This window comes from Trachypithecus francoisi, unplaced genomic scaffold, assembly GCF_009764315.1.
Source record: "Trachypithecus francoisi isolate TF-2019V2 unplaced genomic scaffold, Tfra_2.0 Lachesis_group9, whole genome shotgun sequence".
Classification (NCBI taxonomy): Eukaryota; Metazoa; Chordata; class Mammalia; order Primates; family Cercopithecidae; genus Trachypithecus; species Trachypithecus francoisi.
In genome coordinates, this window is record NW_022681474.1 from 49053949 (window position 1) to 49198127 (window position 144179).

At 39.9% G+C, this 144179-nt stretch overlaps 2 long non-coding RNA genes across 2 annotated transcripts; both read left to right on the plus strand.

The window, feature by feature from the left end:
- Positions 1-39086: 39086 nt before the first annotated feature.
- Positions 39087-97590, plus strand: LOC117082406. The gene is made up of 3 exons (XR_004436601.1): positions 39087-39178; positions 53500-53550; positions 97492-97590. It is a non-coding gene; the product is annotated as an uncharacterized LOC117082406 (long non-coding RNA).
- Positions 97591-117460: 19870 nt separating this feature from the next.
- Positions 117461-124058, plus strand: LOC117082141. Its single transcript, XR_004436487.1, has 3 exons — positions 117461-117522; positions 121406-121588; positions 123818-124058. It is a non-coding gene; the product is annotated as an uncharacterized LOC117082141 (long non-coding RNA).
- Positions 124059-144179: the final 20121 nt, after the last annotated feature.

The window sequence follows — 144179 nt, forward strand, 5'->3', positions numbered from 1 at the left end:
AGCAGAGAGAAATTTTGATCCTTTTTCGCAACAGGGATGTATGATGGAGACTGAAACAAAAGATCCCCTTGGAAAGAAAGGATTTGGATGGGGCCAGTGTCATTTAGTCTTTCTCAGTTTAGTCTAACATTTATTGAGTATTCAGCACTGGGGCTAGTGGGCAGTAAAACTCTGCTTTACCTGTCCAGATGCTAAGAGCTTAGTAGCTAGATGTGGAAGGAACACTCTGTTGGTGTCAGGAAATAATCCAACAAGGCATAATTACCTTGCTCGGGATAAGTCTCTGGGCAGAGATCATTGAAGGGTCAAGAAGAGAAGAGAGGAGAGAGTAAATATCCTTCCCTTTTTCTTCCTTTTCTCATCTTTTCTTCTTCAGTTCTTGCACTTTTCTCTCTCTCTCTTTTTAAAAGTAAAGCTATTTTTTAAAAGTATTTTGTAAAATTTAGAAAAAGAGGAGAAATTGTATTCATAATCTTACTATACAAAGACAGCAATAATAACATTTTAGCCATTTTTTTCAGTTTTTTTCCTCTGCCTACTTTTTCCTAATTATGATGTTTTCTTTGTTTTTGTTTTGTTTTTGTGTTTTTTTTTTGAGACGGAGTCTTGCTCTGTTGCCCAGGCTAGAGTGCAGGTGCAGTAGCATGATCTTGGTTCACTGCAACCTCTGCCTCCTGGGTTCAAGCAATTCTCCTGCCACAGCCTCCCGAGTAGCTGGGACTACAGGCGTGTGCCACCACACTGGGCTAATTTTTTTATATTTTTAGTAGAGACAGGGTTTCACCATGTTAGTCAGGCTGGTCTCAATCTCCTGACCTCGTGATCTACTTACCTCGGTCTCCCAAAGTGTTGGGATTACAGGCGTGAGCCACTGTGCCAGCTCTAATTGTGAGTTTTTTAACCTGCCTTTTATTTCACATTATGTGTTATTATTAATTCTTTATGAACAACTTTAATGGCTACATAATAGTCCAGCAGATGGGAATAATATAAATTACTTAGTAATTATCTTATTGTTGAACATTTAGGGATTTTCAACATTCATGTTCATATATAAATAAGAGTAAAATAAATATCTCTGCAAATAAATACTTTGTTGTATTTAAAAATATTTCCTGAAGATGGAGTGCTAAAAGTACAATTACTATGTTTAAGTATGTAAATATACTTACTACTCTTTCTCTTCTTTCCCTTTTCTCTCCTTCCTCCCTTCCTCCTTTCCTCCCTTCCTCCTTTCCATCCTTCTGCTTTTCCTCCCTTCCTCCTTTCCCTTCCCTCCTTCCTTCTCTCTCTCTGTTTCCTTCTTTCTCTCTTTTCTCCCTTCCTTTCTCCTCCCCTTCTCCCTCCCCTCTCCCTTTCTCCCTTCCTGTCTCTTTCTTTCTTTCTTTTTCTTTTTCTTTCCTTTCTTTTCTCTTTTCTTTCTTTCCTCCTTTCTTTCTCTTCTTCTTAATAAAAATTCTATGTATTTAAGGTGTACAACATGATGTTTCATATGACATATAACATATATACATACTGAACATATATATACACACACAGAGTACATATGCATAATGAAATGATCACTATATTCAAGCTAATTAATATATCTATTTCTTCCATGGTTACCTTGTGTGTGTCTGTGTGTGTGTGCTTGTAGTGAGAGCACCTGAATCTACTCTTGTAGCAAATTTCCAGTATACAATATTGTATTATTAACTATATTCCTCGTGGTGTACATCAGATCTCTAGATTTATTAATCTTACATAATTGTAACTTTGTTGACTTTCACTGAGTATTCTTGATATAACAAAAGGAAAGTGTGTGTGTGTGTGTGTGTGTGCGTGTAACCAAGTTGTTTTCTGAAAGGGTCATATACATTTATACACACAAACCTTTTTTCTTAAATTTTGTATTTGACGTTAAATAATCACCACCACTACAATCACAACAACAAGCTTTACTAATTTTGTGAAATCTGATTTTTATGTTGGCGAATGAATAAAACATTCTTCAAGTACATTCTGACGTCAAAATACACTTGGGAACAGAATGTGTTTGTGAGTCACCAGCTTACAGAAGCAGCCTTGTCTGGCGGGGAACTGGTGCTGCAGCAGGGACCCTCGCCTGTCACCCACAGAAAGATGGGATCTGATGGTCAGAAACAGAGCTTGGTGCCCATAAGAACAGACACAAGGTGAACAGATGTCATCTACATTAACTCCCAGCCTGCCAGAGCCTTACACAGGATACCAGCTTAAAGAACACAGAAAACACAGAAATTATCCTTAGTTGCACAGTCAGATAATCACATAGATATAAAGTAAAAGCCAGAGTAGCAACATTGGATGCCTTAAGTTCTGGGACCCCAAAGAGATCAGGCCAAGGAAAGGATTAATACATAACATATTTATATTTACATCTATATTTATAATATATTAATTTTTAATTGTATTATAATTACAGATATATATGTTAGCTTTTATATCTTATATATTAATACATGTTTAATTATATTATAATTATGTATGTTATTGTGAATTTTATATATAATATGTATAATATTATATATGCATAATATGTATATATTTAGAGAGAGAAATATAGGGTGCCTTTGTTTTTCCTTTTCTTTTCCTGGCAGGCACACCTAAGGCTTCCCATTTTTTTCTAGTACATTGTTTATCAGGACTGTTTCCAATACTCAGTATCTGAGAAAGCACTGAAGAGTCTAGAAACCTCATCTGAGTCTAGCCATCACCAACAACAATAACAACAACAATAAAAGCTCATGTTTATTACTTACTATACACCATATACTGTGCTGAGTGTTTACATCCATTTTCCCACTTGATTTTCTCAGCAATTCAGTGGGATTAGTATTTTCCCTAGTTCACAGATGAGGTGACTGTGATCTGGAGAAGTTAAATGACTTACTCAAGCTCACACAGTGAGTAAACGGGGGAGCTGTGGAGGTGAAGGATATTCTTAGTGTGAGGCAATGATGGAATCATCTCATGCTTCCACTCCTAGGTCTCCAGGCTTTGGAAATTAGAAGATCTTGCCAAGATGAGCTGTGCCAATTTCACGGGGCCTGATTCCTGAGTGGCCTTGTACCTGCAATGCTTTCCTCCAATACAGTCAGTCAGTGCCCGCCTAGGGTTGGTATGGTGCACAGTTAAGGCTTGCAGAAAAAGGAAATAACTTGTTTTACAATGAACCCAGAAATGAAATATCATCATAGAGATGGCAGATCAGTGGAATCTCTCCTAAACATTTTTTTTTAAAAATAAGTAACAATAAAGTTTTAATATTCTCGCACTTTTTTTTTTTTTGAGACGGAGTCTCGCTCTGTGGCCCGGGCTGGAGTGCAGTGGCCGGATCTCAGCTCACTGCAAGCTCCGCCTCCCGGGTTCACGCCATTCTCCTGCCTCAGCCTCCCAAGTAGCCGGGACTACAGGCGCCCGCCACCTCGCCCGGCTAGCTTTTTTTGTATTTTTTAGTAGAGACGGGGTTTCACCGTGTTAGCCAGGATGGTCTCGAACTCCTAACCTCGTGATCCGCCCGTCTCGGCCTCCCAAAGTGCTGGGATTACAGGCTTGAGCCACCGCGCCCGGCCATATTCTCGCACTTTAAAAATGAAAACTTACAGTGGCAAAGTCATAAGATAAGAATGCTCTTCAGGTTTAGCAGGGTGTCTCTCTGGTGTCTCTCTGGCTCTCACAGCCAGTGGAAAACTGTGAATACTAACAGATGCACCACCGTGAGCTGAGAGATCCCTGAATGCCCGTGGTGGGGAAGGTTGTGCGTAATACAGGGGCTCTCTAGAAAGAGCGGCTGAGCCTGGTGTCTGTGCTGTCAAAGAAAGCGACTGGAGGAGGGACCCACACAAAGTATTTGCGAACCTTGTTACATAGGCTTTTCAGACTTCAAACCCAGAGGCTGTGCTTCTGAATGTTGCAGGCCCCATTTTTCTTAAACTTAATTTCAGATATTTAGATTTCATAAGACTTACATTTTATACCAGGAATCCAAATTAATCCAGTCAATCACAGTAGCAGATGGGAAATACGCAGTTAAGCTAGAAAGCAATGATAACATATCATGATGAAACCTGTGGTAGATTTCTAAGGCTATACTTTGAGGAAATTTTATAGCCTCCAACATCTACATTATTTTAAAAGTGAAGCTAACAATAAACTTATTATGCATCTAACATTCAAAGAAGAACAACAAGATAAATCAAGGTAAAATGGGAGGAGGCATTAAGGTGTTAACAGAAATGAATGAAAGAGAAAACAAATAGGAGTTGCATGAAGCACAGTTGACAAAGGAGGAACAAAGTCTGTGCTGTGTGGGGGGTGGTTTGTCCTCTGCATTCCTGGAGCACCTCGCCAGGGCCCTGCCGAAACTTTCAAGGGCATGCCCTGAGGGGCACGAAGATGGACCCACTCTAATCAGATACACGTTTCATTTCTGAATGGGGCTTCTGTCAGTGTCTAAGCCTGCTGTCCTGCTGAGCTTGAGAATAATAATAATAATAATGATGATAATGATAAATGGCACTGACAGTAATTGCTACATTTACTGAGAACTTACTAGGAACCAGTGGCCTTATTGCATCAGCTTTTTAATCCTTACAACATCCCTATGAGGTGGATGTATTTTCTACTGTTGTTAATACTAGGGAATGAGGTTTATTGTAGCTATTTCATTTATTCAACTACTTAGTGCTGAAGATACAGTGATGAACAAAACAGATTAAACTACTTGCCTTTGTGGATTTTCATTCTAGTAGCAGCTTCCCAAAGTGACCTGTAGTGGAATTTTAAGGCTGACCTATGCTTTTCATCACTCTCAGTCTGCCTTCCTTAAAATTGGAGGCAACAGAAGGAGGAGTCAATTTTCAGCACACTCATACACTGACCACATGGCCTCCTGGTTCCCATCTATGCCTGTTCCACTGGGGGTTCAATTCCTCAGTGTGGTAGTTCAGGGTGTAGCACAGTGTCTGACACCCAGAAGAGCGTAGTAAGCAACTAGTTATATTAATATTCACTTCATTACCATCTGACTCTAATCTCTTTCACCTCTCCATAATGAGCCTAAGGCCCAGCACCGCTGTAGTAAAGAATTTAACTTTACCCCAAAAGAAGCCTGGCATTTGTCATTGGTTTCTGGGAGATGAACTCTAAGCCCTTGGAATTTTATGACTGATAGGAGTTTCTTTGTTTACCTGGGGGCCTTGGGTTATGCCAGAGAGTCTAACAATATGAGTTAGGGTGGGAACTGACCATGTTAGAAAGACCAACAATGTGATGTGTGAGGGCTTTGGGTCACGCAGTATCAGTGAATCTCTGGAGGGGGACTGGAGGCTGAGATCAACTATGTAGGCGATAAATCATCAAGTCTGCATGATGGAGCCCCAGTAGAAACCCTGAACCCTGGAGCACAAGTGAGCGTCCCTGGTTGATGATACTCCATGAGTATTGCTGCACCTGATTGCTCGAAGGGTAACAGCATCCTGGCACTGTAGGTGGAGGGCAACTGGAAGTTCTGGGTTTGGAACTTTCTCTGGACTCTCTCCTATGTGCCTCATCCCTTGGGTGATATAGTCTGTGTCCTTTTTCTGTAATAAACCATAACTATGACTATAATAACTTTCAGTGAGTTCTCTAAGTTCTTCTGGTAAATTTTCAAACCTAAGAGTCGTTTTGAGAACCCCTCCAACTAGCAACTGGTATCAGAAGTGAGGGTGGCCTTGTGAACTGTTCCCTCAAATTTTCCAGTTGTGTCACTTCAAAACTTCCCAAATAAACCTTCCCAGGTCTCATTTGTGAAGACGTTAGATTGAGAAGAACTGTCCAGAATTCTTATAAAATACATACAAAATTTAAAAATAGGAGGAAAAAAGGAAATTAATTCTAAAATATTAACAAACTACTCTACCTTCATGCCAGAGTCAAAGGCTGATGAGCTGTGAAGCTCCATCAGTGGCCAAGGCAGGCTGTGCCTCTCGAATAGAAATAATGGGGTCACAGACAAGTTCTAAAACTATCACCCAAAGGCTCCAGGCTCTGCCTACAGCAAGGACAAAGGCGCTCCTGGGGGTCTGCAGCTCACACCTCCTGCAGTGAGAACGACTTCCTGTATAACCTCAGGACTTTTTTTTCTGACTTATTTGATTATTTATTTATACTCTCCATTATTCTAAAGGGATGTGAGGTGACTTAAATACCCATCTACATGCTCTAGTTAAGTAAGTGAAGCAAAAAAAGTTAAGTGAGAAAACTAGAAGTGAAAGAGAAAGAGGGTAGCGGGTAAACAGGATAAGAGAAAAGAGAAGGAGATGGGTTAAGATTAATGTCCAAAGTGCATGCCATAAAAATGTTCTGCACATATTCATTATATTGTTTAAAACCTCCATGTTCTTATTTATTTGTTTGCTTGTTTATTGACTTTCTTCTTCGTTTATTTTTGGCCTACATAATCTGTCTTTGATAATTCATAGCACTAAGAGCCTTCTACTGTAGTAATTGCTGTCAGTTTTCTCCTGCGTGCTAAATGGTTTCTGCCCTGCACTTTGATGCTATGTAATTCATTTCCAAAGGATCATGATTGTTAGGTCTTCACTATGGACTGTACTTTTTATCTATGTAAAGTAACTTTCTCTCTACTTAATGCATTTTGCCTTGGATTCTACTTTGTTACTAAAATGACTACCCCTGGATTACTTTTATTTGTGGACAGCTGCTATAACTTTGAGTAACCTTTTTATTTTAATGTTTTGGTGTCATTTGGTGTTGGCTGTGTCTTATAAAAGCAGCATATATCTATATTTGGTTTGCAGCTTAATCTGAGAGATTCTGATTTCGAGAGAGGAGCTTGAAACGGTTGCATTTTCTCCACAGTTGATGTTTGGTGTTGTCTCATATCCACATAAAATAGAATTTGGATTTCCTCCACCTATCTCTCCAAATCTTACCACCTCCCTGAAACTAATATTCCCTCGTCTTCCTTACCTCCTTAATTTGTATTACCACACAGGCCAGTTGTTACTATTTATAAGAAAAGGTGGATCTGTTTTTCCGACAAGCATCTTTTTTGTTGGTTTTTTTTTTTGAGAAGGAGTCTCGCTCTGTCACCCAGGCTGGAGTGCAGTGGCCGGATCTCAGCTCACTGCAAGCTCTGCCTCCCGGGTTCACGCCATTCTCCTGCCTCAGCCTCCCTAGTAGCTGGGACTACAGGCGCCGCCACCTCGCCCGGCTAGTTTTTTGTATTTTTAGTAGAGACGGGGTTTCACCGTGTTAGCCAGGATGGTCTCGATCTCCTGACCTCGTGATCCGCCCGTCTCGGCCTCCCAAAGTGCTGGGATTACAGGCTTGAGCCACCGTGCCCGGCCGGTTTGTTTGTTTTTTAAATGGAAGCACCGATCACAACTTCTGGACAAGCAGGAGAGGCCGTTGCATAGGCTGGCTACCTTGTTGGGTCTGTGGGAGTAGAGCAGGCTGGCAGGCTGGACACACCCCCTTAACTGCCAAAATAGTAAAATGGGCTTTGCTTGGGAGGTGAACTCCTTCAGTGTAGCTGTTCTGAGGCTTTTCCTTTTTTTCTCTCTCTTCTCAAAGTCTCCTGAAGAGCACTGGGGTGGGTTCCCTCTGCTCACCTTCTTTTTCTCATATACCACCCTTGTATTAGGAGATGTCTCCAGCACATAAACTACCTTTTTTTTTTTTTTTTTTCTGAGACAGAGTCTTGCTCTGTCTCTAGGCTGGAGTGCAGTGGTGCGATCGCTAAACTACACTTTTAAAGATAGTTCTTTGGTTTTGGCCTGAGATCAAAGGCCTCTGCTTCCAGAGGCTCTGTTGTTTTAAGGGTTTATTGGGAGAGAATGGTCTCTGCAGCTGGGCAAGATCCATGTTTTAAAACAGTTATCTCGATGGCACCTTGGCCTACTCTGGCTATATGTATGTGTGTGTGTGTGTGTATGTGTGTTTTTGTTTAATCTTGAGCTTTGAGCTTCCCCTGGGTCATCTTAGAACAAATTTTGTTCATCTCTGTTGTTTTGAACTATTTTTACTGCTTTGATTTATCTGTCAATCCAATTTTTATCTAGTGTCTATATTCTTGAAATTTTAAAAATAATTTTTGGGGCATTAAGAAATTGCCTTCAATGACCCAAAAATTATTCTTCCTGTTTCATTATACTAACAAATCTCTTGTGAAAAAGGTAGATTCTCATGCTTCTCTTTATGGAAACTTGTGATCATTTCTTAAAAACCATGTATTTGGGGTCCTATTGGGAACATACACCAGATAATGTAAATGCTTTTCCTTCTCACAGAGTATTATTTCTAGAGAGTTGCTTTTTCTTGAATTCTTTTATGATTTACAAAGTCTGCCTAGGCCTTTATGCCCCCTTCCCCACTTCACCTCCCTCCTTGCCTTTTTCTCTCTATTTACTTATTCTTCACGGCAAAGCCATTTATCCAGTCCCAGCATTTTGCCAAGAAAACATTCAGTTCACTTTTGTCCAGGTACAGTTCATAAAAAGAACACCCTTTGGCAAGAAAGGTTACAATGAATTTCCTGAATCTGTCATTTTCATTGGAGTTTAATTCATCCTAGATTGCAAGACACCCCCAAGTGCCCCTTTTAAAGCCTTCAGCAAGGGATAGTCTTCAAATGGTGGTGCTTGAGTCTAAAAGAAACATGAATATAACTACTGAGTCATTTTTTCTTCATTGTTAGCAAATGAATGCATGATTTAGGTAGTGAACAAATATAACTTTTGTCCGTAGTGTCTTTCTCATGATGTTTATGGGATGAAGTGGGTGACAGTAAATGTTACGAGGTCATAAGGTATTAGTTAAGAAAAAGATATTACTAGAGAATATCTTTTAAGAAGAAGATATTACTAGAGAAGGTTATAAGATAAAGATCAGCAATATAAGGTTCTTTGTCCCTAATCTCTACCTCCTGCAGCCAGACCCACTGCCCACAGCATTCAGGTTACACCTTGGCTGCAGGGGAGGCTTCAACAGAGTCACCACCTTCTTGTTGCTAACACTTATAATGAGCTTTGATAGTAGCCTTGTTACCACAGGAACAAGATGTTTGGATACTAGTGTCACAAAATCTGGGATTAGATACCATTTGTTTAGGAGAGTGTTGGGATATAAATCTGGAGACACTGGGAGCCTGTGGAAAACTGTAGGTCTTAGTACTGAGAAGAGACGGACAATTGGATTCAGACCAAGCACCTACCACTTGTGTGCTGGAGGGGATCTTGGTCTCAGTCAGCTCAATGTCAAGCATTTTTCAAAATGATCTCCAGGTATCATTTGCAGACAAACTTATCTAGTATGTCACAGATTATAACTCATAAAGGCCTCTAAAATTTGATCAATAAGAGTAATGTCTTTAAGTTCTCTTTCAACTTTGAGAATCTATGGATCTGTGATTTTAATGCAATGTGTGTCTATTATAGGTTAACATATAGCTATTAATTTCTTATTTTTAACATGTATTTCAAAATAATTTTAGATTTATAGAAAAGTTGCAAAGATGATATAGAGAGTTCTTGTGTACCTGTGGACACGGCATTGGAAACTAGAGTAAAGATCATCATTGTTATCGAGTTGCAAAGAACCTGGAGTTGTGTCCATCTCCTAGGACTTTATGAAAGGCAAAATTTAAGATAAATAATCTAGCATATCATTCAGAAGAAATATCTAAGTAGCAAAGCCTTCAAAGTTCTACATGATGTCTTCTGGCTGTTAATAGTAAAATGAGGGAAGGGAAAAATTATTTAAAGATAGAATGTATAATTAAAATGGAAGCAGAATGAAAAGATTTGGAAAACCCTTAGTCTGGTCATGTAAAGAATTAAAAAGCATGCAACTTTAGCCTGGGAATGCTGCAGGCGTGCGACTTCATCCTGTGACTTCAACCTGTGAGCAAAGACATTGGGGTGAAGCCTGAAACCTTGAGAGTCTGGTCCTGCCCCAGTGTATCCAGAAAGTGGGACATAGAGTCAAAGGATATTATCCTTCAGCTTTAGGACTTAATGTTGTTTTCTTTGTTGGGTTTTGGACTCACTTAGGACCAGTTACCCCTTTCTTCTTGCCTATTTCTCGCTTTTGGAATGAGAATGTCTGTCCTATTCCAGTCCCACCATTGGATTTTGGAAGCACATAACTTGTTAATTTTACAAGCTCACATCTGGAGAGGAATTTGTCTCAGGATGAATCTCACCTGAGTTTCATCCATATCTGATTTAGATGAGACTCTGGACTTCAGAGTTTTGAGTTGGTGCTGAAATGAATTAAGACTTTGCAGTTACTGGGATGGAATAAATGTATCTTGATAAATTTTGGGAGCCAGGGATGTAATACAATGGTTTGAATGTGTCCCCCAAAGTTCATATGTTGGAAGTTTAATCCCAAATGCAACCATGTTGAGAGGTGGGACCTTTATGAGGTGATTAGGTCATGAGGGCTCTACCCTCATGAATGGATTAATGCTGTTACTGTGGGAGTGGGTTCCTGATAAAAGCATGACTCTGACCCCCTTCCTCTCTCTCTTTCCTGCTGCTGCTCTCTTACCCTTCTGCCTTTCACTATGGGATGATGTAGCAAGAAGGCCCTCAACCTTGGATATGGGCTCCTCAACCTTGGATTTCCCAGCCTCCAGAACTCTAAGAAAGCAATCTGTTCTCCATAAGTTACCCAGCCTCAGGGATATTATTATACCAGCACAAGGTGGTCTAAGACACCTGCCAACATCTTAATTTTAGCCCAGTGGTATTTCCTGATCTCCAGAACTGTAAGATGCATTTTTATTGTTTAAGCAATTTGTGTTAATTTGTTATAGCACTAATAGGGAACTAATATAATACCCTTCACTTAGCTTTCCCTAATGTTAAAATCTTACAAAAACGTGGCACAATTATGAAAATTAAGAAGTTTACATTGGTGCAATATTGTTAACTAAACTTAAACTTTTTTCAGATTCCCCAGTTTTCCCACTAAACATTCTTTCTCTGCTCTATGATCCATCCAGGATACTGCATTGTATTCAATTGTTATGTCTCCTTAGTCTATGCAATTCCTAGGAACTTCTCAGTCTTTTGCTTTTATGACCTTGATTCTTTTGAAGAATACTTGTCAGGTGTTTTGTAGAATATATATCAGTTTAGGTTTGTCTGATGCTTTCTCGTGATTAGAGTGAAGTGTGGATCTGGAGGAAGAAAACCACAGAGGCGACCTGTCCTACTCATCACATCACATCAGAGGATATTACATGATGTCAACATGTCCTATTTTGGATAGGATAGTGTCTGCAAGTTTTTCCACTGTAAATTTCTTATATTTCCCTTTCTAAACTCTATTCTTTAGAATTGCTGCAATTTTTACTTCACAAACTTCATTACTGAGGGTATGCAAGAACTTTGAGTCAACAAAATTAATTTTGAATGCCAAGTGTGCCACTTTTTAGTTTTAAAAAGTGGGAAAAATTATTTTCTTTTCATTTGTCTCATGTCCTAATATGTAAAATAGGGTGAATTACAACTCTTATGGCTGTTCTGATGATTAAATGAGCTAGCACATCTATTTACATGACAAATATTTATACACAATTTGCTAAGAGTCTTATTAAGTGAAAGAGATACAGGTGGTAGGTATCAGAGATGAGTAAGTGCTGATATAGACTTTCCCATGCAGAACTCACAGTATGACAGGAAAGATAAATTATTGAACCAGGAGCCACAGTGGAGTATGCATGTTACAGCTGGGGAAGTACAGAGTGCTGTAAGACTGCATAATATGAGGACCTATTGTAGATATCGGGAAGGTCACTTAGCACAATGTCTGGTAATATATAGGAGACCCTTCAGGATGGATTGATGTCAATTCTCTTCCCTTTCTCATGCTTGGATCTCTCCCTATTCTTCCAATTTAACAGGATAAGATAATAGGATGTTTTCCTTTTTTCCCTTGTGGGATTCAACAGAGACTTTAAAGTGCTAATGTACATGCTGACTTGCTGAGCAGGGACCCCATGTGTGTAGCTGTTTCTTAAGTGTACATGACACTGGGACCGTATCTTGCTTGGAGCTTGTCATTAGCCTGAGGTTGTGCAGAAGAGCTTTAGGGAGATGCCACTTTATCACATTGGTTTCTTCATCACAGACTGATTGCGTGGTCTGAAATCCACCTTAAAACCATCTGAGTTTTCAGATGCGCAAATATTCACAAGCATTTCACAAAGTATTTTGTCCATGCGCATTTCAGATCATTTCACCTCTAAAAGTGAGATTAACCTTTCCAAGAATTGTTGATGTATACACATGTAGTAGTTGAAGGAAGATTTTAAAATTTAAATTTAAAAAGAAATTAAAGAATTCAAAAAGAACCCCTCCCTATCCATCACCAAGATTTGCCCACATTTTCTTAATTTATCTCCTTTTTTCTGTGGCTGAATATTTTAAAGTAAATTCCATATATCATATCACTTCACCCCTATTTTCTTTGGTATGTATCTCTAAAATATACACAGTTTTTTTTTTTTACATAATGACAAATCATGTCAAGTCTCATAAAAAAAAATAAACAGTAATTTTAGTTTGTTGGTATCATCTACTGAGAATGAAGTGCTCGGGAAGGCCCACAATCTGCTTTAGAACTAGGTATAATGTTGGTCTCTGGTGGGACATAAGATGTGGCTTTTTCACTCATCTTTCTGCCCATGTAAAACTACTCTTCAAATACTCACAGTGGGCTGGGCACGGTAGCTCATGCCTGTAATCCCAGCACTTTGGGAGGCTGAGGTGGGCAGATCACTTGAGGTCAGAAGTTCAAGACCAACCTGGCCAACATGGCGAAACTCAGTCTCTACTAAAAATATGAAAAATTAGCTGGGCATAGTGGCACACGCCTGTAATCACTACTACTTGGGAGGCTGACATGGGAGAATCGTTTGAACCCAGGAGGTGGAGGTTGCAATGAGAGGAGATCATGCCACTGCACTCTAGCCTGGGCGACAGAGCGAGACTCCATCTCCAAAAAAAAAAAAAAAATCCTAACAGTGCCTTAGTATATCTTACATATTTATATCTATGGCAGATTTGGAAAAGAGGAGTTATTCAGCAATTGTGGGCCAAACTGAAGAAGGGTGAGTTCACAAGAAATATAGAGGTTCCAGAAATCAAGAGAGAGTTTTGTAAGTTGGATGGAGAGGAGGCTCTGAGAGAGATAGAGGGGCTGTTCTTATTCTCACAGGGTTCAGGGACAGACACAAAATGTAATTTATCTAAACAGGTACAATGCAAATCAGTAATACAAGATTAAGCTGATTGCATTGTGACTGAACATAAACCAGCTAATTATTAGGTTGGTGCACAAGTAATTGAGGTAATGGCAAAAACCTCAGTTACTTGTGCACCAACCTAATACACTGCTTTCTGAGACACTGTTTATGTTTGAAATATGAGGCCAGTGAAATAAACTGGCCAACAAAATATTTGATGGACTGTGTAGTATCACTAGTTTTTGACCTCTGTGTAGATTTGGGAAAAGCTTGAATCAACTTGCCTCTTTTCACACAAACTATTGGATGAAATGCTGTTTTTAAACTGGTTGCCCTGTGGAGTCTACTCAGTGACAAAGCGGAGAAGACCTATAGATTGATGTGGCGCCCACACCTCACTCTGTGCAGTCTGTCTCTTTACATTTTGTTCTTTAATTTATGACTTCATGACACTCCATGATTCTATGGCTCAAAAGAGGTTGGAAAACCACTGGTCCAGCTAAGAGAGAGCTCTCCCACCCTGGCAGTTCTGCAATTGTTTCCCTTCACAGAAGAGCTGAGAGCTGAGGGAACATGTCTCTTTCCTTTTCTATGGAGTCTGGGCTGTTCCAACACAGGGTAGAGCTGTGACAGTCGGACCAGTCTCCTACTGCATGACCTCAACCAGGAGAAGCACGTGGCTGGCTTCCCAACTTGAAATGCATGCACTGAGGAAGCCCAGGCCCTCATTGCTCAGCAGGAGTGGAGGGTGCGATTGAATGCTGCCCAGCTGTGGGCTTCTCATTGGAGCAGGACCCCCTGATCAATCATCCCATTTATCTGTCAGCTGAATAAGGCTGTTAAACAATGCCCAAAGCACTTACTGTCTGGGGCAAGCAGGAAAATTATGGCTTTCATATTTCTACACTGATAGTTTCTTCTGTTATTTACCTTAACAAAGCAACTCAACACAATTAGTGCAAACTACTAAAGGCTCCTGGTTATATTTAGCTAACAGATTCCATTTAAAGAGCAAGTAGCTAATGATCTGAAGCACAGACTGCTATCACAGCAGCCCTAATAAGCTGGAAATCACAAGGAGAATAAGCACTGAACATTCGCCTGGTGGGGGAGTGATTGAACCTGGAACTGCACCAACAGGTTCCACTCAGTGTATTTAACTGTTTTACATGCAGATGCCCTGGAATCGGGAGGACACCTGAGGACTTTACCCCTTTTATGTTTTAATCCATCCTTTTTTTTTTTTTTTTTTTAATTGTCAGCTCGCAGCTATGGGCGTCCCTCCCTGGGTCGAGGCCAAAGGTAGAGCCCTGACAGAACTCAGAAAAGAAGAATGACCGAGATCAACTTCGAGGAAGGGACGGGCTCACTGTATCATTGTCACAACAACAATGAAAAACAAAAAAAATGAATAATGACAGCGGGGTTTTGTAGAAGTGGGAGCTGAAGGAGTGGTCTGGCACACAGGCCCTGCCAAGTCATGGGTAGAACGTGAACAAGGTGAAGGTAGGGACAGTCCAACCACAGAAAGGCATGGGCTTGGCCAGAAGCCCAGGACTGGAAGGCTTTGGGCATAGGAGAAGGCACAGGGCTTGGGGGCAGGTTGACCGCAGCATGACTCAAACGGATTCATTTGGGTGATCTTTAAATGTGATAAGCCTCTGTTTAGTGGTTCTCTTTTTATCTGTCAAAGGAGGAACCATAATGCCCACCCCATATGACTTGTGTGCCACAGCAATGTAATAATGTTAAAAATGTGTCTGTGTGCTTGGCAGACATAGGCAGTCTGAGCACAGGCTGACTACTTGGATCTTTGTCGTTGTCATGGTGCCGGTTCTGGTGGCTTCACCAGACATTAGCTAACAATGGAACATCTTCTCGGCGCACTGTCTTCTTGCTCTTCAAAGGATAAGATATTTGGCTTCTCACTTGACTTTGGGTGTTTTCTTGAGCCACTAGTTGGATATTTTGATTTCTGAGCCAGACATGTTGCAAATATTTTGGTAATTATTTGGTCCTACGCTGGGGATATGAATCCACATTTTCAAATTCAGTGTCTTTGTGACGGGGACATATTTAGAATGTGGCAAACAGTCTTATCTACACATTTAGACAGGTATCTTTGTGAACTGACGTTTAGGGGGGGATTATGTGCCAGCCTCTGTGATGTGCATACATTTTTAAAATTTATTCTCACATCACCTAAAAGAAATTATGATTCCACACTTCTTTTTATGGGAGAGGAACTGAGGCAACTTGCCCACAGCCACAAACATTGACGTTGGTTATTCATGATGCTCTAAATCTTTTGTACTCCCTTCACTCTTTGACAATTACCTGTTTTGTAAATCCTGCATTTCCAACACAAGAGTCTTAAGCCACCACCGCTGACGCCACCACCACCAAACCCCTGCCGTCCCAGCCTTCCTTGCTGCCGGAGTGCAAGTGTATGACTTAGATTCTACCAGTTAGATGCTGGCCTTCTGGGAGGGCAGGCAGGCTCTGGGGCACCCACTTTGTGGTGGGATTGTGGTCAGAGGCAACGTGGTTGTGGATTCCTGAAGCAGCAACTTATGTACCAGAACCACTGTGGTTTGGAGTGATAATCCTGAAAGTTTCACCTAATGCCTGTTGTCCCTGCCTTTCCAGAGTAGATAATTTTTAAATAAATCCCAGAAAAAGCTTCCCTGAAAATCTGATTTGGGGTCTTTATTTCTCTACATTTTGTTAGAACTGAGAAAAATGATTGCCTGCTACTCATGTCTCCTGCTGCTCCTCTGTACAGACTCTGGGATTGGCAGAGTCCCGCATCCTCGCCAGCATCCAGCTCTCCACCTGGTAACTGTCAGACCTTCATGCCGAAAACCCAGGCAGCTCCCACTGTCCCTTTCTTGGCAGTTAGGTTCCTATATTGAAGAAAACCCCAAAGAGACCTTAGGGTTCCAAGGCTGAGCAGCACAGAGCAGATTGCAAACCACTGTGATTTATTTTCTTGCTTTTTGTTTACGTTTACTTTTATGTTATTATTCTGTGTTATTTTTCCCTTTTTCCCAAGATTTTTTTTTTTTTTTTTTTTGAGACGGAGTCTGGCTCTGTCCACCAGGCTGGAGTGCGGTGGTGCTATCTCGGCTCACTGCAAGCTCCGCCTCCCGGGTTCCCGCCATTCTCCTGCCTCAGCCTCCCGAGTAGCTGGGACTACAGGCGCCCGCCACGGCGCCCGGCTAACATTTTTTTGTATTTTTAGTAGAGACGGGGTTTCACCGTGGTCTCGATCTCCTGACCTTGTGATCCGCCCGCCTCGGCCTCCCAAAGTGCTGGGATTACAGGCATGAGCCACCGCGCCCGGCCTCCCAAGATTTTTTAAGTGGAATGCTTAGAATCATCATTTTTGATTTTTTAAAAATTGTATGGAATCATCTAATGCTCTCATTTCACAAATAAGGTTTGCTGTACCAGGATCCCATAAGTTTTGCTATTTAAAAAATTATTTTAATTCAGTTACTGTATTTTTTTTCTGCCCTATACTATGCAGTATAGGAGGAAATTTAAAAGTATGGCTTTATCATAAGACCGGCTGGGTTAGAGTCCCAATTTCTATACTAACCAACATGTGACCTTGCTTGAAAGTTTACAGTGAGGACTGGGTAGATGATCCATGGGAAGTGTTTCGTTAAACCAGTCTATATGTGCTCATAGTAAAGTTCCTTTGGGCACACTGAAGGATCTTGGGTATTTGGAGTGGTGGAGGTGCCACCTATAAGTGGGCAGGAGTCTCTACAGAGGTATTGCATTTCGTGCTGGGCTCCACCATCCACTGCTGCTGTCTTTGTTCTTTTCTTTTCTTTTTTTTTTTTTTGAGGCGGAGTCTCGCTCTGTCGCCCGGACTGGAGTGCAGTGGCCGGATCTCAGCTCACTGCAAGCTCCGCCTCCCGGGTTTATGCCATTCTCCTGCCTCAGCCTCCCGAGTAGCTGGGACTACAGGCGCCCGCCACCTCGCCCGGCTAGTTTTTGTATTTTTAGTAGAGACGGGGTTTCACCGTGTTAGCCAGGATGGTCTCGATCTCCTGACCTCGTGATCCGCCCGTCTCGGCCTCCCAAAGTGCTGGGATTACAGGCTTGAGCCACCGCGCCCGGCCTATTCTTTTCTTTGTATTGTGCATTTGTTCGGATGTCTTCTTTACGGAGCACAACCTCCCCCTACCTAGACAGCTCCTTCTTTCTACACATCGTATAAATTATTCATTCCATAAGCCATCTCACATTTATTTAACTTTTTTTCTTTCTTCTAGTCTATCTCCTGTTTTGTGGCACTTTTTAAAGAATTCATAGTAAAGGTTGGAATATCATATTCTTGTTTTTAACAAGTAAAGTGATTATTTCATATTAATGAATATTCTTATATCATCACCCAGGTGTGATTAAAACACAATAATTTTATACTCCCCTTTATTGAATATGAGAAATATGAGAAGTTCTTGCTTTTTAGCTTATTTCTGTAATTCCTGTTTCTTTCCCATTCTTTGCTCATTTAACTTGACTTAAATTGCTGAATTTTTTTTTCTTGCATTTTTTTTTTTTTTTTTTTGAGACAGAGTCTCACTCTGTCACCCAGGCTGGAGTGCAGTGGTGCCATCTCAGCTCACTGCAAGCTCCGCCTCCCCGGTTCACACCATTCTCCTGCCTCAGCCTCCCAAGTAGCTGGGACTATAGGCACCCACCACCACGCCCTGCTCATTTTTTGTATTTTTAGTAGAGATGGAGTTTCACCGTGTTAGCCAGGGTGGTCTTGATCTCCTGACCTCGTTATCCGGCCGCTTCAGCCTCCCAAAGTGCTGGGATTACAGGCATGAGCCACCACACCTGGCCTCTTGCATGATATTTTTGTTTTAAAATTAGTATAGTTATACCTCTTGGCAAAAACCATTGTCTTCTGTTTATGCTCATCTTGATTTTGTTCTGTGCTGGACAGTTTCTTTACCTGTTTATAAAAATAGTCTCCAAGGCAAAATTGCTTTAATTCAGCCCTTAGCCTTCTGGATAATTGGTTGACATATTTCTGAGGTTAATGTGAACACTTTCTTCTCTGCAAGCTTTACTTACCAATGCTAGTTTGATTCCACAGTGTAGCCGTTAAGTCAAAATTTTTCCCCTTTAGGTTTTCTAGAAATTAAACTAGGTCAGTTATAAACTTTTGTGGCCCCTCTGTGATGGTTTATTTTATGATTTATGTGTCAATTTGAATGGGCCAATGGGTACCCAGATATCTGGTTAAACATTATTTCTAGGGGTGTGTGAGGGTGTTTCTGGAAGAGATCAGCATTTGAATTGGTGGACAGAGAAGAGCAAATGGCCCCCATTGACAAATAGGCATGATCCAATCCATTGAGGGTCTGATTAGGACAAAAAGGTAGAGGAAGTTTTGATGCTTGAGCTGGAACAACCATCTTCTGCTCTCAGTGCTCCTGGTTCTTAGGCCTTAAGCTTCACAATGAAATTTCTACGATCAGACCATCAACTTTCCAGCTCTCAGTCCTTCACACTACACCATGGGCTTTCCTGTGTCTCCAGCTAGCAGAAAGCAGATTATGGGACTTAACCTCCATAATCATGTGAGCCAATTCCTAATAACAAACCTCTTTTTACACACACACACGTGCGCACACGCCCTCGGAGTCATCCTTGGTATCTACGCAGGATTGGTTCCAGGATTCCCCTCTGATGACAAGATCTGTGATGCTCAAGTCCCTTATATAAAATGGTGTGACCGGGAGCAGTGGCTCACACCTGTAATCCCAGCACTTTGGGAGACTGAGGCAGGTGGATCATGAGGTCAGCAGATCAAGACCATCCTGGCTAACATGGTGAAACCCCGTCTCTACTAAAAATACAAAAACTTAACTGGGCATGGTGGCACATGCCTATAGTCCCAGCTACTTGGGAGGCTGAGGCAGGAGAATCGCTTGAACCTGGGAGGCGGAGGTTGCAGTGAGCCAAGATGGGGCCACTGCACTCCAGCCTGGGTGACAGAGCAAGACTGTCTCAAAAACAAAAAAAATGTGTAGTGTTTTCATATAACCTACACGCATCTTCTTGTATGCTTTAAATAATCTTCAATTACCTATAATACTTAATATAATGTAAATGCTATATAAATAGTTGTTATACTCCATTGTTTTCTATATGTATTGTTTTATTGTTATTTTTATTGTTTTTTTTTTTTTCCTGAATAGTTTTGGTTTACAGTTTGTTGAATCTTTGTGTATCTGCAGGCTTACCACATCTTATTGGTTCTGTTTCTCTAGAGAACCCTGACTAATACAAGCCCACCTTTGTCAATTAAAAAAACAAGGTGTATTCCTATTACTGGAAACGTATCAGGAAAATGTATTTATGCAGCCTGAGACCCATGGCACCAGCAGGTAGGAGTGTTACTTTTTCATAGGAATGGGTAGGATGCGTGGGCTGTTGCCCACATTCTAGTTCTTTGAAGTTGCTCTAATTGTAGGATGTGAGGAAATCTTGTATAATCTGCTATAAGCCTGTCTGCTTAGGAATCATGATGGCTTAAGTTTTACTTTTCTATCAAAGAATAAGGAGAAATTTTCACTTCATGCCCCCAAAATAGTTTTATGATTGGAGGGCATGTGTGGTCCATCTAATTTCATTTCATTTCATTTAACTTTTTGCCCCAAGAAATTGTTAAAAAGCTTTGGAACATATGCTTTCCCATCCCTTCCCTGAGTGTAATCCCTGGGTCCCTGGGTTATGTCAACAGAGACTCTGCTGCCAAGCCTTGGCAACTCATTTCTCATCTGCTCCTTTTACCAAGGAGATCACCAGTTTGGCTCTGCATCTTGTAAATAATTAATGATCCACCTTCAGGTAGAGGGCAGAAATGCTGCATGTAATATCTGGGCATTAATGCACACCAATTTTGAATGGGAGCAAAAGGAGAATGGCACCCTTGGATTGGTCTTTCCCAGATAGGGGAGTCCATTGGGTCCTGCTGCACTTTGCAGCACTCTCAGAGTCAGCCGTTCTCTAACTCTGGTTGGTGTCAGCATCACCAGGAAAACTCAGTAAATATACAAAGCCCAGGACCTATTCTATGTTAATGCACATGGGCCTCTCTGTTTTGTATTAAGTTCCCCAGGTGGTTGTGACATCAGACATCCCAAGTCTGAGAACCACGGCTAAATCATAAGGATGTTCCATTCTCTCTTATCAGCTCTCTGATAAATTTCACCTTTCTTAAACACCACCATGATCTACCTTGTAAGCTCTCGTGAGAACTCTCAAACTCTCAAATTATTTTGATTTTTCTTGCCCCAAACATCCTAAGAAGTTTGTTTGAAACTGATTCATCAGCATCAAAGAATCTTCTTGTTTTTTTTTTTCTTTGTCTTTCCAGATGTGAATGGCTGAGTCTTGTGCTTGTGTCTTCTCTGTCTAGGTCTGCTGTCAGCTTTCTCTTTCCATACTTGTGTGCCACTGGCAGGGGCTCCCCAGTGACACCTGGCATACTGTGGTGACTTTGCTGCCCTTATTGAAACTTTATTCTCTTTTTGCAATTTTTGTTTCCTTTAAGCTCTGTGGCAATGATGTCATTATTCTTAACCTTCCACCCCTACTTTCCACCCATGTAGTCTAGTCTCAAACCAACAGCTAGAACAATCCTTTGAAAATATATCTCCTCAAACTCTCCAATGACTACACATGATATGCCCAGCTCTATTCCCGGTTTTGAAATAATCTGGTAACCAATGTATTTCTTTCCTTCCCTGTCAACATGTCCCCCCTTGGTATAGTGGATGCTGTGATATGTGGCCCAAATCCCACTTCAGGGCTGAAATTATTACTTCCTGTGGCTGTCAGGCCCCTGTGGAAATTGCCTACAGATGGAGAAAGCTGCTTCTTCCAAGGCTGTGCCCATTTCCAGGGGCAGATATATCCCACAACAGGTGAATGAAAGGGCATGGAGCCCAGCCTCCTTGCCGAAAATCAGGACAACCCTGAAGAACCATCCTAATTTGCAAGCTCCTTGAGCAGCTGAGTCCTCTGTTGAAATTATATCATGGCCCAACTTCTTTTGTTCAGTCCTGTTTCTTCCCCTTTCTATGTATTAGCCTGAGAATACTCTCTAAATAAATTGCTGGCACCATAATCTCATTCTCAATGTCTGCCTCGTAGGGATCCCAGTCAACATAGTCAATCACTCCCCTTAGCCCTTGGCCCCCTTGCTTGACTCAAATGATGCCAGGCATGAGAGCACCTCAGGGTCTTTGCATGAGCTCTGTCTTCTGCAGTTTCACTCTCGCTTGCATAGCATGACGGCCAGCTTCCTCACTTTAAGCCTCTGGTCAAATACCACCTCATCAAGCAGGACTTTGAGGCCTCCCTATGTAAAAGGAAAACCTTTTGCTCATTACCTTGTTTTATTTCCCATGAACCCATATGAGGATCTGACACAAAGATTTTCTGCTTTACTATGTCTTTCCCTACCAGTATGTATGTCCCATGGAAATATTTAGTTTATTACTCTTTTGCCAGTGTCTGGCACAGAGTAAAAACCAAATAAATATTTGTTGAAAGAATGAATAATGAGAGAATTCTATTTGCTTTCCTGCTTTAAGTCTACAAGTACTTTTTTGTTTCATACTTTCCTCTGTTTGGCTGTAGTTTGATGTCTGGGATTTCCAACTGGAGACAGCACACCCTGTAGTATGTTCTTGACTAGCTGATTTAGTTGCCTGGGAGAAGTGGGGGAGATAGAATTTTTGGAAGAATGCCTGGACAAAGCCCATGTTCCCAGGAGAGAGGGGGAAATAATCTTCTGGCTTGTTCATTTCAAAAAATTTTTTAGGAAAAATTTTCCTCTGCTATATTTGAGCTGTCATATCAAAGCACTCGACACTGACCTCTGTGTCTACAGCCCTTTTGCCTTTAACCTCATCACTGTCTGTTATGTGTGAATTACAAAGAGAGGGGCTGAACTGTCACTCACAGTGATTAGCAGCCTTTGACCATAGGATTACACATCCGGCCGGGCGCGGTGGCTCAAGCCTGTAATTCCAGCACTTTGGGAGGCCGAGACGGGCGGATCACGAGGTCAGGAGATCCAGACCATCCTGGCTAACATGGTGAAACCCCGTCTCTACTAAAAAATACAAAAAAAAAAAAACTAGCCGGGCGAGGTGGCGGGCGCCTGTAGTCCCAGCTACTCGGGAGGCTGAGGCAGGAGAATGGCGTAAATCCGGGAGGCGGAGCTTGCAGTGAGCTGAGATCCGGCCACTGCGCTCCAGCCTGGGCGACAGAGCGAGACTCCGTCTCAACAAAAAAAAAAAAAAAAAAAAAAAAAAAGGGATTACACATCCTCATTTTGGAGGACCAGTTACTTACTGGTGAATGTCCCCAATTCACTGAGTCACTGAATTCACACTTACATATTTCTCTAATGTTTAAAAATCCTCCTTCACTAAAATAATGAATACAAAGCCCTTGTAAGAAAAATTTTCAATTAACAGAATGAAACTGAGCAAATCCTAAACTTGCACTTGCCGTATGCTTGACAAATATTTGTTTATTTGTTTGTTTTCCCACATAGGAATATGAGACCTGAACTTTCCGTTCCCACTGTGGTTGGGCAAGTGAGAGGGAAGCCTTCCAGTACTCCCTGTGATTTCGGGAAGATCTTGATTGTGAACAGCTGTTTGTAGACCCCATCAGAGGTGCCCAGGTAAATGAGCAGTGGCCAATTCAATTAACTGATAAGAATCCATTAGCATATCCAAGCCATCTTGTTTGAACACAGAGCATTGTGTACAAATAATCACCAGGGTGGCTGTCACTTCTTACTGGAGAAATCTGAAGCTCCTGTGTGTGCTACAGCCCAGAAGGTGGCGCCATACACATATAAGGGATAATTGACTTTTAAATGCCAATGAGCCCTATGCAGGTAGCAATCTGTGAGAAAAAAATCTTCTAATTGGATGGCTTTAAGAGCAGAGCCCACTTTTTCTGTGTCCGGCAGGCCTTCCGCTTTGAGAAGGTCAGGGCATTCACAGTCTGCATATTGTTCTCTATTGCCCAGTGCGATGGGGAGAACTCAGTGTGGGAGTCTGCCTGCTTCATTTGAAATCCTGACTTTGCCATTTACAAGCTGTGTGGCCCTGAGTGTAGCACTTAACCTTGGTTTTGCTCAATATAATTTAGGATTAATAAGAACTCTGTCATCAGGCTCTGAGGACTAAATGAAATAAAGTTTGCTGAGTGTGTTACATACTGTCAGGTCTGCACACTTCCCCTCTGCATTAGAAAAGGGCACAGTTCTTGGCTGACACAGCCCCTCAGACTGGCATGTGAGTGGAGAGTGGGCTGGAATGCCAACCCTATCAGCCCAGGGACCAGGCACTCAGGTGGAAGTCCTGCCTTACCTGGGGACTGGTGAGCCTGGAGTTTGTTATGACTGAGATTACCAGGCATGGCAAGTGTTACTTTCCAGGGGGACAGATTCTGGTGCAATGTTACTTCTTTGGAAGAAGACGAAAGATAACAACGAAGTTTAAGTCCTACAGCCTTAAAGTGTACAATAAGTATGCTACAGAGCCAGACTGACAGAAAGAAATGCATAAATCAATATATCAAATTGATCTTTGTTCAATCATAAATTGAATAAAGATTTCTTAGAAATTCGAAGTGGAAGCTTAGTCCCCAAAATGGGAAATTTTACCTGCTTGGAAAATTGAATTTGTTATGACCCTTTGGGATAGTGAAATTCCTGGATAACTTAAAGGAGTGTCTAAAATGTGGGTCCCTGTAAATGATGACTGTGAGCAGTAGAGCTCTAGCAGTGGGGACATGTTGCCATGGAAACCCCGAAGCTGGAAGCTCCTCAGGGCCTCAGAAATGCTGTCAATTAGATCCATACTCTTGGGGAGTTTAATGAAAACAGACACTTGTCATTTTTTTAGCTGCCATCTAACATTATATACATTTAAAATATTTCCATGGAAAGAAAAGCCTGCGGTTAAGTTTAGCTGTTTATTTTAAGAGAATTCCCTTGTGTGGCTTTGACAGGGCAGATTTTTTTCCCCCTCTTTCTCCACATTAAAGGAGAAAAGTGAGGTCCTCCAGTGTTTAGCAGAAACACAATTAGGAGAGTCACTGATGGTGGTTCATTCAGGCAGTTCAAGAGGCGCTTCAGTTCTCCGGCCCTTATTTACATCACAGTGGGGGTGGGTGGTCCTACTGGCCCCTTCATGTTGTTACCTCTCAAACTAGCTCCCAGAGAGTTCTTTGGAATTGTGCAGCTACACTGACTGGCTGTTAGGCACTTTTCTTTTATTGGGGCAGCTTAGGAAAGAAACCTTCATTAGATATCACTCTCTTCAAATGTCACATGCTGAAGAATAAGGAATCATAATTTTTTTTTCCTTAGACTGACTTGCCATCTGAGGCCAGCTGCTGTGATCTGACTCTTCCCAAGAACACAACTCAATAGTCAACACAGAAACCACACTCCAAAGAGAAACTGGTTCCAAGAGTGGCTATTACTATTTGCTTTCAATTGAATATATGTATGTAGATATGTATGCGTTTATGTATTTGTCTATTTTTACCTAAATATGCCCTTTTTGAGTTGTATTTTGCAGAACAGACATATATATCTTGCATCATGGATATGACTGACCATGAGATGGGAACACTTTTTCAAACTAGACTGGGAACAGAGGCCCTGGTGGTCATGAACAATGTCAGGCGCGTACAAAGAGCTGAAAGCCCATTCAAATCAAGTCTGTCTTTGCCCAACCCATTAGGCAGTCAAATGACAACTGAAAATCCAGTTCCCCACATTGAGAATCAAAGACTGGTATCTCCTTGACTTCTGAGCTCAGGGCATTCTACTCTTTTTACTTTCCTTTTAAATGTCAAATCATAAGTAGGTCAGCAGAAAACAGAGTGTTGTTACTTCTCCAGTTAAGTTTGGCTCATAAGAATGTAGCAAACTACTACATTTGGTTTTCAGCAATATTTGAAAATTGCATTTTATGGTTTGAATCTGATTGCATCTGCTAATTATCACATCTCTACTTGTGGCAAAGAAACTAACAATATTAATATGGAAAGACACAGACATTGCTCGGCCTCACTGATTGAATGGGGGGGGGGGCAGTAATTACAGATTCCCAAAGTATGTATATTTTGTGGCCCTGGATAAAGATTATTCTAAGAAACCCCTTCTGGGTACAGTTACAGTAATTGTGGTAATTAGCACAGTAAAAACAAGAAACATCAAGTCCTAGTCAGATATCTGTCCCCACACAGCTCTTTCCTCTGTTATCACACACTGCAAATGGTGGTTGGCAGAATGATTATACACATCATATGTATTAAAGTGGGAAGTTTTGAACAATGGTCAGAATGTAAGACTTAACATGGGGCCCAGCCACTAATTAACTGTCTGATCTTGGGAAAGTCATTTGTACTGCCTGGCTTTCAGTTTTACCACCTATAATATAAGACAGCTGAACTAATTGATCACATGTCTTCTTTTTTATTTTCCAGGTGCAAAGCCTCCCATTTTGCCTTCAGGACCATAGCAAATACCTGCTTTCTGGATGGACTAGGGAGACCCTTGTTAGCAAGAATTGTGCTACAGTCTCCCAGCCTAACCACAAGGACACACGAGGACTAGAACATTTGCTCTGCTTCTACTCATCATTGGCAAGAATTTGAACACCTCTTTCTCAAACCAGCAGCAAGAGTTGCCCAGGCAGTGCACTCACTAACATGCTCCCCTAAATATTCTTGAGTGAAAAGAAGAGATATGTTGCCATGAATGGGTCTTTCAGTTGGTATTTGTAGGACTGCAAAGTTGCAAAGCTGGCAACATGGTTATAGCTTGCACTGTTAAATTTTGTGATTTACTACTTGATATGGTAGCACAAAATTAGAACTAGAAAAAGAATAAAGGCTTGGTCAGCTTACCTATAAGATCTATTAATGACAATAATTTTATAGAGAAAATTGCTCCTCTTTAGGCAATGCCTCATCTGACTTGATGCTCTCTGCTGCAGAAGGTGAAATTACAATAATTACAAACTTGATCTTGGCTGTGACCCCTGAATTGACCCTTTGAAGGAACCTGGATTATGTCTGAATCTGTTATCTCTGCAAGGAGACCAGCTGTCTTCAGAATTGCTTTTGGGACCCCACCATGTCATCGTGAAATTGCAGTTAGTAATCTTGCCAACAATTTCCAGATTTGGTGCAGATAAGCTTAAACACATTTGACTCCTTGGTTTCCAATGTTATTTAGAGAATTGGATGACTTAAAGCATTTATTTTTTTCAACTCAATTCTTATCATAATCCATCAACATCACAGTGTTTTTATTCTCTATTTCATTTTTATGTGATCCTATTAGTGGAGAGAAACACAAGTGACATTTTTCTTTACTATGGCCTTGTCTCCTTTTTGCCTTTGCTAAAACTCAGGGATCATATACATTTTACTAAATTAGAATTCAGCCATATCCTCTGACCAACAATTTTCCTAACCCTGATCTTCTTCACTGAGTTTTGTTAGGGATGAAACGAAGGGAATTCTTTCTGCTGCATGCAGATGACATTTACAAACTGTTCCTAAATCACAGACCAGAAATACTTCTCTTAGATGACTGAGGCTGATACTTTTGAAATGTGCTGCACTCCAGGTAACTTTGTGCTGTCTCTAGAAAAATGAAAGTAAGTTTTTGGATTGAGAGTGAGTCAACCTTCCAAGCTGTTAAGGAACATGGCTTTGATGTGGCTCCATCATGGCTACGTGGTGACTCAGCAGAAGTGTCATTCAGGATGTGTGAAGGGCATCAATCTCAGAGACGTGGCTGCCTCCCTTTAGGTTTCCAGATGAAACTGATACTCTTTGTTGTCAAGGAGCCAGTGGTGCTGAATGACCTTACACCAAAGTGGGATGCTGGCCTGCTTTGGGGGCATTTCTGCTTCTCCTCAATTTCTTGCCTCTATGTAAGAAAGTTCACTGAGCACGGGCCAGTATAGAAATGCAGAATTTACTTTATCCATGAGGGATCATATAAATTCCGGATTCCTCCTGTACAATTTATTTTTCCGTTTGTCATAGCGGTAGAGAGAAAAACGATAATCAAAGTACCAGTCATTCATTCCAATTTGATGAAACACTCATTAAGACTCTGGGATTGGTGAGAGGATTAAGAGATAAGACAACCTCTGTGCATTTGGTACCATAACTTGAGGGGATTTGATATGAGACATGTCGGGACTTAGTGGTATGTGGGGAAAGGGAGGGAGTCACAGTGGGGAAAGGGAGGGAGTCAAGGCTGAAATTACAGATGTGAACTTTCTGTGGGATATCTCTGTCTAAACTGGTGCCCAGCATTGGATTCTATTGCACGGAAGGTGTTCCAATACCTTGTACTTAGTATTCAAACGAATGTAACTCTAGGCCAGGCTGATCTTTGATGTTCTACAAATGGGAATATCTTGAACTACATGATTTGTTATTGCAGACATGGCCCCTGCTACTGATTAGGTCTAGTGAGTCAGGACTCTGTTTCCTGAAACAAGGACCAATATGGGTTATATATATTGTTAGCATCCTGTTCAAAGAAGAAGGGGTTGGGGCATGGTTTCATTGCAGTGATCACTCTATCCTCTTTCATATATTTACTTCACTTGGTTTCTGGGACACCAAATGCCTTGAGTTTTTTTGTTTTTTTTTTTTTTTCTTACCTCAATAGTTACTCTCCCCATTCTCTTTTACTGGTTCTTCATTCTCTCCTGACCTTTTAATGCTGGAATGCCCCTGAGCTCAGTACTTGATTCTGTCCTCCCTGTTGACACTCACCCCTTTATTCAGTCTCTTGGCATTAAAGGGCATCTATATCCTCACAACACTCAAATGTCCATTTCTAGCTGAGGCCTCTGTCCCGAACTGCAGACTCACTGAGCCTGCAGCCTACTCAGCATCCCACAGTGGCATCTCAAACTCAACAGGCTCACATGGAACTCCTTTTCACCTGCTCCTTCTGCAACCTTCCACGTCGCAGTTGATAGCAAATCTGATCTTCCAGTTGCTCGGGGAAAGAAGCCATGAAGCCATGTTGATTCCTCTTTTTCTCTCACACAGCACATCCAATCTGTCGGGAAATGCTGTAGGCTCTACATTTGGAATATATTCAAAGATGGACACTTTTCACCACCTCTTCTGATATCACCCTTGGTGAGTAATCAACATCTCTGGCATGGATTATGCCAATAACTTCCTAATTGCCTCTTGCTCTGTCCCTCCTACAGAATTTCAATCCTACAGCCAAAATTATTCATATAATACTGAAACTGTCCCCATAAACTTTATAAAATTAATCAGGGAAGAAGAGAGTGGAAGAGATGAAACTAAACTCAACTTGTAGCACACTCAGCATTAATCACTAGGTCAACCTGTGCCCTGACCTGCTTCCTCATGGTTGCTTGGTGCCTCCTGTCCTGGAATCACATAGATCCTAGGTTATAGTTCCCTCTTAAATGTTCTATGGGTAATAATTTGAATGTTATAAAACATTATCTTTGAGTTATTCCTTCAGGTCCTGCATACTGATGAAACTACTGACTCAGCTGGTCTCCAGGACCTCATGAGGAGCTGACTCACCTAAGAAAGCAGTTTCCATGTCCTGATAATTTCAACCCCCTTGCTGTGATGAATTAATAACCCCAATTTCCCAGCCTGTCACCTTCCATCATCTCCTTAAAACCCAGCCCAGAACTTCTTGGGGAGATGGATTTGAGGGTCTCCTCCTGTCTCCTTGCTCAGTACCCTGCAATCATTAAACCCTCTGTCTGCTGTAAATCCTGCTGTCTCAGTGTAATTGATCTGTTACTGCATAGCAGGCATACAAACCTGTTGGTCCTATAATAATACCTAAGCCAGTCATGCCACCCTTTAAAAACCTTGCAATGACACTATTTCATTCTTATTTAAAACCAGTGTCCTTATGAGGGACTAGATGGTCCAGTCTTAGTGACCTCTCAGACCTGAAGCCTTCAGGCTCAGTGGTTCCACTCCATGTCCCTGGCCCCTGAAGCCCTCAGAGAGGCTTCTACTTGTCTTTGCATTGGTCATATCCTCTGTTCCCCTTCTGTTATATGCATATTTACCTCCCTTACCTCCTTCTTATCTTTACTCAGAGGTCACCTTCTTAATGTGCCCTGCTCAGATCACCCTATTTTAAATTGCAACCTGCATCTACCCTCCTCACCACCCTTCTTTGGCAGACATACTTGATTGCTGGTACCTTGTTTGATTTTTATTGTTTTTTTTTTTTAAACCATAGAAATTGTCACTTTCTAACTTACTATTTCTTCACTTATTTACCGTGCTTATTGTTTGTCTCCTTTTGATCCCCCTCTCCCCTTCTCACAGGAGAATGCAAAGTCCACGTGGGTAGGGATTTTTATTAGTTTCATTCACTGTTGTGTCATAAGTGCATTGAGAAGGATTTAGAAAATGGTGGGCCCTCAGCACATTTGTTGAATCCAGAACGTCTGTGCCTTCATGATAAGTGCATTCATAATATGTGCCTTCATGATAAGTGTATTATTTTCAAATACTGGAAAATTCAGAGTTCCAGTTTAGAAGGAATTGGTCAATGGAATCCTAACCCACTTGTTTTCGCTCAGCCCTGGAATATATTCTGTCATATTCTACTGCAGAAAATTTCCATGTAATTTACAAAGATAACATCACTCATTTTCTTCCCCTACCCTAGGAAAAAAGGCATTCAAATATTTGAGGGATAATTAGACCCTTAGTGAATGACTTACACCACATTTTGGTTATCTTAGGAATTCCTGGAAATTTCATTCTCCACATTTAACTAACATAAGCTATTTCAGCCGTGAGATGCTTGGTTCAGACAATTTGAGATAACTGACTATCACTGAGATGTGCCAGTTAAGTGAGCCACCTGAAGTCCTAGCACTCCTCTTCTCTGGCGTTATCAGTGTCATGAAAAAGCCACTTTTCACATCCTTAATTTCAAAGACTTGTGTGAGCATCTTTCTCCCTGGAAAAGAGAATCTTGTATCTGCCCATTCCTTCATGTAGAACACCAAAAGGACATGCACCCCAGTGCTTGGAAGCATCGGATTCATAATTTCTTTAAAACGAATCAAGATCAGGAAACAACATTAACCCCAACTCTTCTCTTCTCTAAGAATAAAACAAAGTGAGACTGTACTGGTATTTAAGAGCAAATTCTCACATGACTTTGCACACTTCCGGGGTGCTCCATTGGGAATTTCAAACACTAAGCAATATTTTTGTAATATACTTAGGTTTTAATACTGTCAGGAATGCCCTTAATTGTTTTTGACTTTCTGGCAACAGGAAGATTATTGATTCTGATGGGCATTCTCTGAACTAGAATCTGCTCTAGCTCTTTGTATCTTTTTGGAGTAAAGGAAGACAGAAAAATACTTGGTGATGGTTTTGCAATACAAATGAAAGGAGAGATAAGTAGAACAGGCCCTTCCTGAACTCACCCTCTGCTTTTCCTCTGAAGACGTTTTTGTGATTCCTAACAATTCTCTCAAGACTGAAAGATAAAGATTGCATTGTAGATGTAACTGTATTAATTAGTAAAATTGACAAGAAAATACTTATCTCTTTATATTGAATGACAGGAAAACACAACTTAGGGAATTTGTCACTTATGATTGAACAGAATCACATTTTAGTTTTACATATTTGTCTCAACCTGATTAGTTCATGGGCAGGTTTTTGTTTAGCTTCCTGGATCATGAATATTCTGAATTCTTAGCTTTTCTTATCAGCAAAGAAAAGCAATTTATAACATAGGGCTTGAACAAACAAAGTACTTCAGACTCTTTACAATTTTCCTATTACAGACACTGTTTCTCTCCTGAGAAGGGAAATTCAATATATTTAAAAATACTTTTCTTGATCAAAGAGAGGTGATTTTATTATGTTATTTTCTAATTTTCTTAAGGAATGGAAGATTTGTACTTTCAAATTTCACAGCGCTATGCCAAAGATATTTTTTCTATCTATATTTTGTTTCATAAAAGGAATCATTTAATAAAACAACTATCTCTTCTGAAAGAACACAAATATTTATCAAGCATTTTTCCATTATAAGTATTACACACACATACCTAGAACCCATTCATCTTTTGAAAGTTGTCAGTTTCATCCAATAGTGTGAGGCATTTCCTCTTTCATGCACACATGATAGTGATTGATATTGTGTGATTTTATTTGTTACAGAAAATTTACCCAAAGCCTGTTCTGATTTTCTCTGAGCATATGAGTCATTAATCCTGTGTTAATTTCAAGAGTCTTATCAATAAATTGTATCGTTTGTATCTTTTTTCTTTATATAATATACAGTCTTGAAAAATGTCTCTTTACTTGTGATCTCCTAAGAGTTTTACTTGACTAATTTTGGGACATTAAGCATTATTATGATTTTTTCAAATAAGACATTGTACCTTCCTCGAAAACGAACCTAAAACATTGATGACTTTGTGCCGCTAGTAGACGAAGTTTCCTCACAGCCATAGGATGGTATTTCTGGGTCCCTGGGGAGCTGGAGAACAGAAAGTGCTAGGGACTGCTGCTGCTAACTCTTCTTTCTACCCTTGATAAAGAGGTTGTGCCTTTGCAATTGCAATTCTTGCTTAACAGGGTTCACGAAGCAGGAAATCATCAAATTTATAAATATTTTTTTCAAGATCCCACAATGGCAGGCTGTGCCTGTTTCTGACCTGGGGCCACCACTATGCTTCTGTTAAGATTTATATCCTTTGCCATGAAAGTTAGGGATTTATATAGGCATATGAGTTTATGTATGTGTGTTCTCTGTCCACAAATTCAAAATCTGTTTCCAGAGGTGGAATAACACACCAAGCTCTAGGAATTAATAGTGCTTGGTTCAATAAATCCAAATTTCAGACGTTTGTCTTTGTATTTTCTAGTCATATTTTACTCATAAGCCACTTTGACTAAATCACTGTAGGTGCGGATTGCCTTTTCCCAGCAGATAGTTATATCGTGACTTAAATCCCCTCTATTATTTACATTTACAATATCTTCATGAGTGGTATTTCATTTTCAAACTTTTTAACAGCTTTATTGAAGTATACTTGATTTATAATAAACTACACATATAAAAAGTATACAATTTGGTAAGTGCATGTAAGTATATATCTATGAAACCATCCAGAAACCATTTTGCAATCAGGATAATGAACATATCCATCAAACCTAAAGGTTGCCTTCTGCCTGTTTGTCATTTCATCCTCTGCCTTTCCAACTCCTTATCCCCAGGCAAGTACTGAACTACTTCCTGCTACTGTAAATTACTCTGCATTTTCTGGGATTTCATATAAATGGAATGATATAGTATGCACTGTTTTTTATCTGGGTTCTTTCACTAACCATAATTATTTTGAGATGCATCTGTGTCATTGTGTAGTATATTAGTAGTTTTTTCACCCATTTTTATTGTTGAGTAGAATTCCATCATATGGACATACAGCAATTCTTTTATGCTGCAGATGGATATTTGTGTTGTTTCCAATTGTTGACTACCACAAACAAAAAGCTACTATTGACATTAATATATAAGTCTTTCTATGTACATATGCTTTAATTTCTCTTGGGAAATTATTATACCTCGAAGCAGAATGGTAGATATATGTTTAATTTTTTAATGAAACTGCTGTTTTACAAAGTGTTTCACATTTTACATTCAGAAGTGAATGAGAGTTCCAGTTGTTCCACATCCTTGATAACAGTTGTTATGGTCAGTTTTTTAATCTCAGACTTTCTAATAGATGTGTAGTGAAATCTTGTTTGTATGTCTTATATTTTAACGGTTTAAAGAAATCTTTCCTTTTCACTGCATTAGAGTTTGTATATTTTGGTTACATGTTCTTTATCAGGTGTCTACCTGCAGAATTTGTCAATTCAATATTATGCAGGTGGTTCTTTATGTGATTGCAATTTTTTTTCTCCCAGTCTGTGTAATTTGTCCTTTTATTATGTTAACAGTATCCTCTGAAGATGAGAAATTCTTAATTTTGATTAAATCCAATTTAATGTGTTTTTCTATTTTGGATTGTGCTTTTCTGTTGAATCTAAGAAATCATATATATATTATATATATATATATAGGCTCACTATTATATTTTGTTAGTCTACTTGTCTAACTCTTTCCTACAGTTTTTTGGGGGGTTGCTATTCTATGTCCTTTGCATTTTCATATACATTTTAGCAACAGGTTTTCAATTTATACTTTTAAATGGTTTGCTGAGATTTTGGTTTGGAACACAGCAAATCTATAGATTTGTTTCACACTAATTGAAATCTTAAAAATATTGATGAGGCAGGTGAATCACTTGAGCTCAGGAGTTTGAGACCACCTTGGGCATTGTGGCGAAATCCTGTCTCTATGAAAACATTAAAAAATTTAGCTGAGTCTGGTGGTGCCCACCTATAGTCCCAGCTACTCAGGAGGCTGAGGTGGATGAATTGCTTGAGCCAGGAGGTCAAGACAGCAGTGAGCAGTTACTGTGCCACTGCACTCCAGGCTGGGTGACAGAGTGAGACCCTGTTTCAAAAAATAAATAAATAAAAGATACTGAATATTCCATTCCAAGGCACGATATGTATCTCCACTATTTACATTTTTACATTTTTCCAACCAAATTTTGTAGGCTTTCAGTGCACAAAGTTTACATGTATTTTGTCAAATTTATCCATAAGAATTTTATATTTTTGATGTAATTGTAAGTGATGCCATATTTTGTTTCAATTTCCAAATATTTGTTGCTGGTATACAGAAATATCATTGATTTTTGCAATGTAATTTTTTAATCTGCAATATTTTGTATCTCCTTTATTAGTTCCAGAAGCTTTTGTGTAGACTCCACAGAATTTTCTACATAAATCATAATGTCACTTGCAAATAAGACATTTTTACTTATTTTGTAATCAAGACGCATTTAATTTCTTTTTCTTTTTTTCTTTTTCTTTTTTTTTTTTTTTTTTTTTGAGACGGAGTCTCACTCTGTCGCCCAGGCTGGAGTGCAGTGGCTGGATCTCAGCTCACTGCAAGCTCCGCCTCCTGGGTTCACGCCATTCTCCTGCCTCAGCCTCCCGAGTAGCTGGGACTACAGGCACCCGCCACCACGCCCGGCTAGTTTTTTGTATTTTTTTAGTAGAGACGGGGTTTCACTGTGTTAGCCAGGATGGTCTCGATCTCCTGACCCGTGATCTGCCCGTCTCGGTCTCACAAAGTGCTGGGATTACAGGCTTGAGCCACCGCGCCCGGCCAATTTCTTTTTCTTGACCTATTGCACTAGCTAGAGCCTCCTGAATAATGTCAAATAGATGAGATTTGCAGAGAGACATAATTTTAATTTTCCTTTCTAATTTGGGTGCCTTTTATTTCCTTTTCGTGTCTTATTGTACTGGCTGGAAATTTCAGCACTATTTTGAAAAGCAGTGGTCAGAGTGAACATCTTTACCTTGCTTTTAATTTTAGACAAGTTTTCAGTCTTTCAGCATTAAGTATGATATTACCTGTAGGTTTTTAATACACTTCATTGTCCTATTGAAAACATTTCTATCCTACTAGGCACAGGGTTTTTATCAGGGATGAATGCTGATTCTTGTCAAATGCCCTTTCTGCATCTGTTGAGATAATTTTTATAAGTCTGTTATTATAGTGAATTACATTAATTGATATTAAATATGAGTAGACCTTGCATTCCTCTGATAAGCCTCACTTGGTCATAACACATTTTCCTGTTTGTGCATTATTGTATTTGCTTTACTCAAATTTTTGTTGTTTTATATATAAATTTATTGAAGATATTGGTGTCCAACTTTTGTTTTTCTTATAATGTCTCTATCTGGTATGGGTATCACAGTGTCACTGACCTCATAGAATGTGCTAGGAAGTCTTCTCTTTTCTTCAATTTTCTGGAAGGGTTTGTGCAAAATTTTCATGATTTCATCCTTGAAGATTTGATAAAATTCATGAAATTAGTGCTTGGGGTTTTTTTTGGTGTGTGTGTGAATGTTTAAAAAAGTTCCTACAAATTGAATTTTTAAAAAAATATAGGAATTTTAAAATGATCTATTTCTTCTTGAGTGAGTTTTGGCAGCTAGTGTCTTTCTAGGAATTTCTCTCTTGTATCTAAGTCATTGGATTCATTGGCAATAACTTGTCAAAATATTTATTACCCCTTTAAAACATATAGTGATGTTATCTTCCTCTTTTCTAAAATTGGTAATTTATATCTTCTTCCTTTTTCCTCTTCGGGCCAGTCTAGCTAAAAGATTATTAATTTTACTGACTTTTTCAAAGAAGCTTTTAGTCTTTTTTTTTCTTCTACTTGCCTTGAGTTTAGTGTGCTCTTATTTTTGTCATTTGCTAAGGTGAAAGCTTGAGTTATTATTTGTTCTTTAATTTTTTAAATTTCAGCTTTTATCTTAGATGCAGGAAATACATGCGTAGGGTTGCTACATGGGAATACTGGACCCAGGTAGTGAACATAGTGCCCAACGTACACCATGAAATACTATGCAGTCATAAAAAAGAATGAAATCATGTCCTTTGCAGCAACAAGGATAGAGCTGAGGGACATAATCCTAAGTGAACTAATACCAGAACACAAAGCCAAATACTGCATGTTCTCACTTATAACTGGGAGCTAAACATTCAGCACACATAGACCTAAAGATGGGAATGACAGACCCTGGGGATTGTCAGACAGGAGAGAGGAAGAGGAGTGTGACTTGAAAGACTGTCTATTGGGTACTATGCTCACTAGTTTTTTTCTCTGTTGTTCTTCAGTTATTTCACTTATTTAACTCTAGTTTTTATGATTTCCTTACTTTGATTATTTTGTTTTTAATTTGTTCTTTTTTAAAAAAAGATAGAAGCTGTGATCATTGAATTGAGAACTTTCTTATTTTAAAATATCAGTGTTTCATGACAAATTGCCTTTAAATATAAATTTTACTCTGTATATTCAAGATATACCACATGACATTATGGTATACATATAGATAGTAGATTGGTTCCTGTTGAAACAAATTAACACATCTATCATCTACATAATTCCCATTATTTTTTGTTTTTGTGTCAAGAACAGTTAAATCCACTCATTTAGCATGAATCTCAAATACAGTATAATTTTATTACCCATAGTCCTCATGCTGTACATTAGACCTGGAGACTTGTTCATCCTACATATCTGTTACTTTGTATCTTCTGACCTCCATCTCCCCATTTCCTTCAAACCTCCTTCCCTCTCCACCCCGGTAACCACTGTTTTGTTCTTTATCTCCATATATTTGAACATTTTTTTAAAGATCCCACATATAAATGAGATCATACAATATTTTTCTTTCTGTGTGCAGCTTATTTCACTATTTCACTTAGTATAATGTCATCCACGCTTACCTATGATGTGGCAAATGGTAAGGCCTCATTCCTTATATATATGTCTATTAGAATTTCAGTTTCTTTATCCATTAATTCCTCAACAGACATTTAGGCTATTTCCACATCTTAGCTATTGTGAATAATGCTGCAATGAACACAGGAGTCCAGATATCTTTATGATATGGGAGGATTTCATTTCCTTTTGGTATAAACCCAGAAGAAGGATTGCTGGGTCATATAGTGGTTCTATTTTTGATTTCTTTAGGCACTTCCATGTTGTTTTCCATCATGGTTGTAATTTGATATGTTGTGTTTTCATCATCATTCAATTTTAAACTACCAATTGCCCATTTCGATCTTTTTTTACCCATGCATTATTTAGAAGCACAATTCAGATTGAGAATTACATGCAAATGGGAGAATAAACACCCATAGTAGAGCTTGTTCTGGAGCTCAGCTCAGTGTGGACAGTCAGGCAGAAAATCAAAAGGGAAGAGTTGAGTGCAGCAGGTCACAGTGGCAATGGACACTGATAACATTATTTCCAGAAAGAGGATTTCACCATGAGTGAGAGAATGTAAAACAGGGCAGAGTCTTCGTAAGTTGGAGCACTGATTACTAAATAATTTAAATAAACAGACTTGAAAATGTGCAGAACCAAAGACATAATCCTGGAAGACTCTGTTCTGCGGAAGAGAAGGTAGCTAGAGAGAGGCATCTCTGGGTAGGTTGGTGGTAAATGAAGAAGGAAGCAGGTAGAGGGAATTCACAATTCTATAAAAAAAAGAGAGAGAGAGAGAATTGATGAATCAGAAGACATTTTAGCTTTCTCCATTCATGATTTTATGCCCAAAGAAATTCTCTTTGTACCAAGAGCGAAGGATGCTCTTGAACTAGGAAACTTAGCAACTTCTCTAAAGGTTTTTATTCTTCCCATCTAGAAGGGGATCAATTGCTAATCTATAAAAATAGGAGACATTTTAAAAGGAAGGAAAATGGCAGAAGAAAGACAGAAAGTCACACAAGCATAAATAGAAAATAGAAAGTGAGATGCAATATCATTAAATAAATGATAAAACATTTCTCTAAAACAAAAATGAAACAGAAAAAAAAACTGTAACATATACTCTAACAAAAATTCAATACTATTAAACAATAATTTGTAGGTATTAAAGAGGCTCTTGCTTCAAAATTTAAAACTTTGAGTTAAAATTAAAATCCCAGAAGAAAAATGACTAAAAAAATGTTAAAGAAAAAGAAGCAAAATAAGAACTGATCAAATTCAGGACAGAATTTGTAAGAAAAGGACAGTCAAAGAAATGAAGGATAAATAATATGTTTCCATAGGATAATGAAGTGAAATAACAAAACAGAATAAAAAGAAATAAATACAATTAAGATAGAGGTTAAAAAGATCAGAAAAAAATACAAATGGAAGATAGGCAAAGAAGATCCAAAATACCTATTATTGGAATCTCTGAAGCAGAAAGTCAAAATATGAAATGAAACTAATATTTACAACTGTAATGTAAAAGGTTTGTAAATGAAAGAGATCTGTATCTGTATATCAATATTTTACCCTGTATGTTTGGAAAATTAACCAGTAACGTTCAACTCTGAGGTATATCCTTGTGAAACTTTCACAATTTAAAGATAAGGATAAAAAATTCCTTCTGGGCCTCCAGGCAAAAAAAGGTCATACAGTCAAGAAAGAAAAGAGAATCATGTTGGCATCAGAATGCTTTCCAGCAACCGGCAAAGCAAGAATGAAGAGGAACAATGTGTTCAAGAAACATGAGGAAAGAAAGTGATAGTCAACGCCTTTATGTCCAGATACACTGTTCTCCAAGCTATCAGAGCTTTAATATTTTTTTAAAAATATTCAAAACTCCAGGAATATCATCACAGAGCTCTTCCTGAAAACACTCTGAGAGATAAGCTTCACGTTTACCAAGAGTGATAGGGAGTACTTCAGTAAAAGGCCAGTGAGGACCATGAGAATTGAACCTGCCCCAAGGAAGGTCCAGCCTCTGCTTTGCTTGACTTTAAACCAGCTTGACTTTCAGAAATGTAGCTCAAACGGGCAGACCTAGGATCAACCAGGCAGGGATGTGAGTGTAGGCTGTGTGCAAGCTGCTCAGTTGTGAAAAACCAAACTGAAAACATGTTGCTCATATCAATAGGAAAATATGTTCTCTGTGGATTCCTTCCCCAGCTGTGGCTGCTTAAGATAACAGACAGTCCAATGACAGCAGTGAAAAGCGCAGAGGGCAGAAAGCTGCAGCCTGCCCATGAAAATTTGCAGAGGAGAATTTGTGAATTTGAGGCATACAGGCAGAAGCAGACTGTCTTGTGTAGAGAAATCAACAAAGAAGGTGAGAGATTCTAATTGTTTTCGGCATTCTTCCCTTGGGTGTTTGAATCTCTCTACTGGTTGACAAAGACAACATTCTGTACCCTTCCATATTATGTTAAATTTGTGGGAGGATGTGCTTTTTGGGTTTCATAAACATTCAAAACCCACATAGCATTTTTTTGGTGCTGGTAATAGGAAATGGGCATCCCTGAATGGTTTTAAGGATTTCCTCCCTCTGTTTAATTTCTTGTAATATAAACCCTACTATATAAAGCTTGTCCTTCTACTAGAAGAATTGGCATCATCGGGGAGCTTGTTAGAAACGTGAATCTCTCTGCATTTTTAAAATGTGTCTCAAACTTGAATATACATACAAATTATCTGGGGATCTTGTTAAAAAGCAGATTTTTGTTCAGAAGTCTAGGGTGGGGCCTGAGATTCTGTATTTCTAACAAGCTCTCAGGTGATTTCATTGCTGCAGGCCCTTGTACCACACCAGATTGCTTATGCTCAACTCCCTTCCTGAGTATTTATTAAAGAATCTTTTCTGATATCCCCTGGCAAACTAGTGTCCTGTGTTTCTCTATAAATATCTAACAAGAGTAAGAAGGTACCATAACTGGAGAGACTCTCCTGCTACTCTTGGGAGGACCCAGGCCTAAGTATTGTATGCTGTGGTTGTTCTACCCTAGATTTCCCTTTGCTGGTATTCTTAGGAGGTCGCAAAGGGTCGCAAATCACATTTGCCCATAGCTATCTTGAAGTATTTAATGATCTTGTTTATTGCATAGATTTAAGAGAGGGCTGGCTCTTAATGTATAGGAGAATTTATTTTGCAAGACATTAGTGGGAGTATAATCAAGAGTAATCTAACAAAAAACTAGGGCTTTTTATTTTTTATTTTTTTTGTCAGGTTTTACTCCCATCACCCAGGCTGGAGTGCAATGGCGTGATCTCGCCTCACTGCAACCTCCGCCTCCCAGGCTCAAGTGATTCTTCTGTCTCAGCTTCCTGAGGAGCTGGGACTACAGGCACACACCACCACGCCCAGCTAATTTTTGTATTTTTTTTGTAGAGACAGGGTTTTGCCTGGTATCAAACTCCTGAGCTCAAGTGATATGTCCACCTCAGCCTACCAAAGTACTAGGATTACAGGCATAAACCACCACACCAGACCCAAAATAGGGCTTCTTGATCTTGATTGTTCATTATAATCATATGGGGCCTTTACAAATGCAGTTTTCTAGGCCTCACCTCAGAGATAGTGAATCAGCATGGGGGTAGGTAACAGGTATTTGCATTTTAAAAACTTTATGGGGGTTGTCTGGGCATGATGGCACACACCTACATTCCAGGTACTCAGGAGTCTGAGGCAGGAACATTGCTTGAGCCCAGGAGTTCGAAGTTAGAGTGAGCTATGATTGTGTCATTGCACTCCAGCCTGGGCAACAAAGTGAGACCTTGTCTGTAAAAAGTAAATAAGTAAACAAACGAAAATAAAACTTTCATGGCTGATTTTGATGCACAGCAAGTTGAGAACAAAGCTCTGTGTAAACATTTCCCCTAGAGTTGTATAAACTGGTGGTACAAGGTCAAACAGATGACAAAGGGGCAAAGATACAAGAATACAGAAGATTCAAATAGCCCAATTAATAGCCCAAGTTCAATCTAGCCCAAGTTCAATAGCCCAAGTTCAATCTAATGGAGAAACAGAACTGTGCACTCAGTAATGGGAAACTACACACTTTTTCAAACACACATTAATAATTACCAAAATTGTCCATATAATGGGGTATTAATCAAACCTCAACAAATGTAAAAGAATGATCAGTACACAGATCATATTTCCTATCAATAATGCAATTATATTAGATTTCAACAGTAAAACTTTTTTTTTACTGAAAAAGTCCCACATGTTTAGAAATTAAAAATACACACTTCTAATACACACACTTTGACATAGGTCAAAGATAAAATCATAATAAATATTAGAAAATGTTTAGAGTGTAAAAATGAAACCACTAAATATTGAAGTTTGTAAAATGCAGAGAAGCGGTAATTCAAGAGAAGCATGGAAATTTAAATGCTTATATTAGGAAAAAAGAAAATTTGAAAATCTATAAACTAAGAATCCAACCTAAGAAATTTGAAAGTGAAATCAAACTACAAAAAAAAAAAGAAATATAATGCATAGTTTTTAAAAACTCATTTGAAAATGTTCAGAAAGATTGAATAAAGAAGAAATAAAATCAATATTAAGAATAAAAAAAGGAGGGAATGCCAAAATATATAATAGAGATTAAAAATTAATAAGGTCACGTAATGGTACTTTATAAACTTGAAAAAGGAAGCACAATTACTAGAAGGTACAATTAAAGTTGAGTCAAAAAGGAAAAAAAAATTAACAAAATTAAACCAGAGACTAAAAAATATCTGCACTAAAAATACTAAAACAAAAACAATGGCAACAACAACAAAAGACTGACAGTTTTGCATCTGAATTCTACCAAATACTCAAGTAACAGACAATTCTAAGGGTATACATATTCCACTAGAGAATATAATCTTATTTTATAAGAATAATAACAAAGCCATGTGAGGACAGTACAAGAAAACAAAATTATAGGCCAATCCCACTCATGAATGGGGAGCAAAGTCTGAAAAATTTTTCAAATAAATTCTTAGCATATAAAAAGATAATGTGTCATGTCTGATGTGAATTATCCAAGAAAGCATGGATAATTTAACATTAGACCACCTGTTACTGTATTTTACCACATTAAGGACTAAAGGAGCAAAACACATCAATAGATACAGAGAATCTATCCATACTATTCACATGTAGTCAGTAATAAAATCCCTAGCAAACTAGTAATAGAAGGAAGCTCCTGAATCTCATAAAGGATATCTATCAGTAACTGACTACATGTAAGTTATTCAGTTATAAAAATCTAGAACTGTTTCCTTTAAAATCAGAAGCAATATAAGTAGCTTTCAGTGTGCCTCAGCCACTTGGAAATAGCAAAACAGCATGTAAAGATCAACTCTATGACACTTAACTCAAGAAGGAAAATGAAAATTCACCAGGATAGTGAAGGATATATCAAACCTCATGAAGAGAAGGTGGGCAAAGCAGCCACTATATGGTGTTTTGCTGACAAAGTGAGTGAAGCCTCAGTACATGAGAGGAGTAGCCACTCTCCCTGTGTGGCTCTCACGTTTCACTAGGGATTGGTGCAACCCAGGCCAAGGGAGAACACTCTGTTTCTCCCAAGCCCAGGAATTAGCATGGAGAAGGGCTGAAAGACACAGTGAAGGAAAGATCCCAGAGAATCTGCAGGCATTTTCCCAGACATGGACTGAGAGAAGGATGCCATTTTTAATCTGGGATCATACAGTCAATGTTTGGCAATGGTGGCCACTGCAGACATTTTAGTCTTTGGCCAGAGATTAGAGTGCTTGCTCTGTAGCAGGGGAAGCACCCCCACAGTCAGAAATGAGTGAGTGGCGAGTGTGGAGAGTGCCCCAGCAGTAGGTATGGAATTAGGCTCTTTCCTGTTTCAGGACTGGAACGGGGCAGAGTTACGAGAGATAAAGCAATGATTCTCCTGGGTGGTGTGACTTGGAGTCAGGGACAGGTTTGCCACATGAAACCAGTCTGCATGTGTCATTGTTGGGCACTCCAGTCTGCTTCCTTGATCATTTGTGGGAGAGTGCTCCACCAGCTCTGGGGAGAGGGAGGGAGGCAGATCCCATTTGCCTTGAGATCCAATCCTTGTGAGGACTGCCCTTAAGGGTTGGGGGAAACACAACCCACCAAAGCCCAAGGAAACAAGAGCACAGCACCAGCTGCTAAAGGGTGCAAAACCAAAGGCCAGGAACAGACTTGGAGTGGGGGTCATCTCTTTTTTTTTTTTTTTTTTTTTTGAGGCGGAGTCTCACTCTGTCGCCCGGACTGGAGTGCAGTGGCCAGATCTCAGCTCACTGCAAGCTCCGCCTCCCGGGTTCACTCCATTCTCCTGCCTCAGCCTCCCAAGTAGCGGGGACTACAGGCGCCCGCCACCTCGCCCGGCTAGTTTTTTTTTTGTATTTTTAGTAGAGACGGGGTTTCACCGTGTTAGCCAGGATGGTCTCGATCTCCTGACCTCGTGATCCGCCCGTCTCGGCCTCCCAAAGTGCTGGGATTACAGGCTTGAGCCACCGCGCCCGGCCTGGGGGTCATCTCTTGACCCCAGCCCTCCTGGTAAGTGCACTGTTGTGGATGTGGCAGCAGCTCTTCTCATTAGAGTTCTAGGAGTGTGGGTTGAAAGAGGCACTTATTGGACTTTTCCAGTTGCTCCACCTCCGTTAAGACCAGCTGTGCTGGGGGAGGGTGATATTTGACTTCTCTCTTAGCACCCCTACTGGGAGAACCCACTCCCGATGTTTAACATGGGTTCTTTTCTATTTCCTAAGTGTCTCGGCTGGTTGGAGAAATAAAGGGAAATAGCACAAGAGAGAGAAATTTAAAGCTGGGTGTCGGGGGAGACATCACATGTCAGCAGGATCCATGATGTTACCCGAGTGTAAAACCAGCAAGTTTTTATTAGCGATTTTCAAAAGGGGAGGGAGTGCACGAATAGGGTGTGGGTCACAGAGATCACATGCTTCACAAGGTAATAAAATATCACAAAGCAAATGGAGACAGGGCAAGATCACAGGACAGAGATCACAGGACCACCGGATGGGGCAAAATTAAAATTGCTAATGAAGTTTTGGGCAGGCATTGTCATTGATAACATCTTATCAGGAAAGAGGGTTTGAGAGCAGAAAACCTGTCTGACCAAAATTTATTAGGTGGGAATTTTCCTCATCCTAATAAGCCTGGGAGCGTACAGGAGACCATGGCTTATTTCATCCCTTCGGCTTTGACCATAACAGATGGCACGCCTTGAGGGGGCCGTTCATAGGCATACCCTCAGGGCGCATTCTCTTTCTCAGGGATGTTCCTTGCTGAGAAAATGAATTCAGCGATATTTCTCCTATTTGCTTTTGAAAGAGGAGAAATATAGCTCTGTTCCGTCTGGCTCACCGGTGGCCAGTTCAAAGCCACCTCTCTTGTTCCCTGAACATCGCTGTTATCCTGTTCTTTTTAAAAAGATGCCCAGATTTCACAATGTTCAAACACACATGCTCTACAAACAATTTGGGCAGTTGACATAATCCTCACAGAGTCCTGAGGTGACATTCATCCTCCTCAGCTTATGAAGAAGATGACAGGATTAAGAGATTAAAGACTGGCATAGGAAATCACAAGGGTATTGATTGGGGAAGTGATAAGTGTCCATGAAATCTTCACAATTTATGTTCAGAGACTGCAGTAAAGACAGGCAAAGAAATTATAAAAGTATTAATTTAGGGAACTAATAAATGTCCATGAAATCTTCACAATTTATGTTTTTCTGCCATGGCTTCAGCTGGTCCCTCTGTTCGGGGTCCCTGACTTCCCGCAACACACCCCCATCTGCACTGAGGGTGAATATATGCAGAGTAACTCTCCAACTGGCTCTTATTCTTAAGTCCCATCCACTGGACTGCAGCCTGTATTACATCATCAAGCAAAAATATATTCCTACACCAAGCAATGTCTGAGAAAGCCAACAAAGTAAACTATATGAAACCAAGGAACCCATACAGAGCCATAGGCCTCTGAGAATGCTCAGAAATGAAGCCTATCAATCATATACAACATACACCACAGTCATACCCTCAAGAGAAAAAAGGATTAAAAAAATCAAAAGTCCAAATTATAGCAAATTAAAAAAAGAAATGTCAGCTCCCTCAGATAAGAAGGGACCAGTGCAAGAACTCCGAAAATACAAAAAGCCAGAGTGTTTTGTCACCTCCAAAGGAGCACAATAGCTTCCCAGCAATGGATCCTAATCAAAATGAAATGTTTGAAATGACAGATATATAACTCAGAATATGGGAGGCAAGGATACCTAATGAGATCCAAGAGAAAGCTGAAATCCAACACAAACAAAGCAGAAAAATTATCTAGGATTTGAAAGATGACATAGTTATATTAAGAAAGAATCAAGCAGAACTTCTGGAATTGAAAAATTTACTATAGGAATTTCAAAATACAACAGACTAGAGAAAGCAGAAGAAAGAATTTCAGAGCTCTGAGAACAGTCCTTTGTATCAACCCAGTCAGATATGAATAAAGATAAAAGAAACAAAAGAATTAACAAAGCCCTTGAGAAATATGGGATAATGTAAAGCGATCAAATCTACCACTTATTGTCATTCCAGAGAGAAGAAGATAAATTCAACAACTTGGAAAACATATTTGAAGATATAATTCAGGAAAATTTCCCCAGTTTTGCTAGAGAGGTTGCATGCAGACATAAGAAATCAAAAGAACTCCTGTAAGATACTATACAAGATGCATCCCCAAGGCACATAATCATCAGACTATCCAAAGTCAATGCAAAGGGAAAAATCTTTAAGGTGGCTGGAGAAAAGGGCTATATTACCTATAAAGGAAAACCCGTCAGACTAACAGCAGACTTCTCAGCAGAAACTTTACAAGTGAGAAGAGATTTGGGGCACATTTTTAGCATACTTAAATAAAATAAATGTCAACCAATTATTTCATTTCTCATCAAAATAAGCTTCATAAATGAAAGAGAAATAAAATCTTTCCTAGACAAGTGATTGCTAAAGGAATTTGTCACCACCAAACTGGCCTGAAAAAAGGTGCTTAAGGGAGTTCTAAACATGGAAGCAAAGGAATGATACCACAAAAGCACATGTAAGCACATAGTCCACATGCCTTATAAAGCAACTACACAATTAAGACCACAAAGCTACTACCTAACAACACTACAACAGGTACAAAACTTCACATGTCAGTATTAACCTTGAATGCAAAATGGCATACACACTACATTTAAAAAATATAGAGTGGCAAATTGGATTAAAAAGACTTAATCTTACTGCTGTCTTCAAGAGGCCTATCTTACATGTAATAACCCAAATAGACTCAAAGTAAATGGATGGGAAAAAAGTCTATCACACAAATGAAAAATAAAAAAGAGCAGAGGTCACTACTCTTGTGACACAAAACGGAACTTAAACCAACAACAGCAAAACACTGTTGTGGGAGAGTGCTCCCACAGAAGGGCATTATTATATAATAAAGAGTTCAATTCAGTGAAAAATTTAACTATCCTGAATATATCTGCACCCAACATAGGAGCACCTATGTTGCTCTATAAATAATAAAATAATTGCTCAATAAATAATAAAGAACAATTATTTATTGACTTAGGAAAAATATTCAGAGAGCCAAACAATAATAGTGTGGTCTTCAACACCCCAGTGACAGCATTAGACAGATCATTGAGGCAGAAAATGAACAAAAAAAATTTTGGATTTAAATTTGACACTTGACCAATTGGACCTAATAGACATCTACAGAACACTTCGCCCAACAACCACAGAATATACATTATTCTCATTTTCACACAGAACATGCTCTAAGATTGACCACATACTTAGTTATAAAGCAAGCCTCAATAGATTAAAAAGAATAAATCATATCAAGCGTATTCTCAGACCACAGCAGAGTAAAAATAGGAATCAATACCAATAGGAACCTTAACATCACACAGTTACATGGAAACTAACCAACTTGCTATTGAATTAGTTTTGGATAGACAACAAAATTAAGGCAGAAAGCAAAACATTCTTTAAAATGAGTACATCTAACCAAGGAGGTAAAAGGTCTCTATGAGAGACACATCATACCAAAACCTCTGAGAAATTGCAAAAGCAGTATTCAAAAGAGAGTTTATAGTGCTAAATATCTACATTAAGAAGATAGAAAGATGTCAAAATAACAACCTAACATCACACATAGAACTAGAAAAACAAGAAGAAATTAATATCGAAGCCCACAAAAGAATTAACTAAAATCAGAGGAGAACTAAACAAAATTGAGACAAAAAATACACAAAAGATCAATAAAACAAAGGGCTGATTCTTTGAAAGCACACACAAATCACTGATGGCTAGATTCACCAAAAAAAGAGACAAGATCCAAATGACTACAATCAAAAAGGACAAAAGTGACAACTTACAACTGATCCCACAGAGACTATTACAAACACCTCCATGCACACAAACTAGAAAATCTAGGGAAAAACGAATACATTTCTAGAAACATACTACCTCCCAAGATTAAATTAAGAAGAAATTGAAATTGTGAACAAATAATGAACTCTGCAAATGAATCAATAATAAAAACTTACCAACCAAAAAAAGCCCTGGACCAGATGGATTCATGGCTTAATTCTACCAGACATACAAAGAAGAACTGGTACCAATCCTATTGAAAACCAGTATCATCTTGCTACCAAAATCTGGCAAAGACAACAAAACCAAAACACTACAGACCAATATCCCTGATGAACATAGATGTAACAAATCCTTGCTGGGCGTGGTGGCACACACCTGTAATCCCAGCACTTTGGGAGGCTGAGGGGGGTAGATCACCTGAGGTCAAGAGATCCAGACCTTCCTGGCCAACATAGTGAAACCCCATCTTTACTAAAAATACAAAAAAATTAGCTGGGCATGGTGGTGCATGCCTGTAGTTCCAGCTACTCAGGAGGCTGGGGCAGGAGAATCTCTTCAACCTGGGAGGCAGAGGTTGCAGTGAGCTGAGATTGCGCCACTGCACTCCAGCCTGGGGACAGAACAAGACTCTGTCTCAAAAAAGAAAAAAGAAATCCTCGACAAAGCACCAGCAAATTGAATCTAGCAGCACATTAAAATGTTAATTCACCACAAGCAAGTGGGCCTTATTCCTGGGAAGTAAGGTTGGTTCAACATATTCAAATTAATAAATGTGACTTACCATAAACAGAACTGAGAGCAAAAACCATATGATGATCTCATTACACACAGAAAAAGCATTTGATGACATCCAATATCCCTTCGTGGCAAAAACCCTCAACTGAGTAGGCATTGAAGAAACATACCTCAAAATAATAACAGCCCTTATGACAAACCCACAGCCAACATCATACTGAATGGGCAAAAGCTGGAAGCATTTCCCTTAAGAAGTGGAAAAAGACAAGGATGCTCATTCTCACCACTCCTATTCCACGTAGTACTGGAAGTGCCAGCCGGAGCAATCAGATAAAAGAAAGAAATAAAAGCCATCCAAATTAGAAAAGAGGAAGTAAAATTATCTGTCTTTGATGATGATATGATTGTGTACATAGAAAACCCTAAAGATTCTGCCAAAATATTGCTAGACCTGATAAAAGTCTTCAATAAAGTCTCAGGATACAAGATCAGTTTACATAAATTGGTAGCATTTCTATATATCAATAAAATTCAAATTGAGAGCCAAATTAAGAAGGCAATCCCATTTACAATGCCCACAAAAAAAATAAAATACCTAGGAATACATCTAACCAAGGAGGTAAAAGATCTCTACAAGGACATCTACAAAACACCGCTGAAAGAAATAAGAGATAACACAAACAAATGGAAAAACCTTTCATGTTCATGAATTGGAAGAATCAATATAGTTATAATGTTCATATTGCCCAAAATAATCTACAGATTCAACACTGTTTCTATCAAACTTCCAACATCATTTTTCTCAGAATTAGAAAAAACAATTCGAAAATTTATATAAAACCAAAAATGAGCCACCTAATACCATAAAAACCCTAGAAGAAAACCTAGGTAATACCATTCAGGACATAGGCATGGGCAAGCACTTCATGTCTAAAACATCAAAAGCAAAGGCAACAAAAGCAAAAATTGACAAATGGGATCTAATTAAACTAAAGAGCTTCTGCACAGCAAAAAATAAACTACCATCAGAGTAAACAGGCAACCTACAGAATGAGAGAAAATTTTTGCAGTCTACTCATCTGACAAAGGGCTAATATCCAGAACCACAAAGAACTCAAACAAATTTACAAGAAAAAAACAAACAACCCCATCAAAAAGTGGGCAAAGGATATGAACAGACATTTCTTAAAAGAAGACATTCATACAGCCAACAGACACATGAAAAAATGCTCGTCATCACTGGCCATCAGAGAAATGCAAATCAAAACCACAATGAGATGCCATCTCACACCAGTTAGAATGGCAATCATTCAAAAGTCAGAAAACAACAGGTGGTGGAGAGGATGTGGAGAAATAGGAACACTTTTACACTGTTGGTGGGATTGTAAACTAGTTCAACCATTATGGAAAACAGTATGGCAATTCCTCAAGGATCTAGAACTAGAAGTACCATATGACCCAGCCATCCCATTACTGGGTATATACCCAAAGGATTATAAATCATGCTGCTATAAAGACACATGCACACGTATGTTTATTGCGGCACTATTCACAGTAGCAAAGACTTGGAATCAACCCAAATGTCCATCAGTGACAGACTGGATTAAGAAAACGTGGCACATATACACCATGGAATACTAAGCAGCCATAAAAAAGGATGAGTTTGCATCCTTTGTAGGGACATGGATGCAGCTGGAAACCATCATTCTTAGCAAACTATTGCAAGAACAGAAAACCAAACACCACATGTTCTCACTCATAGGTGGGAACTGAACAATGAGATCACATGGACTCGGGAAGGGGAACATCACACTCCGGGGCCTATTATGGGCAGGGGGGAGGGGAGAGGGATTGCACTGGGAGTTATACCTGATGTAAATGATGAGTTGATGGGTGCTGACAAGTTGATGGGTGCAGCACACCAACATGGCACAAGTATACATGTGTAACAAACCTGCACGTTATGCACATGTACCCTAGAACTTAAAGTATTAAAAAAAAAAAAAAAGAACAGAGCCAGAGACATCATATTACTTAACTTCAAACTATACTACAAGGCTCCAGAAACCAAAAGAGCATGGTCATGGTACAACAATACACACACAGAACAATAGAACAGAATAGAGAACCCAGACATAAAGCCTCACAGCTACAACCAATTGATCTTTGACAAAATTGACAAAAATAAACAATGAGGAAAGACCTCCCTATTCAATAAATGGTGCTGAAAAAACTGGGTAGCCATGTGCAGAAGAATGAGACTGGCCCCTCCTCTCTCACCATATGTAAAAATTAACGCAAGATGGATTAAAGACCTAAATGACCAAACTGTAAGAATCCTAGAAGTAATCCTAGAAAATATTCTTCTGGACACTGGCCTAAAGAAAGAATTTATGAATAAGTCCTCAAAAAAATGCAACAAAAACAAAAATGGACAAGTGGGACCTAATTAAACGAAAGAGCTTCTGCCCAGCAAAAGAAACTATCAATGGAATAAATGGAAAACCTATAGAATGGGAGATAATATTTGCAAATTATGCATCCAACAAGGGACTAATATCCAGAATCTAAAAGAAACTTAAACCAATCAACAATAAAAACCTCCAAATAATCCCTTAAAAAGTGGTGGAAGACATAAACAAGTACTTCTCAAAAGAAGACATACAAGCAACAAACAAACATATGAAAACATGCTCATGATCACTAATTAGCAGAGAAATGCAAATCAAAGCCACAGTGAGATACCATTTCACACGAGTCAGAATGGCTATTATAAAAAAATAAAAAAATAACAGATGCTAGTGAGGCTGTAAAGGAAAGGGAATGCTTATACACTGTTGTTGAGAATGTAAATTAGTTCAGCCTCTGTGGAAAAAAGTTTGGAGATTTCTCAAAGAACTAAAAATAGAACTACCCTGTGACTCAGCAATTTCATTACTGGATATATACCCAAAGGAAAATATATTATTCTACCAAAAAGACACAGACACATCCACTCCTATGTTCAATTCAGCTCTATTCACAACATCAAAGACATGCAGGCCGGGCGCAGTGGCTCATACCTGTAATTCCAGCACTTTGGGAGGCTGAGGCAGGTAGATCACAAGGTCAGGAGATCGAGACCACAGTGAAACCCCGTCTCTACTAAAAATACAAAAAATTAGCCGGGTGCGGTGGCGGGCGCCTGTAGTCCCAGCTACTGGGAGGCTGAGGAAGGAGAATGGGTGAACCCGGGAGGCGGAGCTTGCAGTGAGCCGAGATTGCGCCACTGCACTCCAGCCTGGGCGACAGAGCGAGACTCCGTCTCAAAAAAAGAAAAAAAAAAAGACATGCAATCAACCTAGGTGCCCATGAACGGTAAACTGGATAAAGAAAATATGTGGTACATATACACCATGGAATACCACACACCCATAAAAAAAAAAAAAAAAAATCATGTCCTTTGAAGCAATATGAATGCAGCTGGGGGCCGTGATTCTAAGCGAATAAACAAAAACCTAGAAAACCAAACATTTCATGTCCTCACTTAGAAGTGGGAACTAAACATTGGACACCCATGGTCATAAAGAAGGGAAAAAGCAGACACTTGAGACTAATAGAGGGTACACGGAGGGAAGGGGCAAAGCTAGATAGATGTCCTTTTGTGTACTATGTTCACTATTTGTGTGACAAGATCAATAGAGGCAGAAACCTCAGTATCACAAAATATACCCTGTAACAAACCTGCACATGTAACCCTGAATCGAAAATAATAAAAAAGATATCTACTTAAAACAGTTGTGTTGAGATAGTTGATTGTCTACATGGCAAATAAAATTAGATTCATTAATTATACAATTCACAATGATAAATTCTAGGGAATTAAATACTTTAATCCGACAGGAAGTATTTGAAAAACTTCTAATAAGAAATATGAGAACATTATGAATTTGAGTTCGAGAAAAAATTTTTAATCAAGACACAAAAAGCACAAGCTGTAAACTTGATTAACTTGACTGCAATAAGATTAAGAAGACCATAAAGAGGAAGAAAAGACAAGTTATAAACTAGAGGAAATTATTTTCCATAGATATAACTAACAAAATATTAGTATCAGAACATGCAAAGAACTCCCCAAACTCAATATAATTGAGACAAAGAATTCCATAGGGTGAAATAATGAACAAAAGATACAAATAGATTATAGAAAAGGAAATGCAAATAGCCAATAAAATATGAAAATATATCCAAACTCAGTAGTATCTAGGAAATATGTATTAAATACAATATAATATAATTATATCTTTCTGAATGGCAAAAGTTAATGTCAAATGATGCAAATAACTGGTAAGAATACGGACCAATGCTAATTCTTACACACTGTGGAAGGGAGTTTGATTTGGTAAAACCACTTTGGAAAAAACGTTGGCATTATTACTTGATCTTAGCCAAAAGGTTGAGAAGCAATAAAAATTTGGTATTGTCTAGTGAAACTGAAGATTAGCCTTTCCCTATGCCCTGAGCATTTCTTACAACATGGGAGCACCTTGTGCACATGCAAGAGGAGCCAGGCACGAGGATCCTTCACAGCTGTTTTATTTGTGATATCAGGAAATTGTAAATGAATATCAATTCAGAGGAAAATGAAAATATGTTATGATTATACAAAGAAATATTATAATATGACAGCAAAAGAGAAATATATTACATAGATGTATCTCCAGAAAAAAGAAGCTTCAGAAGAATCCATTTGGAAAAATATAACTTTTGTAAATTAAAAAAAAAAAAACAAATAAGAGTAAACAAAATATTAGGATATGCACATATATTAAAACTATGTAGAAAAGCAAAGGTGTGGTAAATACAAAAATTAGGAATGTGAGAATGTAGTTACCTGTAGGTGGGAGAGAGAAGGATATAATTGCAGATTTTCATATACAAAAAGTTCTATTTCTTAAATCAGGTGGTGAGTTCATGGGTATCTAATTGCTATGTTTTATCTCTTACATATGTGTAATTATTTAAATATAAAACATATTTGAAGGTAAAGTATTAAAGGACTCAGTCAGTTATGTTTCTAGGTTTTGTTTTGTTTTAAAAAGCTGTTCCAAAGCTAATGCAAAACATGTTATGCCAATTTTTAAGGCAGATAGAATGAGTCAGAGTGTAATGTTCCTGCCCTTACTTAGAAAACAAATCCACTAAATATCTATAGTAAAGGCCTTCAACAGTCCACATTTAGTTAAAGTCAATAGATTGCTTGTTTTCTCATCTTTTCTGATCTCTGAACCAAAATTCTCCTCCTAATCACATTAATTTAATTTCCTGAGACATTTTCTTTTTAAAATAAAAGTTATTGTGTGTATTTAAAGTATACAACATGATGTTATGAGATATGTGTAGATAATAAAATGGTTACTGGAGTAATGCAAATTAATATATCCAACTTATTTTTGCTTCTAAGCCACATTTACTTGTTTTTCTGTTTCTCTTTCATTTCAGGACACTTTGCTGGCTCCCTACATCAGTCATGGAACACAGGAACCACACTAGGTATTTCAGTAGAGAGTCCTTCTCCTCCCTCCACCTTTACAGTTTTCTTCTTGTGCCTTCTATTGGCAGAACCTGAAAGGAAACAGCTAGCCAAGATGACATTTTGTTTCTAGAGTTTTAGCTCCAGCATCACAAAGTGGAATATCAGAGGGTGAATTTGAAGCTGTGAGAATGTAGCTTAATGACGATCATGCATCCCTGTCTTTAGGCTTCAAGCACTGGAGAACCTCGGAACTTAGCTATGGGTCCGTTTTGCCCCCTGTCTATCCTCTTTCTTTATGGAATCTCATTCAGTCTCATGCTTTCTACATCATATAAAATGAAACAGCTCCCAAATGTGTTTCTCCAGCTTTCACTTGCACTCCAGACTAGTATACTATCTACATAACTTGACAACTCTATTTGGATGCCCAAAAAGCAATTGCAACTCAATATTTACAAAATGGAATTCTTGTAGTTTCAAACCTGTTTCCCTCTTCTCAGTTAATATCACCACCATTCACACAGTTTTTCAGGCAAAACACCTAAATGTATTTCTTGCTTTCTTCCTTTATATCACCCCATTCAACCCAATCAAAATTCCTGAGGTTTTACCTCCAGAATGCACTCAGATCCCTCATTTTCACCCAATGTGCATGACCATGGCTGTGACAGAAAATGCTTTTCACATAGACAACAAAGATAGCTTTTCAAAGGTTATCCCTTGTTTGGGGTTCTTAATTCTTCATCCCACTTCTCACATAGCAGCATAAGTGATCTTATAAAAATATTAAGTATATCAAGTTTCCCCACTTAAAATCTTCAAGGATTTCCATTAACAGAACAAAAAAGGCCTCTGGGATCCCACATGACCTAGACCCTACATCTCCATGATCATCTCATATGGTTCTCCTTCTAGCCCACTGCTTTCTGACCCCACTGGCCAGGATGCCCTGTCAGTACCATGCATGACTGGCTCTGACTATGCTACAGATCTGAGTTTATTTATTTAATTACCGTTTGTTTGAGATGGAGTTTTGCTCTTGTTGGAGTGCAATGGCACGATCTCGGCTCACTGCAACCACCACCTCCCGGGTTCAAGCGATGCTCCTGCCTCAGCCTTCCAAGTAGCTGGGATTACAGGTGTGTGCCACCATGCCTAGTTGATTTTTGGATTTTTATTAGAGACGAGGTTTCGCCATTTTGGCCAGACTGATCTTGAACTCCTGGTCCGCCTACCTTGGCCTCCCAAAGTGCTGGGATTACAGGTGTGAGCCACTGTGCCTGGCCCAGATCTGAGCTTAAACATGACTTTTCCGCAGAGGTCTTTCATTATCATCTGTGTAAAGTTGCCCCCTTGCCTTCCAGTTACACCCTATCGTTTCATACTGTTTACTGTCTATTAATACTTTTATTTGAAGTTTTTTCCCCACGTTTCATAGCTAGACTCTAACATCTGTGTGGGTAGTGACCTTTTCTGTTCTTAAACCACTGCATTTCTGGGATCTATAACAGTGTCTAGCACATAGTGATGTTCAATAAACATTCGTTGAATTAGCATGACCCACGAGAGCAGTCCAGCTTTCAATCATTTCCATGCTCATTGTTCAGGGTAAACTCAGTAAAAAGTAGACCAACATGTGAGGGGATCTCATATGTTAAAAGAAAAACAGACCAATTAAATTGAACAGAAGTTCAATTGAGCAAGCAATGATTGGTGAATTGGGCAGCCTTCAAACCAGAGTAGGTTCAGAGCAACTCAGGTGCTGCTGCACGGTCAGAGGAGATTTAGAGATAGAAAAAGGAAAGTGACATATTGAAAAAAGAATGCAAGGTACAAAAATATCTGCATTGGTTACAGCTCAGTGTTTGTTTGCCTTATGTGAACACGGTTTGAACAGTTGGCCACCTTTGGTCAAAACTCAGTGATTGGTACAAGAATAAGTTATAGTCTGTTTACACAACCAATTTGGTTACAGTTCACTATATATGGAGAAATGTTTAGGACAAATTTAAGATATGTAAGGAGGCAGCTTTAGGCTAAACCTGATTTAACTCATGACATGGCAACATGTTCAATTTCCTAAAAATGAAGGCAGCATGAAACTCTCTTATGCCTAGAAAGTAGATTAGAAAGGTTTGCTCTGTGAGTGGTGCATCCAAAAATATCACCACCAGTCTCCCAGCTACTCAACCATTTACAACTATTAACTGCTGGCCACCCTCTCCAACCAGAACTGCTGATGAAAACTAGCTGGCTGGAGCCAGGTCACTTCCCTGCATCTGGATAGAGAGTTCATGGTCTTCATTTGACTAAAAGAGGCCACACAGAACCTACTGCTAATAGCTACTTTGGACACTAACTGGTTCTGTTCTTTTCCAGTGGTGGCCTAGAACAGACTGGCACTGGAAAAGAACAGCTGACAGACCCTGGAGTCCAGTAGCTTCAGGCTTACACGCATTTTTTTCCTACTTGTTTTCCTGGCATCTCTGAGTTTGTTTCCTCATTTGTAATGTGCCAATACTAATATTTATATCGTAGGATGTTTGTGAAGATTAAAAGAAATAAAATGTGTAAAGTGTCTAAAAGTGTCTGGCACAAAATAGGAATGAAATTGCCAGGAATTATGTAAAATTAATCTCAGGATATTTAGAATTTAGAAGTAAGCTCTCAATGCTAGCCCCCTCCTTTGCTTCCCTTTGTATGGTGAAAGAAAAATATCTTGGGGCCCCCAAATCACTAAGCTAAAGGGAAAATTCAATCTGGGAACTGCTTAGGGAAACCTGCCTCCCATTCTATTCAAAGTCATCTCTCTGTTCACTGAGATAAATGAATATCTGACTGTCTCCTTTGGAAAGGCTAATCAGAAACTAAAAAGAATGCAACCCTTTGTCTCTCACCTACCTGTGACCTTGAAGGGCCCTCCCCTCTTTGAGTTGTCCCGCTTTTGCTTCCAGGGATCCTGCCTTTTGGACTGAACCAATGCCCCTCTTAGATATATTGATTGATGTCTCATGTCTCCCTAAAATACATAAAACCAAGCTGTGCTCTGACCACCTTGGGCACATGTCGTCAGGAGCCCTTGAGGCTGTGTCATGGGCGTGTGCATCTTCAACTTTGGCAAAATAAATTTTCTTTCTTTTTTTTTTTAAATTTGAGGTGGAGTTTTGCTCCTGTTGCCCAGGCTAGAGTGCAATGGCGCATGATCTCGACTCACCACAACCTCTGTCTCCCTGGTTAAAGTGATTCTCCTGCCTCAGCCTCCCAAGTAACTGCGATTACAAGCATGCACCACCACGTCTGGCTAATTTTATATTTTTAGTAGAGATGGGGTTTCTCCATGTTGGTCAGGCTGGTCTCGAAATCCTGACCTCAGGTGATCCACCCGCCTCGGCCTCCCAAAGTGCTGGGATTATAGGTGTGAGCCACTACGTCCGGCCAAACTTTCTTAATTAATTAAGACCTGTCTTAAATTTTGGGGGTTCACAGTATGCACTAGAGAGGAAAAGTTCTCCCTTTCTGTGCTATCTTCTCTTTGCTCCCCAGCATCTCTTCTTTGCCCTTGTCCACTTTGCTCTTGACCAGAGAGGCTGTATGGGTCCCACCCCAAGCCCCTTACCCTGTGGTTGGGGCAGATATGGAGCACTGGCAGGGGCAGGGGAAGGGCATGCATTCCTCAGCTCTTTCCCTGCAGGATGGCCAGAGGGGCTGCATCCTTCATTCAAAGGTCTCAGCTCTGATACTAGATCCTCTGCAGGGCATCCTCTCTGCCTCTGAGTTGCTATAACTGCTCCTTCCTCTTGCTTCTTCAGCCAAGAATCGGTAGCTCCACTTTCTTAAGGTATTATACTATTCTTCCCCTTGTGGTTTCTGTAAACTCTACCAACATCCTGGTCAACAGTCCTGTTTTTAAGCTTTCTGAATCATTCTAATCTGAGCATGTCATCTATTTCTGTCAGAATTAGGCTGATGGAAACAGCCACTAGTGTGTTCTCAGACCTAATTACATACTCTGGCGTGAACACACATACACACATACACACGCACACACACGTGTGTGTGGGATTTATTAAATAACAGCACCCTATGACTCAACACCAAATACCCAGCCTTATTAGATGCAGCCATCTACTCAGGAAAGACCAGAATCCCACCACGTGTGTGTGTGTGAGACAGAGTCATGTGGTTGTTTCTGATTATCCCCCTTGTGGGGACCAGGGATCACTGAGTCCACTACTGCCCCACTCTAGATGTGCCCATTTGGCCCATTGTTGCCACCAGCCATCCTGATTGTGGCCTGGGCGGCTGTCTGCCATGAACACGTTCATTTAGGGCTATGACTCTGCTTTCAGCTACGTCTCCAATTTGCCATTTGACACAAGGTCCTAATCTGAGTAGGAACTTTCAGCTTCTTTGTCTGGGGACAACACTAGTGCTGTGGGTCTCTAGGTCTCAACACTCGTAGAATGAGATGTCAGCTGCTTTCTTAGCTGAAAAACTCCCTTGGGCTCTACTTCTTTCTCTGTGCAATTCTTCCAGGATGGGAAGCAAAGGCTCTGTCCACTTTCTGGCTGCTTGGATGTTTGCCAGGTCTGTGGAACCATCAGGGCTGCCTAGAAGCAGAGTAAATGGAAAAGAGGCCTGCATGGTGGGATTCTGGTCTTTCCTGAGTAGATGGCTGCATCTAATAAGGCTGGGTATTTGGTGTTGAGTCACAGGATGCTGTTATTTAATAAATCCCAATCCCATCCAGAGGCAGCTCTAATGTTCTGGCTGAAAGCATTATTTATAGTTCCTTACAGATTCAAAATTGCTGACTTTTTAACCACTGGAAAAAAATGTTAAAGAAGCTTCCAGAAGCTTTTCTTTGTTATCACCAAGACATATTTCTAGCCTCTAAAACACAGAATAAAACAATAAAATCTCCATTCCCTGGCTAAAACCTCCACCTGGCTCCCCTTAACTCTTGAGTCTGGACTCTGTACACTTTTTCCATCAGCCACAGCTACACACAACTGCTTCTGATGTCCACACTTATCCACCATGGCATGGGTACCACAGGAATGCTGTTGAGTTACTACTTTTTTAAAAGCTGTGACTTTAATGGGAATGCTATACTAGGAAAACAGAGAATTACAGTAGGCAAGTACAATCATTTGATTTGGTCCTTATGGACACTTTGGAGAAATAAGAATGGGCCCAGATGGTGGTTAGTTGCATCATAACTGACAAGCCAATGATATTCAAGGCTTTGCTTCATTAAATGTCAACATTGGGGGAGGCCTCTGAGAAACTGCTCCTGGGTTCCTCACCTTCTCCCATCCTGTTCAAAAGACTATCATAATGTTAAAGTCTAAAAGGCTGTTATAAACATTACCTATGACATAAAACTAGAAGGTATAGAAAATATTTGGGTGACAGAAATAGTATCCAGATGTCCTCAATTGATAGTAAAAATGAATTGAAATATGCAAGAAAAAAGCAGGTTCAGAATGCCAATTGTAAACACAAAACTCACAGGCATATACACAGGAAGACAATAACTTCTAACAGCAAGGCACGATCTGATGGGAATTGCCACCAACAACAAAGCAAAGCAAACTATTTTGAAAAACTCCTATCCCAGTTTGGCCTCAGGATGTGACTACTTAATAAAAGGTAAGAAGGCTCTTTATAATGATGCCTTCACTGTCTGCTTTTTTGCTCGGATACTAGGTTTGACCAAATTTGAAAACATCTGAGCAGTCACTGTCAATTCCCTGCAAGGAGGCTGACTCCATGTGGTCATGCAGTCAAAAGTTATTGCCTCCTCCTTACATTTTTCTGTATCAGTGCCATAAACTCAAACGACTCCAGGGCCTAGGCAGGCAATATGTTAAGTAAAGTATGGAAGAGAGGGAGGTGGGAACTGAAATGAGCTGAAGATGCTAAAAAATTCATAATTCCTGTCCAAGTCTGGCAACCACTCTTCAGTTCAGTTTTCACCGTCTTTGAATATGGGTACACTCTTATCAGATAGTCTCTTTTAGTTTATATTAAATCTGTTAATTATTAAATGCTGGCAATATATTCAATTTCTTTTTTTTTCATTTGTTTTTTCTTTTCTTATTGTGGCAAAATATACATAGCATTAAATGTACTATTGTGACAATTTTCAAGTGCACAGTTCTGTGGCATTAAGTACATTCACACTGTTGCACAGCCATCACTACCATCCATCTCCAAAACTTTTCTTCTTCCCCAACTCCATTAAATGATAAATTCCCATCCTCCTCTTCTCCAGCCCCCAGAAAACACCATTCTACTTTCTGTCTCTATGACTTTGACTACTCTACATACCTCATGTAAGCGGAATCATACAATAGCTATTTTTTTGTGTGTTTGGCTTACTTCACATAGCATAATGTCTTCAAGGTTCATCCACGTAATAGCCTGTGTCAGAGTTTTATTTCAACTTAAAATTATTATTTTTGTTTTCTGTAAGAGTATACATAATGTAAAACTTACTACTTTAACTTTTTAAAATTATTATTATATTTTAAGTTTTGGGGTACATGTGCAGAACGTGCAGGTTTGTTACATAGGTATACACGTGCCATGGTGGTTTGCTGCACCCATCAAGGCATCATCTACATTAGGTATTTCTCCTAATGCTATCCCTCCCCTAGTCCCCCATCCCCCGACAGGCCCTGGTGTGTGATGTTTCCCTCCCTGTGTCCATGTGTTCTCATTGTGCAACTCCCACTTACGAGTGAGAACATGTGGTGTTTGGTTTTCTGTTCTTGTGTACTTTAACTATTTTTAAGTATGTAGTTCAATAATATTAAGCACATTCACATGGTTGTATAACACATCTCCCAAACTTTTTCATCTTGCAAAACTGAAATTCTGTACCCATTTAGCCACTCCCTGTTTCCCTGTTCTCTCAGTCTCTAGCAATCACTGTTCTACTTTGTGTTTCCATGAGTTTGATGACTCAATTCTAGATACCTCATATATATGTGGAATAATACAGTATTTTGACTTTTTGTGACTGGTTTATATCACTTAGCATAATGTTCCCAAAGTTCATCCACATTGTATGTGTCAAAATTTCATTCCTTTTTAAGGAAGAATTATGTTTCTTTGTACAGGCATATCTTGAAGATATTGAGGATTTTGTTCCCAATAAAGTGAATATCACAATAAAGTGAGTCATACCATATTATTGGCTTCCCAGTGCATATAAAAGTTATTTTTATACAACACTATAGTCTATTAAGTGTGCGATAAAATTGTGTCTAAAAAGCAATGTATGTACCTTTATTAGTTAGAGTTCTTCAGAGGGACAGAACTAATAGGATAGATGTATATATAAAGGGGAGTTTATTAAGGAGTATTGACTCACTTCACAAGGTGAAGTCCCACAATAGGCTGTATGCAAGCTGAGGAGCAAGGAAGCCAGTCTGAGTCCCTAAAACTCAAAAGTAGGGAAGACGACAGTGCAGTCGTCAATCTGAAAGGTCCAAGAGCCCCTGGTAAAACACTGGAGTCCAAAAGCTGAAGGACTAGGAGTCTGATGTTCCAGGGTAGGAAGCTTCCAGCATGGGAGAAAGATAAAGCCTGAAAGAATTAACCAGACTAGTCCTTCCACATTTCTCTGCCTGCTTTTATCCTAGCCATGCTGGCTGCTGATTAGATGGTACCCACTCAGATTGAGGTTGGGTCTGCCTCTCCCAGTCCACTGACTCAAATGTTAATCTCCTTTGGAAACACCCTCCCAGACACACTCAGGAACAATACTTTGCATCCTTCAATCCAATCAAGTTGACAATGTTAACCATCACAAGTGCACCCTTGTCAAATTGAACCCATACATATATCCTGAAATCATACATTATCTACAAATAATGAGAAAAATAAGGTGATAATTACACCTAACATAATACAGCTATCCTTTGTATGGCCAGAAATGCACCAATTCCTAGCCCAAATGCTACTATATAAAGTTAACAATACTTAAATGCTGATATGAAGTCTTATTTCACATGATAAAGAAAAAAGAAAGAAAATAAAATGAAGATATTTTCTTAGTACAAACACAAACACGTTCTTAACAAAGCAAGGAGGAAATATTCATGACAATTATAGTCCTTGTTTCTGCAGCTGGTCACTTGGTCATAGCTGGTATTGAGGACTATCTTCTTCTACTACCCATTCTGTATTCCCTTTGCCTTCAGTAAGCACCTCAGCAAGTCGTGACTTTTTACTTGGTAGAGTGACCAAAACCTTCATTCTTGAAGGGTCAGGGCCATTTGTAGTCCTGCCTGGATTGGGTTGTTGTAGTTTCCCATTGCCCTCAATCACAGGACATGGTAATACTAAGAGATGCCCTAATGGATCTGCTGTATTCCATGCATACTCTTCCTTACCTCCATTGTGGAGTAGTAGACTGATTTCATCTTGATAGTTCAGATTGATCACCCCAGCCAACACCATAACTCCCTTGTTAGCCTGTTGACTTACAGGTAGGAGGAGCCCAAAGTGCCCAGGTGGCAATCTTAACTTCCAGTTAAATGAAATCGCTGTTGTGTCTCCTGGTGGCAGTGTTCCTCCCTCTGGAACTAAGACCTCTAGGCCAGCAGAATGTAATGTCGCAGGAAGAGGAAGCAAAAATTTTACTAGTGGGTCACTAGGGGTGATAGTGAATGGTGCCACTTCCACCCCTTGATTCCTGGACCTGCGAATCTTGGCTGTGGCAGAAACAGCACCCTATATTGGATGCTGATTCAGAGCATACATACACTTCTGGAGAACTTTGCCCCAGCCTTGCTAAATATTGTTATCTAGTTGGTGTTATAATTGTGATTTCAAAAGGCCATTCCACTGTTCTATCAATTCAGTTCCTTCAGGATGATGGGGAACATGGTAAGACCAGTGAATTCCAGGAGCACAAGCCCACTGCCACACTTCTTCAGCCATAAAGTGGGTCAGAGGCAATGCTGTGTGGAATACCATGAAGGTGGATAAGGTATCCCGTGAGTTCACAGATATAAGTCTTGGCAGAAGCATTGTATGCAGGATAGGAAACCCATATCTGGAGTAAGTATCTATTTCAGTGAGGACAAACCCCTGCCCTTTACATGATGGAAGAGGTTCAATATAATCAACCTGCCACCAGGTAGCTGGCTGATCACCCCAAGGAATGGTGCCATATCCAGGTCTCAGTGTTGGTCTCTGCTGCTGGGAAATTGGGCACTCAGCAGTGGATGTAGCCAGGTCAGCCTTTGTGAGTGGAAGTCCATGTTGCTGAGCCCATGTGTAACCTCCATTTTTGCCACCATGGCCACTTTGTTCATGAGTCCATTGGTCAATGACAGGGGTGGCTGGGGAAAGAGGCTGAGTGGTGTCCATAGAATGAGTCATCCTATCCACTTGATTATTAAAATCCTCCTGTGTGGAGGTCATCCTTTGGTGAGCACTCACAGCAGATACAAATATCTTCACAGTTTTTGACCACTCAGAGAGGTCCATCCACATAACTTCCCCAAATTTCTTCATCACCAATTTCCCAATCATGCTTCTTTCAATTCCCTGACTGTCCAGACAAACCATTGGCTACAGTCCATGAATCAGTATATAATCGCACATCTGGCCATTTCTCCTTCCATACAAAGTGCACAACCAGGGGTACTGCTTGCAGTTCTGCCCACTGGGAAGATTTCCCTTTGATACTTTCCTTCAGGGATGTCCTGGAAAGGGGCTGTAGTGCTGTAGTTACCCACTTTCTGGTGGTACCTGCATATTGTGCAGAGCCATCTGTAAACCAGGCCTTTTTCTTCTTTTCCTCTGTCAACTGATCATAGGGAATTCCCCATGATGCCATTCGTGCACACTTGGGGAGGGAAGGCAGGGTGGCAGACGTGGGGACTGTGGGCATTTGAGCCACTTTCTCATGTAACTTACTTGGACCTGCCTGAACCTGATCACATGCATCACTTCCATTTGATGATGGAATGCTGCTGTGCATAACCCACTTTATGGCTAGATGGGTCAGAAAGCACCCAGTTCATGACAGACAGTTGAGGTTGCATGGTGGTTTGATGACCCATAGTTGAACATTCAGTTTCTATCAAAGCCTAGTAACAGGCTAAGGACTGTCTCTCAAAAGGAGAGTAGTTATCTGCAGAAGATGGCAGGGCCTTGCTTCAAAATCCTAGAGGCCTCTTCTGTGATTCACCTATGGGGGCTTGCCAAAGACTACAAACAACTCCATCTGCCATTGGCAGCTCAAGCACCATTGGATCTACTGGGTCATATGGCTCAAGTGGCAGAGCAGCTTGCACAGCAGCCTGGACCTGTTGCAGAGCTTTCTCCTGTTTTGGACCCCACTCAAAACTGGCAGCCTTTAGGGTCATTCGATAAATGGGCCAGCCAGAATAACACACCCAAATGAAAAACATGTTCCCTCCAAAATCCAGATAGGCCCACTAGGCATTGCCTTTTTTTCTTGATTGGATGAGGGGTCAAATACAACAACTTACCCTTCACCTTAGAAGGAATATCTCAACAGGCCCCACACCACTGGACCCCTAAAAATTTCACTGAGGTAGAAGGTCCCTGAATTTTAGTTGGATTTATTTCCCTTCCTCTGGCACACAAATGTCTCACCAATAAGTCCAGTGTGTTTACTACTTCTTGCTCACTGGATCCAATCAGCATAATGGCATCAATATAATGGACCAGTGTGATACCTTGTGGAAGTGAAAAGTGATCAAGTCCTCTCCAAATAAGATTATGACACAAAGCCAGAGGGTTGATATACCCCTGAGGGAGGACAGTAAAGGTATATTGCTGGCCTTGCCAGCTGAAGGCAAATTGCTTCTGGTGGGCCTTATGGACAGGAATGGAGAAAAAGGCATTTGCCAAATCAATGGCTGCATACCAGGTGCCGGGAAATATGTTCATTTGCTCAAGCAATGAAACCACATCTGGTAGAGCAGCTGCAATTGGAGTCACCACTTGGTTAAGCTTATGATAGTCCACTGTCCATCTGTCTTCTGCACAGGCCAAATAGGAGAGTTGAACAGAGATGTGGTGGGAATCACCACTCCTGCATATTTCAAGTCCTTGATGGTGGCACTAATCTCTGTAATCCCTCCAGGGATGTGATATTGGTTTTGATTTACTATTTTTCTAGGTAGAAGCAGCTCTAATGGCTTCCTTTTGGCCTTTCCCACCCTAATGGCCCTCACCCTACTAGTTAGGGAGCCAATGTGGGGGTTCAGCCAGTTGTTAAATATGTCTATGCCAATTATGCATTCTGGAACTGGGGAAATTACCACAGGATGATTCTAGTGCATTGTCAATGTGCAGTAATAATTTGAATTTTTTTTTTTTCTGAGCAGTGCTTATTAACAGTGGGTTTAAAATATTTAGTAAATCATGTGGTAAACAGATGTACCATTATCCAGGCTTTGTTGTTTCATTTATAAAACACAGTCAGAGTAGATTTAGCATAATTCTTCAAGATCCTAGGATTTTCAGAATGGTAAACGAGCACTGGCTTCAATTTAGAGTCACCTGCACTAGCCCCTAACAAGAAAGTCAGCCTGTCCTTAGAATCATCGAAGCTAGGCATTGACTTTTCCCCTCTAGTCATGAAAATCGTGCATGGCATCTTCTGATGGAAAGCTGTTTTATCTACATTGAAAATCTGTTGTTCAGTGTAGCCACATTTATCAATGATCTTAGCTATATCTTCTGAAAAATTTGCTGCAACTTCTACATCAGCACTTGCTATTTCATCTTGCATTTTTATGTTATAGACTCGACTTCTTTCCTTAAACCTCATAAAACAACCTCTGGTAGTTTAAACTTTTCTTCTGCAGTTTTCTCATCTCTCTCAGACTTCATAGAATTGAAGAGGGTTAGGGTCTTTCTCTGGATTGGGCTTAGGTTTAAGGGAGCATTGTGTCTGGTTTGCTCTTCAGTCCAGATCACTAAAGCTTTCTCTATGTCAGCAGTAAGAATGTTCTGCTTTCTTTCCATTTGTGTGTTCCCCCGAGTAACACTTTCGATTTCCTTCAAAGCCTTTTCCTTCGCATTCACATCTTGGCTAACGTTGGCACAAGAGTCCTAGCTTATGTTGGCTGTTAACGTGCCTTCCTCACTTGGCTTTATTATTTCCAGCTTTTGATTGAAAGTGAGAGATATTACTCTTTTTTTCACTTGAACACTTAGAGGTCATCGTAGGATTATTAACTGGCCTATTTTCTTTCCTTCCTTCCTTCCTTCCTTCCTTCCTTCCTTCCTTCCTTCCTTCCCTCCCTCCCTCCCTCCCTCCCTCCCTCCCTCCTTTCTTTCTTTCTTTTCTTTCTTTCTTTCTTTCTTTCGTATCTCAGGGAATAGGGAAGCCCAAGGAATATGAGACAGATGAGGAAATAGCTACTTGGTGGAGCATCAGAACACACACAATGTTTATCAATTAAGTATGCCATTTTGTATAGGTGTGGTTTCTGGCGCCTCAGTACAATTACAATAGTAACATCAAAGATAACAGATCCTATGTCACTATAACAAGCATAATAATAATGAAAAAGTCTGAAATATTGTGACAGTTAACAAAATGTGACATGTGACATGGAGACATGAAATGACCACATGCTGTTGGAAAACTAGTGCCAACAGACTTGCTCGATGCAGGGTTGCCACAAACTTTCAATTTGTAAAAAGTGCAATAAAACAATGCAAAAACAATGGATTCCTGTATGTATATTTCACATTTTGAATTGTGGAAACAATGCAATAAAACAATGCAAAAACAATACATTCCTTTATGTGTATTCCACATTTTGTGTACGTATTCATCTTTAGTTGAACATTTGGGATGCTTCCATCTTTTGACTCTGAAAAATCTTGCCGTGAACATTGGTGTATATATAGTTTTTTGAGTCCCTGCTTTCATTCTACTGAGTGTTTACCAGAAGTGGAATTGTTGGGTTAAATGGCAATTCTATATTTAATTTTTAAAGGAAGTATCATATTGTTTTCTACAGTGGCCACACCATTTTACATTTCTACCAGCAATGTACAAGTGTTTCAGTTTTTCCACATCCTCACCAACAATGTTATTTTCTATTTTCTGTTGTGTGTGTGTTTTTATAATAGTTATTTTAAAGGGTGTGATGTGGGATCTCACTGTGGTTTGATTGGTTTTTCTCTAATGATTAGTGATGTTGAGCATCTTTTTATATGCTATGGCCATCTGTATATCTTCTTTGGAGAAATGTCTATTCAATTCAATTCACTCACTGTGGTTTGGTTGACTTTTCTCTAATGATTAGTGATGTTGAGCATCTTTTTATATGCTATGGACATCTGTATATCTTCTTTGGAGAAATGTCTATTCAAGTGTTTTGTTCATTTTTAAGTTGATCATTTTTAGTTGTTTGAGTTGTAGCAGTTTTTTTATATATTCTGGAAATCAGACCTTGATTCAATATCAGATATGCAAATATTTTTTGCATTCTGTGAGTTACCCTTTAACACTGTTGATAGTGTCCTTTGATGCAAAGCACTTTTAACTTGGATGAAGTCTAATTAATCTATTGTTTTCTTTTGTTGCTTGCGCTTTTGGTGTCATATCCAAGAAATCATTGCCAAATGTTATGCCATAAATCTTTTCACCTATGCTTTTTTAAGTGTCTTACAGTTTTTGCTCTTAGATCTTTGATAGATTTTGAATTATTTTTTGGATATAGTGTAAGATAATGGTTCAACTTTTTCCTTTTGCATGTTTTCTCATCACCATTTTTTGAAAAGACTGTCCTTTCTCCATTGAATGGGTCTAGCACCCTTGTCAAAAATCGTTTGACCATATATATGAGGATTTATTCTTTTACATTTGTTGATGTGTCTGGCTTTATGTTCATACCACACTGTTTTGATCACTGTAGCTTTATAGTAAGTTTTGGAATTATAAAAGGAGACATCTGACTTTGTTCTCTTTCAGGATTGTTTTGGTTATTTTGTCCCTTGAGATTTCATATGAATTTTAAAACAGATTTAAAAACAATTCTGTCAAATAAAGTGTTTGAAATTTTGATAGGAATTGTATTGAGTCAGTAGAATTCTTTGGGGAGTATTCATTTCTTAATAATAGTATCAATTTATTTTTGAAGCACTTGCAGAACAAACAAAATCCACCCATGAGAGATGTTATCTCTGTTCATTAGTCATTCAGTGAAAGCAAATTTTAGAGTATAGTTATGTAGAAAGTAGTGTTGGGAATGTCCACTGTAACATATTGCATTCTAGATAGTAAAGAGCCCTGAATTTTGTTGCTTAGATTATCTGAAAAATATAAGAAATCTATGTAATAAAACAAATCAATTATGGATGAGTGCTCTTAGAAAATGCAAACTAAACTAAGGCTGGTTCGCTAATCTGCCCAGTAAATGTGGTTCAGAGGGTTAAATTCACCCTGCCTTAGGTGAGCAAAAAACATCAAAACACCCTGTCATTTTGCAGAAACAACTCTAGATATGCAAGTTGAAAAATGGAGAGTAATCATCCAAGTAGTTCATTTGCTAAAGAAGCAAAAGTAATAAAAATGATAAAGTTATAAAGAAGAAAAGTTTCCTGAGTTTAAGAATAAACACACATATTTATATTTTAAAAAATCATCAATATCTTGAAAAAAGTGCAATACTTATAAACAGATACTCTGTGGGAAAAAAGTACAGGTACACAGAGAAAAAAAAACAGCTACCACAATCTTATTAGTATCTAGCCAGAATATAACAGTAGGTTCCATGAAGAAATAAGGCTCAGGCTGCCATAATTCTATTTCACATTAATAAAATTTAGAAGACAATAGAGCAGTGTCTGCAGAGAATTAAAGGAAGAATTTTTTTTTACCCAAGAATTGCAAATCAAACAAAATTCTTTGTCAATGTGAACATAGCCAAAAGACATTTTCAGGTATGAAAGGTTTCAAAAAACTTAAAACATATGTATATTTTTTCATAAAAAAAACTTGAAGACACACCCCATTGGACTTAAAGATGAAGCAAAATTAATAACTAAAAAATGAAGAAATTATAAAATAAATGTGTTTGTGGAATAGCTGACCTGGACCCAAGCTAGCTGGCTAATAGTAGGAATCATCACACAGTCACAGGGGAAATGGAGGAAAATAGGCTCAGTGTCCTCTGGGGGAACTTTTTGTTCCACAGTGAAATAGTGATATGCTGCTTTGCACAATGCTTTTTTGAGAAGCTTGAGTTCATACTTCTGAGGCTGCAGGTTAAACAAAAGAGTAATACAGCAAAAGATAGCTAGAATTGAGTGTTGACTTCCTAACTTGTGTCCCAAGGCTAGTACCTCAAAGTGTCTCAGAAAATCATATACAGAAAAAACGGTGCTTCACTGAGTACCTCTCAATGAAGAGGTACTCTCAACAAAACATGCTAAATGAGGCTGAATGTTAATTACATTTAAAAATTAAATAAACATTTTTTATAATAAATCAACAATAAGCCATTGTTCAAGTACAGAAAGCAAGAGAACTGACTTGTTAGTTCTTCATGGAACTGAGGCTGATCACAGCTCATTAGAAACAGAGAGAGAGTGGTCTAATTTCATTCTGATTTGGTAAAATACATCTGAATCTAAGTTTTGTTGCCGGCAACAGCAAGGTTAGAGTGGGACTAACAGCGAGAGACCATACTCCTCCTCTATAGCAGAGTTCTGGGAGTCAGGTGGGTCTGGGAACCCGCTGCGTGGTCAAATCTTCTGGTGAAGGGAGTGGACAAGTAATTTCTAATGTGAAAAATATAAATTTGCACGGATTGGGCATTAGGTGGATCATTACAAGAAGTAGTGGTTGCAGTTTCAAACTGAAAACTAGATAATGGAAAAAGAGATTTTTAAAAAAGGGTCATTTTAAAGTTTTCATGTCAACATATATTTCTGATGACATATTTATTCTCCAGAGCAAAAGTGCCATATCTGCAGAGGACTGAACATACTCTGCCTCTGGTGTGTCCGGCAAACCCTTCACACTTGTCTGAGGTCCAGGCAGGGCCCCAGCCCAAGGAAATGCTGGCAGGAATCTGATCTGGAAAATGTACTCCAGTGCTATCAAAACTTCTTTGACATTTCTGGCCTGGTGAATGAGAGAATAAAATTTGATTTTGCCACACAGATCTTGAACTGTAACCCTCCAAGGTGAAGAAATTTCTAATTTAATAGTTTGATGGTCAAACATTCCCAGAGCCATCTGTGGGGGCTCCAGTGGAAGTTTGGCCTTTCTCTGTTGGGCAGTTAGTCAGTTTGGATTATTCCAACAGACTACAATTCTTACCCGAAAGATGAGTCAAGGAATTCTGGGGCAAGAAAAGGCTCTTTTCATAGAGTCTTTTAAGCCAAATGTAGATGATTCCTTGTAATCTGTTTTGAAATCATCCATGCTCTTACTCCCTTTATGGATAGTTAAAATTGAAAATACTGATGACTAAGGTCAAAGAAACAGTGAGGTTAAGAGCTTGTGTGCAGATATATGACAAGAGTGTGGATTTGAATCTAGCGTTGGGTCACAACTTTGCTTCAGAGGTACCACACTACAAAGGAAAACTACTTGTTTTATTAGTGAGGACCTACAGCTCCAGGTCAAACTTTGGTCCAGAAGCTACCTTTACTAACCTTTTCCTTCCCACCTCATTCCTCCTACCCAATATCTCTACTTCTTATCCAGAGAACTACCTGTAGGAAGGACTCTGGAATGGGGCCATGTTAAAGGGATGTAATCATTTTGATTTTATTACTTCTCTCCAAACCTGTGGCTTATAGCTGTTTTCCATTTATCAAAATAATGACAGCCCTTTTGAATTAAACATGATTTTCCTTCTCAGGAAACAGAAGCTCAAAGGAAACATCGGAGTTAATTAGAGAAAGTGATATTGTAGCTGCTGACAGAAAGAATCCCATCAAAGGCAATGTTAAGGGGGATCCCAAATCATCAAAGCAGAGCCATTCAGTTGCAAATTGCTTTCTATTTCAGCTTTGTAGGGCAGACAATGTTCTGGGATCTTGCTGGGCTGCAATTTGGCCAGGATAGTACAGGAAGAAGGCTGGGATGCAGACACGGGGCTCTTTTACTAGTGGTGTGTAAAGAGAAGACCAGATGTCCTAGATGGGGAAAAAAAGCTTGAAGATGGTCTTCAAAATCTCTGTGATTTTGAAGTTCACAAGAATTAACTTAGAGGACTCTCACTGTATGAAGTCTTTGTCCAAATGGTGTCAAATAGGTTGTTTATTCTGCTATGTGTGCAGAAGTACTTGGTTTCTTGGAATCTTAGTTTGTTTACATTTCCATAAAGAGATAGCTGAGGCTGGGTAATTTATAAAGAAAATAGTTTTTTGACTCATAGTTCTGCAGGCTGTACAAGAAGCATTGCAGCGACACCTGCTTCTGGTAAGGGTGTCAGGAAGCTTCTACTCATGGAGGAAAAGGAAGGGGAGCAGGCATCACATGCTGAGAGAAAGATGAAGAAGATGCCAGGCTCTTTTTAATAATCAGATCTTGTGGGCACTAACAGAGTGAGAACTCATTCATTACTACAAGGACAGCACCAAGTCATTTATGAGGGATCTCCTACCATGTCCCAAGTACCTCCCACCAGACCCCACCTCCAACATTGGGGATCAAATTTCAACAAGAGATTTGTTGGAGACAAGTATTTAAATTATATCACTTAGGCTTCCAGTTCAAATTTACCAACCCACTATGTACAAGTGTCTGTGCTAGGTACTGCCTCCCTTGTCCACTTCAAATACTTTGACAGGGCCTGTTTTGGATACCCAAAGTGATTGAAAAGATTGAAATCCGGAAGTGTTTGTGTATGGGTGTTTTGATTGGTTGTGATTTTGGCACAACTGAAGTAGACTGTGTATGGGTGTTTTGATTGGTTGTGATTTTGGCACAACTGAAGTAGACAGCATTCTTCTCCTGCTTTAGGGTCTATAATATGCATTGTAAAATCAGTTTACTGATGTAATATCCATTTGCTTCAAGTCTCTCTTAGTCTTTGATGGGTTTCTCATTCCAGCTACGGATGCTGCCTCTCCTCAGCTGCTGAAACCCTGACAGGAGCAGTCTGTATTTTTTCTTTTCTGATGTAGTAGTCATCCATGTAGTACTTGTACACTTTGAATTCTACTTCTATTGCTCCACTGACAGTGCTCACACTAAGGTAACCCATGGTGTCTAGTCACTAATCCACTGACATATTTTAGATCTGCCTCCCTTTGCCTTCCTGGCAGCAGTTACACTGTAATATGGTTTGGCTGTGTCCCCATCCAAATCTCATCTTGAATTGTAGTTCCCATAATCCCCACATGTCGTGGGAGGTGCCTGGTGGGAGGTAATTTAATCATGGGGGTAGTTACCCTCATGCTATTCTCATGATAGTGAGTGAGTTCTCACAAAATCTGATGGTTTTATAAGGGACTTTCCCCCTTTTGCTTGGCATTTCTCTCTCCTGTTGCCTTGTGAGGAGGAACATATTTGCTTCCCCTTCTGCCATGACTGTAATTTTCCTGAGGCCTTCCCAGTCATGTGGAACTGTGAGTCAACTAAACCTCTTTCCTTTATAAATTATCCAGTCTTGGGTATTTCTTCTTATAACAGCATGAAAATGGACTAATACACACTGTGACCACATACTCCCCATCTTTTAATCTCCTTGTGTATTACTTTCCTCTGCTTTCTTACTATTCTTATTCTCTTGAATGACTTTCTAACAATTTTTTTCTCAACCCTTTTTCTTTGACTGCTTTATTTTTAATTTTTTGATTCTTTGTTTAATCATAATCAAAATAAGATCCATATATTCCAATTGCTTCATATGTCTCTTAAGTCTCTTTTAGTCAATTGGTTGGCAAATGTTCTCTGGAAAGGCCCAGATAGTACACATCTTAGTCCTTAGGGGTCATATAATCTCTGCTGCAACTACTCAACTCTGTCACTATAGCACAAAAATAGCCATAGACAATGCATAAATGAAAGGACTTGGCTATGTTCCAATAAAGCATTATTTACAAAAATAGTGTGGTGGCCCTATTGACCACAGTTTGAATACCACTGTTTGAATCTATAAGTGCTTTTGTTCTCCTATTTCCCCTATACAGTTTATTTGTTGAAGACATTATATCATTTGTTTTATAGAATTTCCTATAGCTGAGTTTTGCAGATTACATACTCCTCTGTTGTATTTCCTGTCAATTTGTAAGAGATCTAGGGGCATGACCAAACCAGCTTTTTGCTTTTTTTTTTGGCAAGACTACTTTCAAGGAGTGATGTGTATTTCTGTCACTTGGTATATAATATGAAGTTGACTCTCCTTTTATGATGCTAGGAGCTATTGATGACCATTTCCTACATCCACTGTTTCATCAGGGCTTTTCAAAGCAGTGCCTTTACACTTAAGTCATTCCATCTTCATTTACTAGCTGGAACATATCTCTAAAGAAAATTTTCCCCTCATCAACTGTTTTATTTTCCAGAAACATATCTCCTATAGGAAAGGCAGGATAACTGATTATTTCCCTTGAATTGCCAGCTATCAAAATTTGAGTTACATAGAATCATCCAAAATTGACAACTGAGGGAATTTTTTTTTTCTTTTGTATAACTTTGAATTCATGGATTTATTAGTATTTGAAGTGATTAAAACCATTGAATTAGTTTTGCTTTTATGGACCAGTGGGACCTTCTTCAAGGAGATTCTTCCATTATTTTGGTGAGCCCTCAGTGGGTTTTAAGACATTGTTTCCTTCAGGTATGAAAAAACTGTCCAGTACATCTTATACATTTGTTGCTCTAGACCTGAAATCAAGAACCTTTCTTGTTTTTAGTGGAAAATATTAGAGACTACAATCTGAGCCCTGAGATGTTTATTACCATTTACTTTATCATTATTTCTAGTTTTGTTCAGTGGGCAAAGCTAGGATATAGCGTTTTAAGGTTAAAATCATCATGGGTTCATATACAAGACCACAAGGATTTTACTGAACTGTGTTTATTTTGTATTCATTCAAATTATTTCTTTTAAAATCACCAAACATACTTTCTCTTTGTATTATGTCACCATGGTGGTTATGACACCAACTCAGTATAAGGTTATATTCATTTGTTTTATTCATCTTTTTATTTTTAGGTATTTTAAAATTTAATTTTTTTTTTCTTTTTTTTTTATTTTTATTTTTATTTTATTTTTTTTTATTTTTTTTTATTTTTTATTATACTTTAAGTTCTAGGTACATGTCATAACGTTTATATCATGTATAACTCCCCAATGCAATCCCTCCCTCCTCCCCCCTCCCCATGGTAGGCCCCAGTGTGTGATGTTCCCCTTCCCGAGTCCAAGTGATCTCATTGTTCAGTTCCCACCTATGAGTGAGAACATGCGGTGTTTGGTTCTCTTCTTGTGATAGTTCTGAAATGATGGTTTCCAGCTGCATCCATGTCCCTACAAAGGACGCAAACTCATCCTTTTTGATGGCTGCATAGTATTCCATGGTGTATATGTGCCACATTTTCTTAATCCAGTCTGTCACAGATGGACATTTGGGTTGATTCCAAGTCTTTGCTATTGTGAATAGTGCCGCAATAAACATACGTGTGCATGTGTCTTTGTAGTAGAGTAATTGTAATCCTTTGGGTATATACCCATAGTGGGATGGCTGGGTCATATGGTACATCTAGTTCTAGATCCTTGAGGAATCGCCATACTGTTTTCCATAATGGTTGAACTAGTTTACAATCCCACCAACAGTGTAAAAGTGTTCCTATTTCTCCACATCCTCTCCAACATCTATTGTTTCCTGACTTCTTAATGATTGCCATTCTAACTGGTGTGAGATGGTATCTCATTGTGGTTTTGATTTGCATTTCTCTGATGGCGAGTGATGAGAGCATTTTTTCATGTGTCTGTTGGCTGTATGGATGTCTTCTTTTGAGAAATGTCTGTTCATATCCTTGCCCACTTTTTGATGGGGTTGTTTTTTTTTTTCTTGTATATTTGTTTGAGTTCTTTGTAGATTCTGGATATTAGCCTTTGTCAGATGAGTAGGTTGCAAAAATTTTCTCCCATTCTGTAGGTTGCCTGTTCACTCTGATGGTAGTTTCTTTTGCTGTGCAAAAGCTCTTTAGTTTAATGAGATCCCATTTGTCATTTTGGCTTTTGCTGCCGTTGCTTTTGGTGTTTTAGACATGAAGTCCTTGCCCATGCCTATGTCCTGAATGGTACTACCTATTTTCTTCTAGGGTTTTTATGGTATTAGGTCTAACATTTAAGTCTCTAATCCATCTTGAATTAATTTTCGTATAAGGGGTAAGGAAAGGATCCAGTTTCAGCTTTCTACTTGTGGCTAGCCAATTTTCCCAGCACCATTTATTAATAGGGAATCCTTTCCCCATTTCTTGTTTTTGTCAGGTTTGTCAAAGATCAGATGGCTGTAGCTGTGTGGTATTATTTCTGAGGACTCTGTTCTGTTCACTGGTCTATTTCTCTGTTGTGGTACCAGTACCATGCTGTTTTGGTTACTGTAGCCTTGTAGTATAGTTTGAAGTCAGGTAGCGTGACGCCTCCAGCTTTGTCCTTTTGACCTAGGATTGTCTTGGCAATGCGGGCTCTTTTTTGGTTCCATATGAACTTTAAAGCAGTTTTTTCCAATTCTGTGAAGAAAGTCATTGGTAGCTTGATGGGGATGGCATTGAATCTATAAATAACCTTGGGCAGTATGGCCATTTTCACGATATTGATTCTTCTATCCATGAGCATGGTATGTTCTTCCATTTGTTTGTGTCCTCTTTGATTTCACTGAGCAGTGGTTTGTAGTTCTCCTTGAAGAGGTCCTTTACATCCCTTGTAAGCTGGATTCCTAGGTATTTTATCTCTTTGAAGCAATTGTGAATGGAAGTTCATTCCTGACTTGGCTCTCTGCTTGTCTGTTACTGTTGTATAAGAATGCTTGTGATTTTTGCACATTAATTTTGTATCCTGAGACTTTGCTGAAGTTGCTTATCAGCTTAAGGAGATTTTGGGCTGAGACAATGGGGTTTTCTAAATATACAATCATGTCATCTGCAAACAGGGACAATTTGACTTCTTCTTTTCCTAACTGGATACCCTTGATTTCTTTCTCTTGCCTGATTGCCCTAGCCAAACTTCCAAGACTATGTTGAATAGGAGTGGTGAGAGAGGGCATCCCTGTCTTGTGCCAGTTTTCAAAGGGAATTTTTCCAGTTTTTGCCCATTCAGTATGATTTAGCTGTGGGTTTGTCGTAAATAGCTCTTATTATTTTGAGGTACGTTCCATCAATGCCGAATTTATTGAGCGTTTTTAGCATAAAGGGCTGTTGAATTTTGTCAAAAGCCTTTTCTGCATCTATTGAGATAATCATGTGGTTCTTGTCTTTGGTTCTGTTTATATGCTGGATTACGTTTATTGATTTGCGAATGTTGAACCAGCCTTGCATCCCAGGGATGAAGCCCACTTGATCATGGTGGATAAGCTTTTTGATGTGCTGCTGAATCCGGTTTGCCAGTATTTTATTGAGAATTTTTGCATCGATGTTCATCAGGGATATTGGTCTAAAATTCTCTTTTTTTGTTGTGTCTCTGCCAGGCTTTGGTATCAGGATGATGTTGGCCTCATAAAATGAGTTAGGGAGGATTCCCTCTTTTCTATTGATTGGAATAGTTTCAGAAGGAATGGTACCAGCTCCTCCTTGTACCTCTGGTAGAATTCAGCTGTGAATCCATCTGGTCCTGGACTTTTTTTCGTGGGTAGGCTATTAATTATTGATAATTCTATAAACATTTTACAGAATTCCACAAAGTTATAAACCTGAGAAGGGTGATTTTTCTCTTTGACACCTGTCCTTCTGTTTCTTCATGCCATTTACAGGTAACCATTAATTTTTTTGTTTTGGTTTATTATCTATTTAAAAAAAGCAGATAGTCATATATCTATATCATGCTCCTTTTAGATGAATGGTGATATCCTAGAAGTACTTTTTCCACATTGCCGTTTTACTCAGTAATATACCCTGGAGATTATTCAGCAGCAGAATATGAAATATCCTCACATCCTCTTTAGAGATACATGTTTTTTTTCATTGTATCAGTGGACCATAGTTTTTTCAACCACTCTTCTGTTAGTAGGTATTTAGGTGATTTTCAGTTTTGTCAATCAGCTTCCTCTACTCATCTCTGCTTTGCTGATCATATATCTCTACTCAACAAGATACTTTATGTGGTTGTCTTATGTTTTTGCCAATGTATCATCTAAATAGATTCTTAGAAGTTGGATTGCCAATTGAAAGGGTAGAAGCGCATAAAAATTTGCTAGATATTGCCAATTTACCTCTCACATTGGTTTTTACCCTTTGATATTCCCACCAGTGATTAAGAGTATGTTGTCAAGCTTTTTGGAATTTTGGTAATATGATTGTGAAACATTAACTGTGCAGTTTTAATTTTCATATCTCATTATGAGTGAGGCTGAACATCTTTTCATATGTTTAAGGGGCATTTATTTTCTCTGAACTTGCTCTTAGAGTCTCTTATGAGATTTTTCTTGATGTTTATCTCCATTTTTAGAAAGTTTTTATATATTAGGGATAATTAGGGATAATATAAGTTGCAAGCCTTCTTTGTCATTTATTATAACTTTTGGAATTCCTTGTGATTATTTTTACCTTGTAGTTTGTTTTCATTTCAGTGTTGTCAAATATATAAATCCTTTTTCCTAAAGAATTCGGATTTTGTGTCATAGTTAAGAAAATTTTCCCAGTCCCAGATTATGAAGAATTCACTCATTTTTTTCTAGTCTGTATAAGATTCATTTAATTTTTTACCATTTAAATACTTGATCCACTTGGAATATATCTTAGAGCCCAATATGAAGAATAGATCCAATCTTAATTATGTGGTAACAAAACTTATTAAATAATCATTTTTCCCCTACTGATTTGAGATACTGCCTTTCCTGTGCACTATATTTCCATATAAAATTACATCTATTTTTGGATTTTTAATTTGCTATTGATATATCTGTTCATTCATTAATACTACACTGTCTTAATTATAAAGGTTTTACAATTAACTTTCTTATCTGAAAGGGCTACCCACCACATCCCCACTAGTCTTCACTCTTCCTTTCCAGGATTTTTGTGGCTATTCTTGCTTACCTGTTCTTACAAATGTATGTTACAATTAAGTTTTATAGTTGTAGGAAGCAATATGAAGGAATTTGTATTGCTAATTCATTGAATTTATAAGCCAGCTTAAGGAAGATCTTTGTGATATTGATTCCTTCTATCTAAGAACATGGTGTGTCTTTCCAGTTGTTTATGGCTGAGTACATTTGACTTCTTTTTTTGCAGGGAGTTGCGGGGCAGGAGGATACTAAATCTTTGTTACCAGCCTGCTCCTACTTCCACTGCAAAACCCAAAGACACACATATTCTGGCTTTCTATGTGGAGACACACGTGTCCTACCTTTCTATGTGGATTACTCTTCAAAACTGATATGAATATGAATTTCATTGTCCATGTGCACCTGGGGCTCCTATATGATGCTCTTCAGTATAGCATTACTGGAAACCCAGGGCTGCTGGTCAGAAGATATGCAGTAGCATCTTCTGTTGAATCATTTTCTTTTGTTTTGCACAGATCAGGCATGATATTAGTCATGAGAAATATTTGGAAATTTGAGTGACTCCTAGAGAGTTCTAGTTGGTAGAACTCCACTTTAAGCTGCCAATCATGTTTAAAAAAACTAAAATTGGAAAGGCTGAGCTTGCAAAAACTGTCTCAAAATGACAGGCATCAGTCACTCTTTCCAAAATTTTATGTAATCCTCTAAAACTGACAGTGGCACAGAAAAAGAAATATAGCAAGCAAAAAGACTCTTTTGCTGTGAATCAGAACACCTAAACCTCCCTGCCTTTCCCACATTCCCTGGGGTGAAATTGGAACTTTAAATGGAACCTTAATAATGGAACAATCTCCAGGTTTATTGATTTTCTTCAAGTTCATTAACCTACTCAGGTGTGGTTTTGCCTTCCAACGTAAAGCAGAGTCTAATTCCAAGTCCTCGATGTTAAGTTATTTGAAGTGTTGAAAGGAACATAGAAGTTAGTTGGAAATTAATTCAATCAGCTATAGTCACAAGGGGAAAACAATTAAATATCCATTAGAAAATATTTATTTATTTAATGCCACAAAGCATAAGAGATGGTTTTCAAATATATATAAAATAAAATTGACTTAGTGTAAGGAATTAAATACCAGAGTCAGGGGAAATTTAAATCTGGATACAATGTTGAGGTCCTTGGGTAGGGGATGGAGTTGGAAGCATTAGAATCCAGTACTGAAGAATCTCAGATATTTACGACTGATGAGGTGGATATTCATTTCTAAATTTCCTAGAGTCCAAGATAAAAAGAAAAATATAGTAAGTAACTTCATTTTCTATGTAGTAGGTATAAAATGGTGGACTTGTACTGTCTTCAACGAAAGCTTCACTACATGCACTACATGTACTCACAACTCCATTGCTCCTTCTTGTGGCAGCTGTTAACATCAGGCAAATTCATGATGCCAAAGTATGAAGGATGATTCAAATGGAGATTCTGAGACAATGTGATTCAAAATGAGTGTTCAGCCAAGCTTGCAGTCTTAAAAACCAAGAAGTAGTACCTTTGTAGGGGGCCAAGAGTAAAAGAGATATTTGAGAATGATGGCTGTTAAATTATTCTGAATTATAAAATCATGAGGTATTTAAAGTCAGCTACTCTCAGAAGAGCCAATGGAACCACGCTTTGTTATTTCTAGAAAACCGAAATTCTTAAAGTTTTTTTTCTACATTGCTTTTTCACTGCTTTGATGGTTACATCAAAACAGTGAAAGAATGTCCTTCTTTAAAAATACAATTTTCGGTGTCACGTGGGTGGGGCCCAAAGCCCACAGCATTGAAACCCAGTAGAATCATGAATCTCTCATGGACCAATTAAACATCTTGTGGTGGCCTCTCCATCTACATAGTTCACAAAGCTGGGGTGGAAAGTTTGCAGAGTGGCCAGCTGTTAACGGACATTGCTGGCTACCTCACGCTTTTCTGGAAATTGTGCACTGGAAAATATATGTTTTTATTTTTGTTTTTTGGCTTGGTAATGGTTACTGTGCAAAGCATCACAATATCAAATTTATTGGCTTCATTAGTAATTAGTGAAGGTTTTATGAATAAACTGATGGCACATAAACATTTAGTTTATGCTATACACTGCTTCCAAATCATAGTGCTTGCTGTGATTTATGAGATAAAATGAGAATGGAAAACTATGGGCTACAATGTGCACTGCCAGTGAAAAAAAGCAATTGTGTGATCCTTTAATAGTGTCACACTGGGCCTTCCACTAATGAACAGAAAGAGGTCTGAAGGGCACCTGCCATTAGAACAACTCGCCAACATTTGCTGACTGGAAATCAGGGTATGGGCAGCGTTCAGATGGTGTGGGTGTACTTGCAATGCTGTCATTTAGGTTTCTACAGGTCAAGGGAGACCTGGGAACTGAGTTCTCCAGATCAACATTGCAGATGGCACCGAAGCCTAGGAGCGCCTTTCTCCTAGCCTTTCTGCTGTTTGAACTGCTCTGTCTGTTTTTCTTTATAGAAGTAAAAACAAGAAGAGGATTGGATCCTTAAGTCAGGATAAATAAAACCTTTGGTTATTTATTTATTTTTCCCTTTCTGCTATTTCCAAAGCATCCTTTATTACTTGATGGAAACACTGCTGGCTATTTATAGGACTGTTCTCACTCTGAACAGGGGAAGAGGTATTGCTTTTGGAGTCACATGGAGTTGTGTTCAGATCTCACATCTGCCACTTAGTTATGTGAGCAAGTTATGTCACTTCTCTGAGTCTCACTGCTCTGTGAAATGGGAATAGTGCTTCTTACCACAGAGGTTTGTTGTAGGGTTTAAATGAAACAAATCACACAAAGCACATTGTGCAGCACTTGGCACACAGGAGGCCCACAGTAAAAGTTTGTGTTCTTACCCTTGTTATAATTAAATGCCAGATCCAGGCTCCTTTAAAGGCAGCACCACCCTGAGGGTGGTCATAAAGTTGATAGAAGTTTTGTGAAGCCATGCATTACTCTGAGAATGGCTCTGACTTTGCACTGTTGGCTCACGCAGAGAAAGCTAACCCCCTGTAACCCTGACAACTGAGGAGACTGAGGGACTTCCAGAACCCTGGGGCTGGCTGGGGGAACTCTCTGGAATGGGGATTTTGTTTTCTCCAGAGCCAGGTGTCTTCTCCTAGAATTAGACAAACAGGAGCACTGGTTGTGATGTTAGGTTATGGAGAACCAGCAGCTTAACCAGGCCTTAGGAGGAGATGGACCTCATGGGCTTCCTACAGCTTGGCTGAGTTCTCCGAACATTGTCTGGGCTCCTGCAGATGGTTAGTCTTGAGACTTACAATAACCAGTCTCATCAAACACCAACATGTAAACCAGGTATCGAATTACTTTGTGTTGTGATGAATATTCATTCCTCCCACCCAGATCCCTCCCTACCAAATACCATGGGACACGATGAGCAATTAAGAATCATCAAAATAATCCAAAGAACCACCATTTATGGAGTGCCCGCTGTGTGCTGGATACAAATATTTATCCTTTAAAAAATAACTTCAACTTCTATTTTATTTTAGATTCATGGGGTACATGCGTAGGTTTGTTACATGAATATATTGTGTGATCCCAAGGTTTGGGATACGGATCCTGTCACTCAGATAGTGAGCACAGTACCCAACAGAGAGTTTCTGAATCCTTGCCCCCTCTCCCTTCACCCTCTAGCAGTTCCCAGCATCTATTGTTGACATCTTTATGTCCATGAGTACCAATGTTTAGCTCCCACTTATAAGTGAGAACATGTGGTGTTTGTTTTCTGTTTCTGTGTTAATTCGCTTAGGATAATGGTCTCCAGCTGCATCCACAAACATTTATCCTAATCTTAGGTTGGGTTTCCCTAAAAGTAGGGCCTGAGACCATGGCTTGTATGCAGTTTATTTTGCTATGTGACTCAGGAGATAGGAGTAAAGGGGCTGGAAAAAAATAAAATAGAGGAGAAAGGAAGACATGGCAAGGATGTGTTATTGGGCTGGTTTATGTCGTAGACAACTGGGCATCAATCCCACTGGAGGCTCTGAATAGGCACTTCAGAAATGTCTGCCTGTGACACAGATGTGTTCATTTCCTGATTTCTGTTCACCACTGGTCGTATGTTACTCCAGGGTATTAACTCTTTCTAGCTTCTAGGTGTGTGCATGTGCCAAAATGGCTGATTGGACTCCTGTAAGGCATCCCCCAGCAAGGGGCACGGAAGATCAAAGACAGGATGCAGGTGATGCTTGGTGCAGCTGAGCTGAGGTGCTCTGAAGCTGCTGCTTGTGCAACCATTTTGATGCTACTTGTGCATCAATAACCAGCTCAAAAAAGTAATCTGAGAGGATGTGAGACAGGGCACAACCTGCAATCCTCATAGCAGCCCCCAAGGTGGATGATACTGGTGTAACTTCACTGATGGAATAAATGAGGCTTAGAGAAGGGGAATAACTCACTTATGGTCTAGCGGCTCAAATGGCAAGGCCAACACTGAAATGCAGGCTTGGGTTAACTTTAAAACATGTGCCATGTGACTTCTCTGCCATGACCCTAGACTAGACACTTCATAATTGTCCCTCTAAATTCCCTCTTCTGCTTCTCTGCCCCAAGATGGTGATCTATAGGGAGTTTGTCAAAGTACTCTCTTTGCCACTGGCTTCTGGCTGGGGTGGCACAAAGGGGAACAACAAGAAGTGTTGAAAGAGGAAGAAGGATATGGTCAGGGAAGTTATTTCTTTCACTCCCTCCTTGCCAGGCTGCATGCAATCAGCTACGTTTCCAGTTGGAAGATTGCAGCTCTTCCCAGGCTGTGTCTCTCCACACTTCTCTTTCCATCTAAGTTCTTGTGGATGGTGCCTTTCCTTGCCCCTTGAATCCTTGGAGGGGAGGCAATATTAATAGTCACCTGTGATTTCCTCACACCCTGCCCTCACCTTTGTAAACAGTCACTTCATAACACCTCTTAGAATTATCCTAGTTTGAGTGTGCTATGTACTCCGGGACCCTGATTGATACAGCCACCTCCCAGATGTGAGTGGGAAAGAGCCACGGAGTGATCTCTGGTTAGGTCTGCCTCCACGTCACTTACCCACAGGAGAGATAATCTCTCTAGTAGCCAAAGACAGCTTGCAGGCAAGACCCCATCTGTCCATGTAGCAGGCAATGCTGAGAAACAGCAACACGCCATTGCTCATGATTTCCCCTAATCTGTCTTCCAGGCTGACAGATGTCTTCTTGTCCACACAATTTCTCTCCCATATAATAATATCTCAACAATAAAAGCTTAACTTTCAGTTATATTTAGCTTTGATGGTCAAGGCCCATCTCTGCTTTCTTTAGTTGAGGTGACATCTAATTTTTGAGGTGCTCCTGCATGTGGTTAATCTCCTTAGTTCCAGATGAATGTTGCACATTCTCCTCATGGAGAATCAGAGTATTTCCAAGTACTTGGGAGAGAGAGAAGAGCCCTCTTTCAGTTCAGTTCACCAGGTGGTAAGCATGTTGGACTGACGCACCAACTACCTCCTTGAAGTCCAGAACATCTTCCCTTCAGTGGCTGGACTAGCCTGGGAGGAGGGGAAAGGTGAGCCCCAGCATCCTCCCTGCAACCGAAACTCCACTTGCATGCCTCTCAACACCTCTAGATGTTGGAGAACTCACTGCATTCATTTTGAATAAAAAAAGACTGGCTCTGGGTTTGAACAAACATGTTTTTATTCAAGATTTAAAACATTTCTTTTATGGCTCCCCTGCTGGGCTTCTGATTGTTTCCCTTTCCTCGGAGCATGAATGATTGTTTATTAAACATAATAATAATAATAAAGTGGAGGTAGGGTCTCTTAGCTGGCATTAGTTCAGATTCCAATTTAATCCTTCCCCAGCCTCCCTTCATTACAACTCTATTCCGTTGCGTATTTCATAACCAGCATGTGTCACGGTGAATGAAGTCAAGCTTCAGAATAACATGTCAGTAAGATGATTGTTCGTGGAACACACAGTACCCCTAGTCTATGATTAAAAAAGAAAGCAACCTGGCTCAAAAAATAAGAAATTTGCTTCACTACATAGAGCCCAGGAGTAAAGGCGTCTTTCCTGGGCCAAGGAGCTGTTCCCTGAATATCAGGACAGGGAGTGATGCTTCCTGGCCTCCTAGGGGTGAGAGGCCTCTTATGGACAGAAGGGCATGGACCTTTGATTCTTATCTTTCCAGTAACAGCACGCTTAGGCCACAGTAGGCTCTGTCTCTTATTATCGATATGACCCCAGCTCCTTCAGCTATAGAATAGAGTGATAATAGCTACATTCCTAGAGCTGTTATGCAGATTACAAAACATGATATAGTTCAACTGATTAGCAGAGGGCCTAGCACACAGTGAGTGCTCAATGCATAGCGGCTGTTTTTATTATTGTGCAAGATTGCACTCCAAATAGCCTTAACAACTGTCAGAGGCATTGATTGCCTCAGAGGGCAGGATTCTGGGAAAAGATAAAGATGATGCTGTTCAGAATATAGGTCTGAATATTGGTGAGCACAAAGACTCAGAAATGGAAGAAAACATCGGCAAAATAGTTTGGGTTTATAATGGGATAAAAGGACATCTTTTGATTTGGGGGTTGAACTCTCCAACAACATGTTCAAGTTACCTAAAAAGAGATGACTGCTAGACTGTTATGTATAAGACAAGGATGGGATTGAGGAAGAGACAGGAGCCTGGGGTCTGGGAAAGGATAGTTGGGGTAAAGTAGGGGCAGTAGGGTGTGAATTTAAAGTTAGAGGAAGTCAGAAACTTGGGAAAACAGAAATATTCAGGGGAGCTTTCAGAGCTCTTTGGTGTAAGGTATGTGATATAAACCTCTTCTCTCATCCAGGACAGCTTCAGGCAAATCCATCTAGTTTACAAATTCTTTTGTGTGAGTGGAAATTTTAGGGAAACTCAAAGTCACTGAGTTCTACCAGCTGAGAACAAAAATAGCTTTATGAGATAGAAGACAGAAAGTAGAGGCAGCTGGCCTCTGTGTTGTAGGAAGAGACACATCTTAGATGTCCTATGAGGCTGACAGTGTCTGCCAGATAGGAGCTCTGCAGCACAGGGTTTGGTTGGACTCCAGTTGACAGACACTCAGCCAAGCTCGCTTGTCATAGTTCAAGGTGGGTCAGGTCTAGTTTCTAAAAAAGCAAGCCCCCCACTCTCTCCCACCCATCAACTCTCTGCAAGTGGTGGTAATATTTTGAAATGAGATCATGTTGAGTGAAATTGTATTCTTGAGAATTTCTATTGCATGTCATGCTCTGGTTAGTTTAGAACCAAGAAACATATTCAAGGAAAAGCTAAAATCAGGAACAGGAATATACGGTTATCCGTATCATATTATGGCCAGTTGTGGGTCCTAGCCATCCATTCTAAAGTTGGTTAACTCTGCCCAGAAACTCACAGAATCCAGGTGACCCACCTGGGGCTGAGCTCATGACCAGGAAGTGTGTTCTAGATTTTAGACTTGGCCCACTTTTCTGACTGCATGTGGGCCTTTTAATAAACAACAGTATTTCTAAATAACAACAAGATTTTCTTGTATTCTGACAGTCAAAGCACCTTGGAGTGAAAATAGATTCAGTGGTCCATTTTGGCCACAGGATCTGTGGTGATGTCCCAATAGTCATGAGGCATATAGCCCTACACTTTTCTCTGGGAGTAGTGTATCCCCTGAGAGTTATTCAAGACCTTGAGAATTTTGTTATGGGCTGTTGATGGCCTTGATGTCTCTCAACATCGACTTTTTTTTCAGTCAAACTCAAAGACGTGATGTCAGGACATCCTGGCTGCAGAAACTGTCACATTGTCCCTATTGCCTAGCTGGGATTTCAGCAGCTGGGCAAAGGGACTAGGCCTCAGCTTTTAACAGCACTGAGAAAGTTTCAGTGCCTCCTTCCTTGATGCCTATCTTCCCCTTGTTTCTGGAATATTGTACTCTCTGGCTGCCTCATGCCTCACTGGAAGTAATCCTTAATTCTTCTCTTTTCTCTCACTCTGCACATCCAACTGATCAGAGGATTTCCAGAATTTGACAACTGCTCCCCTGATCCTATACCACCGTCTACTCCAAGCCACCATGGCTTGTTACCTGGTCAGTGGCCAGAGAAGTTCTAACTTTCACGTGTTGTTTTAGTCTCCAGAGTGAGTCCTTTACACAACATTCTTGCTGGAGCCAGGGAGATTGTTGTAATATGTAAATCTAAACATGGCTCTCTTATCCAATAACTTGATATGGCAAAGTAAAATTCCAAATCCGCATCACACCCTCCAAAGTCCTAAGTTATCTGGTGCCTGCTTTGACCTCATCTTTTCACTGGCAATATTTGTGTCCTCACTGTTCCTGCAGTATACCAGGGATGCTCCTGTTAGGCTGGGGGCTTTGCACTTGCACTTCTTTAAGCCAGCACTGAACCTCTCTAACATATACTCATAGCTCAGCCCTCACTGTGTTTAGGCTTGTGCTCATCAGAGAGTTGTCACTCCCCCTCACCACCTCCCATTGCTTTCTATACTTTTACATTTTTTGTTCTTCATAGAGTTATTTCTGTGTTTATGTTACATATTGATCTCCCTTCACTAAAGTATAAGCTTGGTATGTTTTGTTCACACCATATTCTTAACACCTAAAATAGTGTCAGACACAAAATAGATACTCCATAAGTATTTGCCAAATGGATGAGGGTACAGGTAAATTAGGGGATGAGAAAGTATGTGCACTCCTAGTGTGAAGAACATTCATACACAATAGAATTGGATTAATTCAAACTTTCCTACAAGCCAATCAATCTCTTAGGGAAGGAGTCCCCATAGTCACTTGGCAGTGTCCCTGGATCTGAAATAGGTGGAGTGCTGCAGTGGTGGAGAGTCATAGACAGACTGATATAGAAGACCCCATTTGTTCATTTTTTTTAGCTTGTTCTAGAGTCTTTGGACTGGAAGAGCTATGGATATGAGCCTTGCTTCTGATATTGCAGCTGTTTGTTCTTGGGAAAGTTACTTAACTTTTTGAGCCTGGGTTATGCAAAACTGCAACACTGGGATGTATATAGGGCCTCCCTAACACAGTTATTTTCCAGATTATATATATATATATATATAAAATATATAAATAAATAAATAATATATATATATATATCCAGCACATAGTAAATGCTCAATAAAGAATAGCTGCTCTGATGATGGAGATGATGATGGTGATGAGGATGATGATAGTGGTGGTGATGAAGAAGGATGATGATGCTGTCACTTGGAAGGCCATACAGCTTAGAAAAAGATATGAGCCCAGGAACAGGAGACTGGTTGTTCAAGGCTTCCCTCCAGCTGGGCTGATAGGAGTCATAGAATAAAGACAAATTGGATGAATACTTCTCATCAGTCAATAACGTTTTCCTACAGTGAACCTCTTCCATCCAGGCCAGGGACTCTGGGCAAGCATGGTGAGAACATGACTTTGTATTACTCCCAGCTCGTGGTTGCAGAGCCACTGCAGATGTTAGCAGTATGATTGGATGACACATGGAAGGCAAGTGATCCAGACTCACTCTCAGCTCATCCTCCTTCTGCAGAAGTCTGTTGACATTCACCCTCCTGGGCAATTAGAAACATGAAGATCCCCAGGCCTTGTTCAGAGCAGGGCCAGGCATTCCGTAGCTCACACAACTCTCCCTGGCTCCCACGTCTGCCTCACTGTCATCACTGTCTCTTGCTGTGTGTGGCCAACTACGTCTCCCTGTCTCTCTATGTCTTTCTCTTTCTTTCTCCTTCTGCTTTTTCCTCATTTTCCCTTTCTCCTCCTCTCTTGGCTCTTCTCCTATTCTCCTCATTTAGATATTCCTGGAGCACTTTCTATCTGGATTTTTTCAATAGCTTTGATACAGGCCATCCAATTGTTTTGAGGGATCTTTCTGGTCTGAGACCCAATCTCCAGAAACAAGCATTTTGATAGCTACCTACATGTTTTTCAAATGACAGACTTACCCAGTTTTTTTCTCATAAATATTTTAAATAATTGCTGTTGAAAAGTGCTCACAATATCCAAAGGAAAATATTCAAAGTATTCACTCTCTATGGTATCTGACGGGAAAACTGCCTGCCTGTTTGAACAAACAAAATAAGCTTGTCAATGATTTGTATAGAAATTTTCTATTATTTCCCTTCAACATAAAATCCAATAAAACATTTTCTTCTGGTACAGCAACTTAAAAAATAAAAGAGGCTGGAGTGGATACAGCTATCTTACAGAATGAGAAATAATTTTTCTACTCTCTATTTCTGTTCTGCTCGTCTCCTCTAGTGTTGGGAAATAGGGAGATAAAATACTCTTTATTTCAATCTATTCTGGTAATTTAGATAATGACAATAATTATAAGACAGGAAAAGATGTTTATAAGGTGACCCTTTTCTAACTTCTATAGAAGAGCTCAAAGTAAAGAAGGAAGATGACAAATTCTTACTCCAAGCCCTGTGGCGTGTGCCTTACATCTTTTATCTAATCGAATCCTAGAAATCCTTTACCAAGTACCCACAAATAGATGCGTGCACATAAATATATGTCCACATGTCCACAGTTATCTTAAGGGCTTTAAAGGCATACCGTCTGAGGCTGCAGGGAGATGCCTTACAATAGAAGATCTGGGTTGGGAGTAGGGAGGAGGCTCTGTTTGTGGACTTGCTTCAATCCTTCCCCACTGGATTTTCACATCATGAATGGAGAAGTTGTTCTTTTAAATTTTCTTTGTTTAAATTGACATAAATAACCATACATATTAATGGGATACAGTGTGATGTTTCCATATATGTATACATTGTGTAATGACCAAAGCAGGGTTTTTAACGTATCCATCATCTCAAACATTGATTATTTCCTTATGATGAGAATGTTCAAAATCCTCTCTTCTAGCTATTTTGAGCTATTTTGAAATATACCATACAGTATTGTTAACCACAGTCACGCTGCTGTGCAACAGAACACTGGGACTTTAAAGGGATCCTATCACTTTCTCCTTTGATATTGCTACTGCTAGGGAGAGCCTGACTAGAAAGTCAAGCAAGGAGGGACTGATACCAGAGCAATGCTGGCCCCAGGGTGGGCCTGGCTGGAGCCCAGATGCTACCCCTGGAGCTGAGGGAAAAATCATTAGCAATACCCCAACCCAGAGATGGGGCAGCCTTTCCCTCCAGGGCTCCTCATGGTTAGTGCTGGCAGAAGGTCTTGTCGTTCAACTTCAGTTCAGCAGATAGAAGAAAAAGCCTATGTTTAAATTACATGTTAAAAGGAGAGCTAAGAGTCTTGCTCTGGGATTGCCATGTGGGTGGTCCCATGTGAGTAATTACACCGTCCACTTCCAGGATCACAGCTCTCCCTGCAGCCTTTTGGGAATGAGACTATAAACAGCGCTAGCTTTGCTTGGAGGGAGGTGACCCTCCCAATACAGTTGGCTGCAGAAAAGAACAGAGGAAGTGAGAGACACTGTGTGGCAGCACTTGCAAAGAGTGGTGATAAGTGGTAAGTTGTGGGGGTGACATGGAGGGCAAGGAAGCTAGCAGTTGGCAGAGACTCCTCCTCAGACTCCTCCTGAAGGCCAGGCTGCCATTACACGGCCTTCCCAGGCTGGGCCAATCTCAGCCATGCAGAGAGCATCTCTAGTGGACTGTGCTGGGACCTGGGGTCACAGGGCTCCCCTGGGCACAGGGGTATCCATGGTTCCCTGGAGCACAAAGCATGCACTGAGATGAGCTCATTTCTTCTCTGGAGTGTGAATGTTGAGTGGGAGGGCCTTGAGCAGGTGGGGCTCTCTAGGCTTCTTCTAGCCTGCTTGAGGGAAAAGGCCACAGCTTCCAGAGATGAAGAAAGGAGAGAGCCAGAAAGACCCAAAGCCAAGGAGATAAAGAGGCAGGAGGAGGGGGCAGTACGGGAAAAAATGAGAAAGGGAAAGGGAAAGACGTCAGGAGGGAGAAAAAAGAGGGTGAGAGTCAAAGAGAAGAGACCAAAAGAAAAAGAGATGACAGAGAGGCAGAGCCAGCACACAAGAAAGTAGAGAGGCCTGGGGCCTTGCTTCAGGAGCACTCAGTTGCTGTGACAGCCATGTCTGTGCATCTCCCTGGGGCCAGTTCTCACCAGGATGGGACACCAGGAAGCTGGCCCCTATGTGCCCTTTCTCTTAAACTATCTGAGGCTGGCTCCAGTTCCAGGAGGAGCTAGATGCAGTCTATGATTCATAAAGACTCATGACTCACAGACAAGGGACTCAATCGAGCTCCTATGTGGCCCCAAGGAGAGGCTGTCCATGTGAGGTTAAGCCCTGGAGGCTGGGAGAGCAATAATATTTGGATACATCAGCACAGGGGATGCCTGAGGCCAGAGTGTAGAATGCTGCTGTGGTTGGAAGGTTGGTTAATGGTAAGGCTTAGGGAAGGATTCAAAGCCCAAATAAGCTAACAGTGGCATCTAAGGGCCCCCAGTTTCTGGAAGAGGTAAAGTAGGGCTACAGGGGTCCTGGGAATTACAGCTCAGACATGGAAAATAAATTCAGCAGGTGACCAGAGGATACGGGACAATGTAGAGTCTCTGGGGAGAAGGCCCTACACAATTCTGCTCACTTTTACTCAAATAGGGCCACTTCCCTTCAGTCCCTAACCCCTACCGTGCCGTATCTTTCTTCCAAGTAGTTTCTTCTCTTTTCCTTGCAACCACTATGTGAAACAGCTCTGGATAGAACACCCAGGACTGTCTGACGCCAGAGCTCATAATCCCTTTGTTTGACAGGAAAGCATTCCTGTGGCAGTGAAATCTGGGCATAAGGAGGTGAACAATGTGAGGAGTGTAGCATATGGGTTGCCCCTGTGATTGTCCCTTATGCCAGATGGATGGAACATGCAGAGAGAGAGCACACTCAGCATGGAGATTATGAGGATGAGAAGTGGGAGACACAGTGGAAACTAGAAGTCAAGGTTCCAGGGCACATCTGCAAGAGCCCTGGCCACCAGGAAATTGGAGGAGCACACACTCAGCCTTCCTCAAGGATGGCGTACAACTGTTATTGAATCAAATTCATCACCTCTTTAATTTAGGATCCCTCCTCCTAACTCCACTATACCCCAATGCCCAACTCAGCTGCTTGCCAGGAGCGACTCTTAGAAGCCTGTGTTTCTCTTGATGACTCTAGGCACCAGGGGCATCCTCCTGTAGATCCGTCAGAACTGAACTGGCCTTTTCATAGCATCAGGCATCTGTTTCCATGGAAACATTTGGCAGGGCAAGGAGTACTTAGTAGGGCCAGGAAGTGCTGTAGGCTTGGAAAGAACCTTGTAGATATTCCTTGGTTTGCTCCCTGATTCACAGCATAAATTAAATGCCTCATCACACACTGATGGTTCTAACCGGGAGTCATTATGAACGCTTCTAGCAGCCTGGGGTCCAATCATTACTGACAGCGATAAAAGTTATCTTCCCCAAGAAGACTGTATGTCAGCCAGCAATACCTTAGCTTTTAGTTTAAGTGACACTGAAATGTGCACAGAGAACTCAGGAACCTGCCTTGGTGAGGTTGTCTTGTAGGCAGAAGTGTAGGAGTGGTTTGGAGAAAGAAACCCATGCTTTGGTTTTAAACAGGCCTGCTTCCTACTCTCACTCTCACATCAACCATTTGGCACCTGACCTTCCTCAAAGATGTTGCGTACTGTCTTAGGACCTCAGATTCCTTATTTCCAAATTGGTTCTTTGGAAATACCAACCTAATATCCTGCATAACACCTCACATTGCCAATTATTTGGAATTTCTTTGTTATCTTGCTGTGATGTAAGTCTTTGAGATTTCCTCATTTATTTTTAGAAAGGCATTGGACAGGCCACTGTAATATAGTAATTTTTTTTTGACAGATTCTCGCTCTGTCGCCATGCTGTAGTGTGGTGGCACAATCTCAGCTCACTGCAACCTCCACCTCCCAGGTTCAACCGATTCTCCTGCCTCAGCCTCCCGAGTAGCTATGACGACAGGCATGTGCCACCACGCCCAGCTAATTTTTGTATTTTTAGTAGAGACGGGGTTTCACCATGTTGGCCAGGATGGTCTTGATCTTCTGACCTCATTATCTGCCCACCTCAGCCTCCCAAAGTGCTGGGATTACAGGTGTGAGCCACCATGCCTGGCCATCCAATTTTTTTAAAAAATTGGAAGTGGCAGAGTCTCAAGCCTCAACTTCAGTTACCTTTCTTATTAAAGGTCCATGAAAAATCTTCTTTGGGGGACTTAGAATCTCCCAAAAAATACTATTTTGTAGTAAAACTTATATTTTTGGTCAGAGTTTGTTCCTCAAAGCAATTATATCCTGTAGGCCTTAAAGAAATTCCGAGGCTACCTAGTAACAGTGCAGCAGTGGCAACATTATGGTGAAAGTGGTACAAGATGACCATTCGAGCTTAGGTATGAATGTCATTTATTGCAGGAGTCTCAGGGTATTGTTCATATAATTGTGGGAAGGTCAGGGATGCAACTGATTCACAGGCCAACTGGAATCAGAGATTTGCTCGTTGCCAGGGTCCAGTCTCTGTCCCTTAACTTCTTTATCATTACCTACCACAAACTGGCTTCCTTCAGGTTGTGAGAAATGCAGTTGCTTATAATTACCTAATCTCCTGCCATTCCCTTGAGTGACTTGCCTCTGTTCATTTCCGTTGGAAAATTTGAAGGAAGAGCTACCAATGATAAGTGGCTCACCCACCAGTCACTTCATTAGGACAAAGAAATCAGGGTGACCTGGTGCAAGCACATATAACGAACCCTACCTTTGTGTTTAGACCATTTCCAGAGGAGGGAGAATTTTTACTTAAGGAGTTATCCCAATTGGTGTCAATTCTAGACCTTTGTTGGGCATGATCGTCCTACATCCACTCCTGTACTGAATGCAAATGGAATCCCAGTATAAAATAGAAGCCTAGGTTTTTAGAGAGACAATCCAGGAAAATCTTGAGAGGCGTGTCCTGGTTTACATATTCCAGGAGAACTAGATTCTTTTATTCTAACTTTTAGTTACTTCCACATCATCTAATTATACTTCTTTCTGATCAGAAAATACATGGAACGCGTCAGAACTAGTCACACATAACCCCAGTACATCCTGTCCCTCCACATGTCACATCTTGATATGATTTGGCTGTGTCCCCACCCAAATCTCATCTTGCATTCCCATATGTTGTGGGAGGAACCTGTTGGGAAGTGATTGAATCATAGGAGTAAGTCTTTCCCATTCTGTTCTCATGATAGTGAATAAGTTACATAAGATCTGATGGTTTTAAAAAGAGGAGTTCCCCTGCACAAGTTCTCTCACCTTGCCTGCTGCCATCCACGTAAGACGTGACTTGCTCCTCCTTGCCTTCTGTCATGATTGTGAGGCCTCCCCAGCCATGTGGAATTAAGTCAATTAAATTCTTTTTCCTGTATAAATTATTCAGTCTCAGGTATGTCTTTATCACAGCATGAAAATGGATTAATACATCTCTTTTCCAATGTATTAGTTAAGGTTACTTTACTTCATAATAGAATCAAAGCAAGCTTAATCACCTGTGCTCTCATACTGTCCTCCACCTGCCCACAAAACCAGTATTGTACAATTAGGATTTGAGGAAAGAACAGCAGGAGATTATGAACATTTCCTCAAGAACAGGATCATCCTAACTTTTTTGATGTGACCCATAGTAAGAACTACACTTTATATTTCACCTAGAATGCACAAATATGCAATTGAAATAAAAGTTTTACAAAACAATATTTACCCTTACTATCTGCAGTGCACTGCAATCTCTTCTGATAGTTTTTATTTTATTTTTTTAAAGTGTTGGTAATCAGTTATAATTTTTTATGATTTACTAATGAGTTGTATACCACAATTTTAAAATAACTCTTAGTCTAGAGCACTTCCTTTAGTATCATTCAGTGTCAACTCCAAGTTCTTAATCTCAACTTAAATCACAAAATTGTCAAGAAAGAGAACATGTTGAGTTCTGCTTGGGTCCAGGGTCTGCCCTGTCCTAATCAACAAGAGTTGGATTCTACACATGGCTGTTGATGCCCATGTCTGTATAACACAGGGCAAATTCAGACCCTAGCAGCAGGACAGACACTTCAGATGGTGTCTGCTACACATGGATGTTGGGAATTGAGACAACAGGTCTAAGTCAGTCAGACGGTAATGGAGGGCATAGCTCCAGGGTCAGGTACAGCCAGGGCCAGAGTTGAAGCCATGACAATCCTGTTAGACTCACATGCAAGGGAACTTCATGGGGAAGCAGAAGTGGTTAAAGAAGAGAATAGAGGACAGCCACTTGCCTTTCCAGGCTTCACTGGATTCTGGACTCTGCTTACCAGAGTTGATCTCTGAGATTTCCCTGTTAGAGTGAGACAAAGTCACTTGGTATGTTGGGCCCAGATCTTTTCTCTTAAGGCTTGGATATATGTTTTATGGAATTCTGAATTATGCCAAGACAGAAGGGAGAGATGAAAACATTTCAGTTGAAAAAATCAGGTGGGAAATTTCTCCAATTTTAACCCATATTTTTCTCCTTAAGTGGAGTGGGGACTCTGAGACTGTGAGAGAGAGAGCATGGTGTGCACAGCTTTGTCATTGCTAGGCTCACTGATGCTAAGGATCACTCGGCCCACAACTACATCCGTGCCTCGGAGTGGTGGCCAAGTATGGCCAAGTCATGTTGTTATAGCATCAGGCAATAAAACATCAGACAGTAAAACACAATGTACCGAATATCTTTAGTGGTGGTGAAGGCTGGGATGGAAGACAGTGTTAGTGTGGTTTACGACTGAAGTCAGAGTGAAGTGTCTGTACAGTGAAATATTATTCAGCAACAAATAAAATTTGATTCATTCAAAAAAATGAGCTATCAAGCCATGCAAAAATATGGTTGAATCTGCAATGCCCACAGGTATGTCTCATGTCATTGGACTTGGCTTCACTGCACTTTTCACAAATTGAAGGTTGTGAAAGTGAAGCAACCCTGAATCAAGAATGTCTATTGGCGTCATTTTCAAGTGTGTGCTCAATTCATGACTCCTTGTAACATTTTGATCTTTTATCAGTGATCTTTGATGTTAGTATAGTAATTATTTTGGGTGCTACAAACAGCATCCATATAAGATGGCCAAGATAAATGATGAATCTTGTGTGTATTTTGACTGCACTACTGATTGGTGATTCTCTGTATGTATCCTTCTCCTCAGGCCTCCCTATTTCCTGACACACAACAGTATTGGAAATCAGCTGTTTAATAACTCTGCTGTAGCCTCTAAGTTTTCAAGTGAAAGGGTGAATCTCCTGATGTCTCCCATCTCTTACATTCAACCAAAATAGAAATAATTTATTTAGTGAGGAAGGCATGTTGAAAGCTGAGATAGGCTAAAAGCTAGGCCACTTGTGCCAGTTCGTCAAGTTGTGAGCAAAAAGGAAAAGTTCTTGAAAGCAATTAAAACTGCTTCTCCAGTGAACACATATACAAGGAGAAAGCAAAACCTAAGATTGTTTGCCGATATGGAGAAAGTTTGATGGTCTGGAAAGAAGACCAAACCAGTCACAACCTTCCGTTAAGCCAAAGCCTAGTCCAGAACAAGGCTCTAACCCTTTTCAATTTTGTGAAGGTTGAGAGAGATGAGGAAACTGCAGAAGAGAAGTTTGAACCTAGCAGAAGTTGGTTCATGAGGTTTAAGAAAATAAGTTGTCTTCATAAAATACAAATGCAAGGTAAAGCAGCCAATGCTAATGTAGAAGCTGCAGCCAATTATCCAGAAGATCTAGCTAAGATCATTGGTGAAGATGGCTGCACTGAAAAACAGATCGTCCATGTAGATGAAACAGCCTTCTATTGGAAGAAGATGCCAGGTAGGACTTTTGTAGCTAGAGGGGAGAAGTCAATGCCTGATTTCAAAGCAAGCATCAAAGGACAGGCCGATCTTCTTGTTAGGAGTAATGCAGATGGTGATTTTCAGTTAAATCCAATGCTTACCTGCCATTCTGAAAATCCTAATGCCCTTAAGAATTTTGCTTAATCTACTCTGCCTGTGTTTTATTCATGAAATAACAAAGCCTGGATGATAGCACATTTGGTTTACTGAACATTTAAAACCCCCCGTTGAGACCTACTGCTCAGAAAAAGATATTTTTTTTTCAAAATATTACTGTACATTGACAATGTACCTCATCAGCCAAGAGCTCTGATGGAGATGTAAGAGGAGATTAATATTGTCTACATGCCTGCTAATACAACATCCTTTCTAGAGTCCATGGATTAAATAACTGTAGATATGGCAGAAATAGTAAAAGAACTAGAATTAGAAGTTGAGCCTAAAGATTTGGCCGAATTGCTGCAATCTCATGAGAAAATTTGAATGTATAAGTAATTGCTTCTTATGGATGAACAAATAAGGTGGTTTCTTCAAATTGTATCTACCCCTGGGGAAGATGCTTTTTATATTTTTGAAGTGACAACCAAAGATTCAGAATATTTTATAAACATACTTAACAAAAATAGTATCAGGATTTTAGAGGATTGGCTCCAATTTTGGAAAACTTTCTGCTGTGGTAAAATGCTGTCAAACTTTATTGCAAGCTACAGAGAAATTTTTCATGAAAGGAAGTGTCAATTGATGCAATAAATTTTATTGTTTTAAAAATTTCCACAGCCACCCCAACCTTCAGCAACCACCACACTGATCAGTCTGCAGCCATCAAGAGGGAAGCAAGACTTGCTGAAGGCTCAGATGGTTGTTAGCGTTTTTTAGCAAAGAAGTATTTATTTATTTAAGATGGAGTCTAGCTCTGTCACCCAGACTGGAGTGCAGTGGTGCCATTTCAACTCACTGCAACTTCCACCTCCCGAGTTCAAGCGATTCTCCTGCCTCAGCCTCCTAAGTAGCTGGGACTATGGGCATGCACCACCACACCTGGCTAATTTTTGTATTTTTAGTAGAGGTGAGGTTTCGCTATGTTGACCAGGCTGGTCTCAAACTCCTGACCTCAGGTGATCTGCCCACCTGGGCCACCCAAAGTGCTGGGATTACAGGCGTGAGTCACCGCACCCAGCCAGCAATAAGTATTTTTAGATTAAGGAATTTACATTGTTTTTGTAGAAATAATGCTATTTCACACTTACTAGACTACAGTAAAAGTAAATACAACTTTTATATGCACTGGGAAACCAAAAAATTTGTGTGACTTACTTTATTGTGATACTGTATTTCAATGGTCTGGAAAGGAAGTCACAATATCTACAAGGTATGCTTATACTAAAAAGTAAAAGAGGCTAATCTAAAAAGACTACAAACTGTCTAATTCGACTTATGTGACGTTGTGGAAAAGGCAGCACTATAGTTTTGATTTAGTTGAGATATGGTCAACACAGATGGCTTTCAATTTGGAGGACTTCACAATACAAAGTAATTCTTAGAATATTAGGGACACACTCAGGTTTAACAGAGAAAAGCATGAGAAATAGCAAAAGGATTGTGTAAGAGGGTTTATATTTATCTCAATCCCAACACAAACACTATGAGTTAGAGATTACCAAAATCTCCACAGACAGAGGCTTAGAGAGTTTTTGAGGTCCAAGGTGGGTTTTTGAGGGGAAGAAAGACTCAGTCTATCAGTGAGAAGAAAACATGTGGAGCATCTTTCACAGAACTCTTCTATGCCAATTATAGGAAAGCTGAAGTCCTGGGCAGAAGAACAAGAAGTGCAGTGGTTTTCCGTCCTCTGTCCATCCTCTGAGAACATCTCCCCATCATGGAAAGGTGAATTCATGTGTTTTGATTTTGCCTTGAGTACCTTAATTTCCTTTAAATGATTGTGATATGTTTTGAGATTCATTTGTTGTCTTATTCTAAAATGTTTAACCAAATGGGAAATTACTCTCTCTGTGTGTCTCTTAAATTTTTAATTCTTTATTTTCATATTGTCTTAGTTTAATTTATTCCTTCTATCATTAAGTACTGTGTCCATGAATATGCAACTGGCATTGTTATTTATCTCTTTCTAACCACTTTGTATTAATTTTTTTTAATCCTAGGTTATGATGTAATTACTGTTGCCGTCATTTCTCTGTGAAATCCACATATTCTAGTTTATGGATATAAGAAGATAACAATTATCAAGCTGCTCTTGTTTCCAATTTCAGTCTCCATCTGACAAATAATTACAATTTTTTTTCCACCCCTTTCTCTTAAATATACCCCATGATAATGCTAAATATCTAGAAACTGGCTCATGTGTGCTTACAAACTCAGCCTTCCTGACTCTAGGTGATATGTACATCTTCCCTCTTTCTGTCTTTGGCCCATGACTCCCTTCACCCCGAGGAGATGTATTTGGTACTCCTATGCAGGAATGCCTCCACTTAATCTTTGGATTTATTCTCAGTCATCACCTGCCTTAACCAAGACAAACCTACACAACCTTTCTGTGCAACAAGTTAGAAGTGCAGTGCCTCTGTTCCCAGCATCTTAAAGAGATTTCAGTGATGTAATTTTTATGATTATTACTCATTTAAAATTCAGCCTGTTTTCACTAGGTCTTGGGTGTGAGTCTAGGAAAGGTGGGGTGAGTGGGGACATGAGGAGCAGCCACTTTGTGGAACTCAGTACTTTACCTCCAGTGAAACATCACCCAGGAGCTTGTGATGATATCCGCTTCAAGCTCTCTCTACCCTGGGGTAAACACTTCTAGGTAGTTGCTAGGCAAAGGTTCCCTGGTGGGGGACACCCTTCCATTCTTTTAGGCTATACCACACACAGGCACACACATAAAATCATTATCTTTTCCTTGACTTAAGTCTAATTAAAAAAATTGGCCTTTGTTCTCAGCCCATTACAAACCCCACCAAAAGCATGCAAAAAGACATCAGTGGTAAGGGCAGTCCATATTTGAGCAGGGAGGTCATATATCTGTTTCCTAAAGTTGATCTGGAAAAGCCCTCTCGAATACTCTGAATGGATCTTCATTTTTCTGATAACACGGAACACTGACCAGAAGAGAATCACAGCTATGTTGAATTTACATATATTAATAAGATATCTGAATTGAAAAATCAGTGCCATTGCTTCAGGTTCTGTATTGTGCTATAGTTCAATGAGAATAACCTGATAAAAATATCTTATCTCTAATAATAACATAAAACATCAATATCCTTGATGAACCTCGATGCAAAAATCCTCAACAAAATACTTGCAAACCAAATCCAGCAGCACATCAAAAAGACCAAGTAGGCTTCATTCCTGTGTTGCAAGATTGTTTCAACATATGCAAATCAATAAATGAAATTCATCACATGACAGAACTAACAACAAAAACCACATGATTATCTCAACAGACGCAGAAAAGGTTTTCAATAAAATTCAACACCCCTTCATGTTAAAATCTCTCAGTAAATTAGGTATTGAAGGAACATACCTTGAAATAACCATCTATGAAAAACTCACAGCCAACATCGTACTAAATGGGCAAAAGCTGGACGCATTCCCCTTGAAAACCGGCAAGGGCCAAGGATGCGCTCTCTCACCATTTCTACTCAACACAGTACTGAAAGTCCTAGCCAGAGCAATCAGGCAAGAGAAAGAAATAAAAAGCATCCAAATAGGAAGAAAGGAAGTCAAACTATTTCAGTGTGCAGATGACATGATTCTGTATCTGGAAAACCCCATAGTCTCAGTCCAAAAGCTCTTTCAGCTGATAAACAAATTCAGCAAAGTTTCAGGATACAAAATCAAAGTACAAAAATCACTAGCATTTCTACAGACCAACCACGTCCAAGCTGAGAGTCAAATCAAAAAGGCAATTCCATTCACAATTGCCACAAAAATGAATAAAATACCTGGGAATATAGCTAACAATGGTGGTGAAAGATCTCTACAATAAGAATTACAAAACACTGCTCAAAGAAACCAGAGAAGACACAAACAAATGGAAAACATCCCATGCTCATGGGTATGAATAATCAATGTCATTAAAATGGTCATACTTCCCAAAGCAATGTACAGATTCAATGCTCTTCCTATCAAACTACCAATGACATTCTTCACAGAACTAGAAAAAGCTATGACACGTGTTTACCTATGTAGCAAACCTTCACATGTACTCTCGAACCTAAAATAAAAGTTAAAACAACAACAACAACAAAAAACCCGAAATATATGATCGCTACTTCACCTGATCACTATTCATTGGCAAAGACGGCTGCATAACAGGATGAACGGTTCCATTTAGGAAAGAACTTCCAACATAATGCTCACAGTTTAACTTTCTAAAGCAACCAAATAGTCTTGGAATTTCTGATAATTGTCACTGGAAAGCAATGTAATGGGCTTCTGAAGTATTTGTACCTTCATAATTCACATTTCTATTGCCAGGGTTGTTTTGGCATAAAGACGGTCCCAAATAAGAACCTTTTCTTAGTGCTATAGTTAATAAGAGTTTGACAAAGAAAGCCAAACTCTTAAAAAGAGAAAACTTGTGGCTTTCTTTTTAAAAGGAAACTCTTTTTTCTGTTTATCAAAGTTATATGTGCTCATCACAAAAACTAAGAAAATATAGAATCACCTAAATCATACAGTAAAGAAATAGTATAATCATTATTGTGAATATTTTTTATTTTAAAGTGTTTAGATTCTGTCATTGGACATTTGGGTGGTACTAGCTAAGTTACTGAACCTCTCTGAGATTTAGTCTCCTTATTTTAAAGAGGGGAGTAATAATAATCTAATTGAAATTATTGTGGGTTGTTGTGAGTACTTAATGAATCAATGTATGTAAAACTTAATGATAACTAGCACATAGTAAATGCTCAGTACATGCTAGTTGTTAACATTATTTTCATAGTTTTATCATTATAATAATCCTTATTATTTCCTCATAATTTTATCCTTTTTTCTATATATGCTTTTTCACATAGTTGGGTTCAGGCTGTCTATATAATTTTGTATATAGCTTAATCACAAACATTAGAAAATAAACATTAACCAAAGTTATTGCAACCTCTTTGTACACATAATTGAAAATAGTGAAATAATATTATACTTAGACATGGAACCTTAATTTACTTAACTATTGTTAGATATTTATGTTGTTCATAATTTTTCAGTATTACAAATAATGAGACAAGAAACATCTGTGCATAAGCTTATGTGCAGGTGCTTAAGCTTATTTCTTCAGAGTGAAATTACTAGTTCAAAAGCAACACTTGGGATACACCATGTAAAATTATTCTCTAAAAGAGTTTTGACAACTAATATTCCCCAGAGCATTGTACAATTGGGCATATTTCAGTGAGCTCTTGACAACATTTGAAATTATTGTTGAGATTAGTTCTGACTTTTATAGGTGAGGGTTTGTCAATGCATGCAACACAGATATTATTGAGCCTACTGCATGTTAGTCTGTTAGACTAATATGTTAGACACTGTTGAGCGTTGAGATAGAGGGGGAAAGGACAAACTCAGTCTTTGTTCTTATAGAACTTATACTTGGGGCAGATATAAACAGGAAATAAGCACATTTTAAACAATCACTTAATTGTGAGTATGACGCATGTTATAAAGGAGAAATATGTGCTGCTCTGAGCGATTAAGGAGGCATACAGACTTAGTCTTGAGAGGTCAAGGCTAAGGCTTCTCTAAGACAGAGACACTTCATCTGCTGCAAAAGGGATAAGTTGGAGTATCTTAGTAGAGAGCAGGTGCAGGGAAGGGCATTCCAGGCAGAGGGAACAAGATATGCAAATATTGGTGAGAAGAGCATGGCTTGCCAGAGGAGCCAAGGAAGAGCCATAGAAGTGGGGCACTGAGAGGCAGGGAGTGTGCCAAGGACAAGACAGGCTGAAGAGGTAAGGAGGACAGGGACTAATCCTTAGATTAGCTAGGGAAGCTGAAAGGATTTTAGTATGAGAGTAATATTAGTGGTGTTTTAAAGAGGTAAGTTGGTTAGAATTTGCAGAGAATGGTTTGTAGAGGTGTGAGCTCTAGAACTGTATCTGTGGAGGGACAATGGTAGTTTAAGCTACAGTCGCAGATAGAGAAAGAAGTTATCTATGTATTTAACTAGTTAATATCTATCTATTGTCTATCTATCTGTCTATCTATCTATCTATCTATCTATTTAACTTCTCTATCTGCAACCACTATAGCTCAAACTACCATTTTACCCCCACAGGGCATTATATATACGTATATATATATATATATACACACACACACACACACACACACATACAGAGAGAGAGAGAGAGAGAGATGTTATCATTAGGAGGTAGGAAAGGGAGGGCAGTTGAATGTTCTTGGAACGTGAAAGAAAAGGAAAGCACATGTTAAATACAATTTTCAAATTTCTGGTATCAGCAATGGAGTAGATTATTATGAATGGGAACTGGGGGAGGAGCATAGTTGAAAGAGATTGAACTTCAGATTTGAAGGTGCTGAATTTGATCCAAGAAAAACAAGGGGAAAAGTTAAGCAGTGAGTTGAGAAAACGTGTCTAAAACCCAGATAAGGGGTCTGGGATGGAATAAGTGGCCATTACTACGTAAGAGGTAGGTATATATATGTTCGTATATTGATGATATTTTGAATCATAGAAGTTGGTGAGATGACTTAGGGACAAGTGTAGAGTGAGAAGGAAAAAGAGTCTGGAAAAAGCCCTGAATGATTCCCAAGTTTAATAATCACCTAAAGAAGGAGAAGTTAGAAAAGGATGGAGAAATGGTCAGTGGTATGGATGGAAGCTGAGATGTGTGGTGTCAGGGAAGCCCAGGGAAAAATGTGCTCTCAGGAAGGAGTCATACTGTGAATTTCTGAATAGAAGCAGTCAAGAAAGAAAAGGATTGAAAGGTACCCATAGGATTAAACAATAACCAGGTGATGACTAACTTTACAAATGCATTTTTCAAGGAGTAGTGGGGTGGAAGGCAGATAAGTATGAGTTGAAGTATGGAGAGGAGGTAAGTGGAGGCAAAATGTGTAGATAAATCTGAAGGAAGGCAAAGATAGAAAAGAACATTGGAATTGTGGAAACCAGTAGAGATAGTTTTAAAGGTGGGAGAGGCTAGAAAAAGTTTGAATAACAATGGGAAGGATACAGAAAAGAGGAGAGGTTGGAGATACTGGATGCAGAGGAGATACTACAAAAGCCAAGTCCAGGGAAGGCAGGAGGAGGTGCAGGCCAGTTACTGGCAGAGAAATTGGCCAGAACAAGAGGAGAGGCAGTTTCTCATTTTGATAGATGGCCATAAGGAGAGGACAGGTGCATTTGTAGACAGGTTTATATAATTGGTGGCAGGAACTTGAGGAGGTTATCCTATGCTGGCTTAAATAATCTCATTAAAGATTGAAGCAAGGTGATTGACAGAGTGGGGCTGAGAGACAACTTGGATATTTGAGAAATACGGAGAAGATATTGAAAAAGTTGGTTAAGAAAAGATAATTGAGTCACCAGCTGGTTGTTAACTTGCCTACTGTGTGGGAGTTTCATGAATTGTGCTTGGCTATGTACAGGCCTGGAGAAAGTAATAAGTCATCGATGGCTGCAGTTTTGCTAGGTGGCCTCATGGGAGGAAGGAGTGTGGGAGTTTAGAGGTTTGGCAAGACAGTGATGGACTATGAGATCTAAGTTGGGTTAGGAAGAAGATGGAGAAAGAGGATTGGAAGAAGGTTGGGTGTGTCAACTGAATATGATTGAAGCAGGCAAAGTAGAGGTGCTATAAAAGGTGTTGAATAACAAAGTGGAAAAAGGTGGTCGACTTTTCATTACAGACCTTGTACACGTGTTATTACAGGAAAATGAGAGTGTATTTGGGGACTTTGTGGACTGAAATGAATGGGCTGACAGTGTTCTGTAGAAGTAAGGAGCTTAAGGAAGTGAAGAACCTGACTATTCAGTAAGCAGGTCATCCTTGTGGAGTCATAAGAATGATGGCTTTTTGAAGTTGAACCAAGAAGAAGCTGGTGAGCCATCAACTTTGGAAAACAATGGAGAGTGACCAATGTCTATAGATGATGAGAATAAAGAGGAGAGGTTGGTGCAACTAGGAGAGCTGGGCTTCATTATTTCAATTTGTGTATTTGTAGATGGAGCATTTTAAAGGTTTAACATTTGTACATTGTAAAGGTTGACCTGAGTCCACGGGTTCACACTTGTTACTTACATTGCACTGTACTCTTATGACTTTCCTGTTCATGACTTTTTTCCATTTATCTGTAGGAGTTTTAGTGTTTTTACTTGTTTATTGTACAAGTCATTTATATGTTAGGATTAGACAACTTTTTTTGTCTGCTATCTGTTGCAAATATTGTTCTAAATATACTTTTTGATTGTTGATTTGGGAACTATTAATCTTGGATTTGTGTTAATCATTAACACAGAAATTAGAGCCAACTACAGAACTTGTACATTTTTAAGCAGCATATCTCTGTTTATTGTTATTTCTTTTAATTTGAAATGTAAAATGTTATTCAAAAGTTAAATATTTGATTAAAACTATTAAATTTTATTATACATTTTAAAGCAGTTGTAAAGTTTAGTATTTAACCTATTTATTCCTCTGAATTTTCTCTTATATTTAGTTTTAGGTAGTCTTCTATAATTTTCTTTCTATATAACCAACCATGAGAAATTAACTTTCCCACTGATTTCAAGCTACCAGTGTGACCTCAACCAGATCACAAAATTCCTGAAAATTTAACAATATGCTCTCACAAGCTGGTACATGTGGCTCTGCACATCACTGTTGCTTCTGCTTCATTCCTTTCTGCTTAGAGAACTTCATTAGGCATCATCTTTGCTTTATTACCCCTGATGGACTTTGGAATCATTTCATCAAGTTCTCCTCAAAACTGGCCAGTTTTATGATAAGAATAAAATTAAATCCATGTACCAATCAAATAATTAAAAATTATGTTATAGAGTAAACTTTATCTCAATAATTTAAAAAATTTGCATAATGTTTTATTGCTTTTTAATATGTAATTTCCCACATTACTCTTTCTAAGGTATTTATAATGTCATCTCTCTTATTTATATTGTTTATGCAATTTTTAGAACCTGGTTATTCCTGGATATAAGGAACGAGTACATTTATCTTATATAAAGTCACTTTGAGGGATCAATGCTTTTTAAACTCATTATGGAACTCAGTGGATCATAAAGCCATGCGTTCTACCTTCACAACCCATATTAATTTTTTAAGTTCATTTTTAAAGAGTAGTTTAAGACTATTAAAACATTGTAAAACTACTACTGAGCATTCTTGTGTGCCCTTCACCCAGCTTCCCCCAATGATAACCTTTTGTATAGCCATAGTGCATCATCAAAACCAGGCAATTGATATTGGCACAACTCAAGTATAGACCCTTTGTGGATTTACAATCAGTATTTCTTTAAAAATGAAATAGAAGAGAATAGAATTGACTAGAACAAACATACCAGAGGGCATCATGAGAAATAAAGGTATGTATTTATGTGTTATACAAGTTTTATTTTACTTTTACTGGTTTGAGATATAAAATGTCAGAGCTGTGATCAAAAAGTTCAAAAAATATTGTGCTAGATTCCTTTTTAATTACCATAATCTTTCTTAGTACCTGAGTAGATTTAGAATGTGGTAGTTGTATCTATGAAAAGATTAAAAAATAGGCATTGTCATGGTTTAAAGGCACTGACCCTTAGGAAGAGGGTAAGGTCACCTCCTGGCCACACAATTCTGCATCATGTCGCATGCCCCATCAAGTTAGTTATTTAGATGTCAGGTTTCAATCTGACAATATTTTAAGCTCCAAGTATTTTACACTCTGGGCAATTAGGATATTTATCTCAGAATATATTAATTTCAGAGTTGACGGATCTATGAGCCAATTTGGATGGAAAGAGTTAGGTAACTTGCCAATGTCAGACAGGTCAGTTTGTCTCTGAAATTCACATTTTGGCATTTAACAATGTTTCGATTGAACAAATATCTCCTCTGATTACTGCATGTGAAGACTCAAGGGTAAATAGTTTTTAATTTGTCCTTTTGGTGGCTCCCAGTGGGAAGGTATTTGTAAATCTAGAATAATAGCACTTATGCTACAATTGTTATGATGGAGGGGTTTGCAGGTGCTGCAGGCAAAGCACAGTGAAGGGCATCCAACAGGAGAAGTGTTGGCCTCATAAGCAGATGAGAGACCCCTGTCCTGAGTCTTGAAGTCTCAGGTGGATGAGATAGGGAAGTTATAAGGACTGAGGAAAGAGCATGTGAAATATGCAGAGAGGTGAGAGACTGTAACATTAGGGAGATAAGAGGGTACCAAGATTTTTCTTCCTTCACTGGTGTGTGTTTTGGGAAAAATTAGACAGTGAAGAAAATACACAATTCTTACAGTGGCAAATGGAAGACAGACCCTGGAAGTCGGAAGAGGGGTTGGGTTGTGGGAGGGGCTGCGCTTTGAGGCATGTTAACAGAGCTCCATAATTACCACTCAACAAGGACAAAGGCAAATCCAGCAATGCAGACAGCCCACAAACCTCCAAAATCTTACAAGCGAATCAACTAATCGTCATCAAACACTTAATTGGGAGCCCGCCAAGTCTGCACTCCAAGCTCTATTCCTTATGACAGAAATATCTTAGGCCCAGCATTAGTATGCTGCCACGCTTGCATTCACTTTGCTGCGTCAGTCTGTTGTTTTGCAGCCAGCATAAATCAACAGTAACCACCCAGGGTGTAGAGATTGTTGGAGGTTTGGCTCAAAATGAAAGCAGAACAAACCCCAAACCACAGGCATACCCACAGCCTAGACCCATAGGCATCTCTGAGACCCAGGGAGCCAGGGAGCTATTCGAACTCTCCGAGAGGGCTATGGGTTAGGAATAATAAATAAAGTTATTCGCTGTTCACTCTCTTCCTACCTGCATCCCCTGAAAACCTCACTCAGTGAAGGGCAGCTTGTTTGAGGCAGGTGTGGGAGGAATTCCGATGAAGCTATGTGGCCAGATCTGCATAGTGAGGTCCCTTGCTACTAGCTGTCACTACTTCTGTGTACCCACAAGTGTAATCTGTGTGGACCTCATGGTTTGGCTGTTGATGGTTGCAGCCAAATGCCACCTGAGTGTGACTGTCACTCAGAGAGCCTGTTCTTCTTAACCTTCTCCTAGAACTCAGCCCTGTTCAATCATGTGATTGGAATTTCTTGAAAAGAAATACCAGAGACTTTATGATTCTAGTGAAGATTTTTTTTTTAAATCACTGGAGGAGAGGTTGGAAATGTCAAAGGATCTAAAAGCACTCTGGAAATCCTCTTTGGGGAATATATATATATTTCTGGGGAATATATTTTTGGGGAATATAATTGCGCGTGTATGTGTGTGTGTGTAAAATGCTGGTGGCAGGTCAGGGGCCTGGAAGAAAGATCACAGAGCTGGAGATGTCCAATTCTTTTCCCCATGGACCAACAACTTCTACCACTGATCCCGAATCACCGGAACTTTTCTCTTCACCTTTCTGCCAGGAAGGATTGGAGGACTTAACATTTATTCCTTTTACTCTTTTCCTTCTGAAATTTGTCCCTTACTGAGGTCCCTGTGTTGAGGGGAGGTTTCCTGAGGCTGCTGAAGCGGACTGTGGAACACACAGACTAAGGCCAAATAGGAATCTGGCTGTCCAGAGTGTGGGAGGAGGACCTGTTGGTCCCAGTCAGAGAAACATGAAGCTTCTATGAGTCTCCTCCTCACAACTCAGTAAAGTGCTCTTGGATTTTTTCACCCAACCTTGAGTTTCTGTTATTCCCCTGTTCAAAGTTCAGCTACTTTCTTAGGGTCCGATTTGCTTCTTTTCTTCTTCCTGACTGGTGAATCTTAATCTAGCCTGAGGGTAAGGGTCTCTCCATCAGCGGTCCAAATATTTTGTTTATGACATAAATGCTGGAGCCTGAGATCTTCAAAACTCGGGCTTTTGAAATCCAGAAGCCTCTTAGTTGCTTGCATGTTGTGCAGGCTTCCTCATTGAAGCAATGCTGCTGCTGGCTGAGAAGGCAGGAAGGGAAAGGGGTGCAGATAAGGAGGGAGAGGACACCTTAGACACCATCCCATATCCTTGACTGGATGGAGAGCAGCCTTCTTAGTGCTTAGATGACCACGAGATCCCATAGTTGCTAGGATTGTTTTGAAAAGTCTTGTAATAAGACATGAAAAACAAATAAGAGACATAATATTTAAATAAACTTAATTGATAATTTGCAGGTGACATGCTTACCTCAAAAATTTAAAACAATCAATTTAAGAACTATTATTATTATACTTCAAAATGTAGAAGAGTGGCATAATAAAAGACAGACAAAACTAAACAGATTTGTTTCACTCTAACCACCATCAATAAGACGTGAAACACACACACACAAAAAACTGTTCAAAGTAATAGAAAACAAGATGAATACATCCAGTGGTTTTAGGCACTTCATTTTTTCCTGTCATCTACCATATGACACACACAACATTATTGCTATTTTTCTAAAAAGAATCTTGAGTATCAAAAGAGACTTTGCTGCTAAGTTGCCATACCACTTCATCTTAGAATCAATAGAGCAACAGAATATAATAGGTACATAGATTCTAAAAAAAAAACAAAACTTCTGTATAATGAAACATGATAAAATTGATAGAAAAAGGACTACTTACTGGAAAATGTTTATATCAAATAAGACAGTTTACGAAAAAAAGATAAAGTGCTTAAAGAGCTTATTCAAATGCACAAGCGCTCACAAAAACACAATCGTTTACTGTGTAAAGAATATGAACAAACAAAAGCGCATCTACAATTAGCAAAGAAATGATTGGAAAGTGCCCACTATTTTTAGCGTTCAAAAAATGGCTAATGTAAAAGACCTGTGGAAATCATTTTGCAGCTATTAAAGAAGCACAATGAAAACTTATGATAATAGAACTTGAAGTTAGACAGTTTATCGTCCTACTGGCATGATTATTCACGATGGTGGTGTTTGAAGTGGAAAGAACTCTTTTGAACAATGTTGTAGGAATATTTAGTATGAGCCATAAATGTAATTATATTTCTTGATCCAACCATTTCAGACCCTATGAATTTATCCTAAGGTAATATTTTCCAGGAAAAAAATTCCATATTTGCACAGATGATAGGTTTGTTGCAGCAGAGAGAGGGGTGTGGTGGTTTAGTGCCTACACTGAGGAGTCCATGCTCTTGGACTCATAAGTCTCTCACTCAACTACTTGGTGATTCCCGGAAATAATGTGACTTCTCTGTATCTCAGCTTCTTCATGGGGATAAGAATGATGAAGCCTAAATAGTGGGTCATTGTGATGATTAAATGAATTCACAAATATAGAGTATTCAGAAAATGTCTGGTATGCTGTAACCATTCTATTAGTTAATATAAACTATGATTATGGGAAACATTTTTTTTTTTTTTGAGACAGAGTCTTGCTCTGTAACCCAGGCTGGAGTGCAGTGGCCGAATATCAGCTCACTGCAAGCTCCGTCTCCCGGGTTTACGCCATTCTCTTGCCTCAGCCTCCCGAGTAGCCGGGACTACAGGCGCCCACCACCTCGCCCTGCAATTTTTTTTGTATTTTTAGTAGAGACGGGGTTTCACCGTGTTAGCCAGGATGGTCTTGATCTCCTGACCTCGTGATCCGCCCGTCTCGGCCTCCCAAAGTGCTGGGATTACAGGCTTGAGCCACCGCGCCCAGCCGAGAAACATTTTTAAAAAGGAATCAATTACCCAACACTAAGAGGACTAACATTTATATTGTCCTGACATGATGCTATTTATAATACCACTAAGAAGGTATTTTGAGGACTTTACAATGGGAAAACGAACTTATAATAGAATATTCAGTAAAATAAAGGACTAAAAATGCTGTAGTTACTATGATCACAACCATGCAAAATATGTATAAAAGAGGAAAGAGGAAAATTGTTCTGTAAGACTAATTGTTGGATTGAGGGTTTGTGGAGCATTTTTCTTCCATCTTATTTTGCCTTTTTTAATAAAAAAAAACCAATACCATTACTAAACTAAAAGCACACCACAGAGATATCATGGGTTCAGTTCCAAACCACAGCAATAAAGCAAATATCACAATAAAGTTAGGCACATAAATTTTTGGTTTCACAGTGCATGTATAAGTTATGTTTACACTCTACTGTAGTCTATTAAGAGTGCAATAGCATTGTGTCTAAAATATGAATGTAGATTAATTTAAAAACACTTTTTTGTGTGTGAAAAATTCCTAATGATTATCTGAACCTTCAGTGAGTTGTAATCTTTTTGCTGGTGGAGAGTTTTGCCTCCAGGTTGGTGGCTGCTGACTGATCAGTGTGATGATTGCTAAAAGTTGGAATGGCTGTGAAAATTTCTTAAAACAATGAGGTTTACTGCATTCATTGACCCTTTCAGGAAGCATTTATCTGTAACGTGCAACGATATTCAATAGTATTTTACTCACAGTAAAACTTCTTTCAAAATTGGAGTCAATCCTCTCAAACTCTGCCACTGATGGATCAACTAAGGTTACAGAATATTCTAAATCTTCTGTTGTCATTTCAATAATATTCACAGTATCTTATCAGGATTAGATGCCATCTCAAGAAACCACTTTCTTTGCTCATCCCTAAGAAGCAATTCCTTATCTGTTCAAGTTGATCATGAGATTGCACCAATTCAGTCACTTCTGATTCTCGTTCTCTTGCTATTTCCATCACATCTGCAGTTACTTACTCCACTGAAGTCTTGAAGCCCTCAAAGTCATGTAGAAGGGTTGGAATCAACTTCTTCAGAACTCTTGTTAATGTTGATATTTTGACCTCTTCCCATGAATCACAAATGTTTTGAATGGCATCTAGAATGGTTAATCCTTTCCAGAAAGTTTTCAATTTACTTTGTACAGATCTATCAGAAGAATCATAAATGGCTTATCTTGGATTTTGACATAACGTCCTCACTAAGCTTAATCATTTCTAGCTTTTGATTGACAGTGAGTGACTTGCGACACTTCTTTTCATTTGAACACTTAGAGGTGATTGTGGGGTTATTAACTGGCCTAATTTCAACATTGATGTGTCTCAGAATAGGGAGGATTGAGGGGAGAGCATGAGAGGGGAATAGCCAGTAGGTGGATCAGTCAGAACACAAACACTTATCATTTAAGTTTGCTGTCTTATATGGGTGTGTTTTGCGGTGCCCCCAAACAAAATTATAACATCCAGATTGCAGATCATAGATCAAATAACAGATATAATAATAATAATAATAAAGTTTGAAATATTGTGAGAATTACCAAAATGCAACAGACACGAGGTGAGCGAGCACATGCTGTTGGAAAACTGGTGCTTACAGATCTGCTCGACGCAGGGTTGCCACAAACCTTCAATTTGTAACATATACAATATATGTGAAGAGCAATAATGCAAAGCACAATAAAACAAGGTATGCATGTAATTTTTTTTAAACACCACCTTTTGCTTTGACTGCTCTGGTGCACAAAATCATGCACAGCTGGAATGAGGCTGTTTGGGAAGCCTCGGTGGGGTACAGAAGACACGCAAGGTGTTGACAGCTGCAGCAAGCAGCAGCAGTGGGAGCTGCACACTCAGCTGCACTGGAAGCTTCAGCCCTTTCAGTAGCTCTTGCTCACCTCTTCTGGCCCCATACTCTGCTATGGGGAGACAAGTGGAGATCCCCTCTGACCAGATCACCTTCCGCTGCCTGTCACTCAAAATGAGATCTTTATGTTGCTTTTTTTCTTTTTTCCTTTTTATTAATGTCTATGATGTTTTTTATTTCTAAAACAGCTTTATTGACATATAATTGACATACAAAACCTGCCCATATTTAATGTATGCAATTTGATGAGTTTAGCCATGTGCATAGATCCATCCATAAAGTCATAACCACAATCAAGGTAATAAACATGTCTATCAATTTCAAAACTTTCCTCTTGCCCCTTTGTTTTGTTTCTGTTTGTTTCATTGTGGTAAAAATGAGAGGGAGAAATGGCGACTTGCTCAATAGGTATACAATTTCAGTTATGCAAGATAAATAAGTCTAGAGATCTGCTGTACAACATAATGCTGAGTTAATAATACTGTATTGCACACCTAAATACTTGTTAAAAGAGAAATTATTTGATTTTTATTGAAAAGGTTTTAAGGGCCCTGGGCACCCTTGGAATTTTAGAGTCAAATATCTGAAGGTCCCTTCCTGAGGAAGAGGTGGGGAATGATGATTGGGTTGCTGCGAATTTGGCCTGAGCTTGTCTTTGGAGAGGTGAGCTTACACCATATTGAAGTCTAAGACTGGGGGACTAGTTTATAAGAATAATTAAAGATTCTCTGTTGGTATCAACATGCTTGTCTTAGATTGGTAATGATCCAGTGCTGCTCCATTACTTAGCTGTGTGCCTGGGGAAGTTACTTTCTTCATGTGAGAATTGAGGTAATAAATGTGCCTTACTTTATTGATTTTATAAAACTAAAAGAAATAATAAAAATGTCAGTACCTGGCATATAGTAAGTATTCGACATATTTCCTGCTTTTTTTTTTTTTTTAGATGTAGTCTCCCTCTATCGCCCAAGCTGGGGTGAAGTGGCGCGATCTTGGCTTACTGCAACCTCTGCCTCCTAGGTTCAAGTGATTCTCATGCCTCAGCCTCCCAAGTAGCTGGGATTACAGGCTTTTGTCACCACACCTGGCTAATTTTTTTGTTTTTTTTTTAGTAGAGATGAAGTTTCGCCATGTGTGCCAGGCTGGTCTCACTGACCTCAGGTGATCCCCCATCTCGGACTCCCAAAGTGCTGGGATTACAGGCATGAGCCATCACACCCAGCCTGTTTCCTGCTTCTGATGTAAGCAGGCTTCAGTGAGGTTAGGCAGGCAGGAGCAGGGTAGAAAGGAGGAAGTGGAGGAGGGCAGGCAGCTGTTCAGGACAAGGTGCACATGAGCTAGATTGTTAGTTTCAATGGTTTTAATGGATCACTGTCTTATTGTCTTCTGCAGTTAAGCATCTTGACAAAAACAGTTATTTCTTCCCCAGCTCCTCCCTTTTGATGACATTCATGGCTGTTAACTCATTAATTTATGCAGTGTCACCAATTCTCAGAAAAGGATGATTTCCATTGAAGCTAATGAGGCAACACCCAATGAACAAGGCTGATGTATAAAGGAGACTCAGCTGTCGGTAAGCAGCTCCATGAAAACATCCATCTCTTGCAATTCCAGATGAAGCTACTGCCAGAGGCCTTGGTCCTATTGAGTATCAGAATGTATACTTCACAAATCTCCCCCATGAGAAACATAGTACCCAGAAGGCTGGGGTCACCTTTGGCCAGACTTGGGTAGCTTATTAATCTTCCATAGCATTGATGCTTCCTAAAATGCTTGGCTGACAATTAAAAGATCAACCTAAAAGCATTACAATGTGGTTTCCAATCTTGTATTTCCTAGGTCATAGACTAAAATTGGTAATCAATCGAATGCTGTTGAACAAGATGGATGAGGAAAAGAAAATATTTGAAAAGTATCCAGAACCAGAGCCTTTTGGTGAGACCAGACTCTGTGCATAAAGATCAAATTAGGACCAGTCTGCAGGTCAGGCCACTTCTTTGTTTTATCACCAAGATGACCTGCATCACAGCAAACATGCTACAGTGGGGGGCCTATGTTTATTGCTCGATGTGTTAAGAGCAAGATTTGCATCTCCAGCAAGACTAATTTAATTGGTTCATTTACTCATTTCACAAATATTTGAAGGCCAAGTATGAGTCAGGCACTATTCTAGGCTCTGGGAAATCAGTGAGGACAAGGACCAGTCCATGTGCTCAGGAAGAGAGCATCATATTGAAAGAAGTGGACAGTTAATAGGTTGATAAGTACATATACAATGTAATTGCAGGTGCATAAGACTATAAGGGAAAATAAAGCAAGATTAAATGGAAGGTGACAGGGTGTGAAAGAGCTATTTCAGATGAAGCATTTGGGGAACTCTCTAAGGGGATTATAGTTGAGAAAAGGGCTAAATGAAGTGAAGAAGTAAAATACAAGACCTAGGGGAATTGCAACAGAAAATTCTGTTGGCTCCACCTCCCACTTGTATACAGAATATACACACTTCTCCCCACCTTCATGGCCAAATCTCTGATCACATTACCATTAATTCCTCATTGTGGGTCACCCAATGGCCTCTAGACCAATATCCTTGCTTTACTCTCTCTTCCCTCTCATCACACACAGTCTATTCTTAACACAATGTCCAGAACACATCTTTAAAATTCTGTCATTTAATGCCAGTTTGGTGTTAAAAATCCTGAATGGCTCCCTATTTTGTTCAGCATCAAATTTCAAGTTCTTACCATGGCCTAAGAGGACTGATGAGCTCTATTTGTTTCCTGTGGATCTGTGAACAGGATGAGTGCTGTGTGCAATATATGGATGAACACTTGTTCCCTATTGCCGTCCTAAACCCCGGAGGAACAAAGGTTTCTGCTGCTTCCATTTCCAGCTTTATAGGCCTGTTGTTGACTCTGGACACACGTGAGGAGGCTGGAAACAGTGGAGACTGTAATAAGAGTTTAGGAATAAGAGCGCTTCCTGTCTCCCCATCTCATTCCTGGAAAATAATGACAGGATTTGGTAAATAGCAAGGCATCAAACTTGGTATATTGGCTAGGGCAGGTAAAATGCACAGCTTCCAATCTTAGTATTTTAAAACAATACAAGTTTATTTGGGGTCCGTGCAAAGTTTGGGGGATGGAGGGTGTTCATTCTACTAGATCCACTAGGACCCAGAGATTTTCTCTATCTGGTAGTTTAAAGAAGAAAGAGAGAAAACATGGAAGATGGCACAAAATATTTTGGAGCTTGGTCTAGAAATGGTGTAGATCACTTTCTACCTACATTCCACTGGCCAGAGCTGATCATATGCCCACCTCATTACAAAAGAGCAGGAAAGGGTTGCTTCTTCTGTGCCCAGGAAGAAGGAAATTTTGGTGAAGATCTGGTCATGTTCTGCTACCCCTGGAAGAGCTGGATCATGGAATGTGAGTTGGTCTAAATGTTGAAAATTTCAGGCCAAGAAAATGACATACAGGGCACAGTCCGGTACAGAAACCAGAGAAGTCAAGGCATATTTGAGGACTTGAAATGTGTTTTTTGACTTGAGAGAAAGGTATTAGTGGGGAGAGTGTTACAAGTTAGCACCTGAGAGAAAGGCTGCGGTCAGACTCTGTGGTGCCCTCTGTGTCATGTGAATGTGTTTGGGTTTTGCTCTGTAGTAAAGAGGAAGAGGCCATCACAAGACTTTAAATAAAGGATTTTCATGTTTAAAGTGATATTTTGGAAAGTCATTCTAAAATGGAGGAAAAGACTAGAAGCAAGGACATCATCAGGAGGCTGTTACTTCTAGTATTCCCTGTCTCAGAGACTCTCAAACTCGACTCACACATAAGCTGTGTTTTTCAGCTTTACACAGTACTGATGTATTTATGTATAGATATATACATATCACATACCCACATATATAAAACAGTTCATGATACTTTGTATTATATTTTTTTAAATGATGGCTGTCACACATTAAATTGAATTCTCTGCCCTCTAATGGATTGTAAACTGCACTGTGAAAACCACTGCCCTATTTTATTGAAAGACAGCACCCTACAGACAGTCTCCAGGTCCAAATCTGGGCATCATGTGAGGCACCCTAGCCGTCCTTATATGTCTTTCCTCCAGGAGAGACATATTACCCAGAAGGTACCCCCCACAGCCCATTGGTCACATTACTTCTGGTCTATTTCTTAAATTTCCCTCACCTAATTTTCTCTGTCACCCACTGTTTAGATGGGTGGCTTGCAACACATGGTCTAGGGATTCCTCAGGCTCTGCAAGACCATCTTATGGGGTACACAGGGTCAAAAACATGTTCACATTTTTATAGTAACACTGCCATTTTTATTTTCACTTTTATTGTTTCACAGCTGCACAGTGGGGTTTTCTAGAATGATGAGTGATGGCATCAGTTGCTCTGATGGTGAAAGAAATGGATGCTTGTGTAGTTGTGTGTTTTCATTTTTTTTTTAGTTTTAATGCTCAATATGTTAAACATTGATAGGTGTAACTAAAACCTTGATACTTTTAAGAGTGCAGTGGGGTCCTGAGACCAAGGAGCTCAAGAGCCCCTATTTTGTGCTTTCATGATTGTGAATTCTCATTATCACCATGAATACCTGACCGTGATTTTGTGGCCTGCGGTACCTCTGAACAAACACTCATAGTCGATTATCCAGCCCTCCACCTCAGCAGTAGGATTTCCTTTTCTGGTTACCCAGAAGAATGTCTGCATTGTGATTTCTTGAGCCCCATTGCCAACTCTGTCCTTGATCCTCAGCCTCTTCACTGAGTTTAGAACATTAGGGTTCCACTTTTAGACTCTAAAGGTTGGAGGGTCCCATGCACAGACTCCTAAGTTACTCTGTCAGAACTCATGCATTTGTTACCTTATCTAATTCCAAGGCTGTGAACACTATCTATAGTCTGACGACCAGACATTTTTTTTTCTCTAATTCTGACCCTGCTTATGAACTCCAGACTTGAATGTTGTTGTACCCATATGTCTGCTGCTCATCTCTGTATAGGTACTTAAAATACAACTCAAAATTATTTTTCCCATAACTGAATTCCTAATATCTTCTATAGCTCCTTCTCTCCCAACTTCCTCACATCAATAAAAAACAAGTACATTATTTAACATCTTCAGACCAAAATCTTTGGCTTCCTCATCAACTCATCTCTTTGCTAATATAGCGAGTTCACCAATAAATTCTGTTGACTATATTATCCACAGGACAGCATTTCCCATAGACTTTTCTTAACTTTGCTACTTCTACCTTACATGTAACCACCATCATCTTTCATCTGAACTTTTACTGTGGCCCACTGATGGATTTTCTAGCTTCTATCCTTGCTCCTTGATATTCAAATCTCCATGCAGCTGAGAGGCCTCTTTATAGAAACCTCTAAAAAAAGAACCCCATTTTCAGTGGTCTATGTTTCCCTCCACTCTCCTTTGAGGGGCCCAGACCTCCAGGCTCCGTATGGGAGAGATTTAACCTCATGTCCAGATAAGGTTAGTCCCTGCTACTTCTCTAGGAAGCTAATCTCAATCAGACCAAAACGTTCTTATTAAGACCACACTCTAGAGATGATACACATATTAGAGGGATCCAGACACCAAAGCTGTCAAAGTCTACCATCAAAACTTAACTATACACATCACACAATAGTAACTATTTTGGAATTCAGAATAACCTTGGAAAGATAGACCAATCATGCCTGGTAGGCAGTTTCATGGTAAAGGTGTTAGGCTCTCTGGACTGGGGATTGGGGTCAAGACTCAAAGCTAGCCACAGAATTCCAGAATAGAGGTCTCTGGTCCACCTTGGGCTCATCCATATGCCCTGTCACCCGAAGTTCCCTCCCTCACCTGACACAGAGCCAAGAACACTCTCTAGTCTTGTTTTTTTTTTTTTTTTTTTTTCTGAGGCTGAGATAGAACAAGTGGTTCCCAGTATCTGGGGACATGCCCAATTAAATTAAGAGGCAGGCAGGAAGTCACATGTCAATGAGTGAGTCAGAACTTATTACTAGGGACACAGAAACAGGATTCATCTAAGAAGAAAGAAAAAGAAAAAGGTAAAGTCTTGTCAATGATTACATATGGCGTGAGTGATGAAGTAGAAAACTGAGATGAGATCTCAGACATGGGGAGGAGAGAGGTGTAAGACAAGGACCCAGGTGAACAGGAAAAAAATGGGGTACATGTCTGAAAACAGTAGTTTAGGCACAGACTCAGATAGAGGCAACATCCAGGCTGACTTGATAGCGAAACCCTTCAACCTGTTACTATTCCACTTGATTTAGTTTTCAGGGTGCGGTTAGATGGGGGATAGGGCCTGCGGCTCCCAGCTTGCCTGTTTTACATGTCAGTCTTGGGCAGGCAGACTAAAGGACAGGAGCCAAGAAAAAAAAATGACTTGCTCATTATCTTGTTTTGTGCCAGTCCTGGTGTGCAGTGCTGCACAAGCATTTTCTCATCGATCCTTTAACAGCCTGTTAGAAAGAAATTATTATGCCTATTTTAAAGGTGAGGAAATTGCGATTGGTGACATCAATCAAATGATTCAGAACCATACAGCTAGAGAGCTGTAGAGTCAGGGTTTACATCTGGTGTTTCTGACACCACAGCCCATGCCCTTAACCATGGCACTATCCTCTCAATTATGAGTCCTGGGGTTAGAGGACTATCTGTATCTAAGTAACTAGACAGTGTGCGGCTTGAGGGCAGGTACCAATTGCTTTCTTCTGTGTGTTATTAGCATCTGACACAGAACCTTGCAGGTGCTTGGTGAAAATGTACCTAACTAAAATGGGCTAATCTCATTTTATCTTTCAAATAATCAAACAACATGAGTGTAATTTGAGCTTCGACTACTTTAAGAATGGGCACTAGAAGTGCATCCCTCCAGTTTTATCAGTTGACTTTTACTTGATTGAATTTCAGCTTCCACTATTATCCTGTATCTTATGCTTTATAGACCTGAAACCATGAACCCCTTAGCCCCACAACTCAGATGGATAGGCTCACTTTCTCTTCTTGAAAAACTGCCAGGCTTGTTTTTACTATAACTGATATTTCTCTGAGTATCAAATTCCATTGTCATGATGCACATCCCTCTCCTGAAGGGATTTCTTTCTTTCTTAACCAGAGGCATTTGAGGGTACCTTGTTCTCTTTCCTGGAGGACTTCACACCATTTCCTCTGGCTAAATTGCCAAGCCTCTATATGGTTATTCTCAAACTGGTCCCTGACTGAACAGCACCAGCATCACAAGGGAACATGTTAGACATGCAAATTATCAACTCCCACCCAAGACTTATTGAATCAGAAGCTTGGGGGTGGAGCCAAATAGTCTGTTTTAACAAGCCCTCCAGGTAACTCTGATGCACATTAAGGTTTGAGATCCACGATTTTAAGCCCTGAGAGAGCTCATTTTGCTATCTTGAGAACTTCACAATAAGAAGAGGGAGGCTGACATTCAATTTTTGCATCAAAATCTCTTCTCACCAGTCATCACCACCCAGCAGAGTCAAATCATTCAAACTTCCTGCAGATCTCAAGAATTTCAAGCTGAGCCTCTGCCCTTGATGCTCTGTCAGCTTTGTGTTTCTTAGAGAAATGTATTCTTATCATTGCGGGTGAACTCTGCATCTTTACTGTATTGACAGGTCCTTGCTAGAGTATAAAGGTAAGAAACTAGTTTTTGATGCAGGATGTGCAGAATTAGTTTAGATGGTGGCAAAAGTAGATGCAGAGAGGTGAGGAGGAAAAATTGCCCAGATTGGGATGGAATTAGTTCCCTTGCTTGGGGATGAAGTGAATGTACATTCGAGGTCAGTGCAAGGCTGGTTTTGAGGCAGGTGGCTGCACCTACCTAGGATGAAGAGAAGTAATGGTGTCATTTCTGGGGGGTCTAGGCTACTGGAGTAGAGTGACCCTGGGCAGAGGATCATGATGAAGACCATTACTGACAAGGTACCTCAGGAAGGACAGCAAGGAGTCTGGACAGAAGTGGCTGCCCTAGGAAGATGAAGGCAGCAGCTGCAGGAGTGGAAGGAATAAGGAGGGCATTTGCAACGAGAGCAGCAGCCCCTGTGAGAAGGCAGGGCAAGGCTTGCTCTACTGCCTCTGCTGAAGGCTGTATCAAAGAGCAATCACCAAGCCTGCAGCTTTGTATTAAGTGTTCTTCTTGGTGTCAAGTGTAACATAAGAGGGCAGGAAGTGGGGTCTCTGTGGAGGAAAAAGGGGAGGTGCCAGGTTCCTAGCAGGGGAAGGCCAGTGCTTGGAGAGACACAATGGATGTGTAAGTACTGCAGCAGGGAAAATAAATTATTCATTCCATAAACAGGAATTCCATCCTCACCATTTTCCAGGCACTATTCCTTTCCAGGGTCTAGGGACCAAGAGTTATACTTCTAATTTTTCTGTGTAGTTCTAACTTGCCTTTCTCTTTTTTCCACTCTCTTCTGTTCTGTGGGTCATGTCTTGTTAGTGTCTGTAGATTGCTGTAGTCTAAGGTGCCTCGTGTCAAGCTGAGGTTTCCCTAGAAACAGATAGAGATTTTGCTTTCTGAGTGTTGCAGGGAGTATTTCTGGCAATTTGTAAGAAATGGCAGTGCGTTCTTTGGGCAAGGTACTTGCACTCCTTGGAGGAAAAACAAAATAAACAGAACATTATCCTAGAGCAGAGATGTTATGTTTTATTTTTCTGTTTTTTTCCTTTTCCACTGTGTCTGGCTCTACAAATCCACCTATGAGTACTTTCTGAGCATCTCTAAGTGAGATCTGTTCAACTCCAGTTGTTACCCAACCAATGCTGGTGCTGTCTAGCCTCCTCCAGATATAGTCCAGAGGGTGTCTAAGAGGAGAGAGGAAGGAGAGGTGGGAAGAAAGGAGCACCATCAAGGTTGTTTGTTGCAACAAATTGAGAGAGTGAGAGACGCTGGGCTCAGAGAAGCCCTATTAATTATGCTCTTGAAAATTTTGGTAGTTTGGGGTCAAAGTTATGCTATGTATGCTAGAAAACCTTGTGGAAATTTGATGTTTGATAAAAATATCCAGGCAATGGTAATGATTATGGTTTTAAAATGGAGTTTAGAGGCAAAGGCAAGATCAAAAGGTAATCAATCTAAATTCCATAATGACCATGTCAGAAAGGCTTCAAGAGGGAACAGAAATTAGAATAGGAACCAGTAGTAGCATTATGAGAATGTGTTAATAGGACCAAGTCTGAAGTCAGCAGATATTCCAAACTACTTTGGCCTTCTTACTCAACAGCTTTGTCTCTGTGGACAGCCCTTGAATAGCCCACAGTCTGTTCTCTATGGATTGTGATGCTTGGTGATAATCCAGAGCCTATTTTGTTTTAGAACACACTTATGGTTTCCACTTGTGATACAAGCAGAGCTAGACAGTTAGTGTTGTGCTCCTTTCCCATTCCTTTATTTAACGTGTGGGGTTTATGTAAGTTTACTGTTCATTTAAATCTCTAATGTGTGGCTGACGGATGTGATGAAGGACCTATCTGGATCTAAGCAATATTCTTGGCAGGAATACCCAGATGCATCAGGAATCCATCAGTGGATTGTTTTCCTAGAACTGATGGGTGACTTCTGTAGGTGACATGAGACCCCCAGGAGGTTGTGATCATTTCTCAAGATCCCTTAAGGACCAATGTCTCTCAATCAGTGGCAAGGGTTAAATTTTTTGGCTCACTCCATCCATCTCATTAGATAATGACCCTGCTCTACATTGTGGAATGTGTATCATTTTGGGAATGAGAGGTAGAGATTTTAAAAGATGATGTAATGTGGAGAAGTAGCTCAATTATCATAAGCATTTATGGAAATGGTGACTTACATCTAGGCATGAGATGTTACCTTGCCTACAGCTGTGTTTCCACACGATTAATTAGGCCACTCAAGAATATGAGGACCAAATTGTTTTTCATCTTCTTTAGGTTATTCTAGTGACTCCTGGCGCTACAGTTAGTACATAGTCTTCAAAGTATTGATGAAACAATAAAAATATGACTTTTAAGAAAAGAGAGATAACTTCATTTGCACATTATTTCCCCAAGAGAATGGAGAGTGTGGTGGTGTTGAAACAAGGCTGCATGTTCTTTGACAATCTTCCTACAAAAGTATGTAAATGACCAATCTTCTTGAATCTGGGTGGGTTTGCGAGTGTTTCCACCAAGAGAATTTGGCAGAAGAGATGCTGTGCGACTTCTGAGGCTAGGTTATGAAGGCCATGAGCTTCTGCCTCATTTTCTGGAGTACTCACCCTTGGAATCCCAAGTTACTGGGTAATAAAACTAACTACACTTAGGCTGCTGTGATGGATAGGTCCCATGTAGGTACTCTGAGCCAAACTTCTAGACCTGTGAGTGAATGAGACTTTCAGATGCGATAACTTGAATCAACTCCACCCATTCAAGTTTTCACATCTGGGGCTGCAGTCATTGTGGAGTGGATATAATCCATCCCTGCTCTACCTGATCCAAATTTTTGACCTATGGAATATGAGATCATAATAAAATGTTTGCTGTTTTATGCCACTAAACTGTAGGATGGCTTGCAGTTCAGCAGTAGATAATTAGAATGGTGGGTAAAGCTGGAATTTGCACAATAGCAGTAGCTACACATTGTACACTTCTTGTTCTACATTTGTAGAACTTGTCAAAGCAAGATATTTCAAGTTACAAGGGGTGGGAGTTGTAAAAAAAAAAAAACTTCAGGACCCTCTAAATTTATTATGTCAAGGGGGAAGTTAATCCCTGGAGACTCAGTCATGCAGCATGTTTGCAATTCTGCTTCTTAGATTATAGCTTAACTTTCTTCCTCGTTTTTCTCATTCTGTAAATGACTAGGAGAGACCACAGACCAGACCTCTTCCCCTTCCAGTCACTGATCTTTGTTATAGATTACCTGCTTCTTTTATTGTCCTAAACCTAAGTCAGATCAGATGGCAAAAAATACCTCATGACTGTTACATCTTCAGTGTGGAATGTTAAATACACATTTATTCTAAAAAAGACCCCTCAACTATGAAATCATTTTAACTGTACATTAAACCTTGCAGAGAAAGATGTCAAAATTCTGTCAAGGTTCTCTAAACTTTGTCTATAAAGATAATTACAAACTTTTACACTTCAGAACACTGACTTTCATTCATTGGAATTTGTTTTCTGGGTGGCCATCCTCAAATGCAGCACTTGAATAAGAATAGATTCTGACCCTTTTGATTATTTTAAGTTGACAGGATGGAGTAAATAATGTTGCCATCACGAGTAAGTATGCCTCCTTGGAGACAACCATATACCATTTAGGGGAACTAGTCCCAGGAAATTAGTGAGAGGGGGACTAGTGACTCATATAGTAAGTGGCTGGTTGGTTCTAGGATTAACATTCATGGCCTCATTGAAGGTCATCAAGCTGTCCAGTTCCCACTGTGCTCTTTTTTGGCAGGGATTGTTGGTGTATTAATCAGTGTCCATTAAGGAAAAAATGTGTATAAATAAATTTTATAAAGGGATTTAAATTTGTTATGTAGACTGTAATCATTATCAATTATTACAAGAGTGCTGTATAACATGCTTCCTCTCCAGCCCCCAGTATTTGGTGGTTTAATGCAAAAGCATTCATTTATCTCTTGAGCATAGGGATACAAAAGAGAAGTAGTGAGGACACTGGAGCTGCACTAGAGCTTGGGGGAGGGGCCCCTGCAGCTCCCTCACTTGAGCTATGCTGGGGGCTGTCATGTGGCTGCTGACAGTGGGGCACCTGCGTCACTGCTCCAGCCACTAAGGGGAAGCTGTGCAGCTGCTAAGGCACTACTGATAGTGATTGGAGCTGAGAGTGCCAAAAGATTCTACAAGTTGGGCCTATGACTAACTGCTCTAGTCACCAGATCTGTAGGCAGGAAGAGTGCTTTCTTCCCTTTACCAACCTTCTAATCTCCTGCCAGGGCCTCCCATTGGCCAAAACTGAAAGAAAGACAGTTTCAAGGGATTCTGGGAAGTGTGGTTTGAGAACTCTGAGCTTTACAATCACCAAGCACAGTAGGGATGGTCTCAGAGCTGAGAAACTCTGGATAAATAATTGACACAACTGGGAATCTTATTTCTTGGAATCCTCAAAAAAAAAAAAACCCTCCAAAATACTGTCCACTAATCTCAGTAAGTTATGACTCTTTTTGGTTGGAAGAAAATATAAACCCAAATTAACTTAAGCAAAAAGTAAATTTTTGGCCTCTGTGACTGAAGAATCTCAATATAGCTAGGTTTGGGTAAAGGATTAAATGATTTCACCAGGACCTGGTCTTTCTCCATCTCTCACTCTGCTTTTCTTTTTTTCTTTTCTACTTTTAGGCATGATCTCTTAATATGGAAGCAAGATTCTTCTCAGCAGATTTAAAACCTCACAGCTACAAAAATAACAGAAATAGGGATACTTCCTCTCCTACTCAATTATTCCACCCTACATCCCTGAGGCATCTACGATTGGTTCTGATATTTCATGTGCTAAATTTTGCTAGGTTCAACCACTAAATAAAGCTTGGATTCAAGGATTGGTAGTAACATCACCTTGGACTCAAGTCAAGTGTACTTTACCTTGCTTTACATCCAAAGTATCAAGTAAGTTGTGCAAAAATCATACATACAGATGAGACAAGGAAGCATGGGTGTGAATGAGGTTTCCCATTGCCTTTCTTCTTTTACTCAGTCTTAGCAACCTGTATGGAGGAAATGTTTCCTGGGTCAGAGGATCACATACCTTTTACTCACCTGGCCTCTTTAACATCTAGAAAAATATTTCTACTACGATCCAAGGAAATTATTATTTTACCTGGCAATCAATGACCCAAGCATACCCTCTGGACCTCAAGACTTTTGCTATACTAGCCCTGAGCAGCCAGCCTCCCCTTTCCTGCACTAAATGGTAGTGCCCAGGGAGTTTCTATTTATATCCACATAAGGTCATTCCATGACCAGACCCAGTCATGGTTTTTCACACCATCTCTGCACATATTATGTCATGGGGACTTTGATGTCCTCATTGCATGGATTAGGGTCATATGCCCATCCTTGGACCTAAGATGAGATCAGTTCAATCCAGTGCATATTCAAAGATAAGGGGGAAGGATAACTTCACGAAAGAAAATATTGAAGCAGGGGTGAGGGTGCTGTTATCAGAAGAAAAGAAACTGGGTACTAGGGAGACAAGCAAAATTGGTCTACTAGTGATTTCTTATTCTGGGTGCGGGAGACTCTGAATCTAGGTCCTTACCTGTGCCCAGCAACCTGGGTTCTGAGAAAGGACAACTCTCAATACTCTCCGCAATTCTTGATGTTGTTTCCCAACACCCAACTTATCCATTCTTTCCCAGTTGCCACATATTCACTGATGACTGTTGTTAACACACCCCGGAATGCCATGTCTGCATCCTTGTCTATTGTTCCCCCATACTTGGCAGCTGTCCACTCTTCTCCAGCATCTGCTGCCTTAGCAATGCTATTCTGAGTGTGAGAAGGCTTTTCCAGGTTGGTTTCCTCTCTAGCAGGGTTTTGAGTTCTTTCCAACTTCTGTATTTTCCAAGATGCAATCCATTCTGTTTCTCTGCAGTTGGGGAGTTCCCACTAGCCAAGAATTACTTCTTGTTAAATCATCCCTTCCAAATGTTTTCTCTACAACCACTGTAATGAACTGACAGATGGGTGTCTTATCTTCAGGAGATATAATGAAGATTTATTTTCTAAACTGTTAGGACAAGCCAAGGTTATCATACAAAAAAGCAAATCTACTGCAGATTGCACTCAATTCAACCAAAAATGTCAATTTTATTGGATATGATTTTTCCCTCGAAATCATGTTGACAATATAGATATGCTTGCACATACAGACCTTATATCATCATGTTGATTGCCTTGCTGATATACATTAATTTTGAGAAAACAGAAACTTTTGTTGGTTCCATAAATCTTACTATATTTAGAATAACATTTTGAAAACATTGACTCTGAGTGGGTAATAGCTGGGTTAATTTGATTCTCTCGTGTCCTTGAGAAAGAAATTATCTGAGTGCCTCATTTGGGCAACCTGAAGAACAATACTTACATGTACAGGACTATCAGGTCCATTTTATACTTAACTAGAAACAATGGGCTTCTGGGATTAGAACTATTACTGTAGCTCATATTTAAATAGGCAAATAAATCTGCCTTGAGAAATTTTGAATTCCTAGAATCATAGGCAACATGTTACTCTTGTGAATAACTAACCACCAAGCCTGTTACTTGACTTTGTAAAGAGATTTATTCTCTGGCTTCTGTAGCAGCTCCCTCCCTCCCTATTCCTCTATTAAAAGGTCATTGCTTAGGAATTTGTTCAGAGGTTAAATCCAGCTGTATTCCTACAGATTTTTTTTTAACAGTAATAAGCAAATACCACAAAATAATTAGTACAAAATAATTGGCCTCTATGTCTGAAATCATCACAGAGGCTTAAATGCCACTGCTAGGTGGCCACAAATTTATGTTGAATGTTTTCGTGGATGAATTGGCTTTATACCCAGAGTGAGCAGTGCAAGCAAACCATAAAAAAACAAAATGTACTAAACCACCAACTGACATTATGGAAATAAGACCCAGGCTGGCCAAAAACCACAGTGTATCAATTAGCAGGATTTTAGTAGTTGGCAGAGAGAACTCTGGTTCTGGAAACAGAATGTTACATGTTTTATGTAGTCATATAATATTTCCCTCGTATTCAAAGATGGTACACAACACCTGCAGTGTGTATTGAAGAAGCTCAGATTACTGTGTTAATGTTTGCATTAACCGAGTTTGGACCTTCTATCCATTAAGTCTGGTGAATGAAATGACGAATTTAATTACCTAATGGATTGGTCTATTTGCTTTTCTCTCCACAGCTCTCCATAGAAATCTCAAGGACACAACTTTTCCTCCCACCTTGTGGAACGTGAGGTGATAGGAATCTTGATTGCCTGATTCTTTCAAATAGGACTTTACAGAATGGTTGAATGAACCTTGGTGTGTGGTTATCAGAGCAGATGTGAGTGACAGATGTTGAATTCATCAGTTGAATCTGTCAGTTCTTCCAGAGTCCAGAGGTTGTATGGAGGAAGCTCACACTAGCCAGACTCAGGGCCCCAACTCTGTGGAATACTAGAGGTAACATATGTTTACATCAGACACTCAAGAATTGAAATGTTGGCCTTGCCATTTATTAGTTTATTAACTTTGGGAAAGGCCTTATTCTTTATGAATTTTAGTTTCCTCATTTGGAAAAAGGAGAGATTACCTACCTAATATAATTATTGTGAGAATGTGGAATAACAGGTCAAACACAAACATCTGCTTGGCATGCGTTAGGTACCACTAAATAGTGTTATTCACTTATAGTAGCAGTAAACCTGGCAGGACATCAGTTTCCTAAAGAAGGTAAAATTATATCCTGGAAAGGTGTTTCGTGCTCATAAATTCAGGATAAAGATTTTTGGATGCCTTTTAAGGAAAATTTGTTTGTTTGTTTTGTTTGTTAAATCCATTCATTTCACCCTTGACCACTTTGAAATCAGGCAGATCTTATTTTCCCTGTAGCCTCTGAAAAGTTATTGGATCTTCCCAAGCCTCAGTTTCTCTGCAGGAGAATGGACAACATAGTCCTGGTTTTCTGGTATTGCTGTGAAGATTAAATAAGATGACATTCATAAGCCACCTTTTACAGTATCTGCACCTTTGTGGAATAAATGTGATAATTAATTCTCTTCTCTTTCTTAAATTTTAAGGATGACCTTTGCTGATATTTGCTCCAAACTCTGAGTGAGACCCTATGCATGTCCCACAGGTACATAAGCACTAACTGTCTCTCCTAAGTGACTGGGCCACTGTCCTTGTACAGACCTGCCCATCTTCCCTTACTATGTTTCAGTAAAGACAAACAAGACTGAAGATAAAGTTAAGGATGTTTTACTACCCAATTAGCATTTGTAGCTTATGCTATCCTCTTTGCCTTGGTTTCGTTAAAAGTCCCAGAATTTTATTAACTCTGGTGTATCAATTGTTGGCATTCAGTCAGTGCATCTACAAATTTGCATACCAGCTTAGCTTACCCTCTTGTATTAGTTTTCCATTGCTGCTGTAACAAAATGCAACAATTTTAGCTGCCAATACAACACAAACTTAGTGTCTTATAGTTCCGTAGGTCAGAAATCTGACACAATTATTCCTGAGCTAAAATCAAGGTGTCCATGGGGCTGCATTTGTTTTGGAATACTCTAAGAAAGAGTCTGTTTCTTTGCTCATTTGGTTCTTGGCAGAATTCCACTCTTTGCTGTAGCAGCCCTGGGTCCTTGTGTTCTTGCTGGCTGTAAGCTGCCGGCAGTCCCCAAGTTCTAGAGGCTACTGCAGTCATTGGCTCATGATCTGCTTTCTCCTTCTTCAAAGTCAGCACATTCTTCTCACATTGCTCAGATTCACCCTGCTTCTTCCTTGTCTTTCACTTTTAAGGATTGTAAGATTAAATCTGACCCATCCAGATAAGCCAGAATAATATTCCCATCTCAAGGTATTAATCACTTCTGCAAAGTCCCTTTTGCATGTAAGGTAACATACTCACAGCTTCCTGGGTTTAAGATACAGACATCTTTGGGAGTCATACATCTGCTGACCACATCTCTAGACAGACCTGGACAAGTAGAGAAAGCAAACTGAAGTCTCTGAGATATTTTGATTTTACTACATGTGACTTGAATATTTCTGGAGAAAAAACTACAGCAAATAAAGACACTGTAGCATGTAACAGATTAAGACATTTAAAAGGCAGAAAAAAAGAGCAGACTTTCTAGTACCTAGTTACAGGTCCTGCTAACTACAGTTTAAATTATCCTTTAAGGAATTTTTGACAGGTTGGTAAATTACAACCTACACAACCTTAATTAATTTTGTCATATCTCCAATTCACTCAGATTGCCTGAGTTTTTTTTTTTTTCCTTCCATGGTTTTTTAGTGGCTCTGAGTTTAGTCGCTCTCCCAAGAAAATTGAGGCACAACAGAAAGAACAGCTGTTTTTTTTTTTTTTTTTTCATCATGCTGTGCTTTTTGGATGAATTCATCAAGGCATAGAAAGATGAAGTGTACTGTATTAAACTACAGTAATAACACGAAGCAATAATGTGGGACAATACCATGGTATTATAAGCGACAGAATAATATGGGCCTATAGGTTAAATAGCTCTTAGCATTCAAACTCCAGAAATCACTCTTATGGGCATTTTGTTAGGTGAAAGTGAGTTTAAGAAAAACTGGGATGGCGCAGACTGGGAGACCACGTGAGGCAAACTGGGAGAGGGTAATACTAGGTAAGGGTTCTTCCATGCCAGCTGCACAGTAGGACTACCTAGGGAGCTTTATGAAAATACGATGCCTGGATCCCAACCTTAAAGGCTCTGTTTTAATTGATCTGAATAATTTTTAAAATAGCTCCCCAGGTAATCCTAATATGCAATCAGGATTGAGAATCACTGCATCAAATTAGCCTCCATTACACTAGCGAGAGTTCTGAAAATCCCTGTGACGAGGCATCAAAACAGAGGATTTTTAGGGGAGGGGATAGAGCAGAAGAGTCAAATGAGGCTGGGGTTCCAAGGTGCAGCAATTTGAGGCTGAACCCTTCTATATTTCTGGCATTCCTACTATCTTACCTGTCCAATGAGATAGAGACTGGGTCTCAGGACTCTGGCCAAAAGATCAAAATTGATTTCTACTTCTAAGGAGCCTAGGCCCTGGAGCACCTTTTATTCATTTCCAGAAGAAAGAAATCCCTTCTCACTGCAATTCAGGCTCCTATGGGTGTGCCATGATGGGAGTAAGTGTAAAGGGGTAGACTGATTCTAAATACTGTGGTGAAGATAGTCCCCCAAGCTCCTGGCTTTTTCCCTTTCAGGGATCCTGTTTGACTTCTTCAGTGCCAGAAGCCTTTCTACTCAAGAGTCATGCTGTCTCTCCATGGTTTGAGGCTCTTTCAACCCTGCTGCTCACCAAATGATCTCTCTACTGCTGTCATTTCTTCTTGTCCTGGTTGTAAGAGCTGAGCGCTTCTCCCAGATTTGAAGTGAGTTTGGTGTTTGTGTCATGACTTAGGCATGTGATCATCACTGGTGTTGCAGGTATCCTATAGGGCAGGTCATGCTTCTGGAACAGGGTTACAGACCTTAATGAGAATCGCAGCAGCAAGGCCCTTTTATATAATAGCGCTTCAATTATAACTTTCCTATTTATTTTCTTATTTCAGGTTATTTTAATCTGTCTTCCTCACTGGCACAAGTTCTATTGGGGCTGAGATCAGAGAAGACAATGTGAGACCCTGCATCCAACAGTATTCCTTTTAGAAACTATGCCCAGACTGAGTGGGTGCATTTTTGTTCTAACACTTTTTCTCTTCTGTAGTTTACACAGTAGGAGATAATCTTTGAGATGGCAACTATGTCATTTCCCTCAGTGTGCCCAACAACGCACATCTCATAGCTGCAGCAGGTCAGAGACAAATTCCACTATGGAGTAAGGAGACAGTCTTCTAAAGGTGCATTGCATGTAGGGAGATACAGACATAACAAGCAATGAATGTTACATCCCAGGAGCAGAGTCTGAGAGAAGACAGGTAGTCTCAGTAAATCCTGAAATTACAACAATTCCATGTAATTCATCAGCTTCTGAGTATCTCTCAAGTGACATTTATTAGTAGAAAGCTTTGTAGAGCAGAGTGCTATGCTGGCTAGCCAAGTTGATTGCACTTCGAGGGTGAGTGGATTCCTGAATCCCCTATTTAGATATAGGGTTAGAACAAGATTGAGGAGTCAGTGTGAATATTTTCATCTGGCATTTCTTTTCTCTACCGAGTGAATTCCTTTCTTCAACTCCCAGAACCTTGTACAATGAGGTAATAAAAACTACAATTCCAGAAATTGTAGTTGGATACTACTTTGATAATAATACCATTTGAATCCTAGCCTTTATTTACAACACTTCATTTATAGGCACTACAGTTCCCAGAATGCACCAGTAATGTCAGTTTCCTTTACCCCACAATTTTGCTTCAATTTTTTTTTTTTGAATTTGCGTTTTTTACCCCTATGTTAAAAATACCTGTCTGGATGAAGGAAAATTGGATCTGTGTTCAGCCTATTTTACAAAGGACCATTTTCTGTAAAAAGAGTTGGACTGTATCCCAGTTTTCTGGTTGGACTCATGTCTCTGAATCAAGCAACAAATGGTGAAGAAGGCACTCATTTTTTTCCCCTACAGTTTTGAAGTTGGTCTATTTTTCAAAAAGTTAAAGTGGGATTTTCCTTTGACAGAAGCCTTAGTAGGATTTTCTCAAGTCAGTTTTCTCTACTTCAAAGTTAGAATCTATTATTCCCAGAGTCTAGCATTGGTGTATGTGACTTTATTTAGATTGCTGTATTTTCATGTTTTCCCCATGCTCTCATCTGTATTTTCATGAAAGACTGAAAGAGGCTGAAGTGGGAGCTGCTGCAAGTCATCATTTTACACCAGAAGTCTTCAAGGCTGTTTATCATTTCTCCTTATTTTAAACCACTTGCCTCAAATGCTTTTTGCTCCTAGTCTTTCTCCTGCTTTGCTGGAGAGAAAGCATGCCTGACTTTGACATGGTGGGAATATCATAATTCTTGCAGTTTGTGTGAACTGTGATTATTAGTCATTGAAATGTTGCTATGCTTAGGAAGATAGTAAAGGTAGAGTGAGATCCTCTCAAAAACAAGACAAAAGGAAGGATTGTTAGGGCCATTCTTCACCAGCAAGGATCATGTAGTACATTCTCCATCATCTAGGGCCATTCTGAGGACTATAATGATGCTAAAGGATGACAGGCATTTTTATCTGCCCCCCAAATGGAGAGATGGGGTCTGGCAAAGCAGGTATCATTTAGGCTTTTCTCCTCAATGCTCAGATGCCCATGTGAGGTTGGGAAAGGCTGTCACAGCCCTGTGTGTAGAAGGTGAAGAGAAGATGGGAAATGGACTGTGAGGATAAGAAGGACATGGGGTGGTGGAGAGAGGAGTGAGTGCTAGGTGTGGGTAGGGAGGAGCTTGCATTAATGCAAAGCGAGTGGGAGGACTGGAAGGGGCCTCAGGATAGAGAGGGGGATGGTGTGAGAATGAAGGGAAGCCTGGAAAAAAGGGGACTCATGAACGGAACTGACCATAAAGAAGCTTCATAAATTAAAGACATAATCAATATGCAGGCAACATGGGGAGATAAAAAGGTATTGACAGCTTGAAAGATCAAAGGAAATTTTAATTACACTGTGATTGATAAAATATGATGAGAAGTAGTTCTCTGGCTGCTTCTTGACACTGTTCCCTGTTTGGAAGTTCTGAGGATAAACTAGGCTTCTAGAGGAGGGAGTCAGACCTTTGCCACTGGATACTGTCTAAGCAGAAGCAGGCAGCTATTGGGTCAGGATGCCCTAAGAAGACTGAGTTGATCATCCCTCTGAGGGCCATTTGCGGCATGTTACATAATAAACTCACAGGAACTTACGCATCAATCCCACATACTGGGGAGTTTATCTTTAGGGACATTTGTTCAAATCTCTGCAGTCTGTCTGGACCAATGTAGAGCCGCTTTAGTAATTCATATACTCCCCTCTCATTCTGGCCTGATAGTCACGAAAGATCAGATTTATTCTCCCTTCGTAGGACACTTCTTTCTCTAGCTTGAAAGTATCCCAGTTGAAGACTCCTGTCTAGGGTCCGCGGTAAGTTCTATGCCCCTTCCCAGGGCCTGCACTGGCTGCCACACCATGGTTTCATCCTTCAGAACTGAGGAGCCGCTTGCCGTTGTGCAGCAAGAGATGGGTAACACAAACACCAGATGCTGTCCTCAGTGAGTCCATGCTTACATTACGCTACCATCCACACCTTTTCCCGCACTTTGCCCCTCCCTACCAATCTGTAAGGTTTAAAACACAGCAGGCCATGGAAGAATTTGCACAGGATCCAATTCTTCCTCTGCTTTCTAAAACAAAATAAGTCTGGGGAAAAACTCAGAGTCATATTTCACTGTAGTCTCCTACTAATTAATTATAGACAGCCACAATTCATCATACTTTTAATTAACAGTTAATTATGTACAAGAGAGACAAATGTTTTATTGAGACCAAGAAAGAACACATATCATTTACAGTGTGGGGTTTTCTCCTCACACGATAGGGAAGGGATTTATGGCCTACAGATTGTGTGAACCAGTTTTGCTCTGGAAAATACAAATCTACCTGAAGTCACAATCAGAATCACAACTTGGAGTCAGAAAGACTCTGGGTTTGGTGCCGGGGGGAATTTAGCAGTTAGGCATGATCCTTTCATTCTGCAGGAGGAAAGTCCTACCCAAGTGGTGTGTGTACGGTCCTAGCGGGGACCTCCAGATGCAGAGCCCCCCATCACCTAACACAGGGTTGTGTAAAGGTTCTGATGTCAGGGGGAGTCAGTGAAAGGAAGTAGAAGCAAGGGGCTCCCCTGCTGCACACAGATGGTCCATCTTTGCTAAGAGCACAGGGTGATCACAGAGAGATGCTCAGAGGGGTATGAGAAAGTCTCCTGTTGCAAGTAAGACCAATAAAAATTGTCTGTTCTTGAGCGGCCTTTGTGGCGAAGATGAGGAGGTGTCTGTCTCCAAGATGGGCACAATAGTATGGCAGTGAGGTCTGAGCACTATGAGTTTCTCTACTGAGAAATAGATGTAATTGCCTGCCCGAAATTTATTTCCCTTTTCCCCTTTCCTGATAGAGCTCCACATGTACCAATCTTGTAGGACTGACCCATCCTGGTTTTAGGTGCAGACTCCAGGCACTTTGAACCAATCAGCATATTCCACCTTGGAGGCCCTGTAATGCGTTCAGGCAACTTGAAAGGAGCTGAGGAACTTTTGGGAAAGTTGGAACATAGATTTCTTTTCCTCTGCTGTGCTTAAATAATGGAGAATATTACTGTTGCTACTACATGACTGTTGCTGTTGCTGCTGCTACTGTTATTATTATTATTACTACAAACACTAACACTTGTAGGTCTCTTACTTTATGATGGAGACAGTTCCAAGTACTTTATGTGTATTTTCTCACTTAAACTCACAACAGCCCCATGGAATAGATGACATCATTGTCCCCATTTTAAAGATGAGGGAATTCAAGCTAGAGTAGTTATGTACTTGATCAAGGTTACACGGCTACTAAGCAATGTAAATCTCGATATAACCATTCTGCTATGGGAAGCTTGTAACTGCTGAAGACATAAAGTGAAGTCTGAATTCTGAGGGGCTACTTTGAGGACCTCAGGAAGAAATGGGTCCAGCAGAAGCAGAGGTGATAGCTTATGAATCCAGTACCAAATTCTTCCTGGAGCCAGAAATAGCTAAGTCTGCCCTTTTAAGTTATGTGAATCAATAGATTTCCTCTATTGCTTAAGCCGTTTTGAGATGGGCTTTCTTTCTCTTCCAACTGAAAACAAATAAACAACAAATGTACAAGTTGATACTAGGAAATCAAACTTGAAAGTGACAGGCAGTGCTGTGGAGTTGACTGCACTCATGTATAGACAAGGGGAATGAGAGAAAACCCTCAATTTCAGGTAGTGGGATTAGCATACCTTGTTATGTTGTCATGCACTAACTTGTTGAACTGTTTCATGTTGGTTTTGGCATTCATACCACTCATCTTTTAAGGTTGTAGCATTAGGGGTCCTGAAAAACTTTATGGTGTTGAATTTGGGTACTTCTCAAAGTACCCAAATAAGGCTTGTTCAGTTGTCTAATGATATGTAACAAGCCACTCCAAAACTCAGTGGCTTAAAATACATATTTATTTCTATTTTTCATGATTCTGTGGTTCTTTGGGCTCACTTTCGGGATTCTTGTTTGGGGTCTGTCATGTTGCTGTCCAGTGATGGCTGAATCTGCAGACATGAGATAGCTCAGCTGGGTTGTACATCCAGACAGCTCATTCACAGGGCTGGAAGTTGATGCTGGTTGTTTTCTGGGAGCTCTGCTAGGCTGTTGACCAAAGTGTCTTCCCATAATATCTCCAAAGCATGACAGCAGGGTTTTAAGAATGAATATGCTTAGCATTTCAAGAGGCCCAAGTGTAAGCTGAAAGACTGCTTATAACTCAGCCTCGTTGGACTTACCAGAGGACTGGACTTACCACAGGACTACACAGGGCAAGAACACCAAGAGGTATGGCTTACTGAAAGATCAATTTGAAGACCAGCTCCATGAGACCAGCTTTGGAGACCTGCTTTTTCTCAACTCTACAAGAAAAAGAGGTTTACTCTGGATTTGGCCTGAGGAGGAACAGAGAGGCCTCAGACAGGAAGAACTAACAGAGGCTCTTTCAGCATGATGTCTGCAGTACAAATCAACTGGGTGTGAAATAACCCACCACCTTGCAACATTGACAGAGCTGAGCTCAAGTTACAGACAGGCCAGGCTTGATGTAAGAAAGAGGATAATATTGGGGTGTAGGATGATCCTGATTGTCCCCTCTACATCTACAAAAATACAATTTCAGACAGGTCTTTTAAAACTCCCTCCGATTCTGCATTCTCTGCCTGGCACACTGAAGATACCCTGCAACACTGCTTTCTGACACGGAGGAAATGTGAGGTGCCTTCCCTTCCTTGGCTTGTGCGTCAACCTTTGCTGAGGCAGAGTGTGAGGTGGAACATGAGTACTATGAAGGAGAGGGGTGGACCGAGAACCAGCATCTAACACCAAGAGCCTAATTGCCGCAGACTCATCTCAGCTGAAGGATATTACTTGTCAACTCTCTGGCTGAGGTTGCTGCTCCATGGACAGGCTGGAAGCAAGCAGACCAGAATTCCACAGAGCCTTAAAAACAGGTTTCCTGACAAAGAAACTCAAGTTCAACTAAACTTGGTCTGTGATTGTTCCATCCCAGATGAACATAGAGAGATATTGTTATTTTAACTTGCATTTCCTTTTTTCCTAGTAAGTCAAGAATCATCACGTTTATTGACTGTTAAATTTTTTTTGTTACTTATAAGTTTTTGAAATTTTCTTTTTTTTCTTCTTTAAATTAATTAATTTTTTTTTTCTTTAGGTTCTAGGGTACATGTGCATAACGTGCAGGTTTGTTACATATGTATACTTGTGCCATGTTGGTGTGCTGCACCCATCAACTCGTCAGCACCCATCAATTTGTCATTTATATCAGGTATAACTCCCAATGCAATCCGTCCCCCCTCTCCCCTCCCCATGATAGGCCCGATGTGTGATGTTCCCCTTCCCGAGTCCAAGTGATCTCATTGTTCAGTTCCCACCTATGAGTGAGAACATGCGGTGTTTTCTGCAACACTGCTTTCTGACACGGTTTTCTGTTTTGTGATAGTTTTGTTTTTCTGTTCTTGTGATAGTTTTCTGTTCTTGTGATAGTTTGGTTTTCTGTTCTTGTGATAGTTTGCTAAGAATGATGGTTTCCAGCTGCATCCATGTCCCTACAAAGGATGCAAACTCATCCTTTTTTATGGCTGCATAGTATTCCATGGTGTATTTGTGCCACATTTTCTTAATCCAGTCTATCACAGATGGACATTTGGGTTGATTCCAAGTCTTTGCTATTGTGAATAGTGCCGCAATAAACATATGTGTGCATGTGTCTTTATAGCAGCATGATTTATAATCCATTGGGTATATACCCAGTAGTGGGATGGCTGGGTCATATGGTACATCTAGTTCTAGATCCTTGAGGAATCGCCATACTGTTTTCCATAATGGTTGAACTAGTTTACAATCCCACCAACAGTGTAAAAGTGTTCCTATTTCTCCACATCGTCTCCAGCACCTGTTCTTTCCTGACTTTTTAATGATTGCCATTCTAACTGGTGTGAGATGGTATCTCACTGTGGTTTTGATTTGCATTTCTCTGATGGTGAGTGATGATGAGCATTTTTTCATGTGTCTGTTGGCTGTATGAATGTCTTCTTTTGAGAAATGTCTGTTCATATCCTTTGCCCACTTTTTGATGGGGTTGTTTGTTTTTTCCTTGTAAATTGTTTGAGTTATTTGTAGGTTCTGGATATCAGCCCTTTGTCAGATGAGTAGATTGCAAAAATTTTCTCCCATTCTGTAGGTTGCCTGTTCACTCTGATGGTAGTTTCTTTTGCTGTGCAGAAGCTCTTTAGTTTAATGAGATCCCATTTGTCAATTTTGGCTTTTGCTGCCGTTGCTTTTGGTGTTTTAGACATGAAGTCCTTGCCCATGTCTATGTCCTGAATGGTACTACCTAGGTTTTCTTCTAGGGTTTTTATGGTATTAGGTCTAACATTTAAGTCTCTAATCCATCTTGAATTAATTTTCATATAAGGAGTAAGGAAAGGATCCAGTTTCAGCTTTCTACTTATGGCTAGCCAATTTTCCCAGCACCATTTATTAAATAGGGAATCCTCTCCCCATTTCTTGTTTCTCTCAGGTTTGTCAAAGATCAGATGGCTGTAGATGTGTGGTTTTATTTCTGAGGACTCTGTTTTGTTCCATTGGTCCATATCTCTGTTTTGGTACCAGTACCATGCTGTTTTGGTTACTGTAGCCTTGTAGTATAGTTGGAAGTCAGGTAGCGTGATGCCTCCAGCTTTGTCCTTTTGACTTAGGATTGTCTTGGCAATGTGGGCTCTTTTTTGGTTCCATATGAACTTTAAAGCCGTTTTTCCAATTCTGTGAAGAAACTCATTGCTAGCTTGATGGGGATGGCATTGAATCTATACATAACCTTGGGCAGTATGGCCATTTTCACGATATTGATTCTTCCTATCCATGAGCATGATATGTTCTTCCATTTGTTAGTGTCCTCTTTTATTTCACTGAGCAGTGGTTTGTAGTTCTCCTTGAAGAGGTCCTTGACATCCCTTGTAAGTTGGATTCCTAGGTATTTGATTCTCTTTGAAGCAATTGTGAATGGAAGTTCATTCCTGATTTGGCTCTCTGTTTGTCTGTTACTGGTGTATAAGAATGCTTGTGATTTTTGCACATTAATTTTGTATCCTGAGACTTGCTGAAGTAGCTTATCAGATTAAGGAGATTTTGGGCTGAGACAATGGGGTTTTCTAAATATACAATCATGTCATCTGCAAACAGGGACAATTTGACTTCTTCTTTTCCAACTGGATACCCTTTATTTCTTTCTCTTGCCTGACTGCCCTAGCCAGAACTTCCAACACTAAGTTGAATAGGAGTGGTGAGAGAGGGCATCCCTGTCTTGTGCCAGTTTTCAAAGGGAATTTTTCCAGTTTTTGCCCATTCAGTATGATATTGGCTGTGGGTTTGTCATAAATAGCTCTTATTATTTTGAGGTACGTTCCATCAATACCGAATTTATGGAGCGTTTTTAGCATGAAGGGCTGTTGAATTTTGTCAAAAGCCTTTTCTGCATCTATTGAGATAATCATGTGGTTCTTGTCTTTGGTTCTGTGTATTTGCTGGATTATGTTTATTGATTTGCAAATGTTGAACCAGCCTTGCATCCCAGGGATGAAGCCCACTTGATCATGGTGGATAAGCTTTTTGATGTGCTGCTGAATCCGGTTTGCCAGTATTTTATTGAGGAATTTTGCATTGGTGTTCATCAAGGATATTGGTCTAAAATTTTCTTTTTTTGTTGTGTCTCTGCCAGGCTTTGGTATCAGGATGATGTTGGCCTCATAAAATGAGGTAGGGAGGATTCCCTCTTTTTCTATTGATTGGAATAGTTTCAGAAGGAATGGTACTAACTCCTCCTTGTACCTCTGGTAGAATTCAGCTGTGAATCCATCTGGTCCTGGACTCTTTTTGGTTGGTAGGCTATTAATTATTGCCTCAATTTCAGAGCCTGCTATTGGTCTATTCAGGGATTCAACTTCTTCCTGGTTTAGTCTTGGAAGAGTGTAAGTGTCCAGGAAAATATCCATTTCTTCTAGATTTTCTAGTTGATTTGCATAGAGGTGTTTCTAGTATTCTCTGATGGTAGTTTGTGTTTCTGTGGGGTCGGTGGTGATATCTCCTTTATCATTTTTTATTACGTCTATTTGATTCTTCTCTCTTTTCTTCTTTATTAGTCTTGCTAGTGGTCTGTCAATTTTGTTGATTTTTTCAAAAAACCAACTCCTGGATTCATTGATTTTTTGGAGGGTGTTTTGTGTCTCTATCTCCTTTAGTTCTGCTCTGATCTTAGTTACTATTTCTTGCCTTCTGCTAGCTTTTGAATGTGTTTGCTCTTGCTTCTCCAGTTCTTTTAATTGTGATGTTAGAGTGTCAATTTTAGATCTTTCCAGCTTTCTCTTGTGGGCATTTAGTGCTATAAATTTCCCTCTACACACTGCTTTAAATGTGTCCCAGAGATTCTGGTATGTTGTATCTTTGTTCTCATTGGTTTCAAAGAACATCTTTATTTCTGCCTTCATTTTGTTATGTACCCAGTAGTCATTCAGGAGCAGGTTGTTCAGTTTCCATGTAGTTGAGTGGTTTTGATTGGGTTTCTTAGTCCTGAGTTCTAGTTTGATTGCACTTTGGTCTGAGAGACAGTTTGTTATAATTTCTGTTCTTGTACATTTGCTGAGGAGTGCTTTACTTCCAATTATGTGGTCAATTTTGGAATAAGTGTGATGTGGTGCTGAGAAGAATGTATATTCTGTTGATTTGGGGTGGAGAGTTCTATAGATGTCTATTAGGCCTGCTTGGTGCAGAGATGAGTTCAATTCCTGGATATCCTTGTTAACTTTCTGTCTCGTTGATCTGTCTAATGTTGACAGTGGAGTGTTGAAGTCTCCCATTATTATTGTATGGGAGTCTAAGTCTCTTTGTAAGTCTCTAAGGACTTGCTTTATGAATTTGGGTGCTCCTGTGTTGGGTGCATATATATTTAGGATAGTTAGCTCTTCCTGTTGAATTGATCCCTTTACCATTATGTAATGGCCTTCTTTGTCTCTTTTGATCTTTGATGGTTTAAAGTCTGTTTTATCAGAGACTAGGATTGCAACCCCTGCTTTTTTTTGTTCTCCATTTGCTTGGTAGATCTTCCTCCATCCCTTTATTTTGAGCCTATGTATGTCTCTGCATGTGAGATGGGTCTCCTGAATACAGCAGACTGATGGGTCTTGACTCTTTATCCAGTTTGCCAGTCTGTGTCTTTTAATTGGAGCATTTAGTCCATTTACATTTAAGGTTAATATTGTTATGTGTGAACTTGATCCTGCCATTATGATATTAACTGGTTATTTTGCTCGTTAGTTGATGCAGTTTCTTCCTAGCCTTGATGGTCTTTACATTTTGGCATGTTTTTGCAATGGCTGGTATTGGTTTTTCCTTTCCATGTTTAGGGCTTCCTTCAGGGTCTCTTGTAAGGCAGGCCTGGTGGTGACAAAATCTCTAAGCATTTGCTTATCTGTAAAGGATTTTATTTCTCCTTCTCTTATGAAACTTAGTTTGGCTGGATATGAAATTCTGGGTTGAAAATTCTTTTCTTTAAGAATGTTGAATATTGGCCCCCACTCTCTTCTGGCTTGTAGAGTTTCTTCCGAGAGGTCTGCTGTTATTCTGATGGGCTTCCCTTTGTGGGTAACCCGACCTTTCTCTCTGGCTGCCCTTAGGATTTTTTCCTTCATTTCAACTTTGGTGAATCTGGCAATTATGTGTCTTGGAGTTGCTCTTCTGGAGGAGTATCTTTGTGGTGTTCTCTGTATTTTCTGAATTTGAATGTTGGCCTGCCCTACTAGGTTGGGGAAGTTCTCCTGGATGATATCCTGAAGAGTGTTTTCCAACTTGGTTCCATTTTCCCCCTCACTTTCAGGCACCCCAATCAGATGTAGATTTGGTCTTTTTACATAATCACATACTTCTTGCAGGCTTTGTTCATTTCTTTTTCTTCTTTTTTCTTTTGGATTCTCTTCTCGCTTCATTTCATTCATTTGATCCTCAATCGCTGATACTCTTTCTTCCAGTTGATCGAGTCGGTTACCGAAGCTTGTGGATTTGTCACGTATTTCTCGTGTCATGGGTTTCATCTCTGTCATTTAATTTATGACCTTCTGTGCATTAATTATTCTAGCTATCAATTCTTCCACTCTTTTTTCAAGATTTTTAGTTTCTTTGCGTTGGGTACGTAATTCCTCCTTTAGCTCTGAGAAGTTTGATGGACTGAAGCCTTCTTCTCTCATCTTGTCAAAGTCATTCTCTGACCAGCTTTGACCCATTGCTGGCGATGAGCTGCGCTCCTTTGCAGGGGGAGATGCGCTCTTATTTTTTGAATTTCCAGCTTTTCTGCCCTGCTTCTTCCCCATCTTTGTGGTTTTATCTGCCTCTGGTCTTTGATGATGGTGACATACTGATGGGGTTTTGGTATAGGTGTTCTTCCTGTTTGATAGTTTTCCTTCTAATAGTCAGGACCCTCAGCTGTAGGTTTGTTGGAGATTGCTTGAGGTTCACTCCAGACTCTGTTTGCCTGGGTATCAGCAGCAGAGGTTGCAGAAGATAGAATATTGCTGAACAGTGAGTGTACTTGTCTGATTGTTACTTTGGGAGCTTCCTCTCAGGGGTGTACCCCACCCTGTGAGGTGTGGGGTGTCAGACTGCCCCTAGTGGGGGATGTCTCCCAGTTAGGCTACTCAGGGGTCAGGGATCCACTTGAGCAGGCAGTCTGTCCGTTCTCAGATCTCAACCTCTGTGTTGGGAGATCCACTGCTCTCTTCAAAGCTGTCAGACAGAGTCATTCACGTCTGCACAGGCCTCTGCTGCTTCCCCTCTTGTTGTTTAGCTGTGCCCTGTCCCCAGAGGTGGAGTCTACAGAGACAGGCAGGTTTCCTTGAGCTGCTGTGAGCTCCACCCAGTTCGAGCTTCCCAGCGGCTTTGTTTACCTACTTAAGCCTCAGCAATGGCGGGCGCCCCTCCCCCAGCCTTGCTGCTGCCTTGCGGTTAGATCACAGACTGCTGTGCTAGCAATGAGGGAGGCTCTGTGGCCGTGGGACCCTCCCGGCCAGGTGTGGGTATAATCACCTGGTGTGCCCGTTTGCTTAAAGTGCAGTATTGAGGTAGGAAGTACCCAATTTTCCAGGTGTTGTGTGTCTCAGTTCCCCTGGCTAGGAAAAGGGATTCCCTTCCCCCTTGCGCTTCCCAGGTGAGGCAATGCCTTTCCCTGCTTCAGCGCTAGCTGATAGGGCTGCAGCAGCTGAGCAGCACCGATTGTCCGGCACTCCCCAGTGAGATGACCCCAGTACCTCAGTTGAAAATGCAGAAATCACTGGTCTTCTGTGTCGCTCATGCTGGGAGTTGGAGACTGGAGCTGTTCCTATGCTGCCATCTTGCTCCGCCCCTCCATACTGTTTAATTTTTATCTTCTATGAATTTCTTCATACTTTTTATCTGACATATTATGGATATTACCCCTTTATCATATATCTGTGTTGTGAATATTTTCCCAACATTTTATCTATTGACTTTACTAATTATATAACATTCCACTAACATATGTAGTAATTTGAAAAGTATTTAGTAATCTAAATACTAAATTTTAAAGTATTTAGTAATCTCTTTTAAAATATAAGACAACTGGCCGGGCGCGGTGGCTCAAGCCTGTAATTCCAGCACTTTGGGAGGCCGAGGCGGGTGGATCACGAGGTCAGGAGATCGAGACCATCCTGGCTAACATGGTGAAACCCCGTCTCTACTAAAAAAATACAAAAAACTAGTCGGGCGAGGTGTCGGACGCCTGTAGTCCCAGCTACTTGGGAGGCTGAGGCAGGAGAATGGCGTGAACCCGGTAGGTGGAGCTTGCAGTGAGCTGAGATCCCACCACTGCACTCCATCCTGGGAAACAGAGCGAGACTCTGTCTAAAAAAAATAAATAAATAAATAAAATAAAATAAAATATAAGACAACTGGACTCTTGTCTTTATTTTAATAGTATCTCTAATACCTCCTGGCCACTTTCCCCTTGCTCAGTCTGTAAGTTCCTAAACGGCTTTTTCATCAGTAAGAAGATCCCAGCTCCACCTCAAGTCTAAAGAGCTACTCAGAAAATACCTGTGGAAATGAGGAAAGTAAAAAAGAAATGAAAGAGGATTTTGTCTTGAGCCATACATGGACCAGTATGGTAAATGAGAAGCAATTATTTTTTGCTTGTATCTGGGTTTCTGATAAATAAAGGGAAAATTCAAAAAGGTAACAATGACACAAGGCAGGACAGCAGGTCTCGTTGTGTGTAATCTGGTAAGTGCAGCTCATCAGAGGCAAAGTATAGAGGATGAGTATTTTGGGCCTTTGAGAAAGGTCTTGGCTGAGAGGATCCCAGTGCATGACTCTACTTCCTTCCTGGTCCCCTTCACTGCTTTCCTCTTTGTCCTTTCCTCTTAGCCTCTCATTTCACTTCATTCATTTATTTCCTTTCCTCTTCCTCCTTTCCTCATTTCCTAATGTTCTTGCTTTTCTCTTCTGTTTACTTCTTTGAGTCAAGGCCCCATGGGCTCTAGATTCAGGGATGACCTGAGGACCAGTCCTGCCTTGGTACTGCCCAGGACAGAGCTCAGCTCCTGTTTGATTTCCCAAGACCCTAGCTCCTTCTGCAGGCAGAAATTCCCCTTTATGTTGGCAGATTTGGGGACAAAAAGTTAGTGGACAACACTGAGGTCTTCTTGTTCTGAGGCAGATACTCCTGTGAAGAGCCAGAGCTATCCCCAGAGAACACAGTTCTAATACCATCACCTCCCTCTGTATACAGTGAAGCTCCTCAAACCTTTGTAGGTAATGGGTACTAGGAGAATCTGTTGTTCTGATATGTGATCTTTGACCTTAGTTCCTGACACAAAACTCCTAAGATCTTTGCAATTTCCTGAATAATAGGATCATTTGGCACAGAGCTTCTAAATCCCTTGGAATTTCCTGCGTGACAAGAGCATCTTTTGTTGTAAAGAGTCAATGCTTGGTGGGCTCCTGTAGAGCCTCAGGATGGGGGTTGGTTGCCAACAGAGCCAATCATGTGATTAGAGGGTTGGAAATTTCAACTCCAGTCACTGACCTCCAAAAGAGGGGAGAGGGCTGAAGGTTGAGTTGATCAGCAATGGCCAGTGATGTAATCAATCATGGCTATGTAAGGAAGCCTCCATAAAAGCCCAAAAGAATGAGGTTCAGAGAGGTTTGGAAGTGCTGAAACCATGGCAATGCCTCTTAAAGGGTGGCACACCCAGATAGGGTGTGGAAGCTCTGCCCCCTTCCTACATGCCTTGCCCTTTGCTCCTCTTCCATCTGGCTGTTCATCTGTATTGTTCATAATGTCTTTTATAATAAATGAGTAAACGTAAGTAGTGTATTTCCCTGATCACTGTGAGTTGATCTAGCAAATTAGTCAAACCTGAGGAAGATGTCATGGGAATCCCCAATTCATAGCCAGTTGATTAGAAGATCTGGAGATCCAGATCTAAGATTGACATCTGAAATGGGGGCAATATTTGGGACTGAGCTCTTAACCTGTGGGGTCTGACTGTATCTTTAGGTAGAAAGTGTCAGAACTGAATTGAATTATAGCAAACCTGACTGGTGTTCAACTGGAGTATCACTTGGCGTTTGGAGAAAAACCCATACACATTTTGGTGACCAGAAGTAGTAAAGTATTCTGTGTTCAATATTGTGTGGTGTGTGAAAGTAGAAAAATAAAAAAAGC